Raw genomic sequence first — 144,179 nt, forward strand, 5'->3', positions numbered from 1 at the left:
GTATTTGTTGTATCCGACGTCTATATTATATGGTGTTTTTTTTTGACCATCTATTTATATAGAAATCTGACTGTTTGTAAAAATAAGAGGGGCTTTCACTAAACTACATTTAATTAAATATTACCTATTTAATATGATTTCTTGAATATGTAAAAACTCATTTATTAAAATAAGAGTAAATTTAGAGAAAAAAATTAATAACTTCTTGATTATGTAAAAATATTACTATATCTTTTAGAGTAAATGTAACTTTTAAATACACTCAAATCTCCTGTCAAATTTAGATATGTAGACGGCATGGTTAGAATTTCGTAGTTAAATCTTTTAGTTTGACAGAAGTAAATGGGACATGAAATTTTAAGCTTTTTTAAAAAATAAAATTTACATATTTGAAAACTAAGTAAAAAGTACTATAAGTCACAATAATTTATAATTTAAAATATTTAAAAGGATATATGAAAAAATATGATCAACAAAAAAATCGTTTGAATCTCAAAATTCAAAAGATGCCACATAAATTAGGACGGAAAGAGTATTGGGAAAAGGCCCAATATACCTTAGATAGAAGTAAAATTTTCTGGAGGGCTAGAGAAGGACCTTTTAATTTTTGACAACAACTATAACTACAAGTTCATGGGGATATTTAGGATTAAACGAGTAGTATGGATTTTACAAAATATGCATTTAGGTGCGGACGCGCATAGAGAAATTTGCCCAAAATACGGAGCCCAAAAATACACGGACGGCTGCCCATGGTGAGCTATATGCAAGTCTCGACAGGAAAAAACGATCTTTTGCAAAACTAACTAATCCTAAATCTGTTTTTAATGTCCCATAAATCACGTGCAATGCTCATTCTCATTCCATATCTAATCACATATTTCAATTCAACATCTAATCATTCACATAGAAATTTGAAGTACTCCAAAAACTCTCTTCATATTTTTAGTTCGAAAATATAACTAAAAAAAAATCTCTTTTTAATGTTCCATAAATCACGCAAAGCTTGATTTGTTCATGAAAAAATGCTTTTTAATTGCATAGAAATGACAAGTTGAGATTGTCTCTTAAAGCGGAATAACCAAATGCACCGAGGGTACTGAAATCGTTATTAAAAGAATTCAATCAAATATTATTAAAAATCAAATGTTCGTATACAAAAAATATTAGTTATTGAGTGTGAATAAGTGATATTGAATATTATTTAGAACCCATTAACTTTTAATAAGATGGAAATTGTCATTTTCTTCAACCCATAAAAAAACTTTAATCCCTAAGGGTGGCTTTTGATTCACCGAGTCAAAAATTTTATCTATATTATGATTGTATTTTTGTAAAAACCATGTATTCTAATTTATAAAGTAAGATTTGAATCGTAATGAATATATTTGACAATATATGTAGGACTTGTATTTTGTGTGTATTTTAGGAGTATTAAAATTGTTCTTTAATTTTTGAAGTATATTATACGCCGCCTGGGGAAAAAAAATGGATTTTAAGGTTCAATAAGGAATTCACACCACCTGTACATGAATATATAGCACCAAAAATGCACAAGGAGGAACTCTTCAAAACGGTTGGCGCATCAATAAAATATAGTGAAAACATGTAGGAAATACAAACCTTGATATTGAAATGCACTTTGTAATTTTTAATGCAAGGGGAACTATACAAGAAAAAAATATAAATGTAATAAAAACGATAATTCAAATCTATGATTAGACTATACAACAAGCGGATCATTACCAAAATACATAAAACTTCTAAATAAAATCTTCATAAAAATAATGACGCAGGACAATGATGTTATACATCAAAAAAAAGTTGGAGAAAAAAAAAAACAACTTAAAACATAGAATGTTGCATCACATGAATGTGATGCACTACTTTTGTACAAACTTATACGGTGCAAGTGTTTATATAACATCTTCTATTATTAATCTGTTTCTTTGCATCATAATCAACATGTTTAATGTCCGGTCTGCACGGGTATTGGTGGTTGCTCATGTTTAATGTCAATAAATGCATTCGTGGTTGCCTTGTCGATTTGCGTCGTATACGTCAAGCATTTTGAACAAAATTTTTGCATCAATTTCAAAGCTTTGGATGCGTCAAGGTCAAAAACAAAGGTTTGGGGGTTAACAAAACATGAAAAATTATAAATAACATAACAAATTAACCACAATAAATAACAACACATTCAAGATCCGCATAAAAGTTTGCCCTTTAAAATATACTATAAATATAATGCAAATATATCAATGTCAAATGCCTTATGGGTGGATATATATGTCACATATAAACCAAAGTTACATGGAAAAGTATTATCCGTAAAAGTTTTTTGATGGAATAAAATAGACTTTCAACCAAAAAAATAGTTTGCCTTATAAGGCAAATATATACTACAAAATATACTTTGATAAAAAGTAAACACAAATTCAAAATCGCATAAATTTACAAGTAACAAATTAGGTAGAAAATTTTTATATTTTATGCCCGACAATTAAAAACACACAAACTAATTGAAATAATAAAAAATACGATGGAAAAAATATACTTAAGGGGGATATATGTACCCGCTAATACGGATACACTTCCTTGTTGAATTGAAAAAATGAAAAATTAGCTGAAGTTTATGGAGAAAATACTTTGATAAAAAAATACTTAAAATGCAAAGTAACAAAACACAAAAAAAAAAAATATATATAACACACAATTAAAAACACAAAATAAAATTGAAATAATAACATTAATACAACACAAAAACATTTTTAAAATGCACCTAACATCAAGCACAAAACTAAACCATTCAATTGAAAAATACAAAAACACTAAGGCGAAGTTCATCAAGTTGAAAATACGATAATAATATACTCCAAAAAAAACAAAACAAATACATATCTCGTGAAAATGAAAAATAAGTTGGTCATTAATATTTTCAAAATTAATCACACTTGATCGTTCTTCCATCTCCTTCATTTTCATATCACTTGAGATGTGATTGTTCTTCCATTTCAATCAAGTTCAACATTGCAATTTCGGAACTTCCAATATCTCCTTAATTTTCTTCTCAAGCCTAATTCTGATTCTGGGAATCATTTTGTTCACCAACGTGGAATATTAGTATTATTTTCATCAACTTTGAAAGATCCCTCCATCGAAAAATTTACTTCAATATCCATAGTAGGGGCAAGACCAATATCTTCTTCCGGATTGTTGTCGGAGAAATTGAGTGTTACAAGAGAATGACATCATTTTGGATTTTTTCACACAAACAAACGATTAAATCCAATCTTGTTTCTTCATAGCTAACCCGAATTTTAATCAAATTTCAAGAATACGAACTCGGGGTAACCATTGAAATACAAAAGAAGAAATTTACCAAAAATGTAACTAAAATGCGGAAGAGAAAATCAGCCGTTTGTGATTTAAGATTGGTTCGGGGAAAAATACAACCCAATAAATAAATCCATATAGTTTTTATCATCTCTTACACCTTGTATTGAAGGAGATCTACACTCCTAGTGAAGCGAAAATAATACACAAAAAATAAGTCCCGGGGGGTGGACCCCCGCAAATAGTGTTATGGCAATTTTGGCCATACAGTGTGTTTGAATACTTTTCCTTTAAATAACCTTAGTTTAGAATCTTTACACACACAAATTAATAATGAACTTATAAAACATTAATAGATAAATAAAAAATGGTTTCCCATTCACATCCTTTGGCACAACATCGCATCACGGAATGGTGATGATGATGATGGGCAAAACAACCCCAACCATTGCACCACATTCTTGATGGTAATAAATAATAATTCAAGTTTTCTAATAAATTAACAAAATAAAATTAAAAAAAAATCGGATATAACATATATGATCACTATAAAAGTAAAATTTTGGAAGTTTAACACAAATAAAGAGAAAAAATATGGAAAGAAATATATGACATGGGACATATTTAAATGTAAAGCATGACCTCATAACTGCTTCACTTGGAAAAAAATATTGGCTCCAAGATTGTCTAAGTTTTACCGTAATAAAAAAGTCCAAAAGGTACTCTCTCCCGTCTATATTATATGTTTTTAGTTTTGGCATACCTATTAAGAAATCCACTCACCCTTAAAAATAAGATTGGGACATTTAATTAAATATTACCTATTTAATATGATTTCTTGAATATGTAAAAACTATTTATTAAAATAAGGTAAGAGAGAGATAACTTCTTGATTATGTAAAAATAACTATATCTTTTAGAGTAAATGATGTGCATGGTTAGAATTTCGAGAGTTAAAAACCGTAAATTGGACATGAAATTTTTAAGCTTTTTAAAATAAAATATAATATTATAGTAAAAAAGTACTATAAGTGACAATAATTCATAATATAAAATATTTAAAAGGATATGTGAAAAAATATGATCAACAAAAAAATCGTTTTGAATCTCAAAATTCAAAAGTTATACCAGACGGAAAGTGTATTGGGAAAAGGCCCAATATACCTCAGATAGAAACCTGATAAAGGGCCCATAACTAAAGCCCACCCAAGAGTAGTACTCAGAAAATGAATGATGACAACAAACTAATTACAATAGCAGCCACGTGTAATACATAAGATAATTCAAATCCGTCACTGTAATTCCGATTTAGTCCCTGTGAGGACGACCAAAAGAGCCGATCAGCTCTTATATTAAGTAGTAAAATCACTTATCCTCTTATGATAAAAATAGATGGTGGCAAGCCCGTGCAAGCACGGCCCAACAGGGAAAATAAGTCAGTTTAATTACTAAATTATTAAATTTTTATTACATAAAGACAATTAATTCATCAAATAGCATTTGTTATAGTCTTAGTACAAATCAACGGGTTGAATGCTAGCTTAATTAGTGAGCTCCCTGCCTTTCACGGTTGAGCTAAATGTTTTTATTTTTTCACTAATAATATTAAGCTAAGATACCTAGACTTTCCTGTTAGACTGAGGAATGAGGGGAAAAAGTCTTAGGAGTTTTATCAAACAACAAACTGGAACCTGAGTGGACTTCTATGGAAAGTTAAGATAGTATTTGATTGGAGTGATGAAGAGAGAGTATTGGGCTATTGGCTTAAACAAACATGCAAAGCACAATGAGGAGAACATTTAAATTATTATCCTCCCTAGGAATTAGGCAGAATAGCCAGTAGGAAAAATATAGACTCCCAGCTTCAGCGTGCTTATATACATATATATTTTATCTGAACATAATGAAAAACAAAACAAAAACATCACATCTAAAAAATAAAAACTATTAAGAACGCATATAAAGTAATCAATGATACCACATACTTTTAAATATATGGACAAAATCAAATCACAATTATTGAAAAAGTCCGCGACAAGTATAATGTTCAATACAATACTTGAAACTAACATGATAGATGTAGATTCATTTTGTAATAACACTTCTTTCCTACTCTGATAAAAAAGTAAAGTAATACACAAGGACAGTGTGTTTGAAAATTGGAGATCAATCAAAATTGGATTCACCAAATTTCTTACAGATTCATTAACCTATGTGATGGCCGAATTAACGTATGCAGTGGCCGTAGGAATGGAAGCCACGTCGAGTAAGCAAACATCGTTCTGAACATAATGACTAAAATCCCCTCAAATTGTATTTTAATGACTAAGAACACACATGTCGATCCTGATGCTTAACCCAGACTTCTATATAGTAGAAAAATGTTTTTCAATAACTAAAAATCTGAAGATGGCTTCATGATTTTTTTTTTTCCTAAAAAATAATTTTCTACCGCACGAGTCACATAAGATTTTAGCAATTTAAAGGGTATATTAGACACGTTTTAGTTTAATATCATTAAACCTAATATAATATATAACACATCCCCAATTCTTTATATTTTGAAGTATAGACATCAACTTTCAGTCAGTGGCAGAGTTATGTATGGCGAAGGGAGTTCAATTTGAATCCACTTTGTCGGAATATTAACAAAACAATAACAACATACCCAGTGTATTTAATTAAAGTGCTCTTAGAGGTTAATATATCTGTAACTTATCACTATCTTTTGGCGTGGGAAGAAGGCTGCTTGCCGGAAAATTATACATCATATATAACAAAAAAGAACATATAAATTTTTAATATAATATTCTTTGAATTCGCTTGTTTAAATTTTTGTCTCCGTCATTGCTTTGAGCGTAATGAGAAGAGCATCCATCAAAGCAACTCATACTTTGCCACTTTTTCAGTTTTTCATTGAGCAAATTCCAATGATGTGAGGACCACATTCTCCCCACACCAAACCATGCCAATAATCATAACATTTTGTTTTACCCAAAACCCTAAAAAATTAAATTAATTAATAATATAGAAACTTTAAAACAACTACTAATATATATATTATAATTTATAATAATGAAAAATGTGTTTGCAACATATAATTACAGTACCCTTAAATAGCAAACATGCGATAAAGCCAAAGAAGGAAATATGCGAGTGTTTGTACGGTCAAAAGGGACTAACGTTAATCCAACGGATGAGAAACATTAATACTGCCACGTGGCATATGTAGAACCGTTGATTGTAGGAACAAAGGACGAGGAAGCTGTTGTTACCCGACAAGCAGTACATGATGTGGGAAGAAATTTGGATTGGTGGCCCCACATTGGACACGTGGCAGCACCAAAAGGCACGTCACTTGCTCAGATTGAGGGATTTTTGTTATTGGAGGTTGATAAATTTGTGGGATATTGGTGTAGTCTGCTACTCTTTAAGAGACAAATTTAGGTTTGAAAGGTGCATTCAAAATCCTAATATCCTTGGTAAATGATGTTTCAGCTACTAGCCATTTGCAAATTTGAAAGAAATTTTAGTTAGTATATAAACGGTTAGTTTAAGAGTTCTTATATTATCGGTAAATTTTAATTTGTGATAGCAGGTTAGTTGATACAGTAAGAATTCATTATGAATTGACAAGTTTTATGTTGACTGTTAGCTTATCACAACTCTTCTATTTTATACGAGCTCGAGACCGACAATTAATGTGAGTACGCTTGCACAGGCGAAGTTCAGCTACCAAGTTTACCAAATAAGTACCATTTTTTTTTTTTTTTTTTGCGTGTGATATCGAATTAAACCACGCACTCCACCAATTGTGTAACCCCTCCTTAACTCCTTTGAGTTTAATTAGGTCGTGCAGTCGTACTATCTAAGCGGAGCGTTTCACACGTTAGCTAGGCCCTGATTCGTATAGACCAAGGGCGAACATTGATCCTTTATAACATGAACTATCAGAGTATCTAATCCTGTTCGCTTGTCATGATTTTGCACCGGTAGGAATCCGGAGAGCCCTTCGCTTTTGGTGATCCGTAATAAACTCCATTTCATTTCCCCCTTTCACATGGAATTTCTATCTCAATCCAAATGTTTATCAAGATGTCTAGTTTACCTATAATTATCTAAGTGCCCATTTAAATGGCCTTTTTTTTGGTTAAAAGAATAATTATCTAAGTGCCCATTTAAATGGCCTTTTTTTGATTAAAAGAATATTACTACTTTATAAACCAACTGCAAACAGATGGTTGATAATAAAGTGTGTTGGTTGATTGAAGATGAGAATACATGCCGAATGCACAAAACTTGTTGTTTAGCTAGTATTCACCTACAGTAACCTGCTTTGTTTTCAAAATTACAAATTTCACTTTTATGCAAAGTTAGTGGGTTAGGTATAATTTTTTTAAGGTAACTTAATAGTATAAATTTTCAAATAGGTCGGTTATATAAATTAAACTCGCAAGTAAAACAAGTTAAAAGGACAGAAATTTAAAACAAGAATTAAGCTAAGCCCTAGAACACTCCAAAATATTGAAGCAAAACCAACAATCACTTGAAATGCAATTAAACACCTCCACACATTCAGGATTGCAAATGATTAAAGCAATATTACAAGAGAAAAAAAAAGATCTATATTACAAGGCCTTTAACATACTTCATCTCTATAAATGTTAATAGTTCAAGAAAATATACATGTGGAGCAAGTCCATTATTTTCATGAATTTATATATGGCATCCACCGACAAATTAATGTAAGCTTAAAGGTTCATGAATTTATTTTTATAAAATCATTAGAGGACAAAATGGCTAAAATATGTAGACAGAAATGTATATAATTAAGGAATAAGAAATTACATAAGCCATTCTTGGACATTAAACAGAATCCCCCTCCTATTCCTTAAAAATATAAAGACTAGATAATGAGAGAGTAAGACTAATGGTAACTTGATAGGTGAATACCAATAATTATAAGAATTATCTACCGTATAATACTCTAATATAATCTAAGCTGGCTTGGAGGAACAGATTCTAATTTTTAACAATAGCGGTACCAGGATTTTATAACAGCGGATTTAAAAGCAGTAATTTCTCAAAATTTGTAGCAAGATGATTAATTATGTGAAAAATTAAAGTAAGCACAATTCAGTTTCAAATTCAGAAGAAATTCAAAAAAGATGCTTTAGAGTACTAGCTATAGCATTAGGTCAATAAAATGGACTACAATTTATTGTATGTAGTACGCATTAGTTGACCAAATTTAGCCCTTATGATTTCTTCCATTAGTAGCTGAATTGCATCGTCACATCTGTTCAAAGTTAGTGCATCTCTGGAAATATGAACGCTCATATATAATAAACCTAATCTCACCTAACTTGATGAACAAAAAACAAAACAAAAATCCAGTTAAAACCTACTTCATCCCTTTCATTTTATACGATATCGTTTCATTATATTGGAGGACAAATAATTCAGAAAAAAAAAAGGATATTCAACATATACCATAAGTATGATCAGAACTTGTGGACTTAATACACATGTCCACAATGTCTCTATGACCATATATATAAGAGCACGCCATTAATAAAATGAAGAATTAAAGTTAAAGAGCTTTCAGATATAACAAAACATCTATTATTTTTTAAATAGACTAAACGGGTAAGAATGTTACATATCAATTATCTTTAAACTTTTTTTTAAAACTTTTTTTTTTTCTTTCTTTTTTAGTTCATGGTACACACACCTCTGTTGGGTGTTATTAACTTTAAACTTTTCCTTTTTATCCTTAATGAGATAATTTATAGTTATATATGCAACTGTCTATCTTTTGTTCTAGACAATAAGTTTTAAAAGTCCTTTATTTTCTTTCCTAAACTCCGTACCAGTACGCAAACGCTGTCATATAAATTGGAACAAAAAAAGTACATATATGTATGAAATGGATTGATATGGAGATCTAACAAAGAAGTGGCAGCACAGAAGGTTTATAGCATAACATCGTAATAATATCCACTTCAACTATCACCCATGAAAAACAAGAAAAACAATACAACAAAAGTAACTGTCTTGAGAGCATTACATATTAGTAACAAACTATATCTAAAACCACCTTACAATTGAAAAAAAGTTAATATATGCAAAATGATATTCTGATTTTACATTGTCCAAAAGTTAATTAAACTCTAGAAAAATACTCATTAATTAACAATATTAGTCTGTCCACATAGAGTTGCACCTGCATTATCATGTGTCTGATCATGACCTTCTGCCACTGCTATTATCTTCTGATTTTTTCTTGATATTTTCCTTTTTTTGTCATAGCTAATGCCTCTAGACTTAGACTGAAAATTACGAACATCGCGTAAAAAAAGCTTAACTGCTCGAGCTCCAAACGGGTTCATTTCTGAATTCCCTCCATGTTCTTCATAAGCAGCTCGAAGACGCCCTATAAGGGCGTCAAGGCTTCCCCAAGCTTGCCTTAAAGGGCAAGTGCAGGGTGCCGGAGGATCTGGCACCCCGAAAAATGGGCAGTTTTGGTTATGGACTTTAGTCTTGCCGAATTGGTCTAGGTACCTGTTAGAAGTTTAAATAGAATATGAACAATACAAATTAGCAAAAAGTGGAGAGAAATTTGAAAACTAACTTGGTATACATTGTCTAGATAGGGCAGAGCCAGTAAATTATACAACAACAACATGCACCGTATATTCCGACAAATGGAGAGAACCAGTAATTTATATAAAGAGAAATAAAAAAAAACCTAGAATGACATAGATTTTTTTAATCCAATCACCTTGGTTACAGGAATGACATAGATGAGATTCAAACTTGAGATCTAAAGTAACTTTTCAATTTAACCTCTTCCCTCTTACTAGCTCTGGCCCTGGTCATAGACATGACAGACCTATACACATTAAGGCCACTTTTTTTTTTTTTAAAAAAAATTGTTTTTATTGGGTAGGGAAAGGGAAAATGGTAGAGAAGATAACAACGTGGGGATTCGAATCCTCACCAAGAAGGTGAAAGTTCAGGTAGCTAATCAATTGAGCTACTAGATCCCTACACACATTAAGGTCACTGAATGCTCAAGCACCCACTATTTTTACTCGAACATTATATTTTTATATTTGAAACTAGTGCTATATATAACATAGAGGAATATTGATTGAACACCTAATCTTACAAAGCAATTCTTGATTAAAGGCAATATCGAGCACTCACAAAAAATTACAGTATATATACAAGAATAAAATTATTTTTTTATGTATATATAGTAGATGTTGAACACTCCTTGACTTCTTCGTGTATACTTCTTCGTATTTTTTGAATCCCCTAAGTGAAAATCTTGACTCCGCCACTGCTTATAAATTAAAATTTGTGAGTCTATCCCGGGTCATATATACCAAACAATAAAGTGAACATGCCTATTTATAGGCTTACATTCAAACACAAATACTAGAACAATCTTTAACAACTACCACGATTTTGATTAAGGACCAATATTTTATCCTTATTTGACTAAATAAAATTGTGAAAAATATATAGAAACTATCATAACAAAACAAAAAGGAATAAGTTTCTCTCTTTTTTTCAACTTCAGAACATTGGTTAGGAGTTTTATGCATAAGCAAACATTCTCCTATCACAAGATACACAGTAAGCTCCCAAAATTAAAGAATGCTACGTACATACACATCTAAGTGTTAGTATTATTAGACTAAAGTATTATACTACTTTAAAAAATTGGTTAGAAGTTTGGGTTACTATTCAACAGTACCTTAGATATTCCAGAACATGAACACTGCTGCAATGAAGAAGCGACAATGGGGTCGGACCGTAGTTCCTTAAGTACTGACAAAAAGTGTTCCAATCTCGACGTTTCTGGTTCTCATATCGACTCAATGGAGGAGCTGAAAGAGTATTATTGTTGCTCGGGATAGTGTTTCTTGAAGTGAAATTTTCTTTTGTTCTTGCAAAATCCATTGGAAGTATATGGTACTGAACAAATGAATTATGCTTTAATTTCTATCTTATACTACGTGAGATGCTAACCAGCAAGAAGATAAATGTTGAAATCCTATATATATTTCTGTAACAAGAAAGAGAGCCAGAAAAATCACCTTTCTGTACTAAAAGACTGGTTCCAGAAATAGGAAGAACAACTTCTCAACTATTATGACTGAAAAATTTATTGGTCAGTAAGAGGACTATTGGGGTCAAACATATGGACTTGACCTAGTCTAGCATGGTCAAAGTTGAAGATGAAAATGGAAAAATATGGAGGAAATCAAATGGAGTATATCCCCTAATTAATGACACTGCAACATTATACATATATAGTTACGCATCCTCGATTACTGATTATGGAGGTGGCTAGCACCACACAATAGCTACAAATTAAAATTCCATGGCCAGTTAAGAAAAGGATTTCTCTAGCTAGAGTAGTATTTTGAAGTTCTTTGGATGAAAATCTTGAAAAATCTGAAATTAGTGAGTGAAAAAGAGATGATAAAATGATAATCCTCTAATTAATGACACTGCAACATTATACATATACAACTACGAATCTTTAACTACGAATACGAAAATTGTAGCTAGTATCAAATAATAGCCATAAAAATTTAAATTCCATAGCTAATTACCAAGAAAAAAAGGATTTCTATCTAGAGCAGTATGTTGAAGTTCTTTGGATAAAAATCTTGAAAAGAGCTGAAATAGTGAGCAAAAGAGAGAACATCTAAGAGATGATAAGATAATATCCTCGATCGAATGACACTGCAACATTACATATATACAGTTACAAATTCTCAGCTATGAGCATGAAAATCATGGCTAGTAAGCAATTAATTGCCACATAAATTAAAAGTTCATGGCTAGTTACAAAAATTTAAAGGGTTTTCTCTAGAACAAAATTATGAAGTTCTTTGGATAGAAGTGTTGAAAAAGAGCTGAAAATTAGTTAGGAAAAGATAACAAATTCTCTGATTTTTTTGGTACAAGAAAAAGAGGAATTTAGAGAAGAGAATAGAGAGACATTACTATCCATGTGTGAATTATTTATAGAAAGGTGGGGTGGTGGGGGGCAAGAAAATGAGAAGTGTAGAGAGAGCGACATTTGTGGAAAGATTTATTCTGTGAGAATTGAAGGGAAAGTTTTTTGTCTTTAGTTTGGCATTTATTGAGGTTGCAGAAATAATGTATGTACGGACGTTAGGTTTTGCTTGTAACCCCTACGAGTAAGTATACTCCCTGTGAAGACACGTGAAACAACTGAAAGCAACAAGTCTTTAATTAAGAATTAAATCACTACAAGCCAACAAATCCAAGGAAACTTCATAGCAATGTCCAATCCTCGGTTAAGTTTGTTTTAGCATCAAAGTTAAAATTAGGTGTGTTCAGCTATTAAGGTACGGTATGATATGATATGACTTTAAAAATTTTGGACCCGTATTTTTGATTTTTAATTTTTAAAATGTTCTATTATTGTCATATCGAATTAGTTCGGTATGGTTCAATTTTATGTGGTACGATAAGTCAACATACAAGCATGGTTTAATTTCTATTTCGATTTACTGTGGAGGATTATAACATCGACGATGGTGGAAATAATTTCATAATATAAATACTATTTTTTGTGAAAAAAAAAAGATTATATTGAAAGTATAATGCATAATATATGCCAATTTCCTTAAAAGATATTGATCAAGGATAAGACAAAAGACTTGTTCTGAATGCATAATAAAGAAAAATGTAAACGGAGAATCCAGTGGCTAATTTCTTAAACAATACTATTAAGGTCGTCTTTGGAGATATTTATATCTCTTCTAATTAAAAAAATCAACAACCAAGATTGATCATACTCTCAAAACAATTTAATATCGTTTGTGAATTGCGTTAGTGTGATGTCTTAGGATGACATCATAATAAAGTTTACATTTAGATCATTATGATGTCAGCTTATTAAGTCCATTTTTCCTTTCACAATTACTACCTATTTATTAACTATTAGTAGCTCCTAATAGTTTTTTTTTTTTTTTTTGATTTTACAGAAAGTTATCACGTTATTAAGACGTTCACCCAAAAATTCAGTCAAAAATAATTTTTCACCACTACTTTATATATTATTGTCGTCAGTGGCCACTACTACTACATCACTAGCCATCCTCCACCAACTGTCAACCAACAATAACAACAATAATATACTAGTGTAATTCCATAAGTGAGGTATTGAGAAAGCAGAGTATACACAAACCTTATCCTACCTTGAGAGGTAGAGAGGCTGTCAACTACTATCGTCAAACCTCCAACTACATACTTTCACCACCAGTCCATTTGCTACCACGTCCATCCACCCCCATAACTGTCGTCAATTACTACCGCCAAATTACCAATCACCTCTACCATCAGCTGTCACTACTATCATTAGCCAAGATCAATCACCTTCAATTCACAACGAGTCACCCACCCACATCCATCTCTTATCGCTTTTTAGTTTCTTTTCTCCATTTTTAATACTTATCTCCTTTCGAATATCAATTTTTATTGTTTTAACAATTAATTTTACGTGTATATCTGTGCAAGATAATTTTTTCTTGAAATAAATAATAGATTTTTATTAGAACTATTATACCCACGTTTAAAGTGTTACTAGTACAATTTAATTGAGTAGCATTGTCGTGTAGGAACGATTTTGAGGAAATTTCGCTTCGCCGATGTACTCTAATTTATTGTATAAAAAAGACAAAAAAGTGCCACGTACTATTTTATACCACAAGTACATTATTTCGCAAGTAAATATCAAGAAAGTGATATAAATGGTCTTTAAAATTGCAGCTAACTTCAATTGAGTCACTGTTGTTGGACCCATGGACCAGCTTAATTTATTGTCACGTACCAGAGTCTGGTAACTAATTGAGTATACTACCAAATACTGACTCACTCCCGGTGTTTACGCTAAGTATGTTAATTATCTATATATTATTAAAAAGAGGATAGTTTGCAATAGAATTTGGACAAGTGGCAGCGCAGGAGAATGCCATGTGTTAGTTTTAGGACAACAATTAGTTAATTAGTTATTGTTTTAAATTAAAAATAACAACATATCTTTTTTTTAAGTAGTGGTTGTAGACAATTTTTCACAAAACTGAACAGTTAGTTTTTATATGAGTAATGGTCTTGAAGGCCACGTTTTGCATATTCTTCCAACTTTGAATTTCTTTTTGTTTTAATAAATTAGAATGAGTTTGAATTATAATTAATAACTAATTTTAGTTATTAGTTATTTTTTTAAATTAAAAATAATAAAATATCTTTTTTTAAGTAGTTAATTAGTTAGTTATTAGTTAATGTTTTGAATTTAAAAAAAATTACATTTTTTTGCACGGATTGCCCTTCTTTTGGGGTGGTCTTTAAATTTTGCCCTATATTTATGTTGTGTTCTTTAAGTTTTGCCTTCGACTTGGATACACGAGGGTTAGGTTTGCATAAAATAAAAAAATAATTTCGCAATGCAGGGCTGGGGGAGTGTATGCCGGATCCAGCATACAATCCTTAAGGAAAAACTAAAGTTATGCTGGAGGGGGCAGACTTTGTCTTGAGACATATATTTTATTTTATTTTACTTTTCAAGGCAAACTTTTAATTATGTCTTAAGAAAAAGTTCCGCCTTATGGGGCATACTTTTAGTTATGCCTTAACTAAAAGTGTGCCCCATAAAATATAACTAAAAGTATGTCCCGTAAGACGGAATTTTTCCTTAAGGCAAACTTTTGGCCGAACTTTTCCTTAAGACAAACTAAAAGCTTGCCTTAAGGAAAAGTTCTGCCTTACGAGGCATACTTTTGGTTATGCCTTAATTAAAAGTCTGCCCCATAAGACATAATTCCTTAAGGAAAAGTTTTGCTCCATAAGGCATAACTAAAGTTATGCCGGATCCAGCATACAATCCTTAAGGAAAAACTAAAGTTATGCCGAAGGGGGCAGACTTTGCCTCGAGACATATATTTTATTTTTTTTACCTTTCAAGGCAAACTTTTAATTATGCCTTAAGGAAAAGTTCCGCCTTATGGGGCATACTTTAGTTATGCCTTAACTAAAAGTGTGCCCCATAAAATATAAGTAAAAGTATGCCTCGTAAGGCGGAAGTAAAAGTTATGCCTTAATTAAAAGTCTGCCCCATAAGGCATAGTTCCTTAAGAAAAAGTTTTACCCCATAAGGCAAAACTAAACTATGTCTTGAGGAAAAGTTATGCCCCCTCCGGCATAACTTTAGTTTTTCCTTAAGAATTTTATCTTTGGATCCGGCATACACTCCCTCCAGCCCTGCCTTGCGAAATTATTTTTTTATTTTATGCCTGAGCGGGGGTTCGAACCCAGAACCTCAGGTATCCAAGCTAAGGAAAAAACTTAAAGACCACAAATATGAGGGGTAAAACTTAAAGATCGCAAATATGAGGGGCAAAATTTAAAGACCACCCTAAAAGAAGGGAAATTTGGCGAATTGCCCAAAAAATTACATATCAATATTTAATTTCACGTGAGGCTTCTTTTGTACGTGCATTGTTGTTATTTTTTTTAATTTTTTTTTTTAAATGTGGTAACTAACAAATTCCCCAGACTTCCATTAGCATATGAATAGGAAAAACTAACCCCAATGGCCCACGTATTCCCAAAACCTAAAACTCCCTATCACGATATCACCCACGCTCTTATTTTGTTTTTCCTCACAAATAAAAAAACTAAACCGTCTTAACAAAAACTGCTTCGAATTTTCAATGCAAAATCATTAGCAAAAACTCTACTACCATAATTCCAAGACTTTCATTTCTTTTTTTTTTTTTTTTTATAGTGAAGGATGATGCGGGGAAAAGAACTTTCATCTTCATTGATCACTCATGTTTTCCCTGTTTCTTAGCTGTCAAAATTCAAGCAAAAGATGGATGTCAACAGTGAGCATCTAGAAGCAGCAAAGATGAAGCGGAAGGCTTGGTGTGAGATGAAATTTTATGTAATTTAAACCATCAAGTACATATTTTCTGTTTCGTGATTCTTTCTTAGTAGATCTTCCATCTCAGTGCAAGTCACAATACCAGAATTTGGGCGTGACGCTTGGTTAAGACTTAGGACTTAAGCGGTGAGGAGAAGTTACTTATTAGAAGTAAATTAACTGCCGAATTTCTTATATTAAAATAACTTGAAATTTTATCCATATCTATTACTAATATTTTAAAATTATTTTTGTATGATTTGCTTGATATATATCCGGTTATAATTGTGTGGTTGCAATTATCTTTTCAATCAATTTGAATTAAAACTTCCACAGGTAACCGCGTTACCACTTTATGTTTAGTTGAAAAGTGTCTAATAGATGTTGACTAAATGCCCCAAAGAAATGTCGCCTTAATTCTGGCTTTGTAGAAAACAATGAAGGATGCTGATAGCTGATTATATGGCTTAAAACTCACGGGATGACCATTATCGAGCCCTCGTGCAAGAGTGAGTATTTGTGCATGTTCTTTGTTGTTTTTAGCCGTTGTGGAAATAGTGGATGATTACGGCATAGTAATATTTTCTTTCCCTCCTTAGCATCAAAATGCTAGATCTAAGGTTGGACCATTTCTTTGATGGTGTCAATTTAGTTTATTTAATGTAATTTTTTGGTGAATGTTTCTAGAAGGCATCTGAGAGGGAATTGCACATTATTCATAATTTAATTTGGCACCATTCATAGTACTGCTTTAATTCGTAACCTTTACGTTCTCATCTCCTTTCTCCCAGGTAATTGTTGACGATGTGACATACATTGAAACAAATAGTGCAGCAGTTAAAAGAGAGTGGGTAGGAGTGGTGCTTTTTGCTACAGAAATTGATCTCGAGGCAGAAAAGTATGTTCCACTTCCTAAAGGAGAGGTTCAAAAAAGAAGGAGATAGTCCAGTTACTCTCATTCGTATGAAAACAATTAAGCCATTTTGTTCTATCCACTTGGTTATGAAATGAACTTCAGGTAAAAACACTACCTTTTTTTGTTCAACACTTAAGCTGCCAAGCTACCTTTTTTTATTAAGCATTTTTTCCAGAATGAAAAAATCGATTTAATCTGGTTTGAGTATTATTAAGATGTTTTATGTTTCTGAATTAAAGAAGAGGAAGAAGCTGCAGAGTTTTTTTGCTTTGAATTGATCAAGAATATTGAGTGGAATTACAGTGCTATGCTCTTTCAATTTCACTTTTCGCTTTTTCCTTTATTTGCCTCTTTTGAAATGGATGTGGACTTTTGCAAGTTTCATTTTTATCTACATTAGAAGTTTTCTCCCTTTTGCTACCTGAAAGTTTTCATCTATACTGTGAATATCTTCATTTACATGAGTGTGTTTTTCAGGGAGCCAGAACCATTATTACCTTCACTTAGAAGCTTGATCATATTGACAACACCAGCAGGAATTAATGACAATAAAATAGTAATTGCACCTCCTGCTTCTTCATTGATGACAATAGAATAGCAACTTGACCTTCTGCTTCTTCATTCAATTAATCTATTAAGGTATCATCTATTTCTTGGTTGCTTATACAATTTTCGGTCATATGTATATATCTGTTTTGGGTAGATTTATGAAAATAAAGACGAAATTGAAGCAATTAAAGGATTTAAGAAACTTATTTCTGATTATTGTTAGTGATGGTGTGAGAATTAAAACTCAAAACTTGGAACAAAAGATGTCATGAATGTAAAGGGAATATAAGTTTCCTCTTCTTTTATGGGACGTTTTTGATGTGAAAAAAGATTTCCTTTATTGTGAATGTGATTGATTATTGTTTAAACCAAAAAAAAAAAAATCAATTGATCCCTAGCTACGACTTCTCATAATATTTGATGGAAGTTGCATGTCTTCGCCCGCTCCCCCATACATGGTGGAATCCATTGTATTCGTTGGTAAAGCACGTGATTACGGCCTCAACATGTCGTCATTTGTTGTTGGTTTTGTTCGAGTCATTCTCAAGGTAAAGAAAAAGGAGGGAGGGTACTTTTCCTTTACATTTAATGTGATTTTGAAATTACTAGCATGGAACTATGACAATTATAGCGTAAAATGGTAATATGCAAACAAGCAGCTCGAGGCCGAACCTATGTATATGTATAGAACAATTTAGAAAGTTGAAAATCCTAGACCATGTTTCATGTCTATCATGGAAAACTGAGTAGCAAACCTACTATATCATTTTAGTAACTAATGTGTTGGTAGAAGAGTTCTAATTTGTTTAGTAATGCGTTATTACTCATTAAGAAAATCTAAAGCTTTGATCTACTCTGTAAATAAGAAGAAGAAAAGAGGATGATGATTCATATACATTACGAGTTGTATTACATTCAATTGAAAGATTAACAAGCTTAGAACTTCGTGATCTGTTGAAATATTTAGGGACCATGCATGAGCCATTTTAAAGCTTATGATGTTTTTAAAGGAAGCTATTGCAAAGTAGAGGTGGGTAAACTTTAGGATAAAGAACTATGGATGTTGTCAACTGTTTATGTTCATACGGAGGGTCAAGAACTGGACAAATTTTAAAAATATTTGAATGGCGGCAATAAAAGGAAAAATCAAAGCCCTTTGAATTTAGACCGAAAGGGAAAAACGTAGGACAGCTAAATTGCTCCAAGAGGGATTCCACCATTGGAGTTACTTTTTACTCAGAGTTTCAACTTTCGGGGAAGAAGGCATTCTCAATAACAAGATTTTTGGGTTCTTAGGCATCAAGAGGTACGTTGAATCTCAAAACTTTTGGTTTCTTTATATAATTTGGTATGGATAAACTAGACTATGGATGGATACAGTACATTCGGTTAGATTCGAATTTATGAAAATCTAGGATTCATTAAAATTCTTCATATACAAATGATGAATAGGAAATCTATCTATTATTAAAAGGAGAGGAAAAAGAATTAACCGTGCATATAGTGGCAGAAGCCCACTAAAAATCTGGTAATCTGTATTATATATTGATTGGGAAATTTTCTGCAATATTATCTTAAGATAAAATTATAGTATACAAAATAACTGAAGATGGAGACATGTAAAATTAATATGAAATAACCTTTGGTGTTGTTTCTACCATAACTGTATTCTTGCTAACTAATGAACTTTATGTGGCATTGAAAAAGGATGTTATGGTGAATCAACGGTGAACTTAAGAGGTTTTTATCAGACAAATCTAACATGATTTTGCTCATGACTTATTGCCTTCATTGTAATCGCATGTTTGTCTCATCCATTTATGAAGTTTTGATAACGTGTTTGATATTATGCAGAGAGATAGCTGCTATCCTCTACTCCTCTATCACTTTTTCTATTAAGAGGCATATTAGAACAGGGAGGGAGGTCGGACATGCGACTTCCCATTTATGTATCTTCCTTCACGATCTTATGCTATTGGATCTATGTGACTTATATCCATTCCATATTTGGTGCGGCATTGTTTCAAGTATAAAAATTCATACATTTATCTTAGTACCATTTGAATGATAGATTTGACGTGTGCTTAGCGGTACATATTTTAAGTGAATTGATTTGTTTCAAGTGAGCTAAGATTTTGAACTGTACCAATTTGAAGGACTTTATGTTAATTTCTCTTATCACATTTATCTTACAACTATTTTTTTTTTGTTCATTAGGACAAAAAGTAGTTAATTAGTTATTAGTTATTAGTTATTGTTTGAATTTAAAAATAATTAAATATCTAAAAAAATTTAAGTTGTGGTTGTAGTGTTACCCAATTGTTTACAATAAGGAAATAAATTGAAAATCACGTTTCTGCCGGATCAAGTGGTTACAACTTCCAATTTTAACTTTTAAAAATTTGTAATTCATTTTCCTTTAAATTCTACTTAGAAAAATGAGAAATGAAGGGGAAATTGCTATTCCTAAAAAATTGCAAAAAATGCTATCCATGTTATACTATTCCTAAAAAATTGCACAGATTAAAAAAATTCCTAACTAAACTACCCTATTACCCCACGAACTCCACTTCATGCACCAAAACCCCCACGTCCCTTTACATGCACTACACGTCTATACCACAATAAAAGGCATCAGCACCTTCAAATACACAAGCACATACGCACGCTTAAATTTTTTCTGTCTTTACTTTCTCTACAAATGCAGGCGAACACATAATTAATTGGTATGTGTTTACAAAGCTTTATTTGGATCATTTGGTGACAAGGAAACAACCATTGAATGTAGTACGCCTTTTTTTTTTCCCTTTCTGCTTAACAATATGCTTTGTCTGTTAAAAAAGAGTAATATTTTTCTGTATTAATTTTCGGTATAGTTTCTTCATTTCCATGTTGTTGGTCTTTTTTATAGACATGATAAAGCAGAATTTAAAAAATTATTAGAGCCTTAGATGTTATTGCTTAGTTTGTAAAAACAAAATTCAAAAATACTTGATAGGAACTGACTGATAGATTCGTGGTTCTTGCATTCTAGATTGTTCGATGAATTTTTTCCTCATTTGGAGAATACTTTGATTTTCACCTGGATAATTTTTTTCTTCGATGCATGCAGCTGAATGCATAATTGGTATCCATTGACAAAGCTTGATTCGAATCTTTTGGTTACAAGGAAATAAAAGCACTGGATGTGAGCACACTTTTCCCCCCCTAAAATGTGAGTTTATATCATAACTCTTTACATTATTTCAATATGTGAATACCTTGCATCAGCCATGGGATAAAGCAAGAATAGCCCTTAAAATTTTATTTTTAGTTAATAAATAATTTTTCATGGCTACGGCCGAAAAATTAAATGAAATTATCTGAAGTATCGATAAAAACAAAATAATAAAAGAAGTCCTCGATTTATCTTTGTGGAGTTGTATGAATTTAAATTCACAATAAAGACAATATGACATTATTTGGATTACACACAAAATACTAAAACGAAAATTAGTAATTGAAATATCATAGAGAATAGATACTCGAAAATATTATGTAGGAGGTCGTTCATTGAAATCAAATATGTAAGCATTCGTAAGTTAGAACAATGTCGAATAAGGATTTTTTTTAATTTTTTTTTTTTTGCATAGCACTCAATCCTCTTAATTAAATAGAGAGTAAACAACTCAGTGTCCTTCACTTTTCGCAAACTACAAATGCTTGAAACTTGCCAGGCAAAGGAGTTATCCATAGACAAAACCAGTAAATTTGTGGTGGTGTTTGCTTGCCGTGTCATTGACAGGTCTCATTATTTATAAATAAAATATATTATAAAAATAATAATACTTAGTTGAATCATCTTTGTTATTTTGGATTTGTGAAGATTAGCGAAGGGAAGAGAGTAATCTAGCATGATATTTTAATATTTCGTTACACTTACTATATATTTTCGTGTTAAAATTGTTGGTTAGTGTAAATACCTACTTGATTTGCTTATAATCACGATGTATTAATTTTCTTTATGTGAGAAAATTTAGGTAAAATAAATTTATACATGACATTTTCAGAGTATGGAATTTTATAAATTTTATTCTGGAATCTCATTTTATGCTCCTGATGTATCTTCGATCAAATTACAAAATGACAATTTGATTCATCTCCTTAAATTTTATAGAGATATTTCTATAAGGTGCATTACATTAATAAATAAGATGAATATTGAAAATTCGTTTAAAAAACAAATCCAACTAGACATGTCAGAAAATGAGGATCGATAGAAAAAGATATTTTGAGATTTAAAAAGAATGTTAAAATAAAATTGTGAAAAGCTTTGTCAACCAAAATGATTATATAAGCTAACATGTTTGACTGGCTAATCCCTTTTCTTTTTATCCTTATGGTTGTTTGTTTGCAGAAGGAAAAACATATTTTAAGATTTTATTTTTCTAATTTGAAAGTTGTATCTTCCATCGTAGTTTCTTAAAAAAAAAAATTGTTTATAACAGTTTTGTTATTTAGTCATTTATATTTATATTTTATTGTTTTAGGAACTCAAATAACAAAAGATTAAAAGTGCAATTTGGTCACACTTAAAATGAGCATTTTATCTTTACAACTTCATCATTGAATAATTGTAGCGGTATTAATATTTTTCTTTCAAATTTAAATTTATGGGACCTTCTTATTCCTAATTTTTTGCCTGAATCAAGAATGTGTTTCTGAAAGTAGTTTTGCGTGATAAAATTTATTTGAATTTGAAATCAGAAATTATTTTCCAAATATGATGGAAATATCATACAGTGAAAAGATTGCATAGTTGAGATCTTAAAAAATAAAGAAAAAATGAAAATTATTAAACAATAAAATCTTCCAATTAACAAACCACAAAAGCTTGCGTAATAAAAAAAATTGAATTAACAATGAAAACACGTATTAGAATGGTAAGATAAAAGTATTTGAATTGATTGAAACTAAAGAAATTCCAAGCAACAAAGTAAATAGGAATAACGAGAAAAAAATTCTAATTGGGAGAAAGAGATATCATTATTTAAACTAGAAATTAATTAAATTTGAATTGAAATATAAAATATTTAATTTGAATAAAAGACAAAAATATTTAATTTGAGATGATAAAATATTTAATAATGAAAATAAATAGAGATAATTAAAAAGTATATTTAGTTAAATGCGGTTGCTTATTTTATTTGTAGCAATTATTTTTTTATCACAAACAAGATATTTTTTGTACGATCTATATTTCTTGAGTAAAAGAATTTTCTAATTTTATTTTATAGAAATGCATGCTTGAAACTAAACTATTTGAAATCTTGAAGATGAAAATACAATTTGTTTCGAATTGTGTAGATTCGGAAACCTCACGACGATGATGGTAGCGTTAGGCAAACTACAAAATTGAATTGTGGGCATAACTAAGATTTATAAGATGAACTCAACTTTTTCGTGGCTCAACTTCTTTCATGTTATTACGATGTTGCGTTAGTATATTTTCTTAATATGTTAGCACATTTAATATGATCAAAACTTAAGTCAAGATTGTTACAATTATTTCTCTCCGCTCTTTTGTGAAATGATCCGCGCGCGCGGCGTATCTTAGTTAGGTCGTATTTCAAAAAAGGTCAAACCCATCGACGACGCCTTTGTGGTCGTCAAATTCTTTTCGACGAAGCCTTTAAAGTGACCCGTTCCATTTAAACACTTCGAACGGTGGGTCATTCTTATTCCATTTAGACACTTTTTGCACCGTTATCGGAGCAAAACCAACACCAAGGGGCATCGCCTCATTGCACGTCAACTTGACCAAAAATTTTTAATGGTCAAAACTTCACGAATTTACAAATTAGTGAATTTACAATTAAAATGAGTTAGCGCAATTTAATTGAGTTGGCGCAATTTAAATGGTACAGCACGGTTTAATTGGCCACTTAATCCACATAGGACTGAATGATGTTGGTTTTGCTCCGATAACGGTGCAAAAAGTGTCCCAAGTGGAATAGGAATGACCCAGCTGTCTAAATGGAGCCAGCTGCAGCGTCTTTCAGTGAAAGAAGTGGACGATCACAGGTGTCTGTCGATGGGTTTGGCCAAATGTGATTTATGAATTGTTCTGTCAGCTGTATTTTTTTTTAAAAATATTTCAAAGATGTGATCTATAAGTTACATTTTTAAAATGTAATTAACAAATGACATTTTTAAAATGTGATTAAGTTAATAACATCTTTCAGATTGTCCATTAGTTTTGGAATTCTTACACTATAGAGGGATTTTTCAAGCCAAAATTGCACATTATGGGGGCAAATTGAAACAAATATTGCCACCACATGTGAATTGCAATTTACTCGTTTGGTGTTTACTGTTTAAAAAAAAATGACATTTTGCTAAGATATTTCGTGCTTTTAATTAGTAAATATATATTTATATATAGATTATAGAGTACCTTTTTTGTGTGTGATAAAAGAGTACATAAATTGTATAAGTAGATTTTCCACTTACATTCCTTTCTGTAAAGACTATGCATATTTTTCTGTAAAATTGATGGGGTTTATTATCACAATTTGACTTTATAATGCAATATAGGTGGCAAATAATAGGGTGATGCATGTAGTGAAATACCTTTCCCGTATTTAAATGTTAATTTAGTTGATGCAAACATAGTAGAAGATATCCGTGTATATACTTGTACCATAACACAGTTCTGCATCCCACTTCGCCCTGGTACATATTCAATTTTGCCGCTAGTTATTTAGGCTTTCCCCCTCTCTAATGGCAACTAATTTGTTATTGTCGTTAGAAACTTATAACGTTCATGTATATGAAGTGTACGATGTACATAATTTCTAATTTAGAAAATCTCCAACTTGCCTTAAATTATTTAGAATTGGAATGAGATGTAACCTAAGCAGGGCCGAAATCATACAGAGGATTTATAAATCGAATTCAGTTAGTTCTAGACCGAGGCCTAGTTATTTTAATTGATATTACACAGGCAAGAAAATTTTAAGCCTGAAATTAGATAAATGGGTTTCTTTCACCAAGATAAGAAAAATAACAACAAAATTTCATGCCTCATCACTTCAACATCACTAAGAAAAACAGCTAAATAGGCAACTTAGCATCATTATAAAAGAATGGGGAAAAAGCTATTTCATACACCAAGACTCCGTTGTTACTCCAATTCGTCTAGTCTTATCTCCAATTGCTCACCCGTTGAAAGTGTCTTAACATTGACCATACCTTTTTCCCATTCAGCCTTTCCGACGAAAATCAATCTGCGTGCATTTATCCGTGCCGCTCGCTTGAACACCCTTCACAACAAGTAATGGAAAACTGGAAGTATGAGCTTGAAAGTGAAACAACAAAGACCTAATGAAGCTATATCAACAAAGAAATAGAGAATCTATAGACCATAAGCATCAGAAGAATAGCATATACCATTTAAGTGGCTTGTTCTCCAAAACCAAATCAACGCTTTGCCCTTTTTCCCTGAGAATGGTGGCCACTGCAGATGCCGCACCTTGAAGTTCCTGATCCAGTGAGCAGACAATGTTCTCTACTTGGAGGCTAAGTTCTGGTAGAAGTCCCCTTTCCTTGAGCAGCTGGAGTATCCCAACAGGGAAAGCACAAACAAATACCATTTAGACCTAAATTTTCTAACAGAAAACATACAGATGAGACAAACAAGCTAGAACAGGTTTGTTCCTGCAAACATGGTGGTTCGCAAATTGAACTTATGCAATATAGGTATATATTTTACCGCAGCACTTTCATTTCACTGAATCCAAACTAAAACGTTGAATATAGCATATCAGAGAAGAGTTACCTTGAAGAAACATATTATGAGAATAGCTGTATGCAATACACTGACAATGTTGGAGGCAAAAATTGTTCCTAAGTAGTGAATAAGACAGCTGCTGTTATGTTTGAACCTGAAAACTTAGGAGTCTGGTTAGAGAATTTGTTTTCTTCTCCATTTTCCTTCTCCCAATAAGTGGAAATGTTTTTGCCAACCTCTCTATCCTTTTCCAGACTACTTTTTTCCAGCCAAAGTGAAATTAAATTAGGTGTTCTCCTTTATCTTTTACTTTAGTGATGACGCATTGTCAAAATCTATCACGAGTGCAAGGGAGACATTTTCTAGACATTACATAAAGAGAACTTGTTCCCTTTGCTGACACGTTTCAATAACAAACTTGTTTTTCCTCCACTCACATACTCAAACTCCATCTCTATCAGCAAGACTTGCCCCATGTGAAACCCATCTTAGTGAAAGTCAACTATTCCGTTAACCAAAAGGTTACAGATCTCAGTAAAACAAGCAGAGTGTAGAAAGCAGTGTAAAATTGTCGTATGACTGGTAAAGATATGAAAAGTTGAGAAGACCATCTTGGTTGTAGCCCTTCGTGCAATCACAAATGTCAGATAAGGTGGTGGTGATTGTCATTTGGTGCATGTTGTGCGCATATGTGATCTATTTAATGGCATATGCCTACAACGGCTACAAGTGTTACTATGCAGGTTAATGATACAGTGGTGGATAAAACAGTGTCCGCGATGTTCAGAGATTGATCGATTTTAAAAGAACCAGATGGAAAACTGAGAATGGTAGTGTTTAGAAGCGAAGCAGGCAAAAAGTCTCGTCTGGACAATGTCCATAGAGTAGATGTGAACTTCCACCTAAGTTCAAAGTAGAAGCAGTTCATGGTTCAATTGGAAAACATATTAATTTTTTATCCATAGCATCCCGCAAAAAAAAAAAAAGGACTGGAAACAGGAAGTTCTACTCACTTCTACTATTACAGCATCACCAAATCCAAATCCACAAGCTGGAAGATCATCGCCTCCAAAGGTAGACAATAGCCGATCATATCGTCCCCCACCACAGATAGCCCGGAGCTTTCCTTCACGATCAAATCCCTGCAGGAAACTGTAATTACTCAATGATGTGGAAGAGATACCCCGTTTGCGAGCAAATAGTTTACCAGTAAGACGACTACAACAAGCAGTTAACCAATTCCAAGTCTTCTTGAAATACACTTCCATGCACAGAGTTCAGAATATTAACAGAAAATATCTTAAGTCTAACCTCAAAGACAATCCCAGTGTAATAGGCCAAACCACGGACAATTGAGGCATCAAACTGAAGCCACTCTGAATAGCCATACTTTTCAGCAAGTGAGAATAGTTGCTTCAAATCAGATAGTGCTTCTCCTGAGGCCCCAAGTTTCTCTACGCAAACAAAACGGTATTAAAACCAAGATCACAACCTCCGAGCTATAATATTTGCTAATACATCAGTAGAGGATTTCAACTGTCCCGTCTCCAACATGGATAGAAATACAATCTTCATCTGGCAAAGTCACATACGATCAAGAAGTGGGCATCTTTGTAGAAGTTCTATCACTTTGTATTCTTGTAAACAGTCTACAGCCAGACTAGACAAAGCTGTGCTGCAATTCGTACAACTTTCATGGATCCACTTCCCGGGTGTTTAACAGGTTTTACTAAACAAGAAACTTACATGCAATAAAACTTTTTTATATAAAACTTCAGAACTGAATAGATTATGGTACATATTAAGGGGTATTTTGGACCATGCATAACACTTTCAACGTAACCCAATTATATTTTGAAAATATTTAATAATCTAACAATATACATTCAAGTCTCAAGAATTAATTTTGATGGGATAGGTCAACGTAAGCAGCTAGTGGATTTTTTACCCATCCAGAAATTCTATGCACCCTCCAACAGCTAATTTAATATTTTCTACTGTACAATTCAGGTAATATACAAGTCAGACTAACTTGTTGATGATCACCTACATTAACTACTAGACATGTATGGATGAAGGGAATAATAAAAAAAACAAGTGAAGAAACAAACTCCAGGAGATGACTATATTAAGAGACTTCCTGAGCAACAAATAAAAAAAGACCATAGGTAACCTTAGTCAAATAAATGCTGTAACAGCCAACCTTCTAACTTTGTCAAAGACTTCAGTGATAGGACTTGCAATAGCTCTTCAATAGCTACCTCTGACATATCCGCAGACTGCAGATCTTTCCTGATATCATCCATTGGAATCTTTCCGATCTATTTCAGCCAACATGGTAACAGAAGTTGATCAGAAAAGAAGACTGGAAAGTACAGTAGGAGATAACAACAACAACAACATACCCAGTGTAATCCCACAAGTGGGGAAAGTACAGTAGGAGATACGTAAATCAATTATATTACAAACAACTGGCTGTTCATTAATTAGGCCCTCACCAGAGTCACCGAAAAATAAAATAAAAAGATTGAGCTCCTAGCAGAAAAAATAATGCTAGGTTCTTTTTAGCATAAAAGGGCTCTAGCCTCCTTTAAGCGGTAATGCTAAAACGAGTAGCTTTCAAAATGAGGGATAGCACCTAGGGGAAATGACTCCACCTCCAACCTTAAGGCTGGTAGTTCGGGTCACCAAGAGAGAGAAGTGGGGAACAGGGACTCCAGGTCAAGGGGTTTGTGCTTAGGTTTACCAGGTGAAAAAAAATGAATACAGACTAGTTTTAACAGACATTTGGAGTTTCTTTTGCTATCTCCTTTACTGTAAGCTTTTCTTTTTAATTGATAATCATTTTTCTTGTTTTTTTTTTAAAAAAAATTTTTTGGGGGGGGGGGGGGTGGTTAACATAAGATCCAAGAAAAATGGAAGATGGCGTTTCAAAATATGTGTATATATATAATGCATTTAATGCAAAAGAAGCAGCTCAGAACCAAGAGCAACCAAGAAACATAGCTGCTATCTCACTGATGGTGATTAATTTCAACAGTTAGTGCAACTTTCTTCGGGCAGAGGAAGAGACAATCTCCCAAATACTGAAGCTTCAACTAGTCCATTGGATTTATAGAAACAATGTTAACAAACTACCAGTGAATCATATAAGCACGCACAACTCAGGTATAAGTAAATTGGTATCTTAACTGAGGATCCTGCCAAGACAAATTCTATTCAATAATTTACATTATTTTTTCTAAGCAAGTTCTATAGAACGACTATAAAACCAGTAAAGTTATATGGGAGTGAATGTTAAGCTTTAATAATATGAAAGTTCAAGAAATGACTAGATGCAATCACAGTAACTAGTATGTTCTACTTTCTGGAATACTATAGATCAAACAAGAGGAACTGAGTTGCATTATCAAACTGACCTTGTCTATAATGATGCAAACTCTACCAAACATGTTTTCCGGGACAGAATAGCACCTCAGCACTTCTTGCAAGACCTATCAAATAGCACATGATATTTTCAATATGGAGAAACAAATAAAAAAACAATGAAGTTGTTTAAGCCGAAATAGCACCATAAAACAGAATTTGAAGAAGAAGAAACCGCATCACAGGCATAATTCTCATACTTATTTTCCCAATAGATTTGCTTAACTTCCATCACATAAGCAAATTCGTTAACTCACTGAATTTCACTTCTTCCCTTTTTTCCACTCACTTCCAAGCCAAAATCTCTGATAAAACACCTAGGAGTGACATCATTTTGGCAATTAGGAATTATGTAATGCCTGTCAAAGGCAAAAGAAGGAGCCACCTGAATTCCTTAGACATTTTCAAGCCTCATCCACCCATTTGTCAGACTGATGCTAAGCTAAACAACATCATAGCTTTATTTATTTTTATTTTTTTAAAAAGCACTAATATTTTTGCATTTTCCGGGAATACGATATCATCCATTTAAAGACCAAGTTATTTGTAAAACTTGAAATATTACCTAACTTGATAATAATCTACTAACAGATCATCTTCTTTTCAACTTTCTAATAGATTTCGAAAATTTTAAACAACATAAAAGCTGCTTTTTTATTTCAGTTTATGGGTGTTGAAGACATAATTAAGTTAATAAAAATGTGCTCTCTCTAATAGCTTAATCTTCTAGATTAGATGCGACACACTTCAACATGGTATCAAAGTCAGACTCATCTCAATTTCTTGTTTACCCAATGTTAGGTCCCCATGTAACATTGTCCATGCTCCAAATAACCAATCCTACTCGTGGAGGGTCTTATTGATTAAGCAATCGGTTGTTTGTCTCCTTATATGATTTTGGGTAATCCTCACATAAGCTAGCTTTTGGGGTTGAGTTAAGGCAAAAGGTCCATTTCTTCACAATGGGCATTACAATTTACAAGTAGCCCACTTTTTGCACAAGCCACCAAGTAACTACAGATCTATCCTTGTTTCTTGATTTAATTTGTATATTATGGAGGTAGTAGAAAAGGATGTGACTGGAATAACGGTTTACAAGCTGGTTTTCGAGTTAACATGTCATGTTTGAACCTAAGTTTCCAAATAATTTAATATTATAAACGGATAGTGGCAGTAGTATAAAATATTGCATTAGTAGCATATATTTCAAGATTCACTAAGTAGAAAGTGGATCACCTAAAGAAATGACAATAACAAATGATGAATCTTCCATTATATGATATTGACACAAAACAGCATTTAAATTATGTGTTCTTTCGCCACATATCGTTTCAGGTAACTGAAAGTCTGAAATACAAACAAGTAGCAAGAACACGAAGAGTTCTGGTGAATAACAGAAAGAAAAAATGTAGTTCCAAGCAGACACCTTTCTACTAGAGATCTTAAACCCAACATCTGATGCTGTGAGGCCTATGCGCTTGAAGAAGGTAATAATTGAAGATATCAGCTCTGCTTCAGCCTAAAAGCCAGGAATTAGAAATAAATTTGGTGAGTGAAAATGCGAAATTACCATCTAAGCCATTGCATTATATATTTAAAGCTTCTCCAGCAAGAAAACATTTCTCTAGAAAAGCTCAGAACTTACATGCAATGGAAGAGTGAAAAGAATAACTCATATAGGCGCTAAAGATACAAGTTAATTTGAATCAAACATGAAAGTTACATTCAAGAAGAACTTTTCACAATAGTGATCAAGATGCTACTGATGAGAACTTAACCCGATTTAGATATAATGACAAGCAATAAGGGGAACTGTATTTGATGTTGACTGATTCAACCCTTGAAGTTGTCTAGTTATCTCTCTCCAAGTCTAGTGTCTGTGTGTTGTCGTTATGTTGCTAGGAGAATTTATATTAGTTGATGTCTTACGGTTTTGTCCTGTCAGCTTTGGGTTTCTGTATGCTATGCTGTTTATTAGCTTTTCAGAGCCACAATGATCAAACTTGGAAAACCAATCTTGGCAAGCAAATTAAGCAGATGGAAACAGGAGATCTGTTAGAAGACAGGATACACATATGCCAAGCTGCCATCGATCCTTGCCAGGTCTCCAAGTTCTACACATGCCTTTATGTTATCTAGAAGCGAGACTAAAAGGTTTTAGCAGGCTTTTACTGTATAATATTTAGGAAAATTAAGTGAGAACGCAAGTCGGTTTACCTATAATGTACCTCAACCAAGACATGAAATTTTGAAATGCCTCGAATACATACATCTGCAATATTCTCCCCCATAAACCTGGTTCATAACCTTGCAGACACATTTCTGATTATTTTCATCGATCCTTATCCAGCTAGTAAATCTTTTTCCTCTTTTCACTCAGATTATTTTCTTCAATCCTTATCCTGCCCGTAAATATACTTCCTCTTTCAACCAAGAGAAATGGTGCTGTCATTGCTAATGTCAATCAGCTCAAATGACTAACCACTAGCCAGAAAATATGTTCATCTTTCCATTTCCTTTATGCTGGTCAGATATATTTTTCGTCTCCATACACTAGGCTTAAGTTACTCTGTCATCAGGCTTACAGTCTGAATGAGAAAGAGGCTAGATACTTTATTGGGGTTGCTACAAGTTGAAGCTGGCTATAGTTTCCGGAGAAATCGTCTGTAACTTCAAGGAGTTTTGGCACATTACCGAGAGAGAGAGAGAGAGAGAGAACTGTCTTTTCTTGTCTCAAGGTGTTGTTTAGAGGCATCATTCTTCCTGCTCCTCTCATTCCCCAACTTAATCTGCACATTAGTTTCTTATAATCTAATTGTCTCCACATCACGACAACATCACCGTTTTCTCATGTCACAAGACCCATGATGTTAGTCTCATATGATCTCTCTCCACATCACCTTTTTTAGGTCATGATTCATGTTCAGTGCTTAAGAATTTGTTTCTCAAATTTAAATTGCCCCTTGTGATAGTATTATGCACTCATGTTAACAGATTTGTGCACCATGACAACCATATCAAAGTGCTCTAGTTATACTTGCACAAATACAACATGTGGGAAACCATTTCATTATCTGTCTACGTTCCTTGGTTCGAGTCTTACCTCTACTAATTATTATTTAACAGAAAAGGTGAAGCCGACATCACTGAGTAAAATGGCCTAACAGAAATCAAGCTCTGTCCACATCAAATAACTTCAAGACTTCAATTTCATCCATGCGAAGATTTTGACTCAAGAACCAGAACTATATGATGATATTCCTTTTGCCATGAAATATCATCATATAACCAAAAACCTACCAAGAATTTTTCACTTGGAACATCTTTTATTAATAAGGATTCCACTTGGAACATCTAATCCTACCATATCTTCAGACTTAGATTGAGGCGTAGTTGACTAGCTGCGGTTTGATATCAACATTACATAGACTAATTCTCAAAGATCAGCAGCATTCAGCTAGGTCTAAATGGGGTATTTATATAGCAGCTGCTACATGTAAACAGCCAAGTTTAAAGTTCCAGCAGGTGGCAATAATTAAATTTTTTAATGCTTTTTTTTTTTTTTTTAATAAACGTGGTGTCCATGGTTCTGACCCTTCATTGATCACTAGATCACACCCTTGGGTGCTTTTTAATGCTTTATAACAGTGGCAAGGATCAACTAAACAGATAGAGCTTAACCTACCGTTACATCTGGTACACCAATTATATCCATATTCCATTGGTAATGTTCACGACGTCTTCCCCTGGTCATTCTCTCATAACGCCAGCACTGCCCAATAGCAAACCATTTTAATGGAAGAGATACAGATTTTCTGGACAGAAAAAAACGTGCAGATCAAAATGTGGCATCCCCGCCTGGATACAAAAGTGTAATAACGTATAAATCAATGGTGAACATTGAAAAGCTGCAATAATTCTTGCTTCACAAGTCGATGAAGAATCATGACTCTCTAAGTCCAAGTGAACAAATTAGACATTTACCCTTTCTGTATCACAAGTCTTGCCAATGAAGGAGTCAGCTCGGGCCTCAATGCAACTCGACGGTTTCCACGGTCCTCAAAACAGTAAAGCTGCAAGATAGAAAGAGAAACAAATGATATCAGGTTCATCACATTTCATTTTCTTTCTTTGCTATGCTTGAGATAACATAATAATTTATGCAGAACGAGTCATGCACCGACTACTAATTGCCTAGGAGTGAGCTTAAGAAAACCTCTAATATACATTTAGTGTTAGCTATTTTGATTCAGCAAAATCAACATGTCCCTTGTCATAATTGAGCTCTCAATCCAAGGTCTCCAAGTATTAAAGCATGCAAGAAATAAAACCAAACATATGCATGTAGTGTGTCAAAATTCACAAGATAACAAAAGAACAGGTCAAAACCTGGTCTCTAATTTCCTCTCCAGCCTTCCTAATATATAGAGCCTCTGACTCTAGCACAGGAAAATCAACCTCTTCAAACCCGAATTGCTGTGATACCTGAAATATAAGAAAACAAATAAGCAAATATCCAAGGGCAGCAGCAGCAACAACAAACAATATACTCCTTCCGGTTCAAAATAAGTGTCCACTTAGCCTTTAGCACACCCTTTAAGAAAATACTAACTCCTAAAAGAAATAGGTATTTTGACTAAACTACCCTTAATTTAGTACTACCTATTACTTCCTCCGTCCCAAAATAAGTGTCAGCTTGGCAAAAATTGCGCCTATTAAGAAATCAATAAATAAAATATAAAGTTTACTAAACTACCCCTATTTATTAGATGTCTTTTGAGAATTCAACGCTAGGGCATAGTTGGAAACAATTGCTAATTTTTGTCTTGAATTACTAAAGTAACACTTATGTTTGGGACAATTTTTTTCCCCTAAGGTGATACTTATGTTAGGGATGGAGGGAGTACTACTAACGTGACACACTGGAATTTGGTCACAAATTGTAAAGTTAATTCCTTCTTGATTATTAAATGGACGGCTAAGTGGACACATATTATATACCGGAGGGAGTATCAATTCATATAAATACCTCTGTGAAGTGATGGAAGAGCCAATTGCGGAGGCGCATGTCTTCAGGTGGGAAATCTCTGGTACCTTTAGGAGGATTAACATCTATTTTCTGAGCAGTATCGTTTTCAACTGGAGGCGAACTAACTGAACCAGAGCGGCCTATTCGAACATTCTGGTTCGCCGATGATAATGAAGAAGTAGAGTAAGCCCTGAGAGTATTATTATTATTGCGTGAAAAGAGAGAGATGTTAAGGTGGTGACGGCGGAGTGAGAGAACCGCTGTTGAGAAGAGTGGGTGCTGGAGAAAGAGGGAAGAGTTTAAAATTGCCGGCATGTTTTCACCGGCTATGTTTTCGGCTAAGATATCCGCTCTCCACGAATATTTGGGGGACCTTGAGAAATGAAGAGTAGGATTTGAAAAGATTTAAAAAATATTTGGGCCTAAAATACTTCAAAATACCGTAATATTTTAGTTATTAGTAGTGTCACTCATATTATACACCACTTTTTTTATTAACAAAAGGGGTTGTTTTCGTCATGTATTATTTAAATCAAATGCAAGTACATCAATAATGAGAGACAGAGCGATAGTATGGCACTCCGTTGAACCAAGTATAAAAGAAGATGCTCTAGCGAGACAGTGAGCAATATGGTTCACTGATTCCTTAACAAACGACAAAGAAAAACGGTAACTTTGAAAAAAGTTTTACAATCAAAATCTAAAGCATCAAACTAAGAGTAATTCGCCAAATTTCCATCCAGAGTTTCTTTGAGAAATATTGTTTTTCCAGCAATAAATTGACTCAAGTGATCACGTAGCACCATATCTACCCCCACTAAACCTGCATGGATATTGTAGGAGGCATCGGCATTACATTTTATTGTGGAAAGCGGAGGCAGTTTCCATTTAGTCATCATAGTATTCACGACGGTAATAGGTATCTCGTCCCTCAAATTGGCATTCCTCCATTCTTCTAGTTCATTCTTTGCACGCTAACCGCTTAATAATGCTGATTTAACCATTTCTTAACCATCCTACCCTATATATTTAAAATATTTATCATGCCATGGGAGAGAGATTCTTTATTCTTCCCATAAAAATAAATTAATGTTAAATTCCCGTTTTATGAATATTATAGTAGTTTCTTTACATAAAATGTATTTACATATTGTTATACTTTTTAAGAGGATAGATAATTTCATATCATGTTTTGGAGACATTTGTATGTTTTATGTCAAATCAATACAGTTCTGTCCGATTTTTAAATCAAGTATGATGCATTCATCAAATAATTTGTGTTTTGAAAAAGGTGAACTTCATGAATGGATCAATTTTGTCATTCGTTATAATCAGGCTAATAATTCGCTCCCATTAATTATAGAAGTGGCTCATATGTATCCTTCGTTAAAGATTAATGATTCTTTTATTAATCTTATTGGAAGAAAAAGGATTTTGGATTATCATTGAGTCACCTGGTGGGAACGGGAAGAAAAGTAGAAAGTTAAAAGGGTGGGAGGTCGTATTGTGGTGTCTTTTAGATAATGTATCTTGTACTACTAAAAATAATTAAAGGCTAATAATCAAGGGTGTGGGTTCCATTCGCGTAAAAGGGTATATATGGCACAGAGTTGTAATGAGAAAGGTAATATTGACCCCAATTATTAACGAATGACATAATTGCTCCATTTCGTGAATGTTAAAGCCTTTTCCTTTGTAGTTGTAATCCTTTTTTCATCACTAGACAAACATTTGCCACTTTTAAAAACATAATGGATTAATGTCTGATGCTTTAATCCATTAATCTTTATTTTTGCAGGTCTTCACAAAAATAACAACAACATACTCAATATAATCTCACAAAGCGAGGTCTGAAAAGGGAAAAATGTATGCAGACATTACTCCTACTTTGAGATAGGCCTGTGCACGAATCAGTTCGGTTCGGTTTTGGCCATCATCGAGTTGAAATTTCGAATTTCGACTTTCTAAAATTCTCACCCAAACTCGATCTATTCTAGGTTCAATTCGATTCATTTTTTATTATTTCGGTTTGGTTACACAAATCGATTTGTTCGGTTTATTCGAAATTTAAACAAGTAACTATTTCATTTAAGTTTTAGAATAAACATAACAAAAAATAATGAGATCCTAAATTTGCAACCTTATAACCAAGAAAAAATCATAAACTTGCAAGCATAATAGCATATAAATAGCAAAACAAGAGCTTCACAACTTGTGCAAGAATACAAATCCGCCAACACCACATTACATATACCAAATTAGTCATATTAGTCACTAGTGGCATATAAATTCGGTTTGTTCGGATCGGCGTGGTTGATAATTGAAGCCAACCATATCCGAACCGTTAAACCATAATATTTTACAATTGCATTTGTAATTCGAAATCGAATTGTATTATCCAAATTGAATTATCCGAATTGTTCCGAATCGGTTTGGAAATTCGGATTGAACCGATTTGTGCACAGGCCTGCTTTGAGAGTTAGAGAAGTTGTTTCCGATAGACCCTTTACTCAAGAAAAGCAATTCAAAACAGTCCAGAGAAGAAAAAACAAAAATGAAAAGGCTATGACAAAATGCTATATAAAGAAGTCTGAAAAAAGGAACAATTACTACCAAAAGTTAATACGATAATTGAAGTACAAGAGACAATAAATAATAACAGAAGTCGAAGAGCAAGAAACTACAACGATAATACTACGACTGCTAGTATAGAAGGACAAGCGGGACAATGCTCAACTACCTATTAACTTTCTACCCTAATCCGTGACATCCATAACCTTCTATCTAAGGTGATGTTCTGAGTAAGTTGAATACGTGTCGTGTCATGTCTAATCACCTCTCCCCAATACTGCTTTCAGCTACCTCTACTTCTACCAAAACCATCCATAGCCAACCACTCACATTTCCGCACTGGGCATTCGTGCATCTCCTCTTCACATGCCCAAAACATCTCACCTCGCTTCTATCATCTTGTTCTTTACTGAAGCCAGTTCGACCTTATACTAAATATCTTAATTTCTAATCCTATCTCTTATAGTATACCCACACATCCACGACAAAACATCATTGTAGTTTATTATATCAATTCCTGTTAGTTTGAACAATTTTGATGATTTGAATAAGGTCAATTAGAATCTTATTTAATGAGAAAGGTAAAATTTTAAAAGTGAAGACTATACATCATCGAAATTTATAATTTTTGTGAACAAATTTAACAAGTATTTATTTGTATCTTCCACAGGTAACCTCAATTCAGGCCTTAATAACCAAATAAAAAAAAAGGAAGAAGAAGATGATCCATCAGAAGAGATTTGATAATGAACATGTTACATGTGAAGCAATTTAAAAGCATGTGTCACTAACATAATGTTCAATAATTCTGTCACAAGTGAAAAAATACACGCAATTATGCTAATTAAATACACTCAAACAACTAGCGCGAGAAACAATATAAAAATCTAATTATTTACTAGTAGTATACAGTTATATAATAGTTTATACACAAATATGGATTAAATCGGATGTTTATACCTAAAATGGGCTACGTGACATAAATATTTTCAAAAATAGACACTTACCGTAATTTTCCCATATCAAAATAGGATTCTAGTACCTTAACCAAAGTGCAATTATGCTAATTAACCGCGTCATTCTACTTTTCCAATTTCAACTGTAGTTCAGTATTTAGGAAATTTCCCGAATGAGAAGAAAAAGAAAGGTATAAAACCGAAGATAAAGGAAGCTAGAAAGGATTTTACAGGGAATCATGGCTTTATAACGAATCATCAACATTGCAGCAAAATCACACTTCTCAATACTGTTTCTTCCCATTCTTCAACTGTTGTTGGCCGGTGTTGACAGCAGTAAGTAAGCTTAAGATTCGAAATTGCTTATCCTCTGCTCTCACTGCCTTGCCATTCATCTGCCACAAACCCTTAACTGATTTCTCTCTACAAATTACATTAATTTTGGGCTGTCTATTTGTGTGTGTTTTTTCCTAATTATTTGTTACGCAGTTCGTCTTCTTGTCTTTAATTTGAATATATTACTTGCCATACACTTTTTTTAACCTTCCAAGCATTGAGCTGAATCACAACCTATTGAGAGATAGAATAGTCAGGGGTAGTTTTGTAATTATGGTGCATATTTGTGATAGTTGACAGCTGGTAGTTAGTCGTCACTTAGTCTGGTATGTATATATACTTGTAGCTTGTACAAAATACACAGATCAATACATTTTAATTCTCCACAAGAACTGCTCTTGGATATTTTCATTCCATAGCTTCTCTCTTAGGTTTAACCTCAGTTGTTGTCGATTAACTGAAGCTATATTATCAGCCTTGATATGGTATATCACTCTGTTCACTTATCTGGCCTACAGTACTACTGCATTTTGTTTTATTTAATATCTTGCTATGAAGTATATTAACTTTTTCATTACTTGAAAATAAATACATTGTGAGCTAATCATGTCTTTTGAGGTAACTGATAACGTGGAATTGGTCGAGGTGCAAGCAAGCTGGCCCAGACACCACGGTTATAAACAAATTACTCTTCTGGGACTCTTGTTAGATCTTCTATTAGCTTGGCAAAATAAACGGTTTGACTTGAATTTGTAGTGTTTAACTATTGCTATAATTCTTTAACTCGAGATACATAAAAGCTGCAGATTAAATGATCAAGTAGACGCCACTGCTAAATAAATCCTGTAGTGTATTTTCCATCCTCCATATAATTTGTTTCCTCTGTTGGGACTTTTTGAGAACCAACGGGTGCGGATAAACTGATTGGTCGTCCGAAATTGATGGGAATTAAGAAAACAACTTATACAGTCTTTATATAAGTAGGTAGAATAATACAGTCTTCGTAGAACTTTTGTAACTACAAACGTGACAAACTAGCTGGAGTCTACTCTGTTGGCATTCTTAGTTAACTTTATTTTTAAATTTCATGGCTCTTCCCTGGAATTGAAACAAATAGTAGAACGAGACAAGTCATATAGATATCTATATACATACACGAGGATAAACACAGAAACTGATAGATATAGCTTGTGTATGACATTGTTCCTCCACATCATAACTGCAAAGCAAATTTATTGGTATTCATAACTGTGTTATCTTCCTTTTGAGAGCTTGTTTCAACAGATTGAAAAGCTGAGTCATCTAACATATAACCAGTTGTGAGCAGAGATAGGATGAACATTATGAAGAATCTTAATTTAAACCTTTTTCTAATCTAGTAGCTTCTTTGATTGGACAGGAAACTATAATCTTTTCCCCCCACACTCGGCACAATCAGAGAAGGTCTTCCTGTCTTCTGTGTATTTTATGATTTTTCTGCACAGACTGGGATAGGTTTTCCTGGTCTGTAAATCAGTTGGAGATGTTTTCCAAATGAAGTCATCATCGTCAAGGTAAATTACATTTGTATTCTACTTTATTTCAGAGTGAAAAAGGAAAATTGTGTTTTGTTTTACTGTTGGATTTGCTGGATTAAACATTTATGTCACACCTTGATAATGTGGGTTTGATTTATCAAGACGTTAACCATTTAAGTACATGATTTTCAGGCATAGCTGAAAGTTCACCATGCCTCGTAAGGCAAATTCTGGAGTTAACTACCAGGAAGATTTTGATCACTATGAAGATTACAGTTATGACGATGATGATGGATATGATTATGCAGTGGAAGATGGTGAGTATCTCTGCCCTTTTTAGGGGGCTTGAGAGATTCCCAATGCTTAATATCTCTAGGCTGCACAATTCTGTTCCATCTCCCCTCAAGCACTTAACAAATAAGAATAGCAGATGACATTAAACTTACTGAGATTACTTCTTTGTAATGCTGACATACCTTTGTTGATGTCATGTTTGAATAAAAGCATTTAAGTACTTCCAAATTCATTTGTGCAAGCTAATTAAAATTCATGGTATTGTCCATTAAACTGTGATGACTTGCTGTATCTTGTTATTTTTCTCTGAACTGTTACAGCAATAATTTATGTGTCATTATTCTGTTGTTGACTATGTTTCTTAAAGTAGGTTGGTGGAGAACATTTAGTTGTTGTGTGGGGCTGCTCTATACTACTCACTGGGATTCATAGAAGGATAAAAATACTTAACAAGTTACTCAAACTATTTCCAGGCTTAAGATATGATTTGCTTAATTTCTTAGAAAACTTTCTAAAAGTTATACCCACCTTGTCTCAATTTTTGTCTCCCATGCTGGAATATCCCAAAGTTTTTGGTACTCTACAGATAATGATATCTTATGCAACTTCATGACCATTTAAATTGAGGTCCTTAATGCCATTTTTTCCTCTCTATGCTAAGTGTGAAACTAGTACTATTACATGAAAGATCACAGGAAATATCAATGAGATTTCTTGTTTGCATAGTTAAATGTTTATGGTTGATTACCATGATCATAGGTCCTGGAAATAGCGGCACCTCTTAAATATAAAGAGAACTTTGAAGAACTTAATATGTTTTTTAACAATTTGCTGCAGGTGTGCCACCAGACACAAGGTCAAAACAGGAGTCGGTTAAGGCGGGGGTTTGGCGTTGTCCCATTTGTACATTTGATAATGAAGATGCTATGAATGTATGTGATATATGTGGAGTCCTTCGTAATCCATTGGTCAAACATTGTGTCGGCAGTAAAGAAAATACAGGTTAGCAACTCCTGAACCTGTCCCCGGGGTCTATATGCGTGTCTCTGTGAAATTTGTTACTACGCTTAACACACTTATAAACAGATTTCCTTACTGTATTTTCCATCTCCATTACTAAACATGAGAATCCCCACTTGTGGGACTTGTGGGACTATACTGGGTATGTTGTTGTTGACTTGTTGTATTACTACACATGAGAAAACATTTTCTTTTGGGGGCGCCAGGGAGAGGGAACGGTTTGTTTGTTTCCTTGGTAGTCCATTGGTTGCAATTCTCCTTGATGTTATCTCATGCTTTACTTATTGCTTATTTGTCTGTTGGTATATATATGCTCTCTGTGAAGTTTGGTACTACCCTATAGCACACTTGTGAATACTAGCAGTATGGACCAGGGAAATAGAGAACATGAGAAGGCATTTTCTTTTGGGGGCTGGGAAGAGGAACTGTTTCCTTGGGTAGTTCGGTCGCATTCTCCTTGATTTTGTTTCATGTTTGTCTCTATGAAATTTGTTACTACCATCTAGCTGACTAGCACACGTGTGAAGTTGTGAAGTGCTTTGCTTACTTGCACTATGGACCAAAGCATTATACAGAACATGAGAAAACATTTTCTTTGGGGGCTAGGGAGATGGAATTATTAGATGGTTGGTCCATCTCTTAATGTTATTTCATGCTTTATTTACTTACTATAAAACAATGCTTATTTGAATGTTTTGGGCATTTCTACTCTGTTCTTGGTCTGCCTATTTTGAAGGTTATTAAACATCGTTATGTTGTATGGACAAACTACCTTTTTTAACATAACTATGTATAGGTCTTGTCTGTTCTGCTTGTTGTTTCATGTGTGGTCTGCTTGCTTCTTCATAGAGTAGATGGTTCCCGTGCAGTTGGTGGCATATGTAAAGATTCTGGAGCATCTGTAATGGCTGAGTCTCTATTTCCATCACTGCTGCTTCAGAAACCAAAAAAGGCTATAAACTCTGAAGCACAGAATTACTCTTTTAAGACCGAAGATTGCTTTAACTTCTACAGGCCTGGAAATATGTGTGGACAGTTTCATGATTTATACAGAGCTTTTTGCACTCAAAGCCACTGCAAGATTGATATAGGTCTGCACATGCTCGAGCACAGTCCGGTCTATAGACATATGAACTTCCATTTTTTCCCCCCCCTTTGCTTGAAAAATTGTGTTTGCCATTATATTACTTCTATCTCTGTTCAGTAATTGACCATCTTTGCTTTTAATCCATTACCTAACATATGCTAATGATGGTGCAGTACGTTTCAAGTTTGAATCCCCATCTCCAGACGATTTAGTACTGAGTAGAATAGCACCATCCAGATTACCTCCCAAAGGTACTCGATTCATGCTTTAGTTAACTGCAAAAATAAATGAGAAAGTACCTGCAATCAGTGAATCTTAATGCATCAACCATTCTTGAATTGGCCTCATTGACGAAGATGGAGCCTTGGAAATAGTCAATGGAGGGTCACTACAAGTGATCTCCTGGTCGGAAAGATATATCAGTATTTTTTGAGAATTTATGTTGAGAGAGCAAAGGTGTCTGGCTGTTGTCTTTGAAACACACCTGGACACTGAGTGAATGATTTCTTACAATAATTTATTGTTTATTGCTCCCTTTCCTCCAGGCTGCACAAAGTGCTCCTTACTTTTTTTTCTCCACCATAATCTTCTTTCTTTTCTCCTTGGAAGAGTGAGTAAATACACGGCATTTTAAGGTTTTTCTAGTGGTTTGTCAAATAAACTCAGTATGACTAGGCTGAATTTCTTGTAAAATCAATGTAAGTCTTAGATCTCATTTAGATATCCGTGGAATTGTTAATGTAGTGTTTTTCCACGAAACTTCTGCTTTTCTTTTCTTTTGCCCTGTCTAACTTAGGTAGGGGTTCACGAGTACCCTTTCTAGGTTTTTGAACACTTAGTTGTGTAACTGTTTTCTTATGTTTTTTATATATTTTTTCTTTTTGGAGAGTTTTGACATCTTTTATTTGCATTGTTGGTCTCCTTTCAGCTGATACTGACAAGGTCTTACAGTTAGATACCCCTTCAAATAACAAAGAACAGAGTACAGAAGTTAAAATAGAATTGGAAGGAGATCCAAGTTCTTCAACATCATTAGCAAAAGTTAAACACGGTGATTTGAAGGATAGTGGTCCTTCTACGGAAATTAGGGGAAATAATGGTGTAACAAGCAACTTAAATGATATGTCTACATCATCAAAGCCTTGCAATGTGGATATTGGAAAGAGTGACAGTGCAACATCAAGCTCAAAGAGTAAGCCTCAGAAAATTGTACAGCCTCCTCAAATAGAAGACAACTTCAACCAGCTAAATCTTGCAATTGTAAGTCCTTAGTTTACATTCTCTTGATAGTGTATATTACACTGCTTTTTAGTCGCCATTCTTTTCAATATGTAGGTTGGCCATGTGGATTCTGGGAAGTCAACACTGTCAGGAAGGTTGCTACACCTTTTGGGGCGGATATCCCAGAAAGAAATGCACAAATATGAAAAAGAGGCTAAGCAGCAAGTGATTATTCAATCTTCATCCTTTTTGTAAGACGATTTCAAATCTTTACGAGGTTATTGACAACTCTGTTGTCTATTCAATCAGGGAAAAGGGTCGTTTGCTTATGCTTGGGCATTGGATGAGAGTGCTGAAGAAAGAGAGAGGGGAATAACTATGACAGTGGGTGTTGCCTACTTTAACACTAAATGTTACCGTGTTGTTCTGCTTGATTCCCCAGGCCACAGGGACTTTGTCCCAAATATGATATCAGGAGCAACACAAGCAGATGCAGCAATTCTTGTAATTGATGCTTCAGTAGGTGCATTTGAAGCAGGTATTGATGCTACTGGAGGTCAGACGAGAGAGCATGCACAACTTATCAAAAGCTTCGGGGTGGATCAGATTATAATTGCTGTTAACAAAATGGACGCAGTGGGATACTCCAAAGAACGATTTGATGCAATTAAGAAACAGTTAGGCTCATTCCTCCGTGCTTGTAAGTTTAAAGATTCTTCAGTAGCATGGATTCCCCTAAGTGCCATGGCAAACCAAAATTTGGTGACAGGTCCATCAGAGTCACGGTTGTTGTCCTGGTTAGCCTACTAACATCCTCTTTTTTTTTTTTTTCCTTCCTGTTTCTTGTGTCACAGGTCTATGGTTTTAAGAAAAGCATAACCTTACTAGTATAGTTAATGCTAGTCACGTCTCTCAACTTTATCACACATAATAAAGAGTTCTTAATAATAGGTAGCTGGAATTCAAAATAGCGAAATTCTTCCTAGATATCAATAACTTAAAGGTCGACTTACATGTTAAGATGAAGACTGTGCCATTGAGTTAAATTTGTTAGTAATTGTAGTTCTACAATGTAAATGGAAGTGAATTTTGGATATCTAAAACCCAACATATCCATAAGATGAATGTTGTAGATGTACACAGATTAGAGATGACATATTCAACAAATAACAGAAGAGCACACAGAGAGAACAAAATGATAGAATGTGGCCTGAGATTATTCACCATATCCTACATAGATCTCCATGGGCAGCAGTGAGTATGTGGGGCAATATGATGATTGAAGATGATGAAAGGGAACGAGGCAGTCTTAAAATTGCAAGGACGGAATTGGTCTTTTTCTTTTTGAGCAAGGAGGGAATTTGTCTTAGAAAACCTACAAACTCTAGAATCGGTGCAGATTTAGCTAAAAATAATAGATCCATTTAGGTGATACCAACTAGTTGAGATAATTGGCTTAGTGTTATACAACAACGACATACTCAGTGTAATCCCACAAGTGGGGCCTGGGGAGGGTAGCATGATGCAATGTGGAATTAGTTAATCTAGGAGTAAGAAACTCGAAGAACATGAATGCTAGACCAGGGTATTAACAGAGAATATAGCTTATTTGAGAGAAGCTGAGAGAAAGAAGAGATTTTGTATTATGATCAATGAATGAATTGGATTACATATATAATAGGCTATATAGTTAAACTTGACTTGCTAACTGAATCTTATGAAATGATTACACAACTACCGCACAATTGAACAACCAAAACTGTCTAACAGCTTGTAACTAAAACAGTTTCGTAACTAACTTTCTGCCAGCTCAGCTGAGTTGTAACTCCTTCAACTAACATGTATCAATACCCCTCCGTGAAGAACATCCTTGTCCTCAAGGATCAAAGGATGGAAATCTCTGCTGTAACTCAGAAAGATACTCCCAAGTAGCCTGATCAGCAGCAATGCCAGTCCATTTGACCAAAACTTGACAAACGGCTTTGTTCCCCTTTTCACTAGTCTTCTCTTCAAGATAGACTCAGGAAGTGGACAACGAGGACTAGATAAGTGAAGCACAGGAGGATGGTTAATACTAATTGGCACCTCATGGCACTTCTTCAATTGAGAAACCTGGAATGTGGGAACCTCAGTAGGCAGCAAAAGCCTAGAAGCTACTTTACCAACCTTAGCTTCAATAGGATATGGCCCATAATACTTAGCAGCAAGCTTATTAAAGGGTCTAGTAGCAACTGAAACTTTCCTGTAAGGTTTTAATTTCAGATACACCCATTTTCCCACTTCAAATGATCTGTCAGACCTGTGTTTATTGGCAACATCCTTCATCCTTTGTTGAGCCCTGGCCAAGTGAAGCTTGAGTAACTGAATAATAGCCTCCCTTGCTTCTAATGATCTATCAACCATCTCAATAGCAGTTTCTCCACCCAAGTAAGGAGGATGAATAGGGTTTTTTGTCCATACAACACCTCATAAGGAGTGCACTTGAAAGTGGAATGATAGGTGGTATTGTACCACCATTCAGCTAAGAGCAAATACTTGGACCAATCCTTGGGACAATCTGAGCAAAAACACCTCAAATTAGTTTCAAAAGTTCTGTTCGGCACCTCTGTTTGAGGGTGGTAAGCTGGGAATCTATGCAACTGTACTCCTTGGAGTGTAAATAACTCCTGCCAGATTGAACTCAAAAACACTGGATCTCTATCACTAGTAATTATAACTGGCATATCATGTAACTTGGACACTTGGTCTAGAAAACATTGAGCAACTGATTGAGCAGTATGGGGGTGGTGCAGGCTTAAGAAAGGACCAGACTTGCTCAATCTATCCACCACAACCAAGATCACATCCTGACCATGTGATTTTGGAAGTCCTTCAATAAAGTCCAAGCATATATGTCACGCCCCAAAACCCACCCTAGACATGACCGGCATCCGACGTCATGAACAACATCGGAAGAACCTAAATGATACAATAATAACACTTGAACCCTCCAGGTTCAACATTCGCCTCCAACAGTTTATAAAACAAAGGTAAACAAATCATGCATATAAGAATTAAATCAGCGGAAGTCTTTAGTTATCTATACTTGTCAAACATAACATTGTGCCCAAGAGTTAATCAATAACTCAACAACTACCCACAAATGTATACTAGGGAGCTTCTAAGATAAAGTAATAATAGTCGACTCGTCGGGACGCGACTCGGAAAACTAATGTAATGAATAAATAAATCAATAGGGTGTCACGAACGAATGTGTGGGCTCGCCAAATTAGCGCAACGACAAGTCCTTCCTAAACGCACGGAGTATCAAGAACACCTTTCTTCCGTTACCTAACATACCATCAAAAACAACAATGGTATGCACGAATGCCTTCGTACTCGGGGAGTGCCTGGGACAAAAAGTAATACGAAAATAAAGTAAAATAATACATAAAGAAATCGATCCCGAAAATCGTATAAAACCAATGTAAGAGCAGTTATTCGGTTTGTGTATCTCGATAAGAATTATTAAAACGATTATAAGGCCTCTTGTCAAGGTACAACTTCAAATATGCCTTTCTAATTGATCATAATTAACGACAACAAATTCATGAGAAAATAAGAATGTCACACGTATCGATACGGAACAAGAATCAAGCACGTCGAAGGGGTGACCGTAAAGGCTCCTTGTCACACGGCGCGCCACACCGAATATGGAATTCTCGGTGGCTATCCTTCCTCCCGAATAGCTAGGCATTAACGCAATCCGGGTAGCGAACCGATGGCCGCTCTTCCTCCCGAATGGCTAGGCAATTACTACACTAGGATCCATGGTTGCTACCCTTCCTCCGAGTAGCTGGGCCAAACACAACAACAAAGTTCATAGCATGTGTTTGATTCACAATTTGTCTCAAGGTATGTCACACCATCAATTAACATTAAGATTCATTATGCCGTATCGTAAAGATTAAGTCATTTCAATCAATGTTTTAAAAACTTATAACCTCTTTACAAAAGATTTCCATGTCCCGATTCATCGAGGAGAATGTCATTAACAACTCTCTTAACCATCATTATTAAGCATCTCTCATGGAGGAAAACATTCATAATATCTTATACATATATAGGGTTTGTTACAATCTAGGTTTAATGTGGGTTTGTCCCGTCACATACATTAACCACTATTTAGACATGAATTAGAGTTCAAGAAGCATGAAAAGATTACTTTTCCTTTCATTTATTAAAGAATCTTGAATAAAATTTATACTCCCAACAATAGGTTCAAAAGTGATTTTTATTCAAAATAACTTTTCAAAAAGAGAGACATACAAATCATCCTTATAGTCAAAAATGATTTTTAAAAGAGACGTACCTTAATATGTTAAACAAAGTTTAACAATTCACTTTTCTAATGTAGAACACCCAAACCCTAGCTTGAATCACTTTAGGAAGAATTATGCTGCAAACCCTAGGTTTTGATCACAAGAATCATGGGTTTGATGTTAGAATAGATTAGTAATGTTAAGGGTGTTCTTACCTTTGATTTGAAGACTTGGAGAGATAATTTTCGTGCTTAGGGTTTGGAAGGATGAAAAAAAAAATGGGAACAAAATAAAACCATACCCATTTTAAACCCAAATTTTCTGCCAGAAACGGTGAAAGTACGGCTTACAAGTACGTCCCGTACTTTGAAGTACGTCCCGTACTTGTAGCCCGTACTTAGGCTGCCAAAACCAGTGAAGAACGGAAGAAGTACGTCCAAAAGGACGTCCCGTACTTTAAAGTACGGCCCGTACTTTCTGGGCGTACTTTGGGCGAAATCTCCAGCTTTTGTGCCCTTCAGTAAAACGGACATAACTTTTTGTACATAGCTTTGCTCGGGCTGGGCGACCTACCGTTGGAAAGCTATTTCAAAGATCTACAACTTTCATCAAGGAAGTTTTTCCAAATTCGCAACACATTTTCATGAAAATCGCCCAGAAGACAGACCTACCAAAACTTAGGCGAAGTTAAGAGCCCTTAAGAACTTCAATTGTTGGTTTGGCTTCAAAACGGCCATCTTCCACCCGAATTCATCAAGAATGGATTCATATAGATATAATATCATGTTAACACTAGATTTTTACACATTCACACCTAACTCGGATTTACGGGATGTTACAATATATCTGTCCAAACTCCCTCAGGTATGGGAAGAGGTTTTAACAGACCTGGTGATGCTGCAGCATCATATTTATGCCTTTGACAAATATCACATTTATTAATGAAATTCCTCACATCAGAAATAAGATTTTTCCAATGAAATAAAGACTATAACCTCTGAATAGTTACATCCATACCAGAGTGTCCGCCTTGAGTTGTGCTATGCCATAATTCAATGATAGATCTCCTTAGTTGATTATCATTACCAATGACTAACCTGCCCTTCCCTTCCATCTGAGCTGATTATTACACCAAGTATAACTCTTGCAAGGTTGGGCTTGTAGTCTAAGAATCAGCTCCTGCAATGATGGATCATTCACCCAAGAATTCTGAATTTGTAAATACAAAGAATCATTGGGAGTGAGTAATGAGATAGCCAAAAGTTCAGCATCAGGCATCCTGGACAATGCATCTGCTGCTTTATTCTCAGAACCTTTCTTGTATTCAATGGAAAAATCAAAAGCCGTTAGTTTAGATATTCCAGCAACTTGGAAATCTGTGTGCACCTGTTGATCCAACGAGTGTTTTAAGGCTTTCTGATCTGTCTTAACAATAAAGTGAGTACCCAACAAATAATGTGACCATTTTGTAACAACAAAAATGAGAGCCAACAGCTCTCTATCATATACTGACATTGCTTGATGTCTAGGGGCCAAGGATTTGCTTATATAAGCAATAGGATGTCCTTGTTGCATTAACACAGCCCCAATGCCCTTCCGACTGCCATCTGTTTCAACTAAAAAGGGTTGAGAGTAGTTCGGCATAGCTAATACAGAAGCAGAAATTAATGCATGCTTCAAAGTAGTAAAGGCAGCAGTAGCTTCGTCAGATCATACAAACCCTTCCTTCTTCAATAAGTCATGTAATGGTCTGCATATAGCTCCAAAATCTTGGATGAATCTTCTATAATAACCTGCAAGACCCAAAAAACCCCTCAACTGCTTGATGTTAGTAGGTAAAGGCCAATGTTAAACAACAACAATGTTCTTTGGATCAGTTGACACTCCTTCAGCACTTATAAAATGACCAAGATACTCCACCTTAGCCACTCTGAATGCGGACTTAGACATCTTTGCATATAACTGATACTGCTTCATTAGTTCAAAAACAGCTCTCACATGATCTGCATGAGCAGTCATACTCTTGCTATAAATCAGTATATCATCAAAAAATACCAGAACTGATTTCCTTAGTAATGGTTTGAAAACAACATTCATGAAACTTTGGAATGATGACGTGCATTGGTCAAACCAAAAGGCATCACCAAAAACTCATAATGTCCTTCATGAGTTTTGAAAGTAGTTTTGTGAGTGTCTCCTTCAGCCATCCTCAGTTGATGGTAACCAACTCTAAGATCTATTTTAGAAAAGATCTCAACACCACCTAATTCATCCAGTAAATCTTCCATTATTGGTATGGGAAATTTGTCCTTAATGGTCATTTGATTCAGATCTCTATAGTCAACACAGAGTCTCCAACTCCCTTTAGTCTCCAACTCCCATCTTTCTTTCCAACCAATACAACAGGAGAAGCATAAGGAGCATAAGGACTAGTGCTAGGCTGTATGACACCTTGATCAAACATTTCCAGTACCAGTTTTTCAATAACATCCTTCTTAACCCCGGGTACCTATAAGGCCTCTTGTTGACAGGGTTAGATGCTTCTTTAAGAGGAATTCTATGATCAAATGAACCCCTATGAGGAGGTAATGTAGTGGGCAGTTCAAAGATGCAAGAGTACTGTTTTAAAAGTGCAGACAAATCTGGCAATGTTTCAACACTTTGAGTAGCTTGAATACTGTGACATTGAATACCTTCAGGTTCAGTAACTACTAATGACATCATGAAAAGTTGGGCACCTGCTCCATCTTTTTTAACTAAAGGTTTTATTGATACAAGTTAGTTGAAGGAGTTACAACTCAGCTGAGCTGGCAAAAGTTAGTTACAAAACTTTTAGAGTTATTTACAAGTTGTTAGACAGTTTTGGTTATTTTGGTTTGGTTCAAAAGGTTTCTTGAAGCTAGAGTTTGGTATTGGCTGTTTTTGGACATTGTGTTGTTTATAGTGGTTTGGGGTAGGTAAAAGTGCAGTTTGAACTGGTTTGGTTATGGGTTTCAAGCCTCAAATCTTAGCTTGAGCTTCAAACACCTCCTTTTGGAACCTTGCAATCTTGTAGGCTTGCATGAGTGTTCTTGGTGACTAAATTTTAACAGCTTTATTTAACTCAGGTTTGAGTCCTCCTAAAAAACAACTGATGGTATTCTCAGTTGACAAATTCACAACCGTCAATAGTTTATCAAACTCAGCCCGGTATTCTTTAAAACTACCAGTTTGAGTCAGATTTTTCAATGATTCCATATGATCTTCAAACTCTTCACCAAAATTTTCATTTAAAGCTAGAACATACTCAGTCCAGGTTGGATCTAACACTGAATTCCTTGCCCTCATGAATCATGCATGACCTATGCCAAGCTATTGCCTCTCCTTCTAGATGAATTGAAGTTACCTTAATCCTTTGATCAAAAGGAACTTCATCCATAGCAAAGAATTGGTCTACTTTATATAATCAAGTCCTCAAATCATGGCCAAAAAATTTGGGAAATTCCAACCTAGAATATCTTGTAAAGAAGTTACAAAGTATGTGTAGGGGTATGATTAGAGGTGGCAAAATGGGTAAAAAATAAGGTTATCCATTTTAAGTGGGTTGGATATACTCTATTTAAAATGGGTCTTCAACCCATATTACTTAAAATATGGGTAAATTAAATAAAATGGATAAACCCACAACATATAGAGTGTGTTTGGTATGGAGGAAATGTTTTCCAATTTTTCCATGTTTGGTTAGTCAAAATGTTTTGAAAAACATTTTCTACGCTCCTACCCCCCAACCCTACCCTCCCCTCACCCCCCCACTACCTCCTCTCAGCTACCCCATTGCTCCACCCCCGCTCTCGCCTCACCACCACCCTCTATCTCTCAACTTTGCAAAACTAGACATTTTGTGAAAGTAGTGACTTTCGAAAAATAACAGGTTTACAAAAGTAATCAAATTACAAAAGTAGCCGCTTTTTCAAAATATTTGCCTACTTTTCAAAAATAGTCGTTTTGCAAAAGTAGTCACTTAAGAAAATAGTCACTTTTAGAAAATAGACACATTGTGAAAGTAGATATTTTTTAAAAATAGTAACTTTTTGAAAGTAGTCAATTTTCATAAACAATCCTTTAAAAACTAACTACTTTGCAAAAGTAGCCATTTTAAAATAGCTTCTTTGTGAAAGTATTAAAATAAACATTTTACAATGTGCCATTTCTAAGATAGTGGTCACTTTTGTAAGTAGCCTTTTTTTTAAAGTGACACAAAAATGGCTACTTTTGTAAAGTGGTCATTTTTTGAAAAATGACAAAAAAAAGTTGCTATTATTGCAAATTTGCATTTTCGGTATTTTTGCAAAAATAACCATTTTTATGTCACCTCTCAAAAATGGTCAATTTACAAAAATAGCCATTTTTTTGTGTCACTTTTAAAAATGGCTAGTTTACAAACATAGTCACTTTTTGGGATTGTCTTCAGAAGTGCAAAGTAGCCATATATGAAAGAGAACTTTGGGAGGGGGTTGGTCTACGGTGGTGTGTATATAATCAAGTGTGTTCGAGGGTCGGTGGTAGTTGGGTGGAGATTTGGATTTGGTGGGGGGAGTGGGTGGTGGGGGGTGGGGTTGGATGGGTAGTTTCTAAAAAGATTTTCTTGGAGGTCATTGAAAAGTTTGAAGTTCTATTCTTCTCACAAATGGCAACTATGTAAGGGATTGAATTTGTGGACAAAATGGTAAATTAATCTTCTCCATATTAGCTACATGAAGCCAACATCTTTGAAGTAGTTTTGGATAATATGGATAAGATGGATATCATATTATTCGGGTAACCCATTTTTAACCGTGTTAAATATGAGTAATTGATCCGTTTTTTGTCAACCCATTTTCGATCCGGCCCATATGTACCCGCCCGTTTGCCACCCCTAGGTATGATTAGCATGATTTTCCTTCCTCATCTCTGGCAAAACTATAACAGAGCAGCTCCTATCCACTGATGAAGATTCAGCCCTTCTAACTTCTTGTTCCTTTCCTTTCCCATTCAAATGGTTGATAGTTGTTCTTAATTCCATCATCTCCTTATCAACCATAAGATTGAGATCATTCATGTTATTCATACCCTCCATCAATTTTAGTAATTGATCTTGAATCTGTGTCAATTTATCCTCCATGTCTTCAGTTGGTCGGTCTTGATTTTTGCTTCTAGTAACAATTTCGCTGCTTCTGGTCATTATTCTACTGCCAAGGATCGAATGCTCTGCTACCAATTGATGCAATCAAGTATAATCTAGTGGAATTAGTTAATCTAGGAGTAAGAAACTTGAATAAGATGGATGCTAGACCAGGGTATTAACCGAGAATATAGCTAATTTGAGAGAAGTTGTTAGAGAGAAAAAGAAGAGATAATGAATGAATTGGATTTCATGTATAATAGGCTATATGGTTCAACTTGACTTGCTAACTGAATCATATGAAATGATTACACAACTACTTCACAATTGAACAACCAGAACTGTCTAACAGCTTGTAACTAACTCACAGTTTTGTAACTAACTTCTGCCAGCTCAGCTGAGTTGTAACTCTTTCAACTAACTTGTATCATAGGATGTACGCAAACCTTATCCCTACCTTTGTGGGGTAGAGAGGCTGATAGACCCTCGGCTCAAAAGAAAATAGACAACAAAATAGCAAGATGCAAAACAAATGCAGCAACAGATAGTAATACGCATTACACGCATCGATTGCTATCTGTGTGTATGAGATAAGTATGAGATTTAGAGAACTTTTAATTTCATGAAGCTCCTAATCTGCTTCAAAAGATTAATTAGTAGTGAAATGAGATGGACTTGAATAGAGCAGAATGGAAATGGAGGATTCAAGTGTCTGAATCCAATAATTTGGGATTGAGGTTTAGTTGATTGATATGGGCTTATCAAATTAAATTAGTTGTTCAACACAAATTACTTGAGGTACCGTTTTGTCTTGATTCTTGACAAACTCATGAAGTAAGAACATGGCTGCAAAAACTTGCAGGTTTCGAGGTCCTTGCCTATTGGATGCAATAGACTCTCTCCAACCTCCTCAAAGAGATTACTCGAAGCCATTCTTAATGCCAATATGTGATGTTGTAAGAGCACAGTCTCAAGGACAAGTGTCAATATGCGGTAAGTTGGAGAGGGGAGCTCTTCAAACTGGAAATAAGGTACTGGAGACTATTACAAAATTCCTTTCTCGTACCCTTTCGTTCGTCCATACTTCTCACTTTTAGGCGAGAGGGGTGTTGGTTTGTGCTTTTGTGTGCTATCCCGCTTCAAAATTCGTGAAAAGTCTTGAAAAACATCAGTTGCTATTTCTGTGATTAGGTATTTGCTATATCAGAATCATCTTTCTTTTGTGTATCGTGGATTGTGTTTAAAAAGCCGATAAGAAATCGCATCATTATAATCTTTTATTTAACACAAAGCCGATTTTTTTAAAAGCGGATAAGAAATATCATCATTTTATCTGTCATTTAATACAAATCCGATTTTCTTTGAAGCCGATAAGAAATCTTATCATTATATAAAAAAACCGACTTTGTATTGAATGAAAGATACATAATAATTAGATTTCTTATCGGCTTAAAAAATACGCTTTGTTTTAAATAAAAGAATATATAACGATGAGATTTCTTATCGGCTTCCAAAAAAGAATCAGCTTTGTATTAAATGAAAGATATATAATGATGAGATTTCTTATCGGATTCAAAAAACAAAAAATTGTGTTCGTTATATATAGGCTGTTGAATGGTTTGACTCAACCTTTTTGTGTTAATGTATGAGTCTTTTTATCGAAATCACTTATGGTTTGATATCTGAGTTTCTTTAGTGGGTTCTGTTGCAGTAGTAGCTTTGAGTTTTGCTGTTTTTTCTTAATTTATGATGACTCAGCTGACAAAGGCACTGAACATCTGATATATCAAAGAGCAAACTGCTGCGGCAGAACTTTAGAAAATCTATCTTGTGGGCCGTGTAGTTCCATTATATTTGACAGACTACTACCTATGCATCTAACACCTAGTTATGAACATGGCCAGGTTTTAGTTATGCCATTCAGAGAAATGGCAACAGTGCGTTCCTTGGAACGTGATTCGCAGGTTTGTAACACTGCAAAAGCTGGAGACAGTGTTACTATCAATCTACAGGGTATTGATGCAAATCATGTGATGGCGGGGGGTGTCTTGTGCCACCCGGAATTCCCTGTTCCAGTAGCAAATCATCTGGAACTGAAGGTCCTCATCCTGGACAATGTCGTTCCAATTTTAATTGGCTCCCAGGTACCATCCATTATCGATTGTTCTAGTGAAAATTTTCAGAAATTTCTGTGTCATGTCTTATGTATACAACAACAACATACCCCGTATAATCCCACAAGGTGGGGTTATGTCTTATGTATAGTTAATGATTATAGAGCACTTAATATCTGGAACTACGCAGTTAGAATTTCTTGTGCACCACGCTAAGGAGGTTTCAAGAGTTGTGAGGATTGTGTCATTGCTTGATCCAAAGACCGGAAAGGAGACCAAGAAATCACCTCGATGTCTTCTGGCAAAGCAGAATGCTGTAATCGAGGTTTTTGACAAAAGCAACTCCCATGATTCATGTTTATTTTTTGTATTTCCTTTTCTTTTCTTTGAAAATTGGCTTGTTATAGACAACTCATCTCGATAAGCTTGTTTGTGATGGTTTTAGGTGGTTTTACAAGGAATGGTTTGCATTGACGAGCATTCTAATTGTAAAGCTCTTGGAAGGGTGTCCCTCAGATCATCAGGAAGAACCGTTGCACTCGGTTTGGTGACTCGAGTTATAGGGAAGAAGGAATAAAGGGGAATCTCCAGTACTGGAATGAGAATCTTGGCATGCCCAGAACACAGCAGCAAAGGTACCTGTGAATATCTGTAGCCTGAAAAAGAGACGACATAGACGGCAGCAAATTTATCTTCTTCTGTAAAGTGACTGGTATCCTCCTTTTTCTATTTCTGAGGAAAAGTGGGAATCAATGGGGTGCTAGTCATGCTTTACATGTACATTACATTTATTCTGATAGGATTGTTTTTCTTGTGCTTTAGCATGACTAATTTTATTTGGTTCCTTTCATAATGTATTAATGTATTATTTACTCGGAAAAGCGCAGGCGCATAGGTCGCGAAGCCGACAACTTTGATTCTTTCTCTATAATTTAATATAAATAGATGCACAAGTATGGTATGCGGTATTGACAAGTTTCAGTATTTGAGAGTGTGCATGGTGAATGGCTAATTATGTTTAGACTGATTTTAGTTGGTGATTCTATTCCACTCCACGCTCTCTGCACAAGCTTTTTGCGTGCCATACATAATATTAATCACCACCTAACTTTTTTTTTTTTGAAGAAAAAGGGAATCCCATAAGAAGAAAGTCCATTATTAGTAATTTAAGTGGACTGCTGAATTATATCGATATCCAATATTGGCTAGTACAATATATGAGGCACTTTTTTAAGTAATTTTACCAGTTCCGTATTTCGCCAGTTATTAACCCATTGCTTTGGACATTCTTGGAATCAGAGAGTTGAATAGTGGCTATCAGAAATGCATTTTTCTGGCCGAACAATGATGTTTTCTTTATTTTTGTTTGTCAAAATTTTGATTCTTTTCTGAGTCGGAAAAACCAAAAAGAAAAAAAGAACTTATAAATACAAAATTCTGTTAAGTCGTTATATTTATTTATATGAAAAGAATTGTCCAAAACTATACCGCAACTCTGTAAGATTATTTTATACCGGTTAGAACATGACAATTAAAGTATTTTTTTTTGAAATGTAAGGCTTTTTTTTTCCCCTGAGTTTGAACCTAAAAAAGAAAACTTTAACCCAGTTGCATTTATCCGTTTGATGGTCGAATCGGTTGGCCACAAATTGAAAAAATCAAACCAACCAAATTAACAGAAAGTTGCTAAAATTGACAAGTACACTCACCTACCACTTACGGTCAAAGGATAAGGAGAAAAAAAAAACTACATAATTTCTTTTCTTCTATTTAAGCCTTTTTGGGAAATAATAGTTATTTTATAAAATTAATCGAGATGAGCATAAACTTATTCAGACACTGAATTTCTTAAAAGATAGATTAAAATGATGCAATAAACAGAAAAAGAAAAGGCAAGTCAAAACCTGCTCAAGTTTATTGATAGTAATATTTTTTGACGAAGAAAACAAAAGTTCCCCAACTTTAAAAAGAATTGAGAAAGTAATCAGCAATCAATGTGAAAAATCTCATCCATTAACAACTTCTTTCCTTCCTCATCCACACGTATTCTTTCTCTCACTTTTGTCCTTTTACAATGAAATCATCTTTCTTGATTTCGCGGGTACAATACCAGGGCCTGCGACAAAACGACAAATTTGTCCCTACTAACTTTTTTTTTAACCTTTAATTAATTTAGACGCCATTATCCAAAGTAAATGCAACGTAATATTCCCTCTTTGTTCTATTTGGATACGTTTTTATATTTAAAAATAATTTAATTTAGCATTTTTATTTTTATTTTTAATGAAGTAATTTATAATTACATAATTATTTATGGTTTATTTTAGATCATAAATTTAAAAAATCTTTCTTTCTTTCTTAAATTTTATTCCTAATCAAATAATATCACATAAATTGAGACAGAGGAGTAATACGGTTATGATGGGACACTAAGTTATCATGATGTTTTGATTTTGATTTTTAAATGTAAAATTACATCTATTTAAAAAGTGTTTTACCTAGGTGAAAACTTTTCAACGTCTGGTCATGAAAATTCAAATATAACTTGAAGTTATATTTGAAATTTGAAAAATATTTAAAATCTTATTTTCATTTTCAATACATTCAAACAGCCATACATTTTTTGCAAAAACCATAAATAAACACAACTCTATCTTCAGTTCCGACTTTAAAATCCAAATAAAGTGAAAAATATTTGCATTTCATGGCCAAACGCCTAGTTAGATTAATCGATCCAAAACGAAAGTAAATCCAGCGTGGCTGTATGTTGCGCCACGTGGGTCCGGGTCTAACTGTACAGAAAAGTATTCCACCAGTTCTCATCCACAACTGGGAATCCTTCCTTTCACCTTCGAACAAAATCTCCCATCCAATTCCATTTTTAATTATTATCTGTACAAAATATTCATATGATTCCATAATTAACAACTTTATGTATATATATATATATGAATTGAAAAACAACAAGAACCAAAAAAAAAAAAAAAAAAGACTACGTATATATGCACGTATAGTCAGACACATATAGAGATTTCTGGAGGAGTCTCTTCTGGCCAAATCCAAATACAAACTTTGTAACAGAATCTCTGAATTCACACAGAGAGAAAAAACAATAGAAAGTGTGTACGTGTATGTGTGTATTTGCTTTTTTTTTTTTTTTCCTTGCATACGTGAAGGATAAAAAGAGAAAGCAAAAAGTGTCCATTTCCTTTTGCAGTATAGAGAAAAGAGTTTAATTATTGCAAATTTTAGAGAAATTAGGGCTAGGAGTTGTAAAAACATGGCTTCACAAGGAAGAGAAGGAGGTGGAGGAGTAGCGGTATTATGCAGTGGTAATAGTGCAGTTTCCTGTACAACGTCATCTTCTAACGGTAACGGAGTTATGGAAACGGAGAGTAGTACAAAACAGGATTCACCTATTCTGTTTTTCCTGTTTTTTCATAAGGCAATTAGGCTGGAACTTGATGCACTTCACCGTTCGGCGTTAGCGTATGCTACTGGACAATTGACAGATATAACGCCGTTGCTTAAACGTTACCGTTTTCTTAGATCAGTTTATAAGCATCATTGCCATGCTGAGGATGAGGTATTTTCTCGTCTACTCAGTTCTATTAACACTTATTAAAAAATTGTCGTTGATTTTTTCGGCAATTGTGACATTTGTGATTTTTCTGGTTAGAAAATGTAGTTGAGTGACTTTTTTGTTAGGAGGAAGTTTTGTGATTTTTCGGTAATTGTGACTTTTGTGTTAGTATGGTGATTTTTTTTTTTTTTGTGATTTTTCGGTTAGAAAATTAGTTATATGATTTTTTTTTTTTGGTTAGTAGGACGAAAGTTCTGTGATTTTTCTGTTTGAAAAATAGTTATGCGACCATTTATGAAATTTGACCTTGTATACAGCGACATTGTGTTTTCTGCATAGGGAATTGCTAATCGAGCCGTGCTGTTAAGTTAGGTACTAAAACCTCGTTTCATTATCCAACCGTATGTTGCTTGTTGTTGCTATTGAATTCTTAGTGAGCTTCCTGTTACTTGTTGTCTCGCTCTGTGATCCTTTTTATGACTGGCGATTTAGTTACATGTTTGTCTATAACGAAAATTCTTAAAACATTATATCGATTTAGAAGCACTTATTTATTAGGTTTAAATATAGCAGACAAAATTTATTCGTCTAATTAATGTCTATTCTGTTTTTATTGGGGCAGACACTGCGATCTTAATGCAATCAATAATTCTCATTACGAACAAACTGTTTAGATAGGAGATGATGTTATTTCGTGGTACTTCTTCTGTCTTAGCACATTTTTATGAAATCTTTTTTGGAGCAATCTAGTTGTATCTAATGTTAAATAGGTTTTTCCTTGTTGAATGAGGACAAGAGTCTTCGACAAGCCTTATAGACTGTTCATACATGAAAGTAATCCCTCTGGCCAAGATGGGGATTAGAATACAATTTCCATGCTTTTCCTTCTGCAGATTAAGGATTGACATCTTGTTGAGACAAAGACCCCTAGATCAACTGTTGTATGCTATGATGGTTCTAATGGTTAAAATAGTGTACCTCGGTGCTATTGCAAATTGGCAGATGTGACATGTTTGTACTTCCATCTGGTACTGCGTTTGATTCTCTTTCTTAGATTTAAGTGATAATGGTTTGGTGCTTTTGAGGTTACTGGTGAAAACCTTAAATTTAGATCTGCGGAGGCCGTCAATAAGACGCTCACCCTATACTGTTTGATTGCAAAGTATTTCTGTCTGGTCATTTGGATATTATTTGCTTAATATAGCTTGGATAGAGTTGCAGAGTTGGAGGATAGAGAAAATAGAGACTAGAAGAATACAATTTTGAATACAGCACCTCTTTGTGCATTTTGGACGATTTAGCTAGAAAGAAATTGAACAACTTTTGAAGGAGTAGAAGAAGAACATGCAAAAATCGAAGGAGGCCTGTTGTTTCAACTGTGTTTTTGGTGTAAACATTTCATTTTGTATAGTTAGATGATTTTCTGCATACATAACGGCATGTTGTTTTTAAAAGTTAAACCATCTTGGTGTAATATACGATGATATCATTTTGGATTATATGGAAAAAGTGCCATGGATATTGACTTCTTTTGTCGTGCGTGATAAAATGACACACTTCTTTGTTGGTTCTACTTTGTACATGTCTTCTTGTATGTACCTTTGCTAGAGATGATAGCATGATTATAACAATTGCAGGTGATCTTTCCAGCTCTTGATATACGTGTGAAGAATGTAGCGCAAACATACTCCTTAGAGCACAAAGGTGAAAGCGATCTTTTTGATCACCTTTTTGAGATCTTAAATTCTGAGAAGCAGAACTATGAAAGTTTTCCACGAGAGCTAGCATCTTGTACTGGGGCATTGCAAACTTCTGTTAGTCAGCACATGTCAAAAGAGGAAGAACAGGTATTCTCGTTGGAGACACTGCTTAAGTTTCATGTTCAAGGATTCCACATCTTACGTATACCATCTTAGTGGTCGGTTGTTACAGCTGCAAGCCTCTCTCTTTATGTGCTTCTTTCTACACTTAAGAATTACTAGTTTCGTAGAAGATCTGTATTATTGTCCACATGATATGCATTAAATTGATCTATTGCACTTAATTAAGTCAAGTTTACAGATAGTTTAGCTTTGTTGCTTCTCAGAACAGTTAGATATGTGTGTGGAAGTTTTACTATTTTGACTTGTAACTAGCCTGAGAGGATCGGCAAGGTCATTGTCTGGTCAGCCGTCAGGCTAGTATCATCTTGTTTTTTGTTGCTTACAAGAAGGGTTGGTTTTTGCCTAGAGTATATTTGTCCAGATATAACCTGCCCCTGCGTAACCTGGCCTGTCAATGGTTGGGTTATCAGATACATATAATATATTCGACAGAACTTCATGTGTCCGACGTGATATCAGTGTTGATCTCACAAAATCAAATAACTTGAAAATCCATACAATTTACACGTTTGTTGACTACAAATATTCCTGACAGGTGTTTCCTTTGCTCATTGAGAAATTCTCAGTGGATGAGCAGGCATCACTTGTTTGGCAGTTCCTTTGTAGCATTCCTGTGAATATGATGAAAAAGTTCCTTCCCTGGCTTTCATCTTCTATATCTCCTGGTGAGCACAAGGATATGCAGAAGTGCTTGTCTATGATTATTCCAAAAGAGAAGCTTCTCCAGCAGGTTTTTTTTGTTAATGTCTAAATGCTAACTGCTTTTCCTTCTCTCTCTCTCTGTTTGCCTTTTCTATTGTTTTTTGACATTGGTAACATTATTGCCTTTTCTATTTTTTCCCCTCTAAGACTGTGTTTTTTGTTATGCATCGTTTGTTGAAGGTAATTTTCTCCTGGATGGAAGGTGGAAAGTGTGTCACTGCAGTTGGTGGGCATGCCATTGATGCTGAGCTGCCTTGCTTTGTGGATTTTAACTCTGTCACAGAAACTTGTGTGTCAGGAAACATAAAGTGTGTGTGTGAATCTTCCAGCCCCGGGAAAAGAAAGTTTGGGCTAGAGGGTGATACCTGTGATACTGATTCTGGAAACCCAATTGATGAAGTATTGCATTGGCATAATGCTATTAAGAGAGAGTTAGATGAAATAGCAGCAGAGGCTAGAAGAATTGAGTTGGCCGGAGAATTATCTAGTTTGGCACCTTTCTATGCAAGACTTCAGTTTATAGCTGAAGTCTGCATATTTCATAGGTATTGGTCTATGAAAATTCTTATTTCATTATTTGATAGATAGAAATTCGTCAAATCTTACGAAATTAAAATGCAAGTTTACAAGTTCACTGAAGATACTATGTATGCCATGCTGTCGTTATATTTTGATGTCCATTTAAGTGAAAGAGCATAAAGTCATAATTGATGAGTCTTCTTGTCCTTTCATGATGGATCTTTATTTCATCAAATTCTATAATGCCTCAACCTATTAAACTTTTTTGCATACACGAGATCACCTATTTTTTGTTTCTTGAAGCAACTATATCATTGACACTCTTCTTGTACGGATTTAGTCATGAAATCGTGATATAATTGTTTATGACTGAAAATTAGAGTTTTCGGGAAAGAAAAGAAATTGTTTGTTGCCTATTACTTGTATAATGGGTAAAGCTGATGGTTGATCGTCACTCAATAATCTTAAAGTTTTTAGATTTTGAGCACAAACCATCCTTTGGATCTCTTCTGTATGCTATGCTAATGAAGGACAAGAGCATTGCTGATTTACAACTTTATTAACAGATTGTGAAGTATTACAGATCTTTAGTTTTTTAAAAAGAAAGAAAAGAGGAGCAAATCTTTTAGTTGCAAATTTTTTTTTTAAAAAATGCATATATAAAGGTGGTTGCAGGATACTGGTGAAGTAATTCTATTAGTCTTTAATCTTCTGAAAAATTTCGGGGAGCTAATCTTGCTTGTGGTCTGACATTTGGAGCTCTGTCCAACAGTTGCACAGGATTCTATTTAAATTATACATCCTGCACTATTGATGAATGAGCTTAATGTTAGAAACTGTAATATGAGCAATTTACTAATGCTGATGAATAAATTTTTCCCATCCAGAACAAACCGGCTTTTTAGTCCTGTCTCAAACAGAAACTTTAATCTTTAGATTTACCTTATGGCAGCATTGCTGAGGACAAGGTCATATTTCCTGCTGTAGATGGAGGGCTCTCCTTTTTCCAAGAGCATGCTGAGGAAGAAAGTCAATTTAATGAGCTTCGTTGGCTGATCGAGAGCATTCAAAGCACAGAAGTCAATTCCACCTCAGCTGCTGAATTTTTCTCCAAATTATGTTCTCAGGCTGACTTAATTATTGAGACAATTGAACGACACTTTCACAATGAAGAAGTTCAGGTAGGGTTCATTATAAACTTATTGTTTTCTTGCTGAAATTAGTACTAGTTGTTATGTGTCTCATTGTATATTGACATGACCAGATGTGAATAAAATTGGGAGGTATTAATTTCCAAAAGTATGAACTTCTCTGTAGGTTCAATAAGCTCCATAGTTTGCATACTCCATGAATTCCATTCGGACTCGCATCTACTTTCTAGATAATCTTGTAGCTATTGCTTGCCTTCTCTCCATGTCCGCAAAATATCCTTCAGAGCTAAAGGATGTCTCTCTTGTCCTTCATATCCAGGTTCTTCCGCTTGCTCGAAAGCATTTCACCCAGGACAGACAGAGGAAGCTTTTGTACCAAAGCTTGTGTTTAATGCCATTGAAGTTGATAGAACGAGTCTTACCCTGGCTAGTGGGAGCACTGTCTGAAGATGCAGCCAGAAATTTCTTAAAGAATTTGCAGCTAGCTGGTACTGCTTTGTTGCTAGAGCAGTTGATTTGCCGGCAGTTTTGTTTTTTTCCTGAATTATGTAATTGAATTCTAATTGAATTCTACTCTTGCAGCTTCTGCAGCTGATACTGCTTTGGTGACCCTATTATCTGGTTGGGCATGTAAAGGACGTACAGATGGTGTATGCTTGTCTTCTAGTGTCACTGGTTGCTGCCCTGTTAAAAGGTTTGCTGACATTGAAGAATATTATACTCAAGCACCTTGTCCATGTATTCTCTCAGTCAAATCTGATGATTCTAAAAGGCCAGTCAAAAGAAACCTTACTGCTCTTTGCACAAAAGATGATACATCGGACTTGTCCAAGGGTGTAAATGCTTGTAATATATCTTGCAATGATCAGTCATGTCGTGTCCCAGGATTGGGAGTTAGCGATAATAATCTGGGACTAACTACTATATCCACAGCAAAATCTATTCGTTCGTTGACCTTCAGTTCTGCTGCTCCTTCTCTTGACTCAAGTCTCTTTATCTGGGAGACAGATTGTACCTCTTCTCAACCCAACCATAAAGTGCTTCCCATTGACACCATATTCAAATTTCATAAGGCGATACAAAAAGATTTGGAGTATCTTGATGTTGAATCTGGTAAGCTTAGGGACTGTCCTGAGACTTTTCTTCGGCAGTTCATTGGAAGATTTCGGTTGCTTTGGGGTTTGTACAGAGCCCACAGTAATGCAGAGGATGAGATAGTTTTCCCTGCACTTGAATCTAAAGAAGCACTCCACAATGTGTCTCACTCCTATATGTTGGACCATAAGCAGGAGGAGAAACTGTTTGAAGACATATCATCTGCCCTCACTGATCTTTCAGGACTTCACGAAGGATTGAAGGAAGACTACCAGGTTGAATCTAGCAGGACCATTGTTGAGTCTACTGGCCTGCATGATAGGGATCGCAAAAGAAAATATACCGAGCTTGCCACAAAGGTTCAAGGAATGTGTAAATCAATCAGAGTTAGCTTGGATCAGCATATATTCAGAGAAGAACTTGAGCTGTGGCCGCTATTTGGCAAGCATTTCTCTATGGAGGAGCAAGACATAATTGTTGGTCGTATAATTGGAAGCACAGGGGCTGAAGTACTTCAGTCAATGCTGCCTTGGGTAACTTCTGCTCTTACTCAGGATGAGCAGAATAAGATGATGGACACATTAAAGCAGGCTACAAGAAACACTATGTTCAGTGAATGGCTCAACGAGTGTTGGAGACGAAATCCTGAAGTATCTTCACAGCCTGAAGCCTTGCAAAATAGCAATACAAACAAAGGTTATTGCTATGACCCTAATTATTTCATTGTGTATCCTGCTCTTGGGTCTGCAGTTTAGTGCTTAATTTATGGCTTGACTGTTTATTGCATCTAATGGAGATAACATCTGTGCCTTGATAAGACAGGTGTTGATTCTCATGAAGGATTGGACCAGAGTGACTGTATGTTCAAACCCGGTTGGAAAGACATTTTCCGTATGAATCAGACAGAACTTGAGTCGGAGATCAGAAAAGTTCACAGGGATTCAACTATTGATCCAAGGAGGAAATCTTATTTAGTTCAAAATCTGATGACTAGGTTTGTATTGGTGCTTCCTTTTGCTATTATTATCTATTGCATCTTGAAATGTAGATAAATAGACAGTAAACCTCATGTTGATCATTTTTCCATGTAATCAGCTGTTGGATAGCCTCTCAGCAGAAATCACAAGCATCAACAGAAGAAATCTCTCGTAGTGAAGATGTTGTTGAGTGTTCACCGTCCTTTCGAGATACGGAGAAGCAGATTTTTGGATGCGAACACTACAAAAGAAACTGCAAACTTCGTGCAGCTTGCTGTGGAAAATTGTTTACATGCAGATTCTGCCATGATGAAGTGAGCGACCATTCAATGGACAGGTAAACCTTAGCTAAAACTGCCTGAGCTTGTAGTTGGGTTCTTTGTATCTCATGTTTATTCTTTTTCTAGGAAAGCAACTATAGAGATGATGTGCATGCGTTGCTTGAAAGTTCAACCAATTGGACCCAGCTGCAGGACACCATCGTGTAATGGATTTTCCATGGCAAAATACTATTGCAGTATATGCAAGTTCTTTGACGACGAGAGGTAGACGAGTCAACTCACATTTTTTCTTTTAGAGTTTGGCATAAAAGTGTTGCTTAAATACTACTTCACACATTTATCCTTTGGAGTGCATCTTTGAAGTGTACCCAATTAGTGGAGGAAGAATTGCATGATCCGTTTTTGTCAGCTAATGACCTTAGAATCATCGCAGTTCTAGCTTAGAATCATCGCAGTTCTTGACAATATCACCTGGGTATATGTTTATATCTTACATAGGTCATTAAAGGGTCGTTTGTTTGGAGGGACTAGGAACTAGGAAAAATTATTCATGCATAGCTAGTGCAGCTTTTGGTTGGCTGTATGAGAAAAAGTAAGTCCTAACTAACGCAGCTTTCGGTTGGCTGTATTAAATAATACCGGCATTAATTTACGTGTGAATCTATGTACTATTTTATGCGGGATAGATGTGGAATAAGTGTGTGTATATTAGCAACACGGAGATGAAGTATTTAAAGATAAAAATGTCCTTAAAGTAAGTACTCCCTAAGTCAGATTCTATGTCTTATTATTTAACGCATAGCTATACCTACAAAAGTATTCACTGTAGAACAGGGCCTTCATTTTTATTCCCTGCATAAACGATCTCTGTATTATAATCCCAATAAGAACTAGTATTTGAACCGACCCATCCATAACAACATGTTCACTATTTCTCTCGAGCCAGGAATGGGATTGATGATGAAATAGAAGAAAACAAATGAGATTGACACATTCTCTATTTCTATGGAAAATTGATTTATGAGAACAGCCAGTTTTCTTCTACTGAATGACTCTTTTCTGTATCAGGCCGGTATATCACTGTCCTTCTTGCAACCTTTGTCGCGTTGGACACGGTCTTGGAATTGATTTTTATCATTGCATGAAATGCAATTGTTGTCTGGGAAAAAGTTTAACAGAGCATAAATGCTTGGAGAAGGCGTTAGAAACAAATTGTCCCATTTGCTGTGAGTTCTTGTTTACTTCCAGTGCAACAGTTAGACCTCTGCCTTGTGGGCATTACATGCACTCGGCTTGCTTTCAGGTGAAAACTCAAATCATATTGTACAGTATGTGCTCTCACATATATTTGCTTTGACTACTGACGAATTTTGGGAATTTATTCACTTTATTTAAGCTCGTTTAAAGCTAACCATGCTCTCTCTGCCAGGCATATGCTCGCAGTAACTACGTTTGCCCGATATGCAGCAAATCCATGGGTAATATGGCGGTAAGATAACTTTCCAGTGATCTCCTTTTATAATATTCTTTTTTGGTTGCGCTATGTGCATAAATGCTGTTCGCTGCTGCCTCCAAGCACAATAGCTGGCAAAGTGAGCCGTACGTGTATGTTAAAGTTGTGAGGCCTTGAGTTCTTTGTTGAGTGTCACGTAGTCTGAGGCTTTATAATCACTTTTTGAGGTTTCCATACAGCAGCCATGAAGAGTTTCGACTTTTTCAAAATTCAATTCTTTTCTTTTGATTTGTGGGAGGTGCCTCTTCTCGCTGCATTCCTGGGAGGGTTGGTGGGATGGGGCCTATTCATAAGGCCATTGCCACTCATAAAGTTGTCCTTGAGGGTGTGATTGGTGCGAAGGACTTCTGAAAGAATTGATACTTTAACAGCAATGGTGTTGTGCGTGGAGTGGTGCCCTAAAGTTTCTATAAATCATTTTGCCTGCCAGGTTTATTTTGGAATGCTCGATGCACTGCTGGCTAATGAGATTCTTCCAGAGGAGTACCAGAATCGTTGGCAGGTTTGCCTTCTTAATTAACTTTCCATTTCGCATTTTCTTTTCAGTTTTTGGACTTGCATTGGCATCTTTTTTCAAGGTTCTAAATTTGTCGATGGGATGGAGAACATGCATAGACCCCACTTGTGGGATTACACTGGGTATGTTGTTGTTCTTGCTGTTGTGGATGGAGAATAGGTATAATATCATTTTGGTCATGTTGCTGGGATGAAAAACATATATAGAATGGTTTTTTGGTGGGATGAAAACATATATAGCATGATTAATTGGTCATCTTCTTAAATAATTTATTTCGTTTGCTTCATAAAGCTTAAAGAAGTCAAGAAGGAACAGAAGAGATGGCAACCAGAGGAGTGATTTTGTTTTGTGAGTACAAAAAATGGATGTTGCCGCATGGTGACATTGTTATGACTCTTCTAGCTGTCTCGAGTGTCGACATCAGTAATGTACTTATATTGGACTTAAGAATAGGAAAATACTGCTTAATTTTGATGATCTATTTGGTGGTTGTTCTAATTAGAATATTATATAATGTGGTACTAGGTGTTCTGTTAAGAGTTTGTATAGCGTGATGATACTTATAATATGCACGTGCATTTTTCCTTAAAATATCCATCTAATATTACATTTCAAATACAGGAGATCCTTTGCAATGACTGTGAACTGAAAGGCCGGGCACCCTTCCATTGGTTATATCACAAGTGCGGGTTCTGTGGATCTTACAACACGAGAGTCATTAAAGCGCCCACAACAGATCCTGACTGCCCTCTGAAGTGAATGAGTTAGGAATCTCTCCTTTGTTCAATGAGCTTTTGCACCTGTAAATAATGTACAGAGGGCTAAGCTTATTCCCCTGGTGTCAATAGATTCAATACTAAGCAAAAGAGGCAGTAGTTCTAAACAAATATGCTTATTGCGCTATTAAAAGCTTATATAGTGCAGCTATTTGGATTTAGTGACAGCTTAAGTTGAGAGGTGGCAAGTTTTGGCAGAAAATTCATAGTGGTCTTTGAGTTTTAACCCTATATATAGAGCCTTAGAGAGACAATAACACCTAATGTTAAAAGTCTATAAATTCGTATATAATAGATATCTTTTAAAGTAGTTTTATTCCAAAGGCAACTCTCACGCTTTCTGATATGTTTTGATCCGAGATCTGACGCTTTTCGTTTTGTCATCTTTTTACTAGTTAAAAGACTTCAATGATGAAGCAGCTTTCTCATTTGGCAGAAAGAATGATCATAAATAGTTTGATTTATTGAAAAGGGTAAGACATCAATAGATTACATTCAAAATCGACTTCCAGCTTTACCAACAAGAGTCCATACTAGCTGCTAAGAAACCGTCCGATACTGCCTGTGAAAATTAACAGGCTAAAGACCAACCAGAGTTGCTAGTTTCACCATATATGTACACATTTTACCAAAAGCACCAAATAAATAGATAGCCTACTTAGTTTAGGACAGGCAGTCAAAAAACATTCACTTCCTAGGGAGGAGCACACTTTCTATGAGTTCTTCGTAGTCCGAGATGGTTCAGGTTCAGTGCCAGCATTCAGAGGAGGAGCATCTGTAGCAGTTCCTTCCGGCAAGTTCATCTCTGCATCAGTTACTCTCATTACATTTGACGAGGCAACCACATTCTTCATATTTCCTATTATATACTCGTACTGCAAAGTAAGATTAGTTAGTCCTTGAATCCTGCAAAATAGAACAAGCTTGACATTTGATATGGAATAGCTGCTTACTGCATCGACTTGTCCACAGCGGTAGCTCAAATCAATGGCTTGTTTATAGTTTTCCTCCGTCAAATTCTCAACCTAGAGGTTAAAAAAATCATACGGATTAGTCCTCCAGAAACAGCATAGAAATGAAGCCACGCAAATGGACTATAAAAAGGAAAGACCTTTCTTTGCGAGTTGATATACAGAGTTTTGTAGCTGATGTCTGTCTGTGTAACTTCACTTGCAAAGGGCCTTTTGCCTCTCTGTTCGGTATTCAAGTAACAACATAATAAGTGTCACTCTGTAAGTAAAACAACATTATACGAATGCAGCATTTCTAATCACTCAAGTCAATCTCAAAGTCCAAAGAGCAAAATCTATATACTTAAACAACCTGTTCATGAAAGGAACTAAAGGGAGAAAATAAAGAAAAACCTTTTTTCTTGAGGCAGAGAGAGTAAATAAAGAAAACATTGCTAGGGCCTAAATGAGTATATAGGAATAGGTGTAACCTTTCATTTTTTTGCGCGGATTGCCCTTCGTTTGGGGTGGTCTTTAAATTTTGCCCCTCAAATTTGTGGTCTTTAAATTTTGCCCTTCATATTTGTGGTCTTTAAGTTTTGCCCTTTGCTTGGAAAGGTGGAAGAATATATGAAGTTCTGGGTTCGAATCCCCGCTCAGGCATAAAATAAAAAAATAATTTCGCAAGGCAGAATTGGGGGAGTGTATGCCGAATCCAGCATACAATCTTTAAGGAAAAGTTAAAGTTATGCCGGATCCGGCATAACTAAACATAACTAAAAGTCTGCCCCCTCCGGCAGACTTTTAGTTAAACACAACTAAAAGTCTGCCGGATCCGGCATAACTAAACATAACTAAAAGTCTGCCTCCAAAGATATTCGGCTTGCATTTCTAAGAAAGTATGCCTCGGATCGAGCTTGCATTTTAATCTTCTTATGCGTATATTGTTCCAACTCACATGCTTAATCTCGGTTTACAAACAACAATTAACATAAGTATGAATTCAGACTTGAGACAAGCAACCCAAGCGATATGTCCAACTTAACGGAATATAGAGTACTAGATTTTTTTTGAATCGAGCTATTAAATTTAAAGTAACCATAAAACTTTGCGTCCCGCGGTGAGTTTGTGGTAATTAAGTTATATCCCAAAGAAATTAACAAATCAATATTAACGCGATTCGTGTGGATCCTCGTATATATCTTCAAAACCTAACAATAAATTGTTCGAATTAAGGGAATAGTAGTTAGTATCTCACGTTAATGACAAAGGGTTCGTGCCTCGTGGTGTTTAACAATTAACATACTTGCTATACAATGCAACCCATAATTAGTTTGGAATGACAAATATATATATATCTTCAAGGCAAAAGTACGCCATAAGGCATAAGTATGCCCCCATCGGCATAAGTACGATAATTCGTTAACAAATTTATGCCGATGGGGCATACTTTTAATGGGCAAACTTGTATGCCGGACCGGCATAAATTTGTGAAGGAATTACCAAAGTTATGGAACCGGCATACTTATGCCAAATGCCCATGAGGCATAAGTATGCGTGTCCGCATAACTTTGGTAATTCCTTCATAAGTGTATGCCGATGGGGGCATAGCGAAATTTAAACTACGCCTTGCGATTTTTTTTTAAAATTTTGACTGTGTGGGGGTTCGAACCTGGAACCCATGGGGTTTATGCGAAGGGCAAAATTTAAAGATTTCAAATATGAGGGGCAAAATTTAAAGACCACCCTAAAAGAAGGGCAATTCTGCGAATTGCCCGTAACCTTTTACAGTCAAGTGCCATGAAACATTTAAACTTTAGGCACACTAAAAGCCTCTCCGGATTGGCTTATTCCGGTGTATTTAAGCCAAAATAGCTTTTCTAGCATTTTGTAGTGTTTGAGTAAGATTACAAAAGTGCTTTTAAACGCTTGTTTTTATGTCAAATAACAAAAATAATAAGTTGGGATTTATAACTATGGCTTTTGACTTATAAGCCATGAGTCATGAGCCCTTCCAAACATGCACTAAGCTTAGCTTAAAAAAATTACTCCTTACTCTGTTCCTTCAGTTTCATTTTGTTTGATATAGTACTCAAAATTTAATTTTTAAAAAATAAATAGACTTTTGTAAAATTATGATCTTAAATATGTGTAGTATGACTATAAAACTTTAAAATCTGTACTTCTAAACATGTCATAACATTTGTGTGACTTAAAAAAGTGTTTTTTTCGGATAACAAAATGTGTTTTGAAACGGATATTATAAAGAAATAGTGACAAACAAAGTGAAACAGATTAGTTACCAAAAACAAAAAAAAGTGAAACAGATCGGGTAGTCTACTTAAGCAACCAAAAACACAGAAGCGCATGCATGTAAGAGAAAGCATCAAAAATCAAACATGAGGAAAATGACAATGATTTGACATTAGGTTTTTGGTTAATTTTTGCCCGAAAATAAGGGTAAAAACAATACACAATACCTCATTCTTGGATGCTTCCTTAATAGCTTTTATCTTCTTAGAAGATAGTACTATCTTTTTCCGGTCATGGACGACCTTTGTTACTTTTGTCTTCCTTCCAGTTCCTTTTGCTCCGGCAACTTTTGGTTTCTTCTTATGTGTTGCTTCCAGGCCAACTATCGGATTTATCACACGTTTTGCTTCTGCTATTCGCTTGCTCACACGTCTTGCTTCGACCTTTGGTTTTCTCCCCATTTTTGATCTCAAAACAATAGTTACTCACACACTCTTTGATTTTTTCTTCTTACAAATAGTACAACACTGTAACAGTACTACTTTGATAGCTGTGTGCGTTTTACGAGACTAATAAAGCTATTATCAAACTGGCCTTCATTCGTGCAGAGAAGGGGTTTAATCTCTATCGTTTGATTCGACTCGTGCATGCAACGTGTAAGGTGGAGATTTCTTTAGGTTTTGTTTTTTGTCATCGTGTAAGTGGAATCGTCTTATCGGCGCCAAGTTGAATGCCTTTTCCTTTCTCCTTTTGTTTTTTCTTTTTTCCACTTTGGTGATAGGATTGATGCAGTAAATAGTGTGACATCGATTCAACTGGTGTTTGGTTTGCTGACAAGTTATCAGTGGAGTCAAGTGTCAAAATTAAACTTTTTGTAAATATATACGTAAATTATATAATTTCTTGGTAGTTAAATAAGTACTAGTATTTACTATATTATGCAAGTCAATAGTACGTATATTTTTTTTTTGAATCTCTTAATTAGAATTTTTGGGTTGGCCACTTACTATAAAATATATAATGAGAATTAAATAATAATGAGACTATTAATTTGATATACTTGTTTTGGTAAATACTTCATTTATTTGATTGAAACTGAAATATACATGATATAATATATTTGCATGTGTTTAATTTTATATCGAATAAGCTTGGATGACCTATTATTTTTCCGAGTTGGCTCCCCTCCAGTACAAGATCCCTCAATTTCTTCAAGTACCCCTTACAATCTTGACATGTGTCCTCCTAACTATATAATGGATCATATTTATTCAATTAACCAAATTTACCATGGTTAATTAAATAAATCTGATCCATTAGATCATTAGGAGGACACGTGTCAAGAATTTAAGAAAGTACTTGAGGAAATGGAGGGATCTTGTACTGGAGGGGAGCCAACTTCATTATTTTCAATTTTAATCTTGATCTTCTTAAATGATTTTGGAAGAAGAGCTCTGAGGAATGACAGTTTTACTATTGTTTTGTTTTATCTCAGGATTAATTATTCTAATATTGTTATCCCAAATTGATGAATGTAAAATAAAAATAATGGGGTATAACTTATCCCAAATTTATTTATATTTAAAACAAAAATTCAACCAAACATGAAATTAACAAACGACCCCTCAAAGAGATGAATAGAAATAAGGTGGAAATAAGTATTGTTCATGACATTCCAATCCTTAACGTTTAATTTAAGGGAAAATGACACAAATGGGCATTCGGCCCAAACTATTGACAATGGGATGGTCCAAGAAACTTAAAAGATATTTTTAACTTTTTTAAAATAATTTCATTTCGTAGTCTTTTTTTAACTAATTTCAGCATATGTATCGAAACTGTATCATTGTCGTATAAAAAATGTATTGTACGTATATAGAAAATGTATCATTGTTGTATAGAATGTATATCCCTACAGTATGTGTTTAAAAACTGTATTATTGTTATATAATTTGTGTTTGATAAATGTATAATCAAAGTATATTTACTAATTATACACATATTATATAATTATTATACATGTTCTGGGATATTTTTTGGAGGCTCGATCAAGGTACACTTACTAATTATACACATATTATCTATGTTTTGGATATTTGTTGAAGGCTCAATATGAATTTCTTTCGTCGACCTTTAGTGTCGACTTTTTGATTTGTGGTGATTTTTAGTCGCCACAAAAATTCTGATTTTTTTGTAGTGAATGGGCTACTGGGCTAGCGCTTGGCAACTGTTTGGGCCTAATGGCCAACTCACGGCATTAAATACAAACATGGGCCAAACAAATTTCTGATGGATGGCCATTTAGTGTTCTTTTCCCTTAATTTTAAAGAAATTCCTACCTAGTTTAACTGTTACCCACTGCCATTTGAGAAGTTATTTTTCCCTCCTTATATCCAAAATTTATAGGGGAGAAGAGCAAGAATATGTCGAATGAATGATACCATTCTCCAATTGTGAGTTTTTGATCATTGGATTGTTCCTGTGATCTTACAACAAAATGTAATTTTATAGTGATTCTCTAATTATAGGTTATTAGGATGGAATGGCTCTTAATTACTAGCTAGTTCTTTCTCCTAGAAACAGGATGTTTGAGTTTCATGCACAACGGTTCAAGTGGCGAAAACATTTCTTTATAATAAGTGTTTTTTTTTCTTTCTTTTGATAATTGTTATATTCGGAGTCAGCTTGCACGCGCCTCGATTAATTTTATGAAATATTTTTACCTCCTGCCAACACATACATTCATAACTTTATTCACCAAAACTCAAGCATATAAAAACACATAATGTTTTTGTCTTCGCATATTAATGTAGTATATTTTATTTCCACATATAAATTGAAGGAATTAATAACCACTTTTACTAAGTAGTAGTACGAAAGAGTCAAATTAAGAACGTGCTCGTAATGACACTAGGACTGTTGAAGGACCATCTATGGCCATACTCTCTGGCTTCTTCAGTTTTATTACCTACTCCATTTATTGTATTTTTATTTTTTTTGTTTGTTTCCCACTCTTAATCAGTACTCGTATTATCATCAAATCTCATATTAAGGTAAAGCATTTAACAAAATCGACTCCATATTTAAGGTGTCGTTTGGCCATAAAAATTATTCATTTTTTTCCGAATTTTTTTTTACTTTTTTTACTTTTGGGCGTTTGGCCATAAATATTCGGAATACAACTTGAAGTTGTATTCCGGAATACCAAAAACAAGAAAAACTTGTTTTTCAAATTTTTTTCACTTTTTTCACTTTTTACAATTACATTTCACCAAAAACTACAATTTAAAAAATTATGGCCAAGCACAACTCCAACTCCAACTCCAACTCCAACTTCAAAAATTCCAAAAAAAGTGAATATGTTTTTGGTATTTATGGCCAAACGCCTACTTAAAATTCGAACACGAATCCTCTAATCAAGAGTAAGAAATACTTACCCTTTTACAACAATTCTTGTTGGCTACCTTACCTACTCTATTTAAGCACCTAAGTAATATTGTCCTCTCCTTCTCCCAATTAGGTCTTTCACATTACGATTAGTAACTTACTTGACTATTTCATTTGATCTAAAAATGCGATTTCTCTCGCTAATCTTGAACCACCAAAGGAAGGCTCTTGAAATGGTCCGGCTGGATTTTTAGTCGTGCAAAGCATGATAAATGATTCTAAGCTAATTATCTACCTATTTTGGTGGCCAAAAGAAGCTACTTTGAACTATTAATGTACTTTTAACCATATATCCTGCTTGCCAATAATATATTAAGTAGACACTTGACCATGATTTGATTGAAATTTGGTACAAAAAATGGTGTTTGAAGTTTAAGTTTAAAGTGATATTTGGAAGTTGAAGACGTGTTTAACATCAAAAAAGAGTTAACGTTTTTACGAGTCATGAAAATTTAAAGAACTCCTAAAATTTGTTTTCCAAACTTTAAATTCTACATATTAAGTTTGAGATGAAATAATAGATTAGTTCGATAAACAAACACTTACTTGATCAAATAGTCTCCAAATATTATTTCAATTATTCTAAATGTTATTTATCGCCGAACGGCTCCTAATTTTCCAGGGCTCTCTTTTGCGTTTCTTTTACAAGGATAATGTTTGGACCAGCTTACGCGCAGTTAACTTATTTCATCGGGTATTTGCTATTTGACTAGCTCTTACCATCATAAATATCAGGTAACTTTACTCGCCAAAGCTTAGACATATGAGGAAAAAAAAAATCATTTAACATATTTTCTCTTATATGCTGGGATTTGTGTGGCTGTCAAAGGCTCTCACGAAGATTTTCTAGCATCACTCAAACCACTAGGAAAATAGAAGAAACCATGATACAAACACAAACATAATTTCCAGCACATTACTAGAATTTTTACACCTAAGAAGAATGATACTAGTCTTAAACCCATAGAATCAGACAAAAACAGCAACATACAAAGTAAACCACTCTTTAAATAAAGTTTAAACCTAATCACGATATAGCACTATCTCACAAAAAGATAAACAAAAAGGACAGACCTAAAGTAATCTTGAAACTCGTATGAAACAATTCATATATTCAAGACAAATTAAGGGAAGAAACCACAGTAGACAACCATGAAATAATGTTGAATTTTTGACCAAAATAAGCTATTATTTAAACCAATTCACCAAAATAATACGTTTTTAATTTTTTACGAACTAGCATAAACGTATTCTGAGTAACGTATTAGGCATTATTTTATTCAAAAATTCGACGGGAAAATAGCGGGGGTTAACGGTGTTAAAAGCTAATTGTGCGTGAGTAACGTATTATGCCTAATACGTTCGTTCACAAGATTAACTGTTTTAGAGAATCCATATACGAGCAATCCTTCTCCGTAATCTGACATTGATTGATGTTAAAGTCGTAACTCGGAGTTACGATTTTAGGATAAAACGTAACTGACAGTTACGTTTCTACCCAAACTAGGCACGGGCAATCGAATCTTGCAGAGAATCCTGCAAATTGGGAATCCTTCTGACTGATTTGACTATAAAACGTGATCAATAGTTACGTTTTAATTGTAAAACGTGACACACAATAACGACACATTTGCTAAAGTCCCTCTTCCTTATACTTTTTGAACAAACCACAGATCATTATAAAATATAGTGTATGAAACGAATGTTCAAACACATTCCAACAATTTTTAGCAAAGCTTCTACTTGTGTGGCCTATTGTTGGAACAACATTAAAAAATTCAACAGGTATGAGTTAATTAAGTCAAATATGTTGTAATATGTTAAAATAATACTATAGTTTTAATTTATTTTTTCGTTATATTAATAATAATAAGTGTCTTATTTTCGCGTGTAGGAGTAAAGATGGCCAATTTTGAACATAATGTGATGGTTGCTTTGTATTGGGGTGGCGAAATAATTCTTGAAATGAACGGATTCGGGTATACGAAGGTGCCAAAATGATTGTTAGCATGTTTATTTCAACGAACTATCTTTGAATTGGTTGAACTATTGCATGAGAAGATGGGGACAAATAGTGAATGTCACGTATATATGATTCTGTGCAGATGAAAATTGTGGAATCTACGTGAGAGTGCAAAATGTAAAGCGATGAATATATCGATGATAGTGGAGATTTACTTCAAAATAATATTGGTGTAAATCCTCATAATCAATTTGGTCATGGTGTGTCCGAAATTCCATGTCATGATATACCTACTTTACGACATTGGAGAACGAGGGAAGATATTTTCATTTCTACACGAGAATCGAGATGGGATGTTGTTCGGTTGCACTTGGTCGAGGATGCCAACAAAGACTTGGAAAAGAATATGTATTTTACTTGTTTATAAGCAAAGCAAAATTGAAACGGGCCGTGACGATTTGGAGTTTGCGCAAAAATAAAGTTTGAGGTGATAACGTCAAACAAAAGTCTATGGGTTGTGAGATGCAAGTTTTATAATTTATTAGGTTGTCTATGGTTTCTTCGAGGTCGGAAGGTTGGAAATAACCTTTGGAAGATAGGAAAGTATGTTGATAATCATAGATGTGAGACTGAAGGGCTTACGACAGGTCATGTCAACCTAGATACCAATTTGATTGCATCCTCCCCAAGTGTGAATACCGTCAGGGCTAGGGGTAGGCCAACTATTCCCACACTTGCAAATGTCATTGTTTGTTAAACTTTTTTAAAATACATGTCTTCGGTTAAATTCAGCTTCAATGCATAGCTTAGATTTCATGACTCAGTTTCCGCTTATTGAATTCAGTGTTGGTTAAATGAATGGCTTCATTTACTTCACTACATTTTGTTGTAATTATTTATCCTAGGTTAGTCTTGTTTCATGGGTTGTCAACGGGACTTACTGGGTGCCCTACAGGTGGTACTTAGTCGGTTTGGCCGACATACTACATCGTGTGGCAGGTGTTAGGAATGTAAGTGATGAGGTTCATAATTAATTCTACACTTTGTTATCTAGTTCCCAAACTCCATTGATTTCTTTCAGCGGTAGTAGACTCTTTTAAATTATGAACTAATTCTTAAACTTACATACTATATTCGGGAAATGTCATAGCTTATGCATTCAAATTTTTAGTTTTAGAGGCTGATGATTGTCGATCAGTTTAGTTTTTTGACGTTATTATGTTGAGTTTTTATTGCATTCCAAACATTACTAGTAATAATGTTTTTTAGTGATTAATTTCTTACGTTGGAAGTATCAGAAATTATAAATCAACTAGTTCATGATTTACTTGACGGATAATAAATGTCAGATGTCAATTACTTTACAACCCAATTTGGGGTCCTGAAACATTGTTTCATGCTTGGTTTTCATAGTGGAACTTGAATGTTGAGTTATGTGCATATGGTTGGGTCATATCATATGGGATTGGTTCGCTCGCTGCGGATAGAGTGTTGAGTGCCAATCACGTGATTTTGGGTCATGACACTTGAAAAAAGAAGAGGATTGTGTGCCTATGGGAAACTAAATGGATAACGCAAAATACTAGATACATAGGCAACACATGTTATAAATTATGGCATTGTGAAATATATTTAAATAAAGCGGTCCCTTCTTTTCCTAGAAAACGTTTGAAACAACGTGCTACAAAACTATCTAATAGCTGAAAAAATATATTATAAGTAGATACATGATTTCGAACTAAGTCAATAAATCAAAAATCAAACAATGACAAAATGGCATGTGATTGAGTGGTAAATTGATCAACTGCAACAAACGATACTTTATGACAATTTTTAGTGGATTGTTCACTTGCATCATATTTCACAATTAAGAAGAACCATCAGCCTTGTGTTGATAAATCTGATATGTATCTTTAGCATTTTGTTTTGAGTAATTGTTGATATATGGAGTAATATTTACGACAGTAAAGATTAATTTAGTAAACAAATGTGCCTTACAAATAGCCTAACTATATGTTTCTCCACAGGCTTTTATTTTGATTTATAAAAGGATACACTATAAGGAAAAAAGACCAAACTCCAGGCTGCTTAATAATATTTTGCCATAGGACTAAGCTAAAATTATGCATTTTTCTTTTATCACTTCATATATATTGTGACAGCATTGCCATAAGCGGGATTAGTTTCTTGTATGCAATAAGGATTGTAGACACGTGATTTTTTATCCTCGCCGGAGTGTTTCACCTTCTAGTGTCTAAATATTTCTTTTAATTTTAGTCTTGATATGTCGATTTTACTCTATATTATTTATTAGGTTTATTTACTGATATAAGAAGAGGGACAAAAATATTTACTATTTCTAGAGTACAAGTTTGGTGTTTCAAAAGAATGAAAAATCACAAAAAATATGCTTTCTAGGATTTAATTTTGTTTAGCTAGTTATTTTCTTTTAAATAATATATTTTTCTCTATCTAGGAATAGTTATTAAGTATTTCTCGTTTTACATTTAAATAAAAGGTAAATAAAAAAGATGACAAAAAGGGGAAAGGAGCAAATGAGATTATATCACCTCACCACAAAATGACAAAGCTTCGTAACAAACCTTATCGCTTTACATTTTGCACTCTCACGTAGATTCCACAATTTTCATCTGCACAGAATCATATATACGTGACATTCACTATTTGTCCCCATCTTCTCATGCAATAGTTCAACCAATTCAGCATAGTTCGTTGAAATAAACATGCTAACAATCATTTTGGCACCTTCAGTATACCTGAATCCGTTCATTTCAGTAATTATTTCGCCACCCCAATACAAAGCAACCATCACATTATGTTCAAAATTGGCCATCTTTACTCCTACACGCGAAAATAAGACACTTATTATTATTAATATAACAGAAAAATAAATTAAAACTATAGTATTATTTTAACATATTACAACATATTTGACTTAATTAACTCATACCGTTGAATTTTTTAATGTTGTTCCAACAATAGGCCACACAAGTAGAAGCTTTGCTGAAAATTGTTGGAATGTGTTTGAACATTCGTTTCATACACTATATTTTATAATGATCTGTGGTTTGTTCAAAAAGTATAAGGAAGAGGGACTTTAGCAGTGTGTCGTTATTGTGTGTCACGTTTTACAATTAAAACGTAACTATTGATCACGTTTTATAGTCAAATCGATCAGAAGGATTCCCAATTTGCAGGATTCTCTGCAAGATTCGATTGCCCGTGCCTAGTTTGGGTAGAAACGAATCGTCGATTACGTTTTTATCCTAAAATCGTAACTCCGAGTTACGACTTTAACATCAATCAATGTCGATTACGGAGAAGGATTGCTCGTATATGGATTCTCTAAAGTCGCATCGACAAGAACGTATTAGGCATAATACGTTACTCACGATTACTAATTAGCTTTTTAACACCGTTAACCAGCCTATTTTTTTCCCGTCGAATTTTTGAATAAAATAATGCCTAATACGTTACTCGGTGAATACGTTTATGCTAGTTCTGTAAAAAAAATTAAAAACGTATTATTTTGGTGAATTGGTTTAAATAATAGCTTATTTTGGTCAAAACTCCAATAATGTTTATATCTATGTCTTTGTGTCTGCTTAGACTATGACAGTACTGGGATATCAATGAATAATATGAATATGTACATTTTAACTCATCCACCAAAAAATGCTCTTTATCCTTCACTTTATTCAATTTTTAGATGTAAAATAAACAACACTGGTATTACTAGATATGTAGGAGTCAGTTTGGACATAGATTTTTTTTTTTTTTCCTTTTTTAAAATATTACGTATTTGGTTATTCATTATAACTAGGTGAAAAATCTTTTCTACACACAAAATTATTTTTTTCCAAGTGAAATGCATATTGAGACATAACATCAACTTTCAAATACAAATTTTCGACTTAAACTTCAAAAGAACTCTTTTTTCTTCCCAAAGTTTCAACCAGACGTGCTTAAACTTATTATTATGGATATTTGTTGTTATCATGATGGTCAAACGAGACAAAATAGTGCCCAATTCTGCAAATATTCAAAATACATTTCTTTCCTTCTCTTGAATAACTCCAAAAAAAAAAAAAAAATCAAAAAATCTTGAATCTATAACAAACTGTGATGCATTTCATATAGTAATTACTACTAATTGGTACACACAAAATCACTTCTTACTCTTCTTATGTTTCCCATTACGAAACAGAGAACCTAATCCAAAGAGATTTTGTGATGCAACATTAAGAACTGGACTAATTCGAATACCATTACCATAATTAGGTCCTGTTGCTCCATAATTCTTTCTCAATGGTGGCTTTTGAGATGATGGAAATGTATAAAAACTAGCAGGTGCTGATGAATTCTTGATTTGCTTCAATTGCATAGTACTCTGTTTCTGCTTTGAATTATTAGGTACCGAACCAGTAGAATTACTGCGAGATAATAAAGGTAATGACCAAAATGAGCTGCTTTTTTTGTGTGTATTAACACAATGAACACTACTACTTCTCTTGATACCCCAAAAAGAATTAGAATTAGGATTCTTTTTGATCTCTTGCTTTGAATTTTGATCTTTTTGGGGATGGGGTGGAACAGAATTGACTAAAGTTTGAGTCTTTTTTGATAAAGGGACTTGTTTAGAAGAAGTAACAAACTTTTCTTGAAGTTGAATTGGACGAATTAGTCCATCTGAAAAGAGTTCATCTGCTGAAGAAGTTTCTGTATCAGTACTATTGCTAATACAAAAATCGAATTCAGGACTTGAAGAAAGTGATTCTTGGACTTGTTGGTAGTCTTGAATATTGGAATTTTTGTGGCAAAGATTATGGGAAAAAGAGATTCTTGGACTTGTGGTTAAGCTTGGAGCTTCAGAGATCATATCAATGGCCATGTTTTTTTTTTTGTTTTTTGTTTTCTTGGTACAATTAATGAAAGGAAAGAAGGAGAAAAAAAAATATCTAAGGCGTGTGGAAAGAGGACAAAGATTCAAATGCGATGTGGGAACACTGACATACTGAGGAGAAAAGGAAATTTTCAGAGGATTGGTTGCAGAGTCAAAAAAAGAGAGAGAGAAGCTAAATAGGTTTGAATTCTGTGGCACTTGCTCTTGTGGTGGACAAAGGCTGAGTGGCTTTTGTGTCAAAAAGAAATATTAGTACCATCTACTTAAAGAGAGTTTAGTTTTTGCGGTGAAGGGTCAAACTTGCAGCTAGATCATTCCAAATGAAATAATTTTGCCTCCCTTAGAAAGTTGGTTCAGAAGAAATAATATCATGCACTTAAAGAGAGTTCACACATTCAATTAAAATAGATTATCCCGACATGTATTCATCCTCTCTTATAAGTTATTCATACTTAGTGACACTTTATAACTTTAGTTAGATTTAAATGACTTGTTTATAAAAGATCCGGAGAAAAGGAGAAAAAAGACTGTTCCCTTGAACTTCGCAGATGATCTAAATTTTGTCATTTAACTGCTGCCCCTAACTTCACAAGGGCAAAATCGAGCCACTTTCATAACGGTAGGGATAGGAACGAGATAATCTTTCAGTAGAGGGAAAAATTGTTATGCTTCGCATAGTCTTAGGGCAGTTTTGACCCTCATCAATAATTTTTATATTCGTGTGAAATTTTTTACACTAATGGATCAATATCTTGAAAAAGCTAGATTGATAATTTGGAAATAAGACAAATTATCTGCTACAATAAATTAAAATATATTGACACAAAATATTCTTAATAAGTGTATTCGAGTTTTATCCAAAAATGAATTGCATGTCGACTCCTACAAAATGAGTATGCACGCTGACTTGGAGAATGTTAAAAGGTCCAAAGCGACAAGAGTTACCTTCCTAATACGGCAACGAACTACTTTTTGCGAAGCATTGAATCTGCAGCATTGAATCTGTCTTTATGCCATGATGTTAATTATTATCTTCTATTACACATGAAAATACCATAATCCTTTAGCAGCAAAATGTTTTTTAATTGGTTCAAGAATGTGCAAAACATGATAAAGTCCAAATATAAAATTATAGTGGAGCATTAACCTATCAGATAGTGAAAACTCATAGGGTAATAATAATAAGTAACTAGAAGCCAGGAATGATTTACCTGCACTTTGAAGCAACATACATCATTTATACTGTTTGTTCATATACTAGCATACATGTTATATTATTTCCCTACAGTATTATTGTCGTATAAAAAATGTATTGTACGTATATAGAAAATGTATCATTGTTGTATAGAATATATATCCGTACAGTATGTGTTTAAAAAATGTATTATTGTTATATAATTTGTGTTTGATAAATGTATAATCAAAGTATATTTACTAATTATATACATATTATAATTAGAAGCCAGGAATGATTTACCTACACTTTGAAGCAACATACATCATTTATACTGTTTGTTCATATACTAGCATACATGTTATATTATTTCCCTAGCTTTTGTCGCTACACTTTTGAGTCATGGGCCTAAATACAATCGAGTAATTTTCCACAGGCCAAATATAAGGTTATTGGCACCCAATTACGATAGAAAAGAGGTTGGCTTCTATCTTGAAGCACAAGCAATTTTTTATCCTTCATCAGGGAGTTTTAATTAAAATAATAAAAATTTGTCTATTCTTAATTAAAAATCTCGAGTTTTAGTTTTAAAAATCGAATCCTCTATGATAGATTGATAGTAAATACGAAACCCTCTTATGATAGACCTTTTACTGCGTGAACCGGAATCAATTCGTGTAGTAAATTTCGCATACCGAATAGTTATTTAAATACATAACTATTTTTCTTGCTCTTGTTTTTACAAATTTGCAAGAAATGACATGTATCTTGGTAAACTTTAGAAGACGGAGGTTGTGGTTAGCACTTGACCCCTTTCTTCTCTTGACTTTTGGTGGCTGCTAACTCAACCACTGACTTAATTATTCTTTTTTTTTTTTTTATTCCATTTGATTGTTTCTAGAGAACAGGCTTAGATGAAAGAAAATAGAAAATAAAATTTAAAAACTAAAATATAGAGAAGAAGAAGAAGAAGAAGAAATTCATGTTGCTTTGTACTACTAGGTTGAGTGTGTTTAATTTTTTTTTTTTTTTTTTTTTTTATCAACAAGCATGTTTAATTATTGAAACATGATCAAGTAACACATGAAAAATGTTGATTATAAGCCGCTTTCACTGGATAATCCAAGATCCATCATTGATTCGTAATTGCTAACAGCATAACTACGCTACCAGGAATAATTCATCTCAATTGAACCTTTACCAACTTTTTTATATTTAATGAAGATAAACTAAGTGAACTTTATCACTAGTAATTAATTCGAATTAAATAAGATACAATTGCCCATCATATAAACACTTTCTTTGCGGATAAAATCAATTACACTTATTTCTACAAGGACATCAAACCTAACTTCAACGCTCTCTATGATGACCTGTGTCATGCCTCTATAAAAATTATGACAATCATTATCAGGAAAGGTGAATTGATTGGGTCATACTTAATTCAAATCCATTAACATTTAATTAAAAATTACTTGTCCCGAACACAGTCAAAATCATACGTGTGTCAATAGACTGGTTCCCTCACTAACGTACCTTTTTTTTTTTTTTTTTTTTTTTTTTTTTTCAAAACGAAATACCCAAGTTTTTTTGTTTCCCCCCATTATACTATTAAATGTCACTATTTGTAAGTGACTCCCCAAAATAAGAACTGAAATGTACCTTATTATATTTTGCTATTTGACTTTTGTTACTTCCCTTGGATAAATTCCAATATACTACAAGCTATTTCGGATTGATATGACTAAAATAAGCATTAGTATATTTCAATTGGGAGTAGTTGAAAGTTTCAGATATATTTGGTCTGATTCTGCAATTGAAAACATGCTTTCCATTTTCTTCTCAACAAGCACATGAAAACAACAGATTAAGCAAAGAGTACATGTAGTTTGCTTTGAAAGTTCAGCAATGAATATTGCAACAGTTTGCAATTAATTGTGTTCTGCAACACTTTTGTATTGGCTATTAGTCTAACTCTCGGAAGGATATTTTTCTTTTTTGTACCACTTCCTTCTAGAAACTCTGCCTGTGTGAAATTGCTTAAGTTGCTCGCCAAGCCTAAATAAAGAAGGTGGATTGCAGTAGATTCACAACCAACATAAAACTCATCAATTCATGAGGAGTCCCTATAATATTATTTGATATGATGTGACATGAGTTAAGCTTAAATCGAGAAGTAAGAAATCATATAACCGACCCCAACTTGTTTGGAATTGAGGCATAGTTGTTATACCAGTTACATCTAAAACTAACACGGAGAGGATTTTCGGGTTTTGCTAAAACTAGTTCATTGTTGACTTCTAGACCAGAAATCAGAGCTTTAATTACAAGCTTTCCCCGCTAGCTTCTATTGTCAACACTATGGATGTAATATCATCTACTGAAGGTTCTAAAATTGAATTGACATCACTAAATTAGATCAGCGTCCATTTTGAATTATGAAACGCTAGTCAATCTCGAATAAATAAATAAATATTTTTTCCCAATTTATCAACAACAAAAGAATTTTAGTTGGAAAATGTTAATAGTGGTAATGAACATCTAAGGTTAAAACGAAGATATCCGGACGATAGGAAGTCGAGGTCCATAGAACATATGGACCAACCATGGCGTGAGTGAAGGTATACATCGATCAATGACAGCCCTCGTTCTCACAGAGGTTCTGTCAATTTTTCAAGGTTTTGACAGACGAACCATATTTGATACTACTTCACATGCCAGCAACTTGTCCACATTCTGCAACTAAGGCCCAACAACACACCTAAGTTGTGGCCTCACAAGCCATTGAGTCCTTGGCGAGTTGGCCATTGCTCATTGTGTTCACAACCTTACAAGATAACAGGGCCCCAAAATCAAGTACGCACTTGTTGCTATCAAAGATATAAACAAAACAAAAGTATGCCAAATCAACGAGCTATTTTTAGTCCTCGACAGACCTAATCAATGAGTGTTTAACTAGAGTGAAAATTGATGCCCACGACGGATGGCTGGTTAAAGAGAAGGACCAACAATCGTCTAAAGATGGGGTACACATGAAACCTTACGCGAATCCAACATCAAAGTGAGAAGAAAATGAAAATGTTTAAAAGGCGTATCATAAATTCACATGGTACGCTCGCTTTTGGATGACTTAGCCTGAGAGACAAATTCGTTAGGTCTATTGGGCCAAAGCGGACAATACATGTCAGGGGCTTGGATTTTTCAGCCTCCGACCGAATCGAGAGATCAATCCAAATAGGCTGATTCCACCCCAAAGGTTACGTCTGCCTTGCTCTAGTTGCCTCAACCACAAGAGAACAAAAAGTAAGACCACTCAATTTACCCAACGACGAAAAAAGAAGGTGGAACCCAACGCCAATTCTCTCCCGCAAAAGAAAAAGAAAATCAGATCTAAGGGAACACTACGGCTGAGCCAAAAAAAAATAAAAAGAAGAAGAAGAAAGTTTCTACATAATGCAGACCGGTGAGCAATTCTACATAATGCAGACTAGTACTGCTGACCCTAACAAATGCAGGAAAGATGATAATGCAGATTTCCAGAACGCCACTTCTTCCTACATTAATCAGAGGCCCTGAATAATGAAATAGGAAAAATCATGGACAAGATCATTGGAATTTGAGCACACCATAAAGCTATGGATGGCATACTGCGAATTGCGAAATAGATTACTACCAAATAATGCTCTCCAAAATTTAAAGGAAAACAACCGATTGGTAAATATCTCTAGGATAATAACCAAGTTATGTAAGTAAATTGCTTCCAATTGTTCAATCATTTAATACTAAAGTCATTCTTTGATAAAGAATTCTAATTTCTAAATCGAAAGATTTGTTTCTTTCAACCCCTATTTAGATTTTGACTAAAGGTAAAAAAACAACTTTCTTTGAATATTTAGTCATTCTAAAAGATGATGAGATAAAAAAGTGTACCTATTCTGAACCAACAAAACTATATTCACAAAGTAGATATGACAACTGATGCACAGTTACAAGTCAACAACTATAACGTCAATAGTTTTGACCATTTTTCAAGTTTACACACGATGATGCCTGAAAAGGAATTTCTATTTACACAGTTGGTTTTAATTATATAAATTCAATGATGCAGTTCTATTATATCTGCAAGAATGCCAGGCATGAACCTCTTACAACCTTCACCTGCACGCAAGCTGCAGCTTGAAGAGTTACCCGTTAACAACTTTCAAATTGAGTATTCAAGGATTATGTATTGACATCTCGTAGACCAACCAACATTGCGAAGGCACAACAAACAAGCATCATGGATGAAAGATGTACTATTTTCAAATCATTAATCAATGATCCGAATCATCTCAGATCAATGACATCAAACTTCAAGTTAGAATCCATATAGACATCTGTACAATGCTTGTAAATTGGGCTACCATCAGGAGGGGGGTCATGTGGATGAAAACCACGCCTTGGACATTGTCGGATAACTGTCATACCACCCGGATTTGTCAATCGGAATATTCCATGTTTTCTACGCACATTAGAATACCACAAATTAGTTAAGATGAACAATCCCCAAAAAATAATCCCACCCACCCAGGGCAATTTTCTCCAGTCATGGGAAATAGCTAATTTGTTACGATTAAGTAGCTAGGTAGAATAACTAATTCCACCAAGCAAGATATATAAACCCTATAAAATGATTGTGTAATGCACAATCCTTGTACCAAGAAACGGCTTTATACTAAGAGAAAAATCTACTTCACCAGAGATTGAGGCTACTTTACCTTGAACTATCTCTTGGGGCCATTACAATTGCAATAGCTTCAGGCAACATGATCTGCTTAATCATTAGTAAAGGAAATAGGTAAATCCAGGATCTGTGACGAAATCATATCAATAACAAGAAAAGGATGCGCAGTAGATTAAACATAAATTCAGGTGTAATAGGCCATGTAAACTTTTGCGCCAGTCTTCGTAAACAAACTAGAGACATATCCCAGTTGGGGAAGTAGAGAGTTAAGAGTACAGAAACCTGATATGAATATTGGGTGTGAACATCAATGGATGACATGAAACATGATTGCGTTGGATGTGTCTGAAAAGGAATGCAAAGTGAAGAGTCATTACTTGACTTTAATTGTATCATGGAGTAAAAGCTTTTCAAGTTTCTTTTGAGATAAATACCATATTAAAGTAACTGGAAGAGAAGCTCTTAAATAACTTGTAGAAGGTACCATGGACAACATTTTAAGATACATTTCCTGTTATGACTCAATAAATCACAACAAGTATTCTAGGTGTTCTAATAGCTACTTGATAGTTGTTACGTATATTTCCTTACAAAAGCATAGCAAACTCCACCAGATCACAGAAACTAAACTGTGACTTAGTGCAATAGTTTATACTTTAACATGACATCATAATTCAGGAGTAATTTATCAAGGACTAGGATCCTCGCAAAATAAACTTACATGAATCCACCCAAGAGGAAACAATGATTGCTTATCTTGAACTTCAAATATTTCCTCCTCATTTGTAGTTTGACACTGCTTAGAAAGAATTCGATCAGGATACTATCCAGGAAACACATCCAAAGGACAATACAAGAACTCTCTTTTTTGAATAATATAGAGGACTCTTACTTACCGAATCTGATGTCGATTCCTGCTTGGGAATGATTAGAGCTGTGACATAAAATCTTCGGTTTTTCTGAAACAAGCAATAGTGTGGATGATGATACAGCTACAAAGTGATTGTAAGTTTGTAACTTAAAACACAATGGTAAGAGTTAATGGGACATACAAGTGATCCAGCAAGAACACCACAGGTTTCAAGATTTTTGTTAGTATTGGACTTGGCTAACTTCATGAAAGTATCCATCACAGATGCTGACTACAAAATGAGAATAGGTGAAAGCATTTCATAATGTAAGACAAGAAATCAATAAGGAAATGGACAACCAAAAAAATGGATGTAGAAAAATCTCACAATGTGCAATTGCAGGGGATCTTCAGAACAGATTAGACCATCAGGTGATGATTTAACCAATCCACATTCCATCTCATCGACTGGACATGCAGCGGTTGGCATCAAATCTTGTACCTCAGCAAGAACGGGTGGAGGAGAAGGTTGTCTAATGATTTCTGATTGTAGAGGGCTTTCTTCTGTATCAAAGGAAATCAATGAAGCAGGTTCATCAAGACGCAGCACTGGCTTGTCACTGTTGACTGGCAACGTTGATTCCACACATGGTTTTCCACATTCTGAACTGATATCATCCTTTTTATCAGAACACTCATTTTCAACAGGCTGCAGGAGGCTGTTTTCCCTTCAAGGATTAAGGAATATACTCAAAACTCAAATGCAAGCACGCTGGCAGAATAAACTTACACGGTAAATAAAATTATCTGTTGGTAGCTCAGGACTGCATTATAAACCCTGATAATGTCATTACTAATATGATTTGCAACAGCTAGAAATATTTACATATAAATGATAAAACATGTTGAAAATTAACTCGATTACTATGAATCTCACCTGGGAATCAAAATTGGAGTGAAGTCCACATTACTTGGATAAGACACCTGCATTTAAGAATGGAAGTTGTAATTACTACAGTTACTTTAGTCATTACATTCCAGAAAAAGGGTTATTTGTCGGGACTCCCAATCTATGCCTATCCCCTCAACCAGGGCTTCTTTTCTCCAGAAATAAAGATAGAAAACAGAGAAGTAAAATGGAGGGGGAAAAACATCCTAGAAAACAGAGAAGTAAAATGGAGGGGGAAAGCATCCTTCATTCTCCTCTGTCACTAGCTTGAGGACTATAATTGTATTTAACCAAGCCAAAAAAAAAAAAAAATCCTTCATACCCCTCTGTTACTAGCTGGAGGTTGCCACTGTCCTCGAAGTCCATTTGGACCCAAGATGGAATGTTTGCTCAGAGTTTCATCCTTTGGACGCGGAATACTAAGTGACCTAGAAAAGCAGAAAAAAAAAAAAGAATAGCAACATTAAATTAAATAGTTGACATCCAGCAAACACAAGCTCAGTTTCACCTTGACTAATGCATTCTACCTCGTTGATCATTGTTTCTAAACCACACATTACGCCAGCCTAAGAAGAGATTTTACTTGCAACTGCTATACTATATGATTTCAGTGTGTAGATTTGTGTTTCTTATGCTTTGCGGACAAGTTAAAGCTAAAGCAATTACTTCTTGATTCTTTTAATCTAGCATGGGAATGTAAAATGTATCTTTATCATTCCATAATCATGTGTTTATTAAGATAAAAGTATCTTTATCATTTCTTTTTTAATAATAGTTCCCAAGGAATAATGATTTATTAAGACAAAGAGGTCTATTTCATACTATTCTTGACATAAGTGATTCCATACTTTAATAATTTGTAGTTCCCAAGGAATAATGATGCACTACTCCAAGGATGAAAGCTACAAAGAGGTCTATTTCATACTAAAGTCAGTTGGTGGTTTGTGTATAAGTGATTCCATAGGTCTTCAGGAAAATCTAGGCATTGTAAAACGAACAGATTCCACATGCAACATTCACATTTAGCAAGAGCTCCCAGACTAGACCATTAATACAAGCAAATCCGTTTTGACCAGGTTTTTAAAGCAACAAGTACAACGTGTTACTAGAAAAGAACGAACATGAATACCCATCTGGCAACGATAAATTACAGAGTAATCCTTGATAGTGCTTACAAACTTCACGGTTCGAATAAGCACTAGGGGCTTCACAAGCATATCAAACTCTGATTAGTTGGAAATGGAAGAGTTCAACAATGAAACTGGACTTCATGCGGCACTAGATGAGATGTAAGGACCAAAATCAAAACGAATCGTGTCCTCATCAGAATAGACCATTAATACAAGCAAACATCTATCTCTATGGCACCATGGTATCTAGGGTTATGAAGCATGTACAAAACAAAGAAATTTGGAATCACTGGAAAATGGAAACTACAAGTTCCAACTCAAGACCATCAATCTAGTATTTCATTCACCACCTTTCACCTTATCTTAAATAAAGTCTTCTAAGGCAATCTAACACACCACAATCTCGACATTTTAAGGAATTTCTCGGTTATCAAAAAATCATCTTTAAGATGAAACAACCTATGGCTATGAGACGCCAAATTTTCCCATAAGTAAAAAGTTTTGTTTCTGGCAAACCCCTTAGTTAGTGGAACTGCAATTATCACTTTGGTAAGCTTCAAGCAAACAGCTTCTTAACATCTTCAATGCACCTCTTGATTTCTGGTGGTTATATACAGTGCGCTTGGAGCACTGCACACTAGTACAATACACTTTCAAGAAAATATGAAAGACAAATAGAACCCATAAAACCAAACTTGCACGCATTACAACCAAATTCAAGGCAGCCAAACAAGAAACTTGAATGACACCTAAGAAGTAGTAAGTACATGATGCATACCTTATTTTTCCCCCAAGCCTTAAAGCTTTGCTTATAGGCAGGATAAAACTCCCCAGATAATCCTAAAAGATTATTTTGATGATGATTGTTCCCCTTATTCACTTGATATTTCCTGTTTAGCTCCTCGAGTTTCTGTTGAACTATTGGCTTCAATTCCTCAAGCTCAGCCACGGCATTTAGTAATCTCTTGAGATCAAATACAAAAAAGTAAGACTAGGTAAAGCTTACACATGAACCTGAATAGAGGAAAGGTATCGAATGTCTTACCTTTTTCAAATAAATTTTGTTGCTCTGAAGTGATGCTCGATAATCTCGATGGCATGGTATTGTCTCCGAGACCAAACTTAAACAGCAAACAGTAATTCAAGTACATACTTCAGGGATTCAGAAAAAAGTTAAGCCATCCAAATCACTAAAACCACCTAGTAATTCAATCTAGAGGCTTCTATCTTAAGAAAAAATAGAAAATACCTTAAAAACTTAAGGTTTGATTACAGAGACCTAACTTGAGGTTACTCTATCAGACATAACTCATCCTTAATTTGAGTAACAAACTTCCCGCACTTAAAAGTTTAGAGAAACCAAAAACTTTTTCTACACATAAATTAACCTACTAGCCCACTGGATTAGAATGTGGATTCAAAACAAACGAAATACTTATTTAAGTATTTAACAAGCTTTTAAAACTCATTTTTTTAAAATCTGGTGAATCAAAGCAAGTCTTGAAAGACTCAAGCGCGAAATTTAGACAAAGTATTTTTGTATGCTTCTCTGTACCTTACACTTAGTTGGCAAGTAATTAGAAAAAAAAATGATTTTGATGCATGCACAATTGACAAATTGCTTCTTAGGAGATAATACTATTACCCAATAAGTCAGCTTGGTCAACTCTGTAGAAAAAAGAAAAAAGAGTTTGGCTACTCAAATCTAGAAAGGGAGGTCTTCTAACATTCATGATTCAACCACATCGGAATTAAGCATAATAAACATAAACCTTAATGCAAGTCTGTGACATTAATCTGAAAACAAAATATAGCTTTGGATCATTTGACTTCATTTCTCACCTTGAGTATCTAAGAAGCATGACATACAAATCTATGACGTCTCCCTCTGCGCGAAAAATGTCAGCCTACAATATTGTAACCATATCATTTTCCTGCGATATCTCTTATAGGAATAAAGAGGAATTTGGACTCAAATAGAAAGGTATATTTATAACTATTACCTAATAGCAAAGCACTTGAGCACCAAAAGATATTCGATTGATCATAAGAGTCATAAAACGACGTGAAAGTTACTAACTCCGTGGCATAACAAAGCAGGCAATTCCAACTCCAACAGGAAAAAGTGCACCACCAAACAAGTACTATGCTATAGTTGAGATAATATGAAGAATGCAAAGAAAAGGCTCAAGAGTAATAAACAGGGATAGCAAACAATAACACTGCGGGTCGATCAAATCAAAGGATCAAAAGTGGCTAGCAGAGATGAACTAACAAGGGTTTCTAAGATCATGAAAGCACAAGCATCATACAGATATCACAGTTATTGGACAAACTACTAATGCATTATAACATCGATGATTGCCTATTCCCCTGTACTAACCAAACAAGAGTATAAATAGAGTGAGGGAGTCCCATTCCCATATGCTACTTGACTTGGAATAGGACCAGAACAGACCGAAGAACTAACCTTTGATGCAAAGAAAATTCTTAATGCAAAGCCAGCATTGGACCTAAGTACTGACCTAATAAATGAGCACACATTGCCCTAACTACATCAAAGTGGAAGAGTTTCACTTGCTCTGTTTCAACAAAACCTTAACCATCCAACCACCTAAAAAAGTTAGCATTCAATTTCTCAGTTCAACAATTGTTCTTTTTTATAACCGTGGTGTCCGGGCCAGCTTGCGCGCACCTCAACTAATTTCACGGGATACCTGTCACCTCCCACCAGCAACAGGTACCAGCTAACTCTGTCCACCAAGGCTAGGGCAGATGGGACGAAATCACCTAGTGCTACTGGGATTTGAACCTGAGATCTCATGGTTCTCAACCCACTTCACTGACCACTAGGCCACACCCTTGGGTGCAACAGTTGCGTATTTTAGCTAGAAAGCATTACAGAAGTTAATGGTGGACTCTTGGCAGAGATAATCCTAGAGAGTTAAAAAAAATGTTTCTGAAGTATGGCAGTCTTTTCACTATTACTTTCCCAGTTAAAGATGTTACAACACACAACACCCAGTGAAATACCATAAAGTGGGGTCTGGGGAGGATAGTGTGTACGCGGACCTTACCTCTACCTTGGGAGGTAGAGAGGCTGTTTCCGGAAGAACGTCGGCACAAGAACCAGCAATTCAAAGCAAGATAAAAGGCACGACAAAATAACAGAAATCGAAAGACACTAATCGAAGTACTAGATATAGCAAATAGTAACAAAAATCGAAAGACAAGGCACTACAAGAATACTACTAGTATGAAATAATAAGCATGACAGCACTCAATTACTTACTAACCTTCTACCCTAATCGGTGTCCTCCATAACCTCCATCCCAGTTAAAGATATTATTACAAATAATAAATAAATAAATAAATACAATCATAACAATGTTATGACAATGATAACAACAATCACGAAATAATTCCAATATTTCTCCAATGAAAACCCTACAGTGGCCAATTTTTTCAGAGGACACGTCAGTGGTTCAATTTTGAAGCTTAGGAGTTGCGCACGCAATGATATAGCTTTGATCACTGAACAATCGATCTAAAATTCACTAACTTAGTTCTCAATTCAAGGAAATGCAAAAAAGAAAAAAACAAATTAATAAAGTAAAGCTTATAGAAATTGGACCTGTTTGAGGACATTATCTGCGATACGATAGTAAATTTTCAAAGCGAGTCGATTATCTACATCCAGTTTCTTCGTACGCGCTGCGATGTTGATTTGCCCTGATGATGACCGGGTCATCATATTGAAGAAATTGTAGATATTGTTTTCTCTATTTATGCTTTGTTAGCATTCAATTTTGAAGCAGATCTTTAATTGTTAGCTTGATTAGAGACAGGCAATTGAGTCTTCAATGGCTGCTTGTGCTTGCAAGAGAGAGACAGAGATTGGGGGAAGAGACGGGTGAGGAGAACAATAAGGTAATTCATGAATCATACAGGGGCAAATTTGGAAAGACGTTATTAGGGCCCGTTTGGTTACGCAAACATTGTTCTCTTTTTGGATGGAGCACTTAATACTCACATCTTTTACTAATAATAATTATCGGTATCAGGAATTCACTAGTTGGATTAATTAAAATTGTACTATTTACCTCAAACTTATTAGTATAACATAATATAATAACATATAAAAGAATAAGTATATCTTTTATATATATACTACTCCGCTTAGCACTAAATTATGGGTAATGAATATGTGAGTTCACATTTAGAGCGGAGTCCGAATTTTGTGTTAGTTTTGACTTCTGAATCACATGATTCTTTTTGTTTATTGAATTCTTAATAAATTATCTATACATATTAAATAAAAAAATCAACAGAAATATAGAGTTTAAGGTAAAAGGTTCTACCAAAGCATTAAAAGTAACATTCTGTTTGGATCATTGTTACTCATCGTTTCATAATGTAATGTACTGTATCGTATTGTTTTGTAGATACAACGTTTGAATAGACTGTACCGTTTGCTGTTGTTTAATAAAAAATTTATTATTCGGTTTGACTGTATCGTACTGTACTGTAATTGGTAAGTTTACTAAAATGTCCTAAACATTGTAAATATTAAATCTATCAACAATTACTAATAAAAATAATTTAAGACAACTTCTTTCTGCTAATTTATCACAAATTATGCCTCGTATAAGCTGTTAAATTCATGCAAATTCTACCAAAATTAATGAAAAACATGTTATGAATATTAAAAACAATAATAACATGTTATGAATATTAAAAACAATAATAAGTACACTTTTTTTTCATTAGAAGTTCCTTATATATCCAATGTAGAAGCAACGGTGCACTTCTCCAATCCAACATTGCAATTCGAGAACCTTTCCATTTTCTCGTAGCATACGAAAAAAATAGCTATTGAGAACAAAATTTGACCATTAATAATTAATTGAAATTAGTAAAGATTTTTTAACCAAAACGCAGAAGGAGAGAGATGATGAAAGAAAAGGAGAGCAGCCACACATCTAAACCTAGAAGGAGACAGAAGAACGAAGAAGATGTAGGCAAGTATATTTGGGTGGTGTTAAATAATATAAGGGTAAAATAGGATTATGAAATATTATCTAAGAACATAATTAGAAAGAGAAATTAGACAATAATGGAATAACACCAAATCGATTGTTACTGTAATAAAACGGCATCTTTTCATTATTACATGAGATGATACGGAATTTCAACAAAAAAAAAAAATCAAGAAAGTTTGATGATAAATGAAAAGTTAACAATACAATAGTTAAATTCAATTTACATTTCACCATTAGTTTGGTATTGTTGGTTGTAGTCTTTGGCTATGATGCAAGCCCTGTAATGATTAATAGGTTCATTAAACTTTGTGTCTTTTGTACAGTTACTTCCCAGTTACTTTATGAGATGATACGCAAAATTATAAATAGGAATTTCAACAAAAAAAAAAATCAAAGAAAGTTTGATAAATGAAAAGAATAACTGAATTCTAGTGCCCGTTCAAAATCTTTATTGTACTTGTTAGGAAAATTTAATAGCCAGAATTTATTAAATATTTGAAGAAACCGGTAAAAAAAGACAGTAAGTGTTGGGCCATTTTACATTAATTAATTATTTAACGAAAAGCAAATAACTAGTACAAACAAATGAGTCACTTTTATGAAATATTAGAATAATACGGTAGATGTCCAACTCCTAAAGAATTAACTCTCACTACTCTTCTCTCTTGCCAACTCTCTCTTTGATGTATAATTAATCCTCCACTACTTCTCTCACCACTTATCTAATTTTGATTTTTTTTTTTTTTTTTTCTATGTTTCAATTTCTCAGGTGAGCTTGGTATTACTCCCACACTTCCATGATCTCCCCCATAACTATCCCATGATGTCAATTGGTTAATGTCATCTTTAAGACAATTTTTGTAACTCTACTTCTATATTACTATATTATATAAGAGCAAATGTGAGGACTTTTGTAGTCCTCACAATAATTTCTCAATTTTTTAAAAACTTTTTAATTAATTACTTTTATGTCCTAATCTCATTTATTTAAGTCAATTTTTTTGTTTTTGTTTTTAAAGTTCTACTTTTCAAAAGTTGATTCATCGAACACGTTCTGAATCGGGACTAACCAGTCCCAATGTTTGTAGTCCTCACAATAATTTTTAAATTTTTTAAAACTTTTTAATTAATTACTTTTAAGTCCTAATCTTATTTATTTAAGTCAATTTTTTTGTTTTTGTTTTTAAAGTCTACTTTTCAAAAGTTAATCGAACCTCCTACCTCATTTTTCACGTTCTTTGATTTTTCGATTGGTGCTCGATATCCGTCTAATCATTTTCTTCCCAATTAATCCGTATAATTCGTCATTCCTACATCGCGTTCATGCCACTCTTCCTATGATAGGTTATCATATTATACTATCATGGGAGCGCAGAGTTTTTTTCCTCCAAAGATTTTTTTCCATATCCATGTTCGAACCCCTAATCCAGGATGTTTTGATTAAGAGAGTGAGATTACATGTTTCCATGTGAAATAATCAGGTTTATCCATCTACGTGGACATATGTGATGTTAAATTATGTATCTTTGGTCTTAAAAGTTCATTAACTATGTATAGATTATTTATTTAGAACTAAATAACAGTTTTAAAAATTAGGATACATAAGTTATAATGTCAAATATCTTTGGTTCTGGTTCCAAATTTGATTTGAATTAAATAATTTCATCAAAATGGAAGTTAAAATATTAAAGGAGTGGAATGAAAATTTTGATTTTAATATAACTACATTCAACATATTAATCCTTTCACTCTGTAAAATAGTTATTATAGAAGAAAGACATGACTTTTACCATGAGCCAATGTATGGCTCTGAAGCGGGATATGGCTCCATGGTTAGTTGACGAGTTTTACTCTTTTTGTTGTTGTTATACACTTGTACTAACACAAATTATATTTCTTTAGTTAAAATATCTACTTTTATATTTTGAGTTAATACCACATAACGGAATATTATTATTTATTTTATTATATATGTAATAAAGCAGGATCGAATGATTTTTGTCGTCCTCAGGTTACATTTCAACTAGCATAGCCAACTAAAAAGTTTGCTCTTCTAAATTTACCCCTATCTTTGTCCTTTATTGCTTCAAACTACTAAAGTGTGTTGGAGTAAAACAATGTACTTTGAAGCCCTTTTCCATAAATATGCAATCCCTCAAACTAACTGTTTTTTGGTGACATGATTAGAGCTTCTTTTTATATTTCATATTTACCCCTACCTTACTACTTTATTACTTACATTGCCACACACAATTTGGTAAAATATAAAAACTTTCAGGCCTTTAAAAATGCCTAGAATTTCTGAATTGGGAAGAACCCACACGTCACTATGGATAACTAGATTGGAAAAGAATGATTGTGACGAATTCATTTGAGATTTAACATTAATCTGGAGATGATATTTTTCACCCGGTGAATTCTGAAATTATTTTTAAATTCTCTGCTCTTTTTTTTTTTTTTTTTTTTTTTTTGTAACTTTTTATTTTGAAAATATAAACTTAGGTATAATGTTCTAACACAATTTTTATTTTATTTTTTAAAAAGTAATAATAAGAAGACAAATTTCAAAATTGAAGTCTCCGAAAAATGAAAAGCAGGAATGGACAATATGATTAGCTACTCTCTCTGTCTCAAATTATCTGTCATTTTATCGTTTTAAACGCCACTTAAACAAAATTAATTAGGAGGAAAATTTGATTAACTTCACCCTTATTTACGTCTAAGTTTTTCAGTCATGTCGTAATTGTTTAATAACGAAATAATACTCCGTTCTTAGTTGGTGTTACCCTAAGTAAAGCATGTATTGCACGCAAGAACATTGTAAGTTCTCTAATTAATAACAACTTATAGAATCTTCGATTGTTTAATGTGAAGCTTTGTGAATCTAACAATAAATTGGTCTTTATATTAAAATATACTTATTTATTGTTCACTATTTTTTATAAGAACATTGAGTTTCGAAGCTTAAATCATCACATTTAACAAGCATAAATCCTTGTCACATGGAATTCATAGTGAAAAAGTAATAAATACCAAAAGAAATCGATTTCTATATATTGCTAAAGAAATTAGATGCTCACAAATTCATAAAAATGCCAAATGTTCCCAATTTATGATCTTCATGGAGTTATGATTAATTACATGCTGTAAATTTTTTTAGTTTGTAGAATATTTAATCACATGTGTGTGCCTTTATTATTTGTTAATTCCCTTCCAAACTAGCTTCTTCAAAAAGATCGTCTTCTTTTAAAGATTATCCAATTATGTGATTAAGACTTTGATTCTTATAAGAATTTATTGACAAGACATAACGTAATTAACGTGCTACTACCATAAATTAATTATGCAATAGAAAAGTGTGATACAAATTATGCTATAACTGAATTTAGAAATTTTCACTTTTGACTTTGGGCCCGGGCATAGCACGGGCCTGCTTGAACTAGTAATAGTATAAATAGAGCTATATGACGTAATATGGATACACGTTTGTAGACACTTGAACACATTAGGATGAATAAGAAATCTCTCCTCTCTTGTCTCTGTCTATTTCTATTATTTTCATCCTTTACTATTATTACTCTTTTAGCTTAATTTTACAACACGTTATCAGCACGAAACTCTAGCCAAATTTCTACCATCTTGCAAGTTATGATTATCTTCATCATTCAAAGGCAACCACAAATTGACGAGGTACTGCAAATTTCGTGGCATGGTCTTTGTATATATATACAACCATGAATAAAAGGTGATGTTGCAATTTTTAATGCAATCCTCAGGTATGTTTTAACTACGATTACAACCATAATGATCCAATGCTATGCTAGTTAAGAAAATGATTTAGTTACTGCTATGTTAAAACTAAGGTGTTTGTTTTCATTTCTTAAACTTTGTTTTACTTAAAATTGTAAGTGCCTCACGGTGTCCATCCATCTCTATTAGACTAAGGATTAGTTACTAATTGGAACAAAGTTGAGACCATGAAAGAAAGCAGCCAAAAATTTATTCTTCTAAATTAATGAAATTAGATGAATGAGTTACGAAGGAATAACCAGTAAAAGTTCCTTCCAAGAATACGTGCATAGTATAATTTTATCATATAGTCAATGTTCTTTCACTTCTGTGTATGTCCAAGGAATATTTCATTATCAATTTGAATATGGCTTTATGTTTATACTAGTACTTTAAAAGTATATCGTGTTTATGGACCTCATTCTTGCTTTTGATCCCCTGAAGAAAGTTTTCAGTTTTTAGGCAAAGAACCACCTACCGTTACGGACTACATAAGGTGAGGTTACTTTATCTTATCATATAGTGTTTATGCCTATAATCTTTAAAAGTGATAATAAAGGCTTTTAATGATTTTATCATTTCTTTAAATATGCACAATCAGATTGGTGAAGTTAACATACGTTTTTGTTCATAAGCTTAAAGTATTAGGCAACTGAAAACTCAATATAGTCCAATTTTGAGTAATCTTCTCATGAGATTGTCGTTGGAATATTAAAAGATGCCACAAATTTTATACCTTGTAGTGATTCTAGATATATTTTATTCGAGATAATATGTATCAAAGTGTTAGTATACTGCTTACTTCTCTTATATTATAACGTCACAAAAAGATTATGAGATATTTGAACAAATTTCACCAAGACTCCAAGGTCTGTTTCTCTTTTGGCCTTCCTTTATATTTGTTCTGTGTTACTAATATATTTTGTACAGACTTGCTGGACTCCTCGTGGTAGAGACATTTCTATTTTAAGAGTTTACTTTATCACCACAATTTGATAATTTACATTTGGCCTATTATGCCATTGGTTGAGGGTAAGACGGTGGATTCAAGTCCTATCGCTTCAAGAGGGTAAGACATCGGGTTTGAGTCCTAGTGCACTATGATAATAAGATGTTGGGTTCAAGTCCCATCATATTATGTCCTAACACGCTTTATATGGATAAGTGGTTGGGTATGAATCCCGATGCACTATATTGATAATATAATGATGACTAAGGCAAAATAATATTTATTTGATGAAAAATTGTGAAGTCCATCCCACTTGACATGTTCCATTCCTTGATGTGAATGTGGTAGCGGTGAATAATATATATGTCTGACAGAAGACAAATAGTTGAATGTATGAATCTAGACGTGGAGGGACAAAATAATAATAGTCATCATTGTGGTAATATAAAATGAAGATCATTATGAGGTCTCACAATGGTCCTTCAAAAGGTGAAGGTAATTTTTTCCATCAGGATGTGGTATGAAAGGTCATTTGGGCACACGGTTGTCATGCAACCTAACTTGATGAAATTTTATAAACCATCAAAGCAAAAGATACAATTTCAAAGTGATGTCGAGGTGGGTCTATGAATATGATAAAGACAATGGGCTTATAATGAAAATTTATGAAGCACGTATATATGACTATAGTCCATTCCTTGAACATAATATTGTGACTTGTAATGAGCATCGTGAATGCTCGCCTATTTTGAAAGTGAAATGTGAATACATTATGGATAAGGACGTGCTCATGTATGGTTGGATAAATACCGCAACTCGTCTCTACGGGAGGTTTGAGAAAAATAAAGAAATTCTATATTGGCATAAACAGACATTGGTCACGTATTTTTAGTACATCATAAATATTGTGGTATGCCTTATCATGAATTGTCAAAGGATAATAGCAAGAAATAAATCTTGCCTATAAAGGTTTTGACCATGACCATAATGACGATTACTCCCTAAACGGAGATGTTCACCATATGGATGGTATTATGAAATATGTGGTAGTACATAATTAATTGGGAGTCTTGGAAAAGCTAATTTGTTACTACCCGGAGGAATGAAATTATTCATAATATTGGTGTTATAGTAAGTCTCAAAATAAACTTTTTAAATTTCAAAGGCATTGGCCAAATATGAATTATATTGAGACTATAAATTATGTGAAGGTTTAATATCTTCATATTACTACAAATATAGGAGGTAAATAAAATGTAGGTGTAATGTTGTCCGGTTTTCCTCCGAATTTGTACTACATAAACACAAGCATGATGGAATCACATGCTACATAAGTTGGCATGACCGGTTGGTCATCCGTTCAAATATAATGCGAAAATAATTGAGAATTCATGTGGTTAAATATTGAAGAAATAAAATATTCTTCAAGAATTCTCTTGTGCTGCTTGTTCTCATGATGACAAATTGGTTAATTTACCAGCTAATGTTGGGATTGTATCCCATGATTTTGGAACGTATAAAAGGTGATATATGTATGGGCCAATACCGCCATGTGGACCGGTTTACTATTATATGGTTTTAATAGATGCATCTATATTATGGTCACATGTGCGTTTGGTATCAACTTGCAATTTGATTTTTGCAAGGTTGTTAGCTCAAAATTTTAAATTAAGAGCACCATTCCAAATTATTAAATGATGTTGATAATGGTGGTTTACATCCAAGTTGGTATAGCAGAAATTGTATGCCTCAATTATAGTTAAACAATTGGTTATGAGAACAAACTCCGAAAACGAAATTTGGGATTTAATATGTAGCAGCACTTGTACGCATCAAGCCAACAAGTTATAATAAGTTCCCCTATCATAATTGGTTCAGGGCCAGGAACCAAATAATTCACATCTAAAATTTGAATGTGCGGTACATGATTTAATTGCTCCAGTACAACGCATAAAGATGGGTTCCCAAATAATGTTGGGAGGTAAATGTTAGATTTCCTAACATTAGGGGGAGGGATGATAAGCGGCTGGAAAATAAGGTATATGTAATGAATTATCACTGGTATGATCCTCATTGAAAAGATAATTCAAGTTAACTGCCAGACACATTTGCTGACCCTAAATTGAATATTATGTTCCAGCTGCAAATGCTCCACTTAGAATTAAAGTCCTTGTAGGACAGAGTCTATGGCGATAGACCAATCGGTTCCTAACATAAAACTCCTTGAAGAAGGAGAGGAGCAAATGATCAAGATGGTCATAATAATGAGGGCAAGTGCTTTAAAATAGCACCACAACATAATATTTCATACAACCTTTGGTTAGGTTCAGGTACCTGAAAATGATGAAAAATAAAGAGATCTCGATAAGTTATGTCGTATTGGAACCGATATCAAATGACCGTCGATGGTATCTTTGAAATAATGTAGCGCTCAACACTATAATGGTGATGAGGATCTTGAATTCAAATTTTTCACAGAATGTGGTAGATATAATGATTGGCCAAATAAAATACGCAATTCAAGTATATTTTGTTTCACTTGAAAAAGTGATGTTTTGGATCTATAGTCTAAGGACCTCAAGGTATAATGTCAGTGGGGTAAAAATTGATTCTTGTGCGAAAAGTAAAGTGAGAAATAAAAACTGTAAATATAAAGTACGGCTTGTGCCTTGTGGCATAAAATTTTTTCGCAAAAGTCCTGACATTATTGTGTGGAGATGTATGTATTCTCCTGGGGTGGATGCAATGGGGTTTCTTATCGTCGGCAATATATGAAAATTTTGAATGCGTATAATTAATTGTTGTCAATATGGTTATATAGACAACGAAAGAAAATCCATAGGGATTTAAATTGGTTTGAAGCATTTAAGGTTTATGAAAATAAAGCTTCAACAAATCTTTATATAGGTTAAAGCGATCTCATTGAGTACCTCAATGGTTGTGATGTCGCTAAATATAAATAAACATTATTTTGACCTCATGATAATGATGAGTATATTTGTATTGCATACTGCAAAAGAAATTATTAATATAGATTTGTTTATCCTAACAAATATTATCAAGATTTTGTTGGTTATGTGAAATGCAGGGCATTATTTTTATTATTATATGAAGTTTGTTCTTCAAACGAGTTACCAATTTGCATGTAAGGATACTGCTACGTTATGACATTTTATATGGCAGTCAATTATTGATACTTATTCAAGTCCTACCAAGGTGATAGCTACTTACAAAGCAAGTCAGGAATGTGTGTCTGGCTGAGATGAATAATTCAGCATATGTTGCAATAGTATGATGTTTATTTGGAAATGAAGATTTCAAGTTTATTTGGAAATGAAGATTTCAACAATATTGTACGAAGCTTGCATAGCTCAATTGAAAGAAGGATATAACAAAAGAGACGGGATACAACACATTTTGTCAAAGTTCTTTTCCAAACATGATCTTCAACAAAAAGGTGAAATAGATGTTCAACAAATTCGCTCGATTGATAATTTGATGGATATGTTCATTAAAGTATTACCAACTTCGACATTTGAGAAGCCGATACACAAGATTTGGATGTGTCTCCAAGAATTAAGTGATAGTTTAATCAGGGGGAGTATAATACGCGTTGTACTCTTTTTCCCTTAGCTGAGGTTTTGTCCCACTAGGTTTTCCTTGCAAGGTTTTTAACTAGGCAGCAAGCAATGCGTATTACAGGATATGTGTACTGTTTTTCCTTCACTGGATTTTTCCCACTGGGTTTTTCCTATTAAGTTTTTAACGAAGCACATTATCTATATGGACATCCAAGGGGGAGTGTTATGAAATATTAAAATAATATGGTGGATGTCCAACTCCTAAAGAATTAACTCCCACTACTCTTCTCCATGACGTATAGTTAATCCTCCACTACTTCCTCACCATTATGTGGTTATTACTCCCACACCTCCATGATCTCCCCCATAACTATCCTATGATGTCAATTAGTTAATGTCATCTTTAAGACATTTTTTGTAACTCTACTTCTATATAATAGTGTAAATAGAGCTATATGATGTAATATGGATACACACGTGTAGACACTTGAACACATTAGGATGAATAAGAAATCCCTCATCTCTTATCTCTCTCTATTTCCATTATTTTCATCATTTACTATTATTACTCTTTTAGTTTAATTTTACAACAGTCACTGCACTTTTTCTTCTTTTTTAAAAAGTTTTTCCACCCATAGATTTCTCCGCACTAGTCAAGTGGCGTTGCCTAACGCGTATAGCAAGTAATGCCGCTACCTCTTTATCTTCAAATTCAATTTCTCAGCTTGTTTTAAAATTCTTAATTAGGATAGCATTAGATCTATCATATTTTAAATATAGTTTGAAAAGCAATCTAAACAAAATATTATTCAAACTAGTATAATGTTTGATTGACTAATATTAGAAATCTATCACAAAGATTATTTAATCATTGTTTGACAAGTTCCACGACTGAAACATTTCCATGACAATATATGCTAATCCACATCAGTTAGAACAGAGAACATTGTAATAGGCATAAAAATATGTTCATCCAGCTTCTTCTTTTTTTTTTTTTTGTTGGCTTAAAAAGATTAGTTATATTAGCATTAATTAATCTAAAACATTGGAGTATTAGTTTGGTTCAGAATCTGATTTTACGTGTTTTCGACAAACACTAAAAAGGTAAATTGCAACTAGTCTTTTTCAAAGTCAAACTAAAATATTTAATTTGGAATAGAAAGGAGAGATGAATATAGACAAATAAAACATAATCTCATGTTAAAATAGTCTCTCATTGTCAGGCTGTCTCAGCTACATTAGGAGCCTAAAGTCAAATTTCAGAGATAGGCCCTATTCTTTTTTAAAGGAAAGATCGTCATATATATTTTTATTTAAAGTATGTTTTTCTGACTTTTTTAGATGAGAAGTCATTAATTACTGTTTTATAATCCATTTGTTCTAACAATTCCTTTTCAATTGATAATATAGTTAATTCATTCAATCTATCTTGAGACAATGTTGATTTTAGATAAGATTTTATCAATTTTAATTTTGAAAAAACTTCTTTCGGCTGAGGCAACAATTATATACATAAAATACATTTTTTTTTTTTTTTTTTAAAAAAGTTTAAATTTTTCGATCGCTTTATTGGCCTTTATATAGTCGGAGCCCACCCTCGCTCATTTTTCGAGTCGAATGGTTCCTCTATTTTCTGAAATAACTGTGCCAAAATAATGCCCAATTTCTTACAAAATAAAAACAAACCACGAGGATTACATAAAACCTATCATTTATCTCATTTAGGGTTATAGGATAATTAAGCATTCTATTTAGCGAGAAACTATTCACTGTTATAAACTGCTCTTTTTCGTAGAAATAACCAATAAAGAACGCGTCAACTCATTTTCTCAAAATATCATAGGGAAATTAATTTTATATCTCGTTAAGAACATTATTTTAGTTATATGATTAATTCTTTATAAAAAAAAGTTAGTAAATAAAATACAGAAGATCGATAAATAAAATGCAACAGAAATTGTAGAGTAGTGATTCAGTTCTTTTCTATTTAAATTGTAACTAATCAAGAAGATGTCAAATTGGGCATGTGTTGCCTTCAAGTCTTTAGCTGCTCCGGATACTTTAATTTATTATTCCCTTTCATTTGGTCATATAATGCATTACTACTACTACCTTTTCATGCTCATTTAAGTAAAGTCAGTGATACTTCAGGTCTTCAACTGCTGCAGGGACTTTTCTTCATAATCAATGTTTATTGGGATAACTACATGGCATAACTAACTCTAGCATATATTTAGATTTAGTAGCTATAGTTTAGATTAATTACATCCTATAACTAAAAGTAATATGTTAAATACAATTAATAGCTACATATATATTTAAGATAGAATACCCATCATCACATTATTCACTTCCTACCAAACCCTCCTATCTCTCTCTCCCCTCTTCCCCCACTGCTCCGGTGAGGAGCTTCCAGCTTCGGTGAACCGGAGCAGCCGTCTTCTCTGGCGAACTGTACAACTCCACACCACCGCCACTGCCCAGCGGTCTTCTCCGGCGTCTTCGCCGTCTACTCCGTCTAGATCTGACCGGTGTCAGTCGTCTTCTCCGTCTTCTCTGTCTTCTCCGTTTTGCTATAGATCTGATCGGAAAAAAGCAAGTTTTGAAGAAATTGCACGGTTTTCCCTCCAAATGATTTGGTCTTTAATTTTTCCGTTCAAATAGGCTGGTCTTAACTTTAGGCCTTCAGAACTTACATGTAGCAGTGTATTCATTAATTTTTGCGGGATCTGGAAACATTTTCTGGTGCCGGATCTAAAAAATATTGTTTCTTTATGAGTGTATTCAATAATTTTTTAGCATACAATCCAGTGTATTCATTAATTTTTTAGCATACAATTCAGTGGGTGTATTTTATTTCTTGTATTTAGTATTTGAGTGTATCCGTTAAATTTCAGTGCACAATTGTGTTTGGGGTGTATTTTATTTCTTTTATTTTGAAGGATATTTTTTTTGTATACAACCGATTTTAAATATAATAAAGTGAATATAGTGTAAAAGTAGCTACAAATGAATACAGTTGAGTTGAATACAACTTAGTTGAATACATCTAACTTGAATACAGCGAAATCTGAATTGAATACAACGAAAGCTGACTCAACCGAATTTTGAATACAATCTACTATACAAATCTGTTGTGGCGCGCGATTGTAGCTACGAAATGTAATTAGCTAAAATGTAGCTATGCCCAATTTAAAACCCCTAAATGTTAGTCATTTATGTAAAATTCCCATGTTTATTAACCCGACATTATATAGTCAATGTCACTGGAGAAGATTTGTATAGAAGGCCACTTTCAAGTTTTAATTGGGAATATGGCCACTCAATTTTTTTTCAATTATTTTTCGGTATTAGGGTTTAGAAAAATGGGAATGGGGCACTTTTCATAATTTTAAAAAGTTTGAAAGTTTTAAGTTATACACTTAAGTCCATGAGACTTGTAATAAAATATACAAAGATCCTCTCTCTCCCATCCGTCCCTTTCACTTCTTCATTTCTCTTTCTAACTTGAAACTCTCAAACTTCCACCTCTCCCCCAAGATCTAATACGCCTTGATTGTCGTAAACAGGTAAGTTCTTTAACTCTGCAGCTCCGTTGGAGCATTTTGAGCTCCATATTGCCTTGAATTTTTTTATTTTTTTCGATTTTGATAAAAAACTAGTGTTCATAAATATCTGTTTTTTTTTCAAAACCTTTGTTGTTTTGCCTGTTTTTTCATCGAAATGTGTGTTATTTATACTTATTTTGCTTGTTTCGATCTTTGTTTTTCTGTTTTTGCTTTTTGAAATTATATATGGTCTGTTAATAGACTTTTGGTCGATTATTCTTATATCGTGGTTGATCAGCGTCTCTATTATTTGTATATTGATCGTATAAATGCCTAGGTGTAGAGGCAGAGGAGGAAAAATACTCCCTCGTTCTTCTGCAATGGTTGAAACCCATTCTAATGCGAATCGTAAGGATAAAAAAAAAATAAAAAAAAGAAGAGGTGAAGAACTTAGCTGAGATAGAAACTTGTACATTGCATATGACATAAACGTACTACTGAGTGCCCAAATCCGTTTGGACAATTTTTCTTCCGTGTGATTTTAGTAATAATAAATAATAAAAGGAATTTTGTTCAAGAAAATATGAAGAAATTTGAAAATTTATTTGACGTAGAAAATATCTCATTAATTAAAATAACAACTTAACAACAACAATAACGTACTCATTGTAATTCCACGACTCGCGGTACAGTAGTACTCCCTTCATTCACTTTTACTTGTCCACTTTTGACTTTGCACGTCCCTTAAGGATTAACAAATGAAGTATATAGTTTAGGGTGCCCATGGATCTCATGATACTCACACATCACGTTTGGGTCCCGTTGACCCGGGTGGGATCTTAATGGTCTTGGCCACCTAGCTTCCGTGATATGCCCGATAACCGAGACAAGGTCCGAGGTGTTTGTCACGCCCCGAACCATGGCCTGGGCGAAACACGGCACTCGGTGCCTTTTCGTATGCGACCGAGCGAACCACATGACTTCACGAATCATCATGAGGCATAACATGAGCGGAATATAATGTGAATGCATGATGAGCCTTTATAAAACGTAGTAAGTCATAATACTTAATAAAAATACTTATTTAAACATGAGTGCGGAAATAACATGAATGAGCCAAAATGGTTATACGACTCCGAATGTCTGACATAACATAACTGACTTGTCTAGTCTATGAAACCTCTATCACGAGTCCGACCGGCAAACATACTTCGGGACAAGGCCCCTCAAAGATACCTTAGATGCATAACTAATCATAAAACAAAAGTTGACTAAACCCCGAATGAGGTGGGGCTCACCAATGAGCTGATACGAGCAAATCCTACCGAGCGGATGCGGCGTCTCGTAGAATACGTACCGCATCGTGAAATCAGTTCCCCGGGCAATAAAAGGAGACGTCAGCACATTGAATGTACTGGTATGTAAAGCAACTGAATGAAATAACATGGGACATAAAGTAATAAAGATAAGAACTGAACGTGAAACTGAAACCTGGTTATGAGCATGAACATGGATACATATATAATATAAAGCATGAGTAAAAATATCATAAGTAGGGAGAGCAATAACTTATAACCGATCCATGGTCTGGTGCTTGCGTCCCGCCAGCAGAACACTCAGTCCTTGCCAGGGAACATGAGATTTAATAAAATATGAAAGGATCAACATCATTATGAGAGATCGTCCGGGACATGGGTGGAGCGATCCTCATCTACGGTGGCTACGTAGTTTCGGTGCTATCAAGCCTTCCTCGGTAATTATAACAACTCCCAAAAACTTGAACATATAAAATAAGTGGCACTTGTCGCCCATGGTTTTCGGCGAATATAACTTGCTTGTATATGGATATCATGAATTATAGCTTACTTGCATGAACTTGTAAAACATGTATAGTATTTTCTTGAAAATAGCATAATATATCATAAACTAGCATGCATGAACCCATGGAATGAGATATATGGGTTTTCATGGGTTGCGGACGGATTCTCAATAATCATAAAGAAATATTAAGAACTCAATGATGGAATTATAACAATTCATACATAGTATAATCATGGACTTGGACCTAGGGTTATCATGAGCATGGTATAGAAACCCTAGTTTTAGTAGAGAATCATAGTTTATGGATTATGAGGCGTGGGGAAGAAACAATGATGTTCCCACACGTAGATAGTAACTCTACATACCTTAGTCGCTCCAAAACTTGAATTAAAGACTTGAGCTTTGAAGAAGATTTTCAAAATCTTGAATTTTTGAACCTTGAGATGAGTTTTCTTGAAAACCCTAGTTTTAGGAATGATGATTTCTTGTTTAGATCATTAGAGTATACGTTAGAATTGAGTTGGAATAATTAGAGTAGGCTTACCTTGGTGTTCTTGATGATGGGAGAGGGTAGGAGGTCGTTCTAGGGCTTGAAGGAATGAAAAATAATGATTTGAACGATATGGACGAATATATACGTTCGGGAAATTGCAGTTACGTCCAAAGACAAGATCTTGGCCGTATTTTGAAATACGCCGTATTTTGAAATACATACCGTATTCCGAAAGGACTGCACTGCGTCTCTTCGGTAAAATGGCCATAACTCTTTGCACAGATGTCCGTTTGACCCCCATAATATACCGTTGGAAAGATATTTTAAAGCTCTACAACTTTCATGAATTAAGTTTTCCCAAATTCCAAATATGCTTTGAAATACGGGCCGTATTTTGAAATACGGTCCGTATTTAACAATGTAACCTCTAAGTGTCAAATTCCAGAATGCTCAGAAATCTTTGGTTCCGCATTTACGACTTGAAATACGGGCCGTATACTGAAATACGGTCACTGTTCATGGGCGTAAACCACCATCTTACAACTGAAGAGGAAATTTCCAATTTTCACATTCTTTATCGGGTTTTCTAAGTCTGGATCATGGTCAAACCTTAGGTTAGAGATACGGGGTGTTACAGCGTTGATGTTGAAGTTGTTCTCCGATAACCTCGGTATATCTTTATTGCTAGCCGAACTGCCGGCGTCACTTCTAAATGACAAGCCTCGACTGTTTGACGGACGGTCAGCTCGTTTATCGCCCCTACTAGAGAAGTGATTGAGGCCGCTCCTCGATTTATCCGACCTGAAGCTAGGCTTCTCTGATTGAGAATATGGTCGGTACCTTTCCCTCGATGGTCTAGCTTTTGGTTCATAGTTTTTTCTCGATCTCTCAGAGTTTTTGCTCATATTTATTAGGCTCGGGGGAAGTTCGAGCTGATCGTCCTCTACCCGAATCTTAGATTCGTACCTGTTATGGACATTTGCCCAGGTTACAGCCTCGTACTCCAATAAGTTCTCCTTCAGTTTGAATGAGGCAGTCGAGCTTCGGGGATTGAGTCCCTTGGTGAAAGCTTGCGCCGCCATTCCTACGGGGCAGGGGCGTTCCATCCGTTCCTTTGGAAGGCCGTTTACAAACTCACGTAGCAGTTCATCATCTCTTTGGGCGATTCCAAAGATATCCGCCTTTCTGCCCTGCACCGTTTTGGCTTCGGCACGAGCTTTGGTAAACGCATCTGCGAGCATTTCGAAAGAAGTGATAGAATGCTCGGGCGGGTGGTCATTCCAAGTTAACGCCCTTTTCTAAAGTGTTTCTTCGAACTTTTTCAACAACACCGACTCAATTTCATCTTCTTCGACATCGTTGCCCTTTATGGCACAAGTGTACGAAGTCACGTGCTCCTACGGGTCCGTTGTACCATCGTATTTCGGAATATCTGACATCTTGAACCTCTTCGGGATCAGCTTCGGAGCTGTATTTGGAGGGAAAGGCCTTTGAATGTATCTCTTCGAATTCGGCCCTTTCAAAATTGGTGGAGTGCCCGGGATTTGATCCACCCGAGAGTTATATGTTTCCACTCTCTTCTCCGTTGAATCAACCCGCTTTGTCAAAATCTCGAGCATTTTCAGAACCTCGGTAGATGAACCGACCCCGGATCCGTTGCTCTCGACCATCCGTGCTTCCTCCTGTCTTGGTTCGGTAAACCCTTTTGGCTTTGCCGAACCTACCTTCTCGTTTTTGCTCTGAAGCTGAGCTATGGCAACTCCTTGTTCAGCTATGGCGATCCCTTGTTCCTGCAACATTTCAAATATCAAACGTAAGTTAATCTCATCCGGCATATCCGGTGTTTTCCGGCCTTGAGCTCGTGACAAAGTAATTGAGTTATGAGTATTCAATGGATCTGTGGCCGGAAGGGCGGCATTCTCCTGATTAACGGTATTATGCCGGTTGAGGCCTTCTCTCAAGTTGATAGCATTTGGGTCGGCTTGATCCACAGGTGGGTTTCGTAACCCGCTGTTGTTCTCGTTTTCAGCAACTGTCTCATTGTTGTTCACATGACCGGAGTGATCGCTGCTTGCCATTTCGTACGCTTTCTGTGCAAATCTGCTAATTCTTCAAACAGCAAGTGAAAAAGGAAGTAGCAAAGATTAAACCCCCACTATTATCCTAAGCCCCACAGTGGGCGCCAAACTGTTTACCCTGAAATACGGATAACAATTAGATTTGTAAGTGGTGAATAGAATATGTGGATAAGTTTAATCTTTTAGTTAATATGGAATTTTAGTGGGTATGGATATGTTTATGTGTATATATACGAATATGATGTAACATGAGCTATAGTGGAATTTGTTAGATAATAACAAATGTGAACTGAAAAGGACAAGCTAATTAACCTATAGAATGAGCTCGATTTAGTGAAACTTCTCGGATCCGGACCAAAACACTTGAGGAATTCTTTATAAAATTTGCTGATTACAATGTTGTGGAATGAGAAAAAAGCTAACCTAAAAAAGGTGGGGGTTGCCCCCTATTTATAGATATTCCTAATGGGCCCTTAGTACACTACCAAAAAGCCTTCCTGAATAAACCCTAAAAAGGATAAGGCTGATCTGTACGGTCTGACACCCGTACGGTTGTCAGCGCAAATGGCGGAACGGTTTTATGATGCGTGGTAGCCTCTCAACTGATTATCCGAACCAACGGACACGCACATTCGAGCTCAGATTATCCGGACTAACAGGCACGCTTATTTTGGCTCGAATCTGCTGTGTCGGTACAACACCCCCGGTGTGAAGCAAGGTCGAACGTATTCGTGCCCATTTGAACCTGTCTTTTGCTCCGATCTTATCGGTCACAAATTGATCCGGCTTTTACCGTATACAGTTATAAACTGCTCTTTTTCGTAGAAATAGCTAATAAAAAACGCGTCAACTCATTTTCTCAAAATATCATAGGGAAATTAATTTTATATCTCGTTAAGAACATTATTTTAGTTATATGATTAATTCTTTATAAAAAAAATAAAAAAGTTAGTAAATAAAATATAGAAGATCGATAAATAAAATGCAACAGAAATTGTAGAGTAGTGATTCAGTTCTTTTCTATTTAAATTGTAACCAATCCAAGAAGATGCCAAATTGGGCATGTGTTGACTTCAAGTCTTTAACTACTCCGGATATTTAAATTTATTATTCCCTTCATTTATTATTCCTTTTCATGCACATTTAAGAAAAGTCAGTGATACTAAAGGATCTTTGCTTCATAATCAATGTATATTACCCCGACATTATATAGTCAATGTCGCTTAGTCATATTGCCGTCATTATGACAACGAACTAAATTGAATATGTTGTTCCGTTTGAACGAAGGGATATGGTCAAATGTACTTTAAATTTTACAGGCTAAAATTGCATTTCTTCAAATATATTTGATCCGATACGAAACCTAAGATGTAAATTTAGTTGATGTAATTATATTAGTCATATAATAATAAAAATAGGTAGCCTCAATATTGAGTAAATTTAGGTGTGTTATATAAATTTGCATATTCTCAATTAAAATCAATGTCAAGTCTACATTATACAAAATCAAAATAAAATAAATAGTACTCTAGACGTTTCATATTTTGTACTGGTATAAAAATTTCGAGCAGGATAAAAAAAAAAAAAAAAAACTTGTACATTGCATATGACATAAACGTACTACTGAGTGCCCAAATCCGTTTGGACAATTTTCTTCCGTGTGATTTTAGTAATAATAAATAATAAAAGGAGTTTTGTTCAAGAAAATATGAAGAAATTTGAAAATTTATTTGACGTAGAAAATATCTCATTAATTAAAATTGTAAAATCTGAACAACTTAAAAACAACAATAACGTACTCATTGTAATTCCACTAAAGATACAGCATGAGTATCTTCGCTTCGCTTTTCGTCATTCACTTTGACTTTCTTCAGACGTCCCTTAAGGATTAACAAATGAAGTATATAGTTTAGGGTAGTGCTCATATTAATTGGTGTATAGTTTCATTAGACTTGAGAATGATTTGAAAAATGAGTAATTAATATTAAGGATAAAATAAATAAAAAATTATCTTTTCTTAATATGTCAATATGGGTAATTAAAAGTGAAAAATTATTTTTATTATAGTAAACAAATAAAAGTGAATGGAGAAACGTGAATTTCACGGGGAACTGTTGTTTTTGGCCTTTTTCAATGATGGAAATGAAAATTCAAACCATCAGTACATCCCCGGGAACATTTTTCACTTTGGAATGCTGGCCTGGGGCAGCTACTAGTCCACGCAATCAGCAACCAGTCTCCTTCAAGCTGGGACCTTTTTATTAATTCAACACGTAAACGTAATTGTTTATTTTGAACATGGGAAAAAAGTGTTTTTCCTTTTAACTTTTCTCACTGGATGCTTCCTTCTTCGAACATCCTACTTTCTATGGGTTGTCTCTCCAGTTTATGTAGTTGTTTCGAGAAACGACTAAAAAGCGGTGGCGCCGGTGACGGAGACGAAACAGATGACAAAGGAGAAGACTCTTATGATTTGTTCTTTGAGCTCCGTGCTTTGCAAATTGCTACTAACTTCTTTGCCGACCTTAATCAGCTTGGTCACGGAGGCTTTGGACCTGTTTACAAGGTAGGCCTCATCGAATTTTGTAATGTTTTTACTCTATAGGGTTCTGCTAGGGAACAAGTAACAATAGGGCTCATTTCTCCCCACAAACACCAGAATTTCACTTTGTTTGGCATTATTTTTAGGAAATACTCCCTCCGTTCACTTTTACTTGCGATGTTTTGCTTTTCGAGAGTCCATTTGAGTTTTGACCCATCGGAGCTAAATTGAATTAGAATAATTTAATATTTTAAGATTAAAATTTAGATGTTCAAAAATGATATGAAAAATACTAGAAGTTTCAATTCTTCTCGTATTAATATGATGAAAAAATACATCTTAATATGTTGGTCAAAATTCATATAATTTGACTTACGAGAAGCCAAATGTGACAAGTAAAAGTGAACGTAGGGAGTACTAACATTCGAATTGGTACTGTTAAAAATTTCTCCAATTACGGGAATAATTGGGGTTGTTTGGTCGCATAATTGTTACATTTTGGCATTAAATTGTTGTTTGTGCGTATAGAATTTGTTATCGTACAAAATGAATGACGTGTTGGTTCCATGATAGTTGTGACATGTTAACTCTGTGCTTTTTCTCTTAGCTAATAGGAGTAGTACCAGAATATTCCTTGCTATTTCAAGCTCCAAAATTCACAGTTGGGAATTTTAGTCAATAAAATGATGGCATGCCTAATCTTTATTTCTATTTACAGAATTGGGTGGATTATTGCTTTGATTTCGGGTCAGGGGTGTTGGTTGGTTTGATATATGGTACAGAGTGGTGACACTTTTGGCTTGTGATGACCATGAGATGGAATGCAGTGGTCGTGGTTATTTGTTCTTCATACTGGTGATGAGTTCTTGAATGGGAGAGAGAAGGTCAAGAGGCATGTCATGTGGCGTTTCTTTGACATATATAGGGTCGGGTAGAGGCTGTCAGAGTGATCTGCTAATGTTGCGTTATACTGTCTTAGTTCCTTCTTCCAAGAACTGCTAACTCTCCATGTAGTACTATCACATACACCTGCAGTGGCGGACCCAGGATTTTGAGTTCCGGGGTGCTCAATCCCAAGATTTTGAGTTCGGGGTGCTCTATTAACTATTTATATCTGTTTCCTTTATATTTTTTATCTGTTTCCTTTATATTTTCTATACAGTTATACACTCCGTGACTGAGTTTAATGGGTGCTGGAGCACCCAAAATTTGTGAATGGGTCCGCCCCTGTACACCTGTTGCTTAGGAAGTGAACCTGGAAGATAGTATTCACTAACAAGTTTCCATACATCAGAAAGCATTCTAATCATCAGTTCCGAGTGAAAACTAAAAATTTCAAAATTCAAGGACTCTAGTTAATAATTAGTTCAACTGTCTGACCTAATGAACCTCATATGGTTGCTATAGTTGTTTAGTTCAATAAAGAGATACAGAGTCTATCTTTATTTTTATTTTTTTAATTATTAACTTTCTTCACAGGGACTGATGCCAAATGGTCAGGAAATTGCTGTTAAGAAGTTATCCGTAGATTCAAGACAGGGAATAAAAGAATTCACTAATGAGGTGAAACTATTATTGAAAATTCAGCACAAAAATCTGGTCATTTTGTTAGGGTGTTGCATAGAAGGACCTGCAAAGATGCTTGTGTATGAGTATCTGCCAAATAAAAGCCTTGACCGCTTCCTCTTTGGTAAAATAAACACTCATGACGCCAAGAATTTCTTGAACACCATCAGGCTTAGGAAAAACTAATAAAGTGTGATTTTTCAGCTGAGGAGAAGTCTCCATCTTTGGATTGGACGAAGAGATTCCAGATAGTTACTGGTATTGCAAGAGGTCTTCTCTATTTGCATGAAGAGGCCCCTGTTAGAATCATACATAGAGACATTAAGGCCGGTAATATATTGTTGGACGAGCAATTAAATCCAAAGATCTCAGACTTTGGTCTGGCTAGGCTGTTTCCAGAGGACGGCACTCATGTAAATACATTTAAAATCTCTGGTACATAGTGAGTATTATTTTCCTTTCCGTGTACGTATTATTTTTGAAGACCAAAGGGGAAAAAGTGATTCCTCTGTCCGTTAAACTAATTGGCATCTAAGCTGCTTCTACTGCATGCAGTGGTTATATGGCTCCGGAGTATGCATTGCATGGTTATTTGTCTGTGAAGGCAGATGTATTTAGCTTTGGTGTTTTGCTGTTGGAGATCGTGAGTGGAAGGAAGAATAGTGATAAGCGGCTTGGTCCTCAAAAGGCAGACCTCTTAAGCTATGTAAGTTCCAGGCCAAAAACTTCAAGTTTTTGCTTATGTGATTGAGCATGTGTATGATTTACACTTGAATGAGTTTTGAATTTGTTTTATACTTAAAATATCACTAATACTAAGATAGCGTGGCTTGGTAATCGGATATTCAAAACTTTTTATCAAAATACGAACTTGCTGTCATGGGCATCCCCCTAAAGTAGTGCATCTTAGATCACAGTTTGTCCAACAACTAGTTCTCATTCAGTGCTGCTGCAAGCCAGCAAACACTTCATGTTTCATCCCTAAGAAGGAAAAAGTATAGAACATAGTTTGATATTTTACCATCCACTTTCTGCTATCTTGCTTTGACAAGTTCACTGCTCTCGTTTTACAGGCATGGGGACTGTTTCAAGAAAGGAAGACTTTGGAGCTGGTTGATTCCAGCCTTGAAAACTATGATTCTGCTGAAGCAGCAATGTGTATTCAGTTAGGATTACTATGCTGTCAATCTACTGTTTCAGATAGACCTGATATGAACTCTGTTAATCTCACGCTTTCAAGTGATTCATTTACTTTACCAAGACCCGGGAAACCTGCAATTCAAGGCCGTGTAAGCAGATGGACAACTGATAGTTCTAGTGCCTGTACCAAAAATACTACTACTAATGCTAGTAGTACCTTAACTGGCGTAACAAATGCCACCAGTACTACTAGGGCTTCCGGTGGCAGTAGTTTTGTTGACGATTTTTCTAGAAATTCTATCTCATGTTCTTCTATAAACGAAGGGAGATGACCTCATTTTGTATTGTAAATTTGTAACGAGTTTGTTATTTGCCATTTTTTAATTTTGTGTTTACCTTATTGTTTAAATCACCTTCTGTGGGTGTGTTTACTGTATGTAAAATTTATTCTTAACCTTTTTATTTATCACTATCAGTCTCAGAGCTTCATTAAAGGGTGTCCTTTCCTCTGTTTTCATCCACTTCAGGACCAAGGTGAACCTTTATCAGCGTTGAGAATTTCTCTAGTTTTCTTGTCACTACGAGTTTGGTGGTCATACGTTTGTTTGAAGTACCAAAAGATTAGTCAGAATAATACTGGGACCATAGTATTTCTGTAGCTTATCTGATGCCAGGGACCAGGCATCTGGATTTTCCTTTCAGTGTGGATTCTTGTGAAGTTGCATAATGCAAGATGAAGGTGTTCCATTCTGGCGTTCGTGATTTGTTTTGCATATGTTGGAGAGGAATTATAGACGAATAAGTACGGCTGAATTTAAAGGCGGATATAGAGCGAGTTCTACTAATTCAATTGAACTCATTGCTTGGGCTCAATTTCTGTTTACATAAGCAAACTTTCTTTAGAAAATACTAGTACATATAATAGATTACACACATTCTGAATTCACTCCACATCTGACTAAATTTAGATTAAAAAAATGAAAATGGAGATGTCTTGGGTAATACGAGTATTATTTTTTTGGTTTTTAATTTTATTTTATAGAGGAGCTATCAGATCCAAAACCAAGATCCGAGGAACTTGATGGTCGAGTCAAAATGTTTTCTCCCAAGACACCATTCAATAAACTTAAATAGACGACTTATGTCAGTATTTGAAAATTGTTGAAGTAGAAACAAAGTAATGAGATTGGTTGCATGTGACATGAATTTCAGTAAAAAAACAAGAACCCACGCCGCAGTTATAGCACCGACTAGCTACTCACAATAAACTAACACCCCATTCTGAATCTGCCATTCAGCATCAGCCATCTCATTCTCTGTACCTCTTTACAGTTCAGTCACTAAACACTGGAGACAAAGGAAAAATAAAAAGTTTGTCACTCACACCCACTTGAGAAAAAAAGATTCTTGATCCCTTTGCCCAGAAAAATACCAGTTTGAAGAACATTTTTTTTTTCCTCTTTTTGGAAATAATAGTCTTGTAAAGCATGCCAAATTGGGAGCTGAAGCATTGTTGCAAGCATGAACAAGTCGTTTTTCTCGCCACTCTCGGCGTTTGTGCTGTCGTCATTCTTGCCGTACTTCCCTCTTCTTGTTTCTCCCTATTTCTTTTGGATCACATTCAGTACTCTCACAAATTCAAGTTAAAAAAGGAACTTTCTTGGATATCTAACAGTAGATCTTAATTGTGGGAATGTTATGTAAATCACTTGGAATGATCATTCCCCACTTTATAGTAGCTCTTTCCTCCCCTCCCCACCACAAGAGCATATTGTAGTTTCTCTTAACCAGTAAGTTGAGTAGCTATAGAGTACTATGTATCTTATTGCCTACTATAATTTCTAAACTCAGGAAGTCCCCTGATGTGTTACTTAAGCTAGGGGTTGATTCTTTAACCAAGTTGAAATTAGTAGAAAAGACAGATTAATTAGTGTCCAGTCCATGTTGGATCCATAGCAATGGATGAATTTGATTTCTTCTATCTTCTTGATTGTTCATAGTGTGTCAATATTGTAGTTGTGGTAAATCATCACCACTTCAAGTTTTACTTGTCTTCTACTTTTTGGAAATTTAAGCTTTTATGACTTAACGGTCTATCTGTGACCCTTCATTTGGTGATAATATGTTGTTTTCTTGCAGCTATGGAGGACGGTGCTATTACTACCTTTCAAGCTTGTTACCGTGTTTATTCATGAAGCTAGTCACGCTATAGCTTGCAAACTTACTTGTGGCCATGTGAAAATCCTTCTTTCTTTCTTTTAATTTTTAGGATGTTATACTGCTGGTTCATACTTACTCAAATATATGATTCAATTGTTGGAAGCTGATAATGCCATGTCCTTATAGTTGGATTTTGTGATAGAATATGATAGTTCATCATCAGATGATGTGGAAGTGCATCTACTTGTGTGACCGGAACATATTCATCAGATAAAATGCTAGAAAAGCAAATTAGTGCTTGATTGTTCTTACTTCAATACTTATATTTCTGAGTGAATTAGGAAAGATTATCTGCACTAACCGTTTTGTTAGCTATGTCATCGCTAATCAACAGTCCTATCTTCAGCCTTATACCATTCAAATTTTAGCTAATTTTGTGATGCTTGTACCATCTGCAGGTTGAGGGGATACAGGTTCATGCTGACGAAGGTGGCACTACACAAACACGTGGAGGTGTATATTGGTTCATCTTGCCAGCTGGATGTATATTTCTATCACTTTCCTTTGTTACATTTTAATTTCAATGAACTGTGAACTTTAATCATAGTACTAGAATAATGGTCAATACTTTCTTATGTCTAAATAATATTACAAACTACGGTAAGATGCACACGATGAGTTTTCTCTTTCAATGGCTGATGTTAACTCATATGACACTCTTGTTTTGGTTCATGGAATCGACTCTATTTTCTGCTTTATAGATCTTGGTTCAGCATTCTGGGGAATGGTTTTAGTGCTCGCATCCACCAAGCTCCTTACAGCAAGAATTGCAGCAGGATGTTTAGTGGTCACTCTAATTATTGTTCTTTTTGTGGCTAAAAATGTGAGTGATTCCCTTGGAGCCTCACAAAATCATCTTATCAATGATGGCCGTGCATAAATAAACTTACGTGTACATAAATGCCAGAGCATCTTGATGGATTGATATTATTGATAAAATCAGTGTTGCAGTACCTGTCTTGCTGATCATGTAGCATCTCTTTTGTGCAGTGGACACTCCGGGGCCTTTGCATTGGTGAGATCATTCATCATTTTCTAATATTTCGAGACCATGAGAACTAGGCCAAACTGATATTTAAACATCAAACCATCAGGATTTATTGTCTTCCTTGCTATTGTATGGATTCTGCAAGAAACAACAAAGATTAAAATTCTGCGGTACATCATTCTTTTCATTGGTAACTTTCAGTCCTTTTGCCTTGTCATAATGTGAATTCTCATGCACCAGTGAACTTTTTTCCAATGCGAAAAATCTTTTTTGCTCATTAAAGCGTTTTACTGGAATGCAGGTGTAATGAACAGCTTATTTTCTGTGTATGGTAGGCCCTGGATAGACACAACTGTTTCGCGCACTTCTTCATTTGAGAAAATTCTACTTTAGCGTATTGATGCCTGCACATGTATATAATTTATACAGATATATACGATGATCTGATATCACGAAGAGTTAACCACAGTGATGCTGAGAAATTTGCTGAAGTGTGTCCCTGTCCTTGTACTGGTGTTGGCTGGGGAGTCATCTGGTGAGCACACCTATAACTTAAGGGAAAGCATTGAACCGTCTGACTTCTTAAATATTAGATCGTTTGCTTAAGGGAAAGTCACTTGCAGGGGACTCATTTCTTTCTTGTTTCTCTGTGGAGCCACATATCTTGGTTTGGTGATCTTGTCTTGAGGTACGCCTTGTTAGTTCATTACAGGTGATCTTGTTCATTACAAGTACTTTTGATTTTAGTCTACCTTCATGCTACTCATATATAACTTGTTTTAATTAAGGCCTAGTTTCTTTTTTTTCTGGAGTTAAAGCCTACGTTTGATCATCATTTTCTTGTCGTAACACCCTCCCCCCCACCCCACCCCCACCAACCAAGGAGGATGAGATGAAAGGTTGTTGATGAAACCATCATAAGCTGTTAGTTCTTCCAAGCTACTAAAAGTTTATACCTATGGAGATCTTAAAATGAGCTCGGAAAGTAAAACCTCTTCCAATGTATCACTCTCTTGGAAATAATCATCTTCCCTTTGTCTAGCACTAGAGGAAAGAAGTAAAACAAGAAACTGATTTACCATACAAGAAACTGATTTACCATTTTTGCTTCCTTCTACTCTGACCCGGCTTTGGTTGCAGTCATCCACCATCCTGGCTTTAGCACTGCCGAAATTGTTCTGTCTTGTTTTTTTTAAAAAGAACATGAAACTGCTGAAATCTTGTTGTTATGCCCTTGAGGTCTTCTCCTTTTTGTTTTTGTTCTTATCCGAGGCAAAAAGAAAGAAATTGGTAAATAGACCTTCATGCTAAGTGTCCTAAGAGACAGAGGGAAACACTTGTAAATTTAATCACAACCATCTTATTATAGAATTTATTGGTAAATAATGCAGGTAGTTCAAATTGAACCTGCCTTTTTTCTGTCTGTGAAGCTGGATACTTGTCACAACTCACAAAATAAGGACGTCCATTTATACAACTTTCAAGATCATTCTTTTAGCCTTATCTTCGTTGGCTTCTTACCAGTTATGGAACTGTGAATTATTATAGTGCATTTGCCAAATCATTTATGGAGGAGGAGAATCAGAGAAACTGGAGCATGCATTTTTCCTTCTCATATACCGAAGGATCTAAAGTATCATATATCTCCTCATGATTCGTCTGTCTTTAACATTTTGATGTTGCATATATCAGTTTCAAATAGTTTCTTGATGGAATTAATAGCTTTCTAGTTTTGGATATTTTTGTAACTTTAAATTTGTCAAAGTGAAAATAAAATCATTCCTATCGGTGCCTTCATCTTTATTTTATCTAAAATATATCTGTATTTATTGCCATACTCTATAAAGGTGGGATATGATTCCTCTTACTTTCTGTTTCTTCCATGATGTGCGTATATTGAAGAAGGCTGATACAAACTACTTGATAAATAGGAGAAAAATCGTGAGAATACTCTGTGCAAAAATAAATTTCTTAACCTTTGATTATGTGAGAAAAATGAGGGGCAAGACTATATATGTCGCTGTGTTTCACTAGCACTTGCAAGTTCAACTTCAACTGCATATTCTAGTAAAAATTAGCAAACAAAACAATAGTGAAATGATTATTAAGATTGATTTACAGCCTGTTTGTCCAAGTTTCTAAAAGCAAATTATTTTGAAAAGTGTTTTTAGAAAAAGCACTTTTGACAAAAAGCATTTTGTGTTTGGCCAATTAATTTAAAAAACACTTTCAACAACAATACCAAACACAAAAATTTTTGATTTTTTTTTACCTTCTAAAAAACACAAATTTGTTTTTTCTACAAACTTAACCAACACCTCATTTTTTTAAAATAAACACTTTTTGAAAAAAAAAAAAACTTTTGGGAAAAATAAATTCAAACATCTATGGATAGTAAAATAAAAGAGTTTGAAAGCTAGAAACAGATGCTTCTTTATAAAAACTTTAACCAAACACAAACTTAACCAAACACCCTCACTTTTTTAAAATAAACACTTTTTGAAAAGAAAAAAAAACTTTTGGGAGAAAATAAACTTGGTCAAACATGCTATTGGATAGTAAAATAAAAGAGTTTGAAAGCTAGAAAACAGATGCTTCTTTATAAGAAACTTAAATAGAAAGTCTTGATTGACAACTAAGATCCAACTATTTATGAATAATAATATTCATTTACAGAGTTGATTTTGGAAGCGACAACTGAAGAATCAAAGATTTTTCAAAAGCAGTCTATTAAAAATAATTATATTTTCAAAAATTCAAATGTCTCGATATTTTAAAATATGAGATTTATAGATTTGTTCTTTATCAAAATAGATAAATTCGTGACAAGTGACTTCAAGAAAGTGAATTAAAATTCTAGCCAAAATCAAATAGAAGCTAAATAATGAAAACAGACACAATTGGATTTCGCCGACACATTGCCATTTTCAGTTCAAGTTATCAAGTACTAGTGGTAACTAACATCATATGCTTTGCATATTATCCTTATTTTGATTTATCAAACAATTTTAATATCAAATGCTTATTATGTTGAGTTGTTTGGATAATTAAGGAACAAAACAATATAAACACCACGTATACTAGAACACATCACTTGTATAAAAACATAAAGGGGAAGAAATTTAGACAACAAAGTTAATTCATCGTAGTTTTCATGACCTATACAACAAAAACAAACATAGAGATGAAAGCTCGAGTTATTTTAACTAGGGTGCATGCGGGGCTTTTTGCCCAAAACATTAATGAAACAGGTAGCTTTATAGAAAAGGTGTAGAAATTAAGTTGTGGAACTGCAAATTTGGAAAACGATTTTATCAGACATGGATGTACCCACAGGTAAACTTGGCGCGGATAACAACTCTAAGGTTTATCAAACACCTGACTGCCAAGAGGGGTAAAGCATAGTTTAAGAAAAAACCTACTGGAGATGCACCCAATATGGTGTTCACAAAGGGGATCCCAGTTCAATTTACTGGTAAAACTTGAGAAAAATGGGCCTATTTCAAAGGAGACTAGTAATTAAAATCCCTTTCATATCATTTGACCAATTATAACTTCTTGATTTCAATAGTTGAAGTATTTAGCAAAGACTCAAAATAAGTAAGAATAGAAAATTCGATTTAAGTTTTAAATTAGTTTAAGTTGGTCCATATTTTGACTATACATGATACGACTGCGGTGTATACCAAGAAACAGTTGCAAGCAGCAGATTTTGAAGTTCCAAGACATGAAAGTCCTAGGTACAACAGCACAGAATGAGAGAAACAGCACGGCACCAGATTTATCAAACGATTTGGATAATCTAGGGCATTGCAACAAAGTTCCAATGAATAACACAGTCTAAACGATGTCCTCTGCTTTCAAAACATAATTTAAACGCCAAATTTTTTTATAAAGTAGCCACTAATTTGTAGTTTTGCATCAAAGAGATCAACACTGCTATTTGTATCTTTAAGGCTCAGCAGCAATGGGGTATTCGAAAACAACATCTTTGCCTGAAAGCTTCCTGTAAACTGCAGAGAAGGTCTCCAGCTTGTACTCGGTGTTGTTACGCTCCTTGGGGTCCAGGTAGACCTGTCCAAAACAAGCACATGATGAAGCACTGAGAGAGTGAGAAAAGTTTAGAAATATAAATAAAACTAAAGACCTGTTTCAGAATCTACTGTTTAATTGATAATGTTTTTCTTTTGAATTAGTCTATTTAGAAATAAGCAGTAAAAGTGGGAGCTTCCAACTCAAAAGTGCTAAAAAGTTTCTCGTAGCAGCAGTGATTACCCAAAAAGGTTATAAGCAACCGATAAAACTAGTGGTAATGCCTAACAACCTACCTTCATTATCTTGGATCCATCAACGCGATATCTAGTTCTCTTCCCGACAATCTCAGCAGGGACAACCAAATCCTCCAATATGGCATCATGGACAGAAGTAAGAGTCCTGCTGCGGGGCCGTTGGGCAGCAGAGCCTCTCTTGGGGGGCCTCACTATCCTCCTGGTAGCAATGAAGATCACATCCTACAAGAAATGGAACGTCAGGAAATGCCAAAAAACAATGTCCTCCTGGTGAAGCGCTGTAGGAATGTTCTAAGAAACTTAACAACCACAAAAAGAATATAGGACAACTGGAAACTGAAAATGTAGCCATTTCTCACACTGCAAGCAAACTGTCATCCATTTAATAAAAGCAGGCAAGAGCATAACTTCATTATTATGCTACATCAGTTAATTCATTGACTAGCTAAAAATGTGCAGAAATACCAAAATGAACATTAATCAGGGATTGAGTACGTAACTAACACAAGGCATTCCATTCTTAAGAATGGCATAAGGGCAAGAATGGTAAAAGAGATATTTTGGTGGAATCCAGCAAACAACGTAGGCGATATTTTAGACAAATCATCACTGGAATTAAGCATAGGTTAGCATCGAAAAATCACCACATTGTCAATAATCTTTAAATTAGTTGGGAGTACGAAAATGTGGCTATTCTGATGAATGGATTCCTAAATACATACTTGAAACCATACTTAAAGTAACAGCAGGAAGCATAAACTAGAAAGCAGTTGATGGTTACCTTTCCACTGAATTTCTTCTCCAGCTCCCTAACAAGCCTGACATGGACCTTGCGGAAAGCTTTCCTCAGTCTGTAGGGCACGTGAATAACAACAGCTTTCCTACTTCCTGACACATCAATTTGACTGCAGCAGCAGCCAAACAAAGTAAATACCACAGTGCATTCGGATACATATTTACTAACAAAATTCTGTTAAGACCACTCTTACGCTGCTGAATTGATGTATAGATCCTTCAATTCACTTTTCAGCTCTTGGTTAGTGTTTTCCAAATCAAACAGAGCCTGTAAAGCAAAAACTTACAATCTTTATTCAACAAAAACAAAAGTAGCAAATGCTTAATTAAAGATAAACAATAACTAGAACCATCAAGCAAGGAACAAAAAATAACCTGTGCAACAGACTCCTCAAATTCAGATGGTTCAGCATCTCTGTCTTTGTGAATCTTTTGCCTTGATGTGTACATCTTCACAGATCTAATCAAATCAACATATCAGAAATGCAATCCTAAACATCACTATAAAGAGTCTGTAGAAACTGACTGACAAGACCAAACATAAAGGCATTGAGATATAATGTTCTATCTGATGATGCAAAATGGACAACGTTGAAATCATACAGACATTGAGATGTAAAGCCAACTGCACAAACGTAACTGTGTTGCAGAGGAATAAGCATTGCAGATTCATTCTTTATTTATATAGAACTTAAGAAAGATTAAGATGAAAAACCTGAACTAATTCATGTAGTTCTAATACAAGGAGTAAAATGCAACAGAAAACAACTAGTTCTGAAAATTCTAAGGTATAATATTCTCCGGTTTACTAGAATTATCTTACTTGCAAGACAGAACTAATAAATGATTTTAAGAATGTAAATATGGCGTGCATGTGAAGAGAAGTCAGTTTGAAATGGAGGAGAAGAGTACCACTATCGGCTGATGATCTGTGAATGGCACGGCAATACTTTAAGAGAAGATAAACCCTAGTTTTGAGGTTAAATACCATATAAAGCTATATCAACGGCTGGGATTATGCAGCCCAATTTATGACATTTTGTTAGCAACAAAACCCCTCAACTTTCAAATATAGGCATTGTTTAAAAAAAAAGAGGTTTATAATGTTTTAAATCTGATGATGCAATTAATTTTTGGACAACGTTGAAATCATACAGACATTGAGATGTAAAGCCAACTGCACAAACGTAACTGTGATTGCAGATGGTGTAGATAACATTAGGCCTTATTTATATCTAGTAGCTATCTTTAAATTTATTACATTCCATAACTAAAAGTTGTATATCAAGAACTTACATAACTAAAACATTTAAACACGGATAAAATTAAAAAAAACAACCGTTCTCCCTCCCTCTCTCTCTCTCTCTCTCTCTCTCTCTCTCTCTCTCTCTCTCTCTCTCTCTAACATTTTCTAATACAAGGAGTAAATGTAACAGAAAACGAGACATTATAAAATTGATAAAAAGCAAAAAGCAAATATACCTCCTCCGGTTTACTAGAACTCTCTCTTACTTGCAAGATGGAACTGTTAATTTTTGTAGAACCCTCTCTCTCTGTCTCTCGCTCTCTCTCTGCATGTGAAGAGGAGTCAGTTTGACTTTTGGAGGCCGTGGTTGTTGATGTTGTTCGAGCTCTCTCTCTTCGGCGACGGCGGATCTGTGAATTTGGCCGGAATTTTATTTCTTGTATTCGATTTTAAGTGTATTCGAATTTTATTTCTTGATACAAATGAATAGAATTTTGAGGGTTACAAATGAATATAAAGTGAAATTTATTTCTTTGTAACGGTTTTTGGGTATTCATTAATTTTTTTGGTGAGCCCAATGTTTTGGAGTGTATTTTGAAGGATTTTTTTTTTTTTTTGTATACAATCGGTTTTAGATACAATGTAAAAGTATAGATGAATACATTTGACGTGAATACGGTTAGTTGAATACATGACTTGAATAATGAAAAGAATTTTTGAAATTTTTTTTTATTCGCTCGTATTCATGAAATTTTATGAATACAGCGAGCCATTTTTCGAATACAGCGGGGTAACTGTAGCTACGAAATGTAAATATTAAAAATGTAGCTATGGCAAAATTTAAACCCCCAAAGTGTAGTCATTTATGTAAAATTCCCCAACTTATAAGCCAATCCAAACGGGCTCATAGTATTTATTCATACCTTCCGTTATATTTTTCATCCAACTGTGCCTTTATCGTTATATTTTGGTGTTGATTTATCCTTAATTTAGATGAAGTGACACGTATCAGTCTTAGAATAGAATAACACATCCACAATTTTAATATCCGGATCTAATTAAAACCTACCCCAAATTTTAACCCACTATCTGACCTAATTGTCCCTAAAACTTATTGAATTAATAAAAAATAATCAAACACAAACACATGGTAAATGCGGGACCCACACCTAGCTCTCATCATCTCCTTTAACTAATCACCGGAGAGACCCAAAAACCGCCCAAATTCTGTAGGCAACAAAGGACGTGGCCAAAACATATAAAGATCGGCATATCACCAAACCATTTTTTAAAAACTAAATCACTAAACCCCAAAACAATCGAAGCCCAGGGCAAGCACAAAACAGAATTTTGCAGATAGCAATATAGGAGTTCAAAGCAAACCTATATCTAACAACGAGTTCATAGGAGGCGAAAAGAAGAGGAAATTACAAGCTGATGAATCGCTCCGACAAGTCATAGACTTAAGCTTCAATATTAGATCCTAACATTCTCTTGCGAAAATGCAAATAAGAATGAACATTTACCACAAATTCATTTAAGAAAGGCCAAACCCATCGGCAGACATCTGTGGTCGTCCACTTCTTTCACTTGAGCACCTAAAGTGGACCTTGTTTCATTTAGACACCCCAGGTGGTCAATACCTGTTCCAGTTAGACAATTTTTGCACCGCATTTTTTTTAAATCCCAAGCGCTTGTATATCATTGTATCCTAAGTGGATTAAGTGACCAATTACATTGTACAAATTTCATTTAAATTTTGCCAACTCAATTAATAATGTGCCAACTCAATTAATGATGTTAACTCATATGCCAACTCATTTTAATTGGCCACATCATCGCACACGCGGGCAAATCAACTAAAGACCAAAATTAGGGCTCAAAATTACCCATTTCCATACGCACACTTCAAAACGATCGTGCGATTTCCACAAAAATCGAGGTAAAATTTTCGTCGATTTCGTTCAATATCTTCTCCATTTTCAGTTAATTCTTAGTAAATAATCACTCATAAGGTATTATTTTCATTTATTTGCAGGTTTTAGTCTGGAAATCGACCCTTTGGACTTTGTTCGTTTCAACTTCATTTGCGACATTGGAGAAATTTAAGGTTCTACCGAACTTTTTCGTATTTGTATGCTATCCGTGTTTAAATTAGGGTGTTTTGGTACGAAATCGGTTGTTATCACTTTATTTGTTTACTAGGGTTTATTTGGGAATTTCGGTGTCAAAGTTAGGGTCTTTTTGGGTATTTCCTATTGCTTGTGTGTTGTGGGTTGTTGGGGAATAAAATGGACGACTATATTCTTACTTGTTTTCACCATGGGGGTACAATGTCGTGGAGAAGACCCCGTAGTGGGTCCCACGTACAAAGGGGAATTAGAGGTCTTTGGTGCTCTATCGACAAAGACCATTTTAGTCTTGTTGAGTTGGAAGCATACACTAGAGATCTTGGGTACACAAATGTCCTTGGATTCTACGCAAAAGGTTGATGATAGTGCCTTTGTTCACCTTACTTCGATAGACAATTACTAGGGCTTGTGAATGATTTAAAACATGGTGATGAGTTTGATGTGTTTGTGGTCCATGGCATTGATGAGGTGGATGAGTTGCCACAACCAATTGGTTTGTTGGTAGGGCCGGCGGGTGATGGATCGTATTAATGACCCGTGGCAGTGAAGCTAGGGCAACACGTATGTGGGAGGGGTATAAATCCACGTAAATGTTCCGCATGGGGCCGAAACATTTGCAAAGGAGGTCGAAACACCTCCGAAAGGAGGTTGAAGCATTTGGGTGAAAGCGTATCCAAATAGAGTTCAAACGTATCCTAATGGGGTGAAACGCTATCCTAATGGGGGTGAAACAAATTTGAATGGGGTGAAACGGATCTGAATGGTCTTTGAAACGGTCTGAATGGGAAATTTACGTAACAAATGGGGATCAATCGGATGTTGCTAGTAGTTCGAATCAGATTTTCCAAATCTTGATGATTGAGATGTTGATGAAGAATTGAGAAACCTTAGAGCCGAAAAAGAGGTAAAAGGAACCCCCGATCCTAGAAGAAAAAAAAATACGTAGAAAATACCATTAGAGTGAAGGCATTTGGTGTTGATAGAGGCTTTGAAGATATTGGTAGAAATAAGTACGCAGGTATGTGGGAAGATTAGGTGGAGATGAGGATTATATTGACGGTTCGATTGTGGTAGTGATGAGTAATGATGAGTTAGATCGATCTTGTGAGGGTGTTGATCTACCATCAAGAAGGAAGAGCACAAAGGTCGGTATGATCAACTTGCGTAGTTGCTATTTTTGAACTTGGTATGGTTTTTGAAAATGAAAAAGTATTTAGGAAAGCATTGGCTGATTATGCAATAGAATACAAAGTTAGTCTTAAGTTAAGGCCTAATCAACTTTGGTAAAGTAAGGGCTCGGTGTAAGGGTAACAAAACGATGCAAGGTGGTTGTGTTATCCGCAAAGATAGAGATTCGTGACTTTATGATTAAGAGCTACCATCCCGTACACAAGTGTACAACTTAACAAGAACAAAATGTGCAACACCAAATGGCTTGTCCGCTAGATTTAAGGATGAAATAATTAACATCTTTGAGAATATGGGAAATACATGTGCGAGGGGATAAGTTAGGACTTTATGTTGGTAGGACAATTTGCTACGGTAGCTAAAATGGATACTAAGAGAGTCATGGGTGATTGGAATTTAGAGTTTGCAAGATTGTGTGACTATTTTGATATGATAAAGCTTAGACAAATCTCGGTAGTTCTCCGCTGGGTGAGGATGGACGGAGAAAGTTGTCCAGGGAAGAATTTGTTTGTGTACTTCTATGTTGCTTGGATGCATTGAAGAAGGGGTGGATGGAAAGTTGTAGGAGAATAATAGGTTTTGATGGGTGTTTTCTAAAGGGTGCTTGTAAAGGTGAATCGCTAGTAGTAGCGATTGTGGCAAGAATGGAAACAATCGAGATGTTTCCTATAGCACAGGCGATTGTTGACTTAAACTAAGCATAGTTGGAGTTTTTCATTAATTACTTGAAAGAGGATCTACGGTTAATGCGGAGAAGGTCTTCTTGTGATGGAGACATACGCAAAAGGTAATGTACATAGTAACTTGTTTAATTTCTCCGTTTTCTTGCGTTGAGTGTTTATTTAATAATTTCTTTTCTTTGAAGGGTTTTAAATGCCGCTCGTAGAAGAATTGTTACCGACGTCGAGCATAGGAGATGTGAAGCAAGTCACATTCGTCCACCGGGTGTCACGGCCCAACCCCGTGGGCCGTGACTAGTGCCGAGTGGGGCACCCAAACGCATTCATCAAACTCCGAATCACACACACCGACTTACGCGCATACAAATATCAAACGCCGTCTCAAACACATCTCAAACTCAAACACAAATGTATCGAAAGCCGACAAACGTGTGGCGCATCGGCCCCAAAACATATAATATACAAACACGCCCGTACAAGGTAGGCACACAACCCGCATATACGTCTACGTACCTCTAAACAAACCAATGACCGACGTAATCATATGACGGGACGGGGGCCCCCGCCGTACCCCCGAACACACACACACATACGGACGAGTATATACCAAGATGTAGGCTCCGGATAAAAGGAGCACTCCAACACAGCAGATAGGTGCCCACAAAGGCGGCGAATCATCAAGCGGGCGTCGTACTGGCGGGCATGAAACGTCAGAAGTCGCACGACGAAATATGTACCGAGTATGCAAAGAAATACGTAAATAAAACCGAGTCACACACACTCGAGACAAGTACCGAAAGTAAGTACCTTTCCAAAATGCCAAATGTTTATTTTTCAAAATACAAAGCATGCATAGGGCACGAAAAAATATGGTCGCCCACCGTCGATGGCGCCATAACACGAATAACACCGAAGGTTTCAAATCTCCGTACAACCCCGAACTCAACACATCATCACAACACATCGCAAGCCATATCACAAAGATAACTCCATAAACCAACCCGGCCTAGTGGCGAGGTCTCGGGAACCGTAACACAAAGATAACTCCGAATGTATCACGGGCGCACGACAACAAAAAAACGGCCGGAACCGGGCGAACGATGTACCAACAACCCGCACGAAAGGTAGTCGTGAGTAACCATATGCATAAAATCATTATCATGAGTTCAAAAAGTAAGTAAAAAAATGATCATACTGGGAATCGGTAAAATCGTTATACCAAACTCTTCCAAACGTCTTCGAAATGCACAAAGGAAGGTCGCGGGACCCACGGACGAGTGTCGACCCGAGCCGGGCCCGCCTATGAAAAACATACTCATCACACGTCATACAACCTCCCACGACGATATCGAGGCAATCCGAGCCCTTAGCCGAAAGTTATGAGCGTTCGTAGTTTCAACATCGTTAGGAATAGAATTCTTTTGAAAACCAAGTTTTTTTATGCAACTTTAAAATCAATTTTTTTCCAACAACATCAAAAACCAATATTTTCTTACATCAACCTACGAATACCAAAAGACAAACGCGAATCATAGACATGCTCGGATTATGAGAATAGAATTTCCTCGAGGCTAGTATCATAGCCTATATTAAACTAGGACATGCCAAAAGAAAGAAAAGTTAAGCTTTACATACCTCGCTTGCGCACAACGCTAATCCAAATCAAACTTATATCTCGAATTCTCCAAGATCTACATAACATTAACAAGTACCAACATCAACCATAAGCACTTAAAAGCTCATTTCCAACCAACACATAATCCTACGGAAAAATTGGGCAAGACTTCCTTTATAAATGGACCAACCCTAGAATTCAACTCCGCCAAATTCAACAACACAAGAAACCAACAATCATTCCAACAATATCACAATCAATTCGAAATGCATTCGAACATTAAAAATCCTTCTCCACACATTCCAACAATATTCCAATTATACTTACTATAACTACATACTTACAAACCAACATGTAATCAAACTAACGCATATTCAATTATCAATCCAAAACCATTCAAACAACATTCAAGAACTCTTTAAATAATTCATACAATATTTCCAACAACCCAACAAACACTCCATTCCACCCGAATCGTCCCCAAACCCGAGAATTCAACTCTAACACATTCCTTGATTTCAAAACATGATTTACTCCAACAATCTATACTCTAACCATGCCATTTCCATAAACATGAAAATTACACTAAATGCACTAAACCTTCCAAATCAGCCCATAACACTTACAATACCAATTTGAGTCATCAAACTCTCACTTTCAACATAAAATCCACATAACAACAACAACCAAAACTCTAAGAAAATTGATTCATTTCTTACACATACGAAGGGCCTTATTTGCCAACACACCAACCTACACTCTTCATGATTTTTACTCATTTCAACACACCACAATAACCAAACACACTACATAAACTTAGTTCATCACCTTTAACACAACATACACACATGCACTCCGCTAAACTACCATACACACAGCTCAACTTCAAACACCAAATTCCCATGAATTCCATCCATATTAACATACAACAACACACATAAACCTTCCATAACTCATAAAACAAGGTTGGAATTTACCTTTTCACAACTCCTCAATTTGTCCAAAGTTGGCCAAAGATGAAAACGAACAATCCAACGCTTCCAACAACGCTTCCACGCTAATAAGCACTCTCCAATTAGTAGGTTTGCATCAAAGAAATAATTTTGGAATGGCTTATTCTTGGTCTTGAAATTTTTCTCCTTGGCCGAATGCTTGGTGATTTTTTTCTCCATGGTTCTTGATTTTTCTAATGTCTTGAAGATGATGAAATGGTCCCTTAAGTCATCTTCTTATTGCAACTAATAGCCAACCATGTGGCCATGGCCCACTCAAGGTGGCGACCACATGGCCATATTTCATTCCCACTTTTTTTCAATAATAGCCAACTTCCCTTAATTCCATCTTTGGTCCCAAAGTTTCTTTAATGTTTCCATACCAATAACGTCATACACACTTAGGTCGCATGACAAAATCGAAGGTCACACGTCTCGACTTCGCATCCCGGAATGGTCTTAATCCTAACTTTTCATAGTTAACCCGAATCGTCCCGTCGTTCAAAATACGGGATGTAACAATTGGCATCAAGAATGGAAGGGTGAAGAGAGAAGAAAATAATTTTGGAGATGTTCTAAGGCAGTTTTGAAGTGAAATTCGAGTCGAGCTTGATAAAATGAGCAAACTTGGTAAAGACATTTGTGATTTTTTTTGCATTATCCGTAAAAAAATCATGGGCGAGGGTTACTTTAAAAGAGCATTCTAAGTGTGATGTTGTTGAGAATAACATGTGTGAAACCTTGATTCATGTGGATCTTGTCTTGACACAAATCAATTATAACATGTTGGAGGAAATTAGGAGAAAGATAATGACTAGACAATGTGATATGATTAAGTTTGCCAACACTTGGATATCGAGATTTCACCTATGGCTAGACTTACCTTAGAGGATAATAAGGAAATGGCTGGGGGTCGGCAAGGTTCTTTGGAATGCCGATGTTGGATTTGAGATTGGAGAGGGAGTATAGGCATCATAACGAGTACTAAGAGTTGTAGTTGTAGAACTTGGCAATCGAGAGGAATTCCATGCCAACATGTCAAGCCAGGCATACTACCACATACACCAGAGCTCGAACACTTTGGAGCATTGGTATAGGAAAGGATACATTCTTAAAGGCATATAGTCATTTCATCCAACCAATTCCAAATACGAAGATGTGGTCTCGAAACAAACAATCCAAAGATTGAGCCTCGCACCTAAACCAACTGGCAAAGCCGAAGAAAAGAACAAAAGGCAAAGATGAACCAAAAAAGATGAGGTATGGAAAGGTGTCCCGAAAAGTGGGGAAAATAACTTGTTCGTAATGTCATCAACAAGGACATAACAAGAAATATTGCAAGGTAAAATAGTTCTTTGAGTCAAGTTAACTTGTTTATCATGTATTTTGGGTTTTTAAGTCAAGTTATTTGCTTTAAATATGCAGAGTTGTGCAAGTGTAATACCTAGCCAAAGTTTACAACAAGATCACAGTAGAAGCACGCAGCCAAACCGCACCTACAAGCTTAAGCCAACCACACCTTCACAGTTAGCCAGGATGATACAACTAGTAGGAGAGGTGAATCAATCAAAAAGTTAGAAGCTCAAGCTGGCACCGGCCACCTACGGATACAAGTATTCCTATTACAAAAGGAATAACAAGTCAACTACCTCATAGAAGAAGACAAGTTCGGACGTTAAGAGAGAGAGGTTGCAATCTGGAGAGAGAACCTGCAAGTAGGGACACAAGGGCGGTGATGTTGGATTTGGCATATACACAAGTACAAGTAGAACTCAAATACTAAATGTAAGTCAATTCTAACTTTGGTCTCTAAAACACAACTACATGTAACAAAGCGACTATGCTTCATTTTTCTGCTAAAATGCGACCAGAACATCAAGCCAAAGGATTCTAGAAATCGGTTCAAATTTTACAAGGATGCAAGTCCAACGACGTAGACCTTGGTTATAAAGCTAGAGGATTGAGATGGAAAAACAAGGAAGTCCATCGTCCCCAATTGAAGCGGATGGCAAACAAGAAGAAGAAGAAGCGGCGTATTAGGATAGGATGTAGTACTTAATTGGCAATGTAATATGGCACCAAACAATTTCTTTTTGGATGGTTATTTTGGCAATCCGATACTTGTATGTAGCAAAATAAACAATTTGCAGTATTTTAATGTTTGCTTTTGGCTACTTGTATGCTAACTTTGAGCTCATTCTTCAGCATGTTAATATATTAGCTACTATTTGGGGTTACCTGTTGTTGGTGTTTAAACAGTTGTGCTAATGTAATTATAGCTGCTGTTGGTGTTAAATAACATTGGCCTACCTGTTGTTGGCAATAATATGTAGCATAAACTTATTGGAAAAAGGCCAGGTTTTTATGCAACTGTGTGAGCTCAAAACAGAGCATTGTTGGCAAATACAGCATAGACAAATCAACATTTCATTTCATTTCATTCAAAATGCTGGTTTACATGAGTGACTGTTGGCCAAAGTTCAGCCATGCCAAAATACAAAATTGTCACAACAATGCAAAGAAGCAAATTACATTCCAAGAATCCTAACAATATTACAACTACACAACTTAGCAAAAGGCAACTACTTAAGGAGCATGTATTGTCCTGCTCCATCTAACAATTTGGCTTGATTTTCCATATCCCGAGCATCACAAAACCAGCAACAATGGCAGCAACAATGAGCATATTTCTTGCTCGAATTCTTTTCTCTTCAAAAGCCTTCACTTTCTTCAACAAACCCCACATCACCCTATTTGCTTCATAGGTGCCTATCTTCCATCCAAAAGAAATAATCACAACCACCCATTTTCTACAAAACCAATTTTCAACCCAACAATTAATCATCTAATAAATAATTAAATAAGGAATGAATGAAGATATAAGTTTACCTTTGGTATTTTACAACATAAAAATGCGACACGGGTTTAATTGGGTCCAAGAAGTCTTCAATAATGCTTCATTACCACATCTACAATATCGGGCATGTTCATCAAAAAACTCCATGAAAGAGTCGGATAAGCTCGACATAATAGTAACAACAATGGAAGAACGAACGTGATGAACCGTAACAAAAATATTAGCAAGCGTTAAAATATTAGCTTGAATTTGAGAAAAAAAATTGATCGTGAAAAGGGGCTAAAATTAGTGGCTAAATTGGATTTAATTTTGAAGTGGGGGAAGATGATATATATAAGTGGGGAAGTACTAATACCGTTGGTCGCCACATAGGATTAAAAAAAAAAGGTTACACGCACGTTTTTTGATCGATAACACGCGACATGCCAACGGTGCAAAAATTGTCTAATCGAATGTATTGACCACACTGGGGTGTCTAAATGAAACAAGGTCCACTTTAGGTGCTCAAGTGAAAGAAGTGGACGACCACAAATGTCTGCCGATGGGTTTGGCCTTTAAGAAATAAACACTCCAATACCAGCTTCTTCAGCCTCATCTTTGGAGATACCGTCCTTAAATTTCACTTGTAGCCAAGCAAGGGAACTCGAAGAACTACAAGTGTTGTTCATGGAGAGAGGGACGTTAGAAGATCTTGAAGAGAGGACCTCCATACAACGTTTGGGAGATGGCTTGGGAGGAGATTGAAGAGGAAGCCATGAGAGAGGAAGCTCCTAAACAAAGTGGCTAGAATTGCAAAGAATGCAAGAGCAAGTGGGTGTGTGAATGAAGGCCCATGTAGGTTAATTATGCAAAGGCCTTTGTTATAATAGACAAGACTATAAATAGATGCCTTAGGGGTCGTTTGGTAGGAGGATAAGTTATCCCATGTAGATGGAACTGGGTGGGATAAGATGGGATTACTAATCCCACCCTTTATGTGGGATTACTAATCCCACCTTTTATCCCATCTATATGGGATTGGTTGGAATATCAAAAAAGTTATCTTACCAACCAAACACAGGATTAATTCCAATCCCATTGGATTAATAATCCAGCCCATCTTATCCCTTCTACCAAATGACCTCTTAGTCTTTCATTTGCATTTACCTTGAATATTGATGAAAACTCTTGAGTGATAGTTTGTTAAGCTTAGTAATCATAGTTATCTTAGCTTTAGTTGTGTTAAACCTTTGTTGGAAATTGCAAACCTTTGTCAATTGATTTCAATTGAAATTGCATCTTTGTAGATGAATTTGTGTCTCCTTTATTGAATTCAAATAGTAATGGTTCATTAGTAGGAACCAATTAGGAGGGTTTAGGCTTAGTATACCTAGATTTGCCTATCATTTCTTTACTAATTGGGTCTTACTCCATCTGTATTCTTCTCATCCCCAATTCTTGCTATTTGGTTGTGAATCTTAGAGTTTCACCCTAGGATTAGTTATCATTAGGCAAGCCTTCAATCAGTTCCTTAGCTTCTTTCAAAGACAAATTGGATCTCCCGTGCTTCGACGGCTGCGAGAGGGGCGGAAAAGTGGCTCGGCGGTGATGTGTTGTTGTCTCACTACATCACCAAATTCGCCACGTGTATATCTTTTTATTCACCCCATGCTTGGGATTTGTACTTGAATTTGAGCGCAAATGTTACTTTTCTGGATAAACACCAATTTTGATAGTGTTTAGGGGTTTTGGACTACGGGCAAGGAAATAAATTTGCATGGTCATTTGGTCCATGTTCGTCGCTTGAAAAGACATAGAGAAATGGTGGTGTTGAATTTTGAAGAGATGAAAGAGATTTTGGCGTGGGTCGGGTAGTGGGTTAAAATTTGGGGTGGGTATTAATTAGAGTCGGATATTAAAATTAGGGATGAGTTATTTTATTCTAAAGCTGACATTTGTCACTCCATCTGATGTAAGGGCAAATCAACAACAAAGTGTAACAGTAAGGGCATAATTTGAGAAAAAGTATAACGGAGGGTACGAATAAACAATATTTGAAAGTTAAGGGATATTTTTTACCCTTTTCCGTTTTGTTTATCTGCAAGACCCAATATTGTTGCCTATCCCATCATTTTTTTTTCCCTTCTTCTTTTGGTACGCTGGTAGGCATTTAGCCATAAGATTTGGAGCTCAAATTTGAATTTTTTGTTTAAAACTAGTGTTTGTCTATGAAGTGTGAACAAAACTTCAACTTCAATTTCAACCCATGATGTGAAATCTCAATTTGTCCAAGAAGTAGGATTTCAAATTTCAAGTTGTGATTTCAATACTTTTTAAATGTAAAACTTGATTCATAAATTTTATAATTTGCAAAATGAGACTCATCATTTTAGACTTTGCAAAAAAAAAAAAAAAAAAATTACTTTTGCTCAACATGAAGAGATTATTTGTACCATGTGAAAAAATTATATTAAATAACTAATTCCTACTATTGTTGATTTTTTTTTTTATCAGTGATCTTTGTAAAATTATGTGCATTTCAAAACCATGTCTTTTGCCCAATATTTATAAAAAGTCGACTTTATTCAGAAGTTTTCATATTAGTAAATTTAGTCGTTTACAACAATATCCAAAATAATATATTGCAAACACATGGATAACATCTTATTAACTCGAATTAATTATTTCAAATATAAATAGTATTAGTACTATGTGGAGTTAAATGTTTTATGTCATTTAAGTATACTACATTACAAACAACAATTATGGGGAAAAAAATCCTCTTACTAAAAACTGATTTTAGACCACTAGTTTTAATCGTCCCCGCCTTCATTTGCCAAAAAGTTTAAAAGACTTTGCCTCTATCCATATAAGTATGAGAGTCATTTTAATAGTTTTTTAGTCAGTATTTGCAATCTTCAAAATATGAAAGTGACTTTACAATATGAAATCCGGCATATAATTAGATAGAAATCAGCTTGAAAAGGCAATAAAATGAAGGAGAAGAATACCTCTAGGCGTTCAGCGACGGCAGACAGATGTGTGTGTGCCGGAATCACTTGCTCTCGAGGGTTAAATACTTTATAAAGAATAATGAACTACTGCAATAGGACAAATAGTGCTGGGCGGTTTTGATTGAGTGAGCCTGAACTCAAGTTAATTTCAGCCCATATCAACAATCGGGATGAGACAAGAGAGTTGTGCGGTTCCGATTGGTGAGCCCAATATTTTGTTTCAGCCCATTTTGTTTATATGTAAGGCCAATGTTGCTGGCTAGCCCATTATGTTTTTTTAGGGTACACTTGAAATATGTATATATTTTTTTAAAAGTTGTTCGTAAGCTACACTTCTTAAATCCGCAAGGAGCAAAAACTTCATATTTTTAAGCACTGCTTAGTTTCTTTAATGATACTTATTCCAATCATCATTATCTTCAATGTAATCTATATATACTTATTTCTCGGGAATGAGAAAAATGATGTGGCATACTTCTTTGACAAGGATCTATATTTATCTTTTTTTCCTCAATTTTTAATTTTTTTTTCCTTTTATTAGTAACTAAAATGTTGCATCAATCAAATTAATGTCAGTCTATTTATAACACCATTATTATTATTTATTAGCTCTTCTCCTAAATTTCCTTTACTTTCCTTGTATAGTAATCAATGTGGTAATTGTTGGTATTTAAAAGGTATGACTCATTATAAATAAATGCTAAAATATGAAAGGTCAGGTGATTTACCATAACCGATCAGTATGCATAACAGTTATTTTGACATATAAATATAAGAGAATAACTTCAAATCATGGCAATGATTTATGAAGAACAACTCCTGAAAGATACATACCGGATAGTGATTAGAAGGAATCCTAACACGATAACATGCAGGTTTGGCTAGATGATTGGAAGCTATCATAGAGCCAACTACAAAGGTTCAGGGTCATGAAGAACGGAAGTGCGAGAGTAGACAATGATGCAGCCTTTAGATGAGACGTGGTTTTTGCTAGGGAAGACAAAGTGAACGACTCTTCTTGGTTGGCATGGAAAGTTTTGAGATTGGGATTTAATTTGAGAGGGAGGAAAGTAGAAATTGGCTGTGGAGAGGGTTGTGAGTTTTATATAAAATCAAATTTTTAGTAGTTTTCTTAAAAGCTGGTAAGTGCATACGCATACAGAAATGCGTGTATATACATTGCAAATTAATAAGCAATGATTGCTTGATTTTAGTTATTTTTTCATTTGTTGATATCATTATAATGCACGAATGCAGGTGTTAAGAATCCAGGTGTTAAGTTTTTCTTTCTCGAGTTTACTTTGTCTCAAGTTTTAGCAATATTTTATTTTTCTCTCTCTTTTCCCCCTGTTTGCCTCATATTCTATTTAATTTAGTATGTGAAATTTTTTATTTTCTTAATTTTTGCATCAACTAAATTATGACGAACAAACTGATACGAAGCTAAATACATTTACATTAGTTAAGGTTAGAGGAAGATAGGCGAGGGATAGTAGGACGGATAAGTTTTGTACATTTACAATAGTTAAGGTTAGAGGAAGATAGGCGAGGGATAGTAGGACGGATAAGTTTTGTCAGTCATAGAATAATTTGTGGATATTAACTGATTAAGCATCATAAGTGCATGATCAAGTAAAAATGACAATGTATAGGATAATCCAACATAGGCCTGAGAAACATAACACTCAAAGTAAATAAAAAAGCTAAAAGTACAAAAAAGGAAAGAAAAGAAGAAGAAGAAGAAGAAGTAGCAGCAGCAGCAGTTAAAAGTAAGAAGATAAATAACCCGACATCAATGATTACACTAAACAAGATTAATTGTCTTCATACGTCAGTGCTTCGTGAAATTTTGGTACTCCTAAAGTAGCAATTTGATTTTATTTTTTCCTCCTTTGCTTCCTTGGTTACTCGAACTCGCAACTTTCGGGTTGAAAGTGGAAGGCGCTTACCATCTGAGCAACCCCCTCTTGTCAGCAATTTGATTTAAATTTCAGGGTATGACTTATTTCTCAGGTGCTATTTTCATTTGTCTTAAAATACATCTAAAATATTGAAACCTGTTTAAGTAATGTAACGGCACTCTTTTGGTAAAGCTGATTGAGGAGGTAAAAAAATTCCAGTACCACTGCTTATTCAAAGCTCAATTACTCCACATTAATGAAAGTAATAACAGCCTCTGCTAAATTCATGAAGATAAGCTATCTCTACTTATGATTTAATCAATTTCTAAAATTTATTTTTGTATCTTTTTTGCAATATAAGTACAACTTAATCAGTTCAATACTTAAGGTCATATAGATATTTTTTATTTGCTCAATTTGGCTACATTCACAAAAGATCTTTTATAAATTCAATTTGTTATTTTTACAACCGCGCAAAATGCGGCCATGTACACTAGTGTATGAGTATGTAGAGAAATGAATATAGCGTTGATTTAATCTCCATTTTCTAAATATTACGGCGAACGACAAGTGTATGGAAAAAATGTTTCCATTTGTGGTGAAAATCGTCAAGTCTGACCTTTTTTTTCTCAAAATCTTTTCATGCACCAAGTCAACTTAATTCTCATCAAATCATTGTTTTTCTACTATTTTCCAATACCCGATTCTTTGCATCCATTTTTAAGACGATCTCCCAGTCAAAGGAACATGAAGTTTCATTTTCTAACACGCCATATATAGCTTGAAGACAATTATAGGTGCAAAAGGCGAAAATGGTTATTTATGCTAGGAGATATGTTTAAAATTGTGTCTTAAATATAATGTTGCACCGTTTTAGTCCTCTAATTTCTTAAGAGTAAACACTTTTGTCAAATACTCCCTCCATCCCAAAAAGATTGTCTTAGTTTGACTTAACACAAAGTTTAAGAAAGAAAGAAAGACTTTTAAAATGTGTATCCAAAACAAGTTCTTTAGATATTTGTGTGATCAGAATCATCTCATAAAGTTAAATTATTTCTAAACATAGAAAGGTGTCAATCTTTTTGGGACATACTAAAAAAGGAAAGGAAAACAATCTTTTTGGAACGGAGGGAGTAGTATTTAATAAATTTTGATAGTTAGATTTAATAGAAAAATGTGAAAGAAAAGAATTTAAATAATAACATCAACAAATCCGTCAAATCCTAAAAATCGCAACACCATAAACTTCACAAGACACAAGAAATAGATAATTATAAAAAAACAAAAATTATACCTCAAAAAGCTGCATGGGTTCCAAATATAGATAAAAAATAACGTAAAACTACAGAAACTGCACCTCCAAATATTAGTTCAAGTTAAATTCTTTTTATTTCACTATCTTGTTAAATCCAACAATTAAAGTTAATTAAATATTTGATAAAGACTAGAAGGGCTCACTTTTAACTTAAAAAAAAAAAACCCAAATTACTTAAAAATGTATTTAAACAGCTAATTAAATTTACCTTCGAACATAAGATCACTTAGTCATTTTCTTATATTTTTAGATATGAAACCTACGCCTCAATAGGATTAGTAAGGTAAGGCCTAACCCCCTTGCTTGTACTTTTCTTTTGAGTTTCGCTTTTATTATATAAATAAAAAACTAACCCTAGACACCCCGCCTAGTGAATTTGCTTTAAAAAAAAAAAAAAGTCCTCGTGATCATGCTAATAAGAGGATTGATTATGGAAGTAAAATTCTCGAGGGAATTATTTCTTGCCTTTTCGAATTCAACAATTCTGTACAAAGCTCTGAACGGAGGCTAATGATGAGATTGAATTGTTCCAATAGACTCAGTCACCCAATAAGAATAGTCATTACTATTCTCTCCGGTTATTAATAAGTTTCCACATAATCTTTTTATTGTGATTCAAAATAAGTGTCCACGTAATCAAGAAGGAATAGACTTTTTTTTTTTTTTTAATTTGCCCTTATTAAGTGATAACTGATCATATCCAATATGTCGAGTTAATAATAATATGCAAATTTTAATTAGGGATAGTTTAGTCAAAAAATTTATTTTCTTCTGAGACTTAATAGTTTTTTAAAGAATGTGCTAAAGACTAAATTTATTTTGAACAGGAGGAAGTTTGTTATAACTGACCCAAGAAAAAAAAAAAGAAGAAAAATGAAAGTCTTTTTAATTCTTTAATGGGCGGCCAGAAAAATCTACCTCTTTCCATATTTGTCTGGTTCCAATTTTTTAATCCGTCTTTTGTGGAATCTCAAGATTATCTAGAAGTCTTTAAAAACTGTTGAAATATGCCCTTCTTCTAGCTTGAGACGTGACATGGATGATATCGTTCATAAGAATATTTCGTCCCATGCAAGTGTATTCATAAGATTCAATAAGCTTTTCTAGTATACACTAGACGCAAAATAATAAACAGTAATTTAATAGCAGAAAAAATAGAGAGGGAAGATTTTTCCATATGTATATGTGTCTTTCTCAAAGGAACAAATGTGTGTGTATATATATATATGTATATAAGTGAGATAATATATATATATATATATATATATATATATATATATAAGTGAGATAATCTGAACATTAAACTGGCCAAAAATCATAGTCATAATAGTTTAAAGATAATAATACTAAAACAATGACCATTATATGGATTAAGTTAAGGCACTTTTCTTTTTAGATTCAAGGTGTTCGGATTAGGCTTCGCAAGTATATTCCGCGCGTTTGGTGCAAATTCGTCTCTTTTGCCTTCACACTCTTTTCTCATGTATGCTAGTTTACTCTCTTTTTTTACTCTCTCTGTTCACTTTTACTTGTTCACTAGCTGACTTTGCACATCCCTTAAGAAATAATAAATGAAGTGTATAGTTTACCATGATACTCATATTACTTGGTGTATAGCCTTAATGAATTTTAAAAATGATTTGAAATGGATAATTAATGTTAAGGGTAACACAGCAAATTTTTTTTTTCTTGATATACGAAAATGAACAAGTAAAAGTGAAAAAATGTTTTTAAAATAGTGGACAAGTAGATATGAACGGAGGGAGTATCGCTTTACATTACTAATACTAAAGAATAATTCTTTATCAAGTGAAAAATAAGGTTCTGCCTAATTTCCGAGGGACAATTCCTTTTGAGATACCTTCATTTGTCTAACGGGTCAAAATACTTTACGCCCCCAATTTTACTTTAAAAATCAAACTCCTTCTCAACTTTGAACAATAGAGATTTTCTCCCCTTTATTCAATTGACTTTTTAAAATGCCTACTTTATCCTTACATTATTAACTTTTGTTTTCTTTTTTTACTTTTTTAAAATCATGTTATTTTTCATTTTTTTAATTTATGTAACAAATTTCTTATAAAAACTTAATATTGTCTTCTAAGCGAAGTAAAAAGTGAAAAATACTAATTGAGTATGTAGGTTAATGATGTTCTATAATAGAATAAATTAGCAGAATAAACAAAAAATTAATTTTATTAAAAATAATCAAAACTTTAATATTTATTTATACAAGTGAAAAATAACTAGTCATAATAACTTTATAAATATATTTATATGTAGGTAATGCAAAAACAATTAAAAAAATAGATGTAAATTTTTAAAATTTATTTATTTATACTGTAAATGAATTTTATTATGATTTAAGAAATATTCCATTAGAGATAATCAAAACTTGTTTATTTATATAAACAATAGAGAATAAGAGAGAAGTGAAACTTAATATACATACATATATACGTACTTACTGCATATAATATTGAAATAACAATCATAAAA

General features: G+C 34.5%; 10 protein-coding genes and 1 long non-coding RNA gene across 23 annotated transcripts; 5 read left to right on the top strand and 6 right to left on the bottom strand.

The window, feature by feature from the left end:
* Positions 1-9,289: 9,289 nt before the first annotated feature.
* On the bottom strand, positions 9,290-11,344 carry LOC132044815 (protein LIGHT-DEPENDENT SHORT HYPOCOTYLS 1-like). Its single transcript, XM_059435342.1, has 2 exons — positions 11,105-11,344; positions 9,290-9,900 (listed from the first exon to the last, which is right to left on the bottom strand). The coding sequence occupies exons 1-2, from the start codon at positions 11,308-11,310 to the stop codon at positions 9,525-9,527; spliced, it is 582 nt and encodes a 193-aa protein (XP_059291325.1). The 5' UTR covers positions 11,311-11,344; the 3' UTR covers positions 9,290-9,524.
* A 5,171-nt stretch (positions 11,345-16,515) lies between these two features.
* On the top strand, positions 16,516-19,953 carry LOC132044816 (uncharacterized). Its single transcript, XR_009412279.1, has 3 exons — positions 16,516-16,821; positions 17,104-17,330; positions 17,706-19,953. It is a non-coding gene; the product is annotated as an uncharacterized LOC132044816 (long non-coding RNA).
* Positions 19,954-24,665: 4,712 nt separating this feature from the next.
* LOC132044802 (histidine--tRNA ligase, chloroplastic/mitochondrial) lies at positions 24,666-34,401 on the bottom strand. Its single transcript, XM_059435326.1, has 11 exons — positions 34,004-34,401; positions 33,364-33,459; positions 32,959-33,047; positions 32,660-32,789; positions 30,401-30,493; positions 28,968-29,042; positions 27,752-27,869; positions 26,860-27,002; positions 26,562-26,690; positions 25,209-25,372; positions 24,666-25,081 (listed from the first exon to the last, which is right to left on the bottom strand). The coding sequence occupies exons 1-11, from the start codon at positions 34,316-34,318 to the stop codon at positions 24,943-24,945; spliced, it is 1,491 nt and encodes a 496-aa protein (XP_059291309.1). The 5' UTR covers positions 34,319-34,401; the 3' UTR covers positions 24,666-24,942.
* A 3,228-nt stretch (positions 34,402-37,629) lies between these two features.
* On the top strand, positions 37,630-55,479 carry LOC132044823 (uncharacterized). 7 transcript variants are annotated; one of them, XM_059435353.1, is made up of 13 exons: positions 37,630-37,870; positions 39,266-39,419; positions 39,576-39,700; positions 40,515-40,679; positions 41,552-41,788; positions 41,958-42,035; positions 42,713-43,044; positions 43,120-43,230; positions 43,315-43,802; positions 53,309-53,477; positions 54,351-54,590; positions 54,751-54,885; positions 55,006-55,479. In XM_059435353.1, exons 3-13 carry the CDS (start codon positions 39,595-39,597, stop codon positions 55,135-55,137), a joined length of 2,193 nt encoding a protein of 730 aa, XP_059291336.1. In that variant the 5' UTR covers positions 37,630-37,870; positions 39,266-39,419; positions 39,576-39,594; the 3' UTR covers positions 55,138-55,479. The 7 variants fall into 7 exon arrangements, with proteins under 7 accessions (XP_059291336.1, XP_059291334.1, XP_059291337.1 ...); XM_059435351.1 differs by having other exon boundaries at positions 37,630-37,866; XM_059435355.1 differs by having other exon boundaries at positions 37,631-37,866; positions 41,567-41,788.
* A 1,939-nt stretch (positions 55,480-57,418) lies between these two features.
* LOC132044817 (zinc finger protein BRUTUS-like) lies at positions 57,419-67,880 on the top strand. 3 transcript variants are annotated; one of them, XM_059435343.1, is made up of 14 exons: positions 57,422-58,146; positions 59,781-59,990; positions 60,562-60,756; positions 60,909-61,273; positions 62,200-62,428; positions 62,718-62,886; positions 62,981-64,189; positions 64,316-64,487; positions 64,589-64,807; positions 64,878-65,015; positions 65,820-66,054; positions 66,181-66,240; positions 66,695-66,766; positions 67,403-67,880. In XM_059435343.1, exons 1-14 carry the CDS (start codon positions 57,841-57,843, stop codon positions 67,538-67,540), a joined length of 3,717 nt encoding a protein of 1,238 aa, XP_059291326.1. In that variant the 5' UTR covers positions 57,422-57,840; the 3' UTR covers positions 67,541-67,880. The 3 variants fall into 3 exon arrangements, with proteins under 3 accessions (XP_059291327.1, XP_059291326.1, XP_059291328.1); XM_059435345.1 differs by lacking the exons at positions 57,422-58,146; positions 59,781-59,990 and having other exon boundaries at positions 60,567-60,691; XM_059435344.1 differs by lacking the exons at positions 65,820-66,054; positions 66,181-66,240; positions 66,695-66,766; positions 67,403-67,880 and adding an exon at positions 65,698-65,819 and having other exon boundaries at positions 57,419-58,146.
* Positions 67,881-67,999: 119 nt separating this feature from the next.
* On the bottom strand, positions 68,000-71,417 carry LOC132044818 (uncharacterized). The gene is made up of 4 exons (XM_059435346.1): positions 70,988-71,417; positions 68,669-68,749; positions 68,511-68,582; positions 68,000-68,432 (listed from the first exon to the last, which is right to left on the bottom strand). Exons 1-4 carry the CDS (start codon positions 71,219-71,221, stop codon positions 68,271-68,273), a joined length of 549 nt encoding a protein of 182 aa, XP_059291329.1. The 5' UTR covers positions 71,222-71,417; the 3' UTR covers positions 68,000-68,270.
* Positions 71,418-80,153: 8,736 nt separating this feature from the next.
* Positions 80,154-81,472, bottom strand: LOC132044801 (uncharacterized). The gene has a single exon (XM_059435324.1). It carries the CDS (start codon positions 81,080-81,082, stop codon positions 80,360-80,362), a length of 723 nt encoding a protein of 240 aa, XP_059291307.1. The 5' UTR covers positions 81,083-81,472; the 3' UTR covers positions 80,154-80,359.
* Positions 81,473-86,199: 4,727 nt separating this feature from the next.
* Positions 86,200-93,902, bottom strand: LOC132044827 (AMSH-like ubiquitin thioesterase 1). The gene is made up of 13 exons (XM_059435362.1): positions 93,555-93,902; positions 91,763-91,827; positions 90,966-91,041; positions 90,570-90,884; positions 89,113-89,235; positions 88,779-88,825; positions 88,230-88,569; positions 88,044-88,133; positions 87,888-87,950; positions 87,713-87,787; positions 87,274-87,336; positions 87,026-87,078; positions 86,200-86,769 (listed from the first exon to the last, which is right to left on the bottom strand). Exons 1-13 carry the CDS (start codon positions 93,672-93,674, stop codon positions 86,595-86,597), a joined length of 1,605 nt encoding a protein of 534 aa, XP_059291345.1. The 5' UTR covers positions 93,675-93,902; the 3' UTR covers positions 86,200-86,594.
* A 12,829-nt stretch (positions 93,903-106,731) lies between these two features.
* Positions 106,732-116,963, top strand: LOC132044805 (cysteine-rich receptor-like protein kinase 43). Of its 2 annotated transcripts, XM_059435330.1 has the most exons (6): positions 106,732-106,850; positions 113,607-113,787; positions 115,243-115,453; positions 115,534-115,771; positions 115,885-116,035; positions 116,403-116,963. In XM_059435330.1, the coding sequence occupies exons 3-6, from the start codon at positions 115,249-115,251 to the stop codon at positions 116,799-116,801; spliced, it is 993 nt and encodes a 330-aa protein (XP_059291313.1). In that variant the 5' UTR covers positions 106,732-106,850; positions 113,607-113,787; positions 115,243-115,248; the 3' UTR covers positions 116,802-116,963. The 2 variants fall into 2 exon arrangements, with proteins under 2 accessions (XP_059291313.1, XP_059291312.1); XM_059435329.1 differs by lacking the exon at positions 106,732-106,850 and having other exon boundaries at positions 113,428-113,787.
* An 865-nt stretch (positions 116,964-117,828) lies between these two features.
* LOC132044811 (uncharacterized) lies at positions 117,829-121,478 on the top strand. Of its 4 annotated transcripts, none has more exons than XM_059435338.1 (10): positions 117,829-118,046; positions 118,609-118,704; positions 119,088-119,172; positions 119,391-119,512; positions 119,680-119,704; positions 119,784-119,867; positions 119,979-120,008; positions 120,107-120,212; positions 120,301-120,389; positions 121,069-121,478. In XM_059435338.1, exons 1-9 carry the CDS (start codon positions 117,957-117,959, stop codon positions 120,362-120,364), a joined length of 702 nt encoding a protein of 233 aa, XP_059291321.1. In that variant the 5' UTR covers positions 117,829-117,956; the 3' UTR covers positions 120,365-120,389; positions 121,069-121,478. The 4 variants fall into 4 exon arrangements, with proteins under 4 accessions (XP_059291321.1, XP_059291322.1, XP_059291320.1 ...); XM_059435339.1 differs by having other exon boundaries at positions 120,301-120,366; positions 121,075-121,478; XM_059435337.1 differs by having other exon boundaries at positions 120,301-120,365.
* Positions 121,479-123,457: 1,979 nt separating this feature from the next.
* Positions 123,458-125,292, bottom strand: LOC132044804 (small ribosomal subunit protein eS7-like). The gene is made up of 5 exons (XM_059435328.1): positions 125,137-125,292; positions 124,956-125,029; positions 124,748-124,871; positions 124,006-124,188; positions 123,458-123,751 (listed from the first exon to the last, which is right to left on the bottom strand). The coding sequence occupies exons 1-5, from the start codon at positions 125,209-125,211 to the stop codon at positions 123,629-123,631; spliced, it is 579 nt and encodes a 192-aa protein (XP_059291311.1). The 5' UTR covers positions 125,212-125,292; the 3' UTR covers positions 123,458-123,628.
* Positions 125,293-144,179: the final 18,887 nt, after the last annotated feature.

Source organism: Lycium ferocissimum, unplaced genomic scaffold, assembly GCF_029784015.1.
Source record: "Lycium ferocissimum isolate CSIRO_LF1 unplaced genomic scaffold, AGI_CSIRO_Lferr_CH_V1 ctg525, whole genome shotgun sequence".
In the NCBI taxonomy this organism is placed as follows: domain Eukaryota; kingdom Viridiplantae; phylum Streptophyta; class Magnoliopsida; order Solanales; family Solanaceae; genus Lycium; species Lycium ferocissimum.

Coding starts and splice junctions, on each gene's coding strand:
- LOC132044815 (XM_059435342.1), bottom strand. CDS start 11,310: ATGGATTTTGCAAGAACAAAAGAAAATTTCACTTCAAGAAACACTATC. Junction 9,901..11,104: donor CATGTTCTGGAATATCTAAG/GTACTGTTGAAT, acceptor AACTTCTAACAG/GTACCTAGACCAATTCGGCA.
- LOC132044802 (XM_059435326.1), bottom strand. CDS start 34,318: ATGCCGGCAATTTTAAACTCTTCCCTCTTTCTCCAGCACCCACTCTTC. Junction 32,790..32,958: donor AGACTTGTGATACAGAAAGG/GTAAATGTCTAA, acceptor TTTTCTGTCCAG/AAAATCTGTATCTCTTCCAT. Junction 29,043..30,400: donor TTAAGATCTCTAGTAGAAAG/GTGTCTGCTTGG, acceptor GCTATTTGATAG/GTCTTGCAAGAAGTGCTGAG.
- LOC132044823 (XM_059435353.1), top strand. CDS start 39,595: ATGCCTCGTAAGGCAAATTCTGGAGTTAACTACCAGGAAGATTTTGAT. Junction 39,701..40,514: donor TGATTATGCAGTGGAAGATG/GTGAGTATCTCT, acceptor AATTTGCTGCAG/GTGTGCCACCAGACACAAGG. Junction 53,478..54,350: donor CTCTTCAAACTGGAAATAAG/GTACTGGAGACT, acceptor GAACATGGCCAG/GTTTTAGTTATGCCATTCAG.
- LOC132044817 (XM_059435343.1), top strand. CDS start 57,841: ATGGCTTCACAAGGAAGAGAAGGAGGTGGAGGAGTAGCGGTATTATGC. Junction 61,274..62,199: donor GAAGTCTGCATATTTCATAG/GTATTGGTCTAT, acceptor ACCTTATGGCAG/CATTGCTGAGGACAAGGTCA. Junction 62,887..62,980: donor AAAGAATTTGCAGCTAGCTG/GTACTGCTTTGT, acceptor CTACTCTTGCAG/CTTCTGCAGCTGATACTGCT.
- LOC132044818 (XM_059435346.1), bottom strand. CDS start 71,221: ATGGGGAGAAAACCAAAGGTCGAAGCAAGACGTGTGAGCAAGCGAATA. Junction 68,750..70,987: donor AGGAAGCATCCAAGAATGAG/GTATTGTGTATT, acceptor AATACCGAACAG/AGAGGCAAAAGGCCCTTTGC. Junction 68,583..68,668: donor ATATCAACTCGCAAAGAAAG/GTCTTTCCTTTT, acceptor TTTAACCTCTAG/GTTGAGAATTTGACGGAGGA.
- LOC132044801 (XM_059435324.1), bottom strand. CDS start 81,082: ATGGCCATTGATATGATCTCTGAAGCTCCAAGCTTAACCACAAGTCCA.
- LOC132044827 (XM_059435362.1), bottom strand. CDS start 93,674: ATGATGACCCGGTCATCATCAGGGCAAATCAACATCGCAGCGCGTACG. Junction 91,828..93,554: donor CAGATAATGTCCTCAAACAG/GTCCAATTTCTA, acceptor ACAATATTGTAG/GCTGACATTTTTCGCGCAGA. Junction 88,134..88,229: donor ATCCCCTGCAATTGCACATT/GTGAGATTTTTC, acceptor CTCATTTTGTAG/TCAGCATCTGTGATGGATAC.
- LOC132044805 (XM_059435329.1), top strand. CDS start 113,560: ATGCTTCCTTCTTCGAACATCCTACTTTCTATGGGTTGTCTCTCCAGT. Junction 113,788..115,242: donor GCTTTGGACCTGTTTACAAG/GTAGGCCTCATC, acceptor CTTTCTTCACAG/GGACTGATGCCAAATGGTCA. Junction 115,772..115,884: donor TTTAAAATCTCTGGTACATA/GTGAGTATTATT, acceptor TACTGCATGCAG/TGGTTATATGGCTCCGGAGT.
- LOC132044811 (XM_059435338.1), top strand. CDS start 117,957: ATGCCAAATTGGGAGCTGAAGCATTGTTGCAAGCATGAACAAGTCGTT. Junction 119,705..119,783: donor ACTCCGGGGCCTTTGCATTG/GTGAGATCATTC, acceptor TCAAACCATCAG/GATTTATTGTCTTCCTTGCT. Junction 119,868..119,978: donor GTACATCATTCTTTTCATTG/GTAACTTTCAGT, acceptor ACTGGAATGCAG/GTGTAATGAACAGCTTATTT.
- LOC132044804 (XM_059435328.1), bottom strand. CDS start 125,211: ATGTACACATCAAGGCAAAAGATTCACAAAGACAGAGATGCTGAACCA. Junction 125,030..125,136: donor TTGAGGAGTCTGTTGCACAG/GTTATTTTTTGT, acceptor TTTGCTTTACAG/GCTCTGTTTGATTTGGAAAA. Junction 124,189..124,747: donor AGAAGAAATTCAGTGGAAAG/GTAACCATCAAC, acceptor CATTTCTTGTAG/GATGTGATCTTCATTGCTAC.